Here is a 144,179-nt window from a genome sequence, read left to right as displayed (position 1 = left end):
TGTATTTGACCAGACTGTGAAGCATGCCAAATCTGATGCTGTAAAATTTCCCATTGCTTTTCCCACCTTGCTTTGTAATATTATGCTGAGTCAACATCCAGATCTCATTTCTGCTGCTGATATGGCCATGAAGATGGAATCTTCTCTTACCTTTCATTAGAAACTGTTTGTAGATAATCATGCTCCAGATCTTGTTGGAACATCTGTTCCTGCTCCTAATACAGGGTTTACGACAAAGGAAGAGATTATTGTAGCTTTGAAGGACACCTGTGTTATGCTGGATGAAAGGAAGGCTCAGTTTGAGCTCATGATCTCTACTCTAGAAAGGAAGGATACTGGTACAGAAGTTGAGGAAGATGTATGTGAGAAGGAAGCAGAAGATGAAGAGGGCTCTGGCAATGAGGATAAGGAAGCTGATGACAAGGATGAAGAAGAAGCATCTAGGAGCAGCTCTGAGGTAGAAGAATGAATGTTTTTGTTCCTTTATATTATGTTGTTTTCCTTTTGATTTGTGGGCTATGCCCTGGATAATTTGAGCACTTTAAGTGCTATTGTTTGTAACAACATATTTTCCTGCACTTTATGTTTCTTGGTAGTCTTGTTTTGAACACCTCATGCTTTGAAGATTTGTTTCTCTGTTATACCTCTTTATGGCTTTAATCGTTTGACATATTTTATGGCTAAAAAGAGGGAGTAGATATCTATGTCATGATTGTTATCAGTACCATGAGTGCTATGTTTTTGATTCTGTTCTTATGAAGAACTCCTGAGTTGTGTGGTCATACGATAGTAGGATGATTAGCAGATAATGTGCATGTTGCTGTTGAGACATCTAATTCTGGTATTCTGGTATCTATGTTTGTCTCTTATGGTTATCTGCTTGTATATGCTGAAGCCTTCCCTGTTAAGTTGGATGTGTTTATGCATGCATGTTTTTATGTTGCACTAGGAGTTTGAACATAATTATGCTTAGTATGCATATATTCAAGGGGAGTATTAGAATATTGTTTGTGCTCCTTGAGGGGGAGTAATTCTCTGTGTTCCTAAATGTTCCTTTGGATGATGGAACATCCTGTTTGAGCTACTGAGTGCTGACTGGGAATTTATTTTTCCCATGATTTTATGAGTAGCGTGTTGTGACAGTTGACTGTCTGTTTAGGATGATATAGGAATTTATTTTTCCTTATGTGTCCGCAGCTGCAAGACTCTGATTTTCGAGTATGGTACCTGTTTCTCTTACCTACTGTTTCATATGATGATTATTTGTGAAAAATTGTGAAAGTAGGTTCTGAGATCTGTGATATACTTCTTCTAAGTCCTGAAGATTATGTGTGATGACTGAAGAACTATATTTATGGTACCTATTGGTAATTTGAGGTTGTGAACCTTTCTTCAAGGTAGATTTTTTTTGAGAAGATTGAAGGAAAGGTTGCGTGTGTTATCTCTCCAGTTTGATTGGATTGGCCTCAAGTTGTTTTAGCCAAAAATTTACCAAAGGGGGAGATTGTTGGATATTTGTATGTTGGCTTCACTTTTGCCTAAAACAAATATTCACTTCAGATGTGGAACACAATGTTCCAACATCCAGGCTTGGTATCTGTGTTCTGTGCCTTACCTATGTTTACGCACGCGTTCGCTTGTTTTAAGGAATCCACGCCAGCATTTGTGTTGGTCAAACAGCGTGTAGTTATGAGAAGATCAGAACATATTTGATTTCCTGAGGAAGTGGTAACGACTTAGGAAAGTCTTTGAAGGTGATCATAATGTTCCTATTAATGTGCCTACTTTTTAGGAGTTTCCTTATCCGGTCATGTTGACTGAGTAATGGATCACCAGTTTGATCTGAAGCCCGAATAAGTTTCTGACCCGCATTGCTTCAGTATTTAAACAAGGCTGCAAGACCTAGAGAATCATTCAAGCCATCATTTTGAAGAATAGATCATCTAGGGTTTTGAGTCTTTTAATTGTGAGCCTTTAGTGTATCATCTTGATGCATGTTTAGGACTGTGTTTTGAGTTGTAATTTGTGCACTACTTTGAAGCTTTTAAGCAAGGAGTTAGGTAGTCTGTGAACTGCACCAAAGCTGTGAAGCACGGTTGCAAGTTGTTGTGTTTTGAAGGTAACTTCATTTTATAAGTGTCTGTAATTTGAAAATCACAAGGGTTGTGATCAGTTGTAAGGGAGTGAGATGGGATCTCAGATCTAGGAGTTCCTAGGTTGAAATCTGGTTGGGGTAGGTCCTAGGTCATTAGGGCAAACGTGGTTTGCTGAGAGCTTTTGAATACGGACTACACTAGTGGATTTCCTTCCAGGCTTGGTAGCCCCCAGAGTAGGTGACGTTGCACCAAACTGGGTTAACAATCTCTCTGTGCCTCTTTTACTTTTATGTTTATTGTTTTACTTGTCTTTTGTTAGCTTAATGTTCCAAACTTTTTGTTCAACATCTGCTTCTGTGTAATTGGTGTTGGAACATCGCATAGAACATCATAAGTCTAACGTGCCAGAATTTCACTTTATTATTTGGTAAATGATTTGGTAGACTTGCCTAGTCCGACCATCAGGTACTATGGATTGAGTGACGTAAAATAATCACCTGCTAAACTATTGGGCCAGTTTGGACAAACTCGCTAATTTCCGGTTTGAGTTGGGTTGGATATTAGGTTACCCAAAATATAATTTTTTAATATTAAACGATTAAATGATTGGTTCTCATATTTACTTTTTTAATAAAAATTACTCAACTTTCATTTATTTTTTTTTTAAATCGTGTAACACATTTTCACTATATTTTCATGTAAAAAATTAATAAATGATAATATCAAATAATAAATTTTATCTTAAAATACTTGCAACAAACTAAAGTTGCATGACATAAAATTGCATTACAGCAAAATAACCAAAATGTATGACATCATAATTTGTAACTCTAGCATGTTTTCATTTTCAATATAGAGAATGTCTTGTGTCAATTTTGGAAATTAGATTTGATTTATGATTAATTTTTTTTGTGTTATCCTTCTTCCATTGAAAATAAAAATAAATATGTTAGCATTATTGGGCAAGTGCGTTTATTGGGTTTGAGTCTGGTTTTACCCGAAATCCGTTATTTTTTTTTATGGATTTTCAATTTTAAAATCATACTCAATCAATTACCCAACCCAGTTTTTTGGATTTTTTGGGTGGATTTGACCGGGTTTTCCGGGTTGACCTAACCCATGTACACCCGTAATGTCAACTCATTCATTGAATGTGGACAAGGGAGAATTTAAATAAATTAACATTATTAAATTAATTATTACATATAATTAATGTTTCTTTTAGAATTAGTTGAGTTTATCATAATTGAGTCATACACAAGTCATAATTTTCAATCCATATCTCTCTTCAACTAATACATGTTTCTTCTAGATAGTCTAGTCATAGCTGAGTCATAAGAGAGTCATGCTTGCTTTTAGATGTATCAACATACGACATATTTGGGTCTATAAAAAATGAGGTAAGAACTAATATTTGGTCATAGCATTAGAGTAGTTCTATAACATCTTTCTCACAACAATTTTTTTTTTCTTTTCTCATCAAAAGCTTTCATAGCTAAAACACACTATCAAAAAAAGTTTTGCTCACAACAATTTAGCTTAGATTCTGAATGGATTTGTATCCTCATCTTGTGTTTGAATTAACATATAGCGGTTCATAATCATTCTAAAACCATTCACATTTATTTGAACCAATTAAATTCTTTTGATGTTTTAAATTTCAATACTTAATTTTAATGCTGAAAGGGTGGACATGCTTGGAAAAAATCTCAGTCATTTAGATCTGTGTCTTTAGTGTTTCTTCAGCATCAATTGTGATTCAGGTATGTAGTAGGATGTAAATCTGGCACCAGATATCAAAACTAATTGTTATTCGGTTAGTTTAATTTATATTTTATTTCAATATTCAAATCCATAATTTGAAATCAAAAATCAAAATAAATTGTGCTTACAAATTATATAAATTGTGAATTTCTGAATCTTGTTTTCAGTTTGCAGGTTACAATTACAAGCTAAATTATGAAGGGCCTGTTTGGTTTGGAGTTTGCAAGCACAAACGCAAATGTGCGGGATTTCCAAAACAAAACTACCATGATTTCTATAAGCTAGCATTTGAAGTTTTTGTGTTAACGTGGTGAGTTGCTGTGGTTTTAAGGCAAACGTGGATTGAAAAACGTAAAAGCAAATAGGTACAAAGTCTGTAGAGATGAAAATTTTGTGGCTGTGAAAAATTAAAAGGTTAGCATTGACATATCTAATGATCTTGCCTTCTCCGTTTTATTAACATTGCATATAAATCTTTAAAGCATTTTGAATGTGTATGAAAATCATGGAACCTCTTGTGTAAAAACCCTTATTTCATGAGCTTATTCCGCAAAATATTATTATTTCATAATCATTCTTATTATGAGGATACCTCTTTCTTCCAACTTTAACTTTGACTATCAATTTCGAAGATAAATTTGTTTTGTATCCCCTTCATGGAAAGAAGTTTGAGAATAAGACAAAATTATATTGGTCAAATCCATATCAAGATGATGACCCTAAATTTGACGTAGTAGGATCTGAAATTTTTAATGGGATTACTTGACTAATTAGTTACTCCCAACAAAACAATAGAGTTGCACTATGTAACACAGCTATCGAAGAATTTAAGTCTATTCCTACCAGCGTTCCTGAGATTGTATGCTCTATAGATGTTGAAATTACTCGACATGGCTTTGATTATGATTATATTAGAGATGACTATAAGTTGACTCAACCTAATGTCCAATTGAAATGGTTATACTGTTAGGATCACCTTGTAGTCATCTCTACTGAAACCATAACCAAAACCATGTCGAGCAATTTCAACAACCATATAAGGTGCAACTCATGAAGGCTGGTAGGAATAACCTTAATAACCTCGATAGCTTGTTGCCATAATACAATTCTATTATTTGGTTGAGAGTAACTAATTAGAAAAAGAATCTCATTAATACCACCATATCCCACAACATCAAATTTAGGGTCATCTTCTTGAAATAGATTTGGGCAATCTAATTTCGTCTTATTCTCAATCTTCTAATCATAAAAAGACTACAACATAAATTTATCATTGAAATCGATACTCAAAGTTTAATTTTGGAGGAAAGATTTCTCATCATAATAAAAAAGGTTATGACATAAGAACTTCTTTCATAATAAGCCATGAAATAAGTATTTTTGAACAAGAGAAACTATGAGTTCCATACACATTCAAAAAGCTTCATAGATTATTTTGATAAAATGGAGAAGGCAAAAGCGTTGGTGTTTAGCAATACAAACATATCCAAAATTTCCAATGCAACAATGTTGTGATTTCAAGAAGCTAGCATTTGAAGCTTATATACTCCAACATGATGAATTGTTATAGTTTTAAAAATTATAGATTGTACAATACAGTTTTAAACAGATGCTAAATCTCGTCAATTTTATGTATCATGCCACATTGATGTTGACGTAGAAGAACTGGGTTGAACGTGTGCTTGATTCAATGGAAATCAAACAAGACAGTTAGAAAAGAGAGACTAAGTAAGGAAATTGAGTTATTTATAAACACAATTTATGTTTTATTTTTTATATATGGTTATGGATTTGATATAAAATTTACAGAGTAGAAAAAAAGATATTATCTATTACAATGAATTACTCAAATCAAATTAACGCCCACACTAAATTGTCTAGAATATTTAGCGTAAACATTAACTTAGTACTTGATACATTAAAATTACAACATAAATGAATAATGAATATATGCTAACTTTGTGTTTGCATCTTTCACCAAAATATGCACATTGCTAAACACATTATGGTTCCTATATTTCAGATTTTGCTTTAAAATATTCAGTTCTTGAGAGAGAACAAACATTGGACAATCAAGTATCAAAGTGTTCCAAATATTATCAATTATACTCATGCAGTCATCATGTAAAGTCCACATTTTTAAAAACCCGAACTGAGAAGCTTGTGTAGATAAAGAATTTTGAAAATCAATCAAGATGGGGAAGTGATCTAATTTGTGCCTAATCAAGATGAAACATATAGAGTTGCACATGTATAACCAAAGCTGATTACATATGGCCTAATCCACTCTTTTTATCTGTGTCTTGAGCCTCTCCTACCATTTGTCCAAGTAAATTAGACTCCTAATTAGAACATGAAACGAGTTACTACTCTGTCTAGTTAAAGAGTCTAGCTTGGTTAAAAGAGCCTCCATATTCATGGGAGCCTAGAATGGTATTAAAGTCTCCAATGGAGCACCAATGTGTAATTCATCTCATACAACATTTTTGCTTTAGCTTAATATTTGCTCCATACCCTTTTTAAAATAGTACATGTGTAATTCATCTCATAAACGTTTTTGCTTTTGCTAAATATTTGCTCTGTTTTTTTTTGACGATATTTGCTCTATGGTGTGATATTTATTTTTTTTATTTAAAATCATGCTAAAGTATTTAAAAAAAGACAATAATATTTAAAAATATATTGTATCTATAAAAATATTGTTGGATTATTATTTTATAGTTAGTTCTTTTGAATCGGTTAAAGCAATTGAGGATTCATTACGAGCATTAAGAAATTGCCTTATTTTTTAGGTGATGAGCAAAAGTTAAATAGGCTTATTTTATTTTAGATGGAGTGATTGTATTCAGGAAACTCATATGATAAAGGAATACTTGGCCAGAAAGAGAACAACTTCCATCAAGTATATTAGGACCTCTAAAGAATAAGGTTAAATAAAAAACCACTAAATAATTTTCAGCTCCGAGTATTGATTTTAATTTGCTTTTTATCCGCCTCTCTTGCTTGAAAATGGTAACTTACTTTGCGGATCTTCAAATTGTAAGCAAGTTTCTGTGTTTGGGTGAAAGCTGAAACTCTTGAAAATGGTAACTTACTTTTTGTAGTATCCTGATTTTCAACTTGAGTTCTCTCTGGAGTACTATGGTACTGACTGGAGCCCTGACCTTCAAATTGGTGTTGAGTTGTATCTACAAACTCAGACTTAGATTCTTTTGAAATTTTTTCTTCGTCAACAAGTTATTGTGTCCTGCATTCTCAACTTGGTCCTTTTGCTTATGAACTTCGTTGCTTTTATTCTCTTCCGCATCTTTCTTTTGGTCACGAGCGCATGTATTCGCATTTTTATCTCTCCCTGCACATTTATTTGAACTTTTGTGGCTGTCTGAGACCATTTTTATCTCTTTCATCACCAGGATTTGGTTCGTTATCTTTCTTTTCTACTTCAGGCTCCTTCAATCTCTTACATTTCTCAATGTTATGGCCAACCATTTTGCTGTTTTTAGAAAAAGCAGGTAAATTATCATAATCCAGTTCCACAAAAAAAAAAAAAAAATACCTATTTCTTTCCACTAGTACTTTGCACTTTAATTCTGTAGCCAAACCAATAACAATTATAACTCTTGACAAAATGTCCAAAAGTTCAGTCATGGATAGGCTTGCTAGTAGCTGCATCTGAACATAAATGACTTCCCACACTGTTAGCAATTGCAAATAAAATTCTTGGGCACCAATATTCTTGTTCTTGTGATAAACCATGAATGCGCACGGAAACCAGGGTTCAAATTCATCAAATGCTCATGCACGCAAACAATTTCTGCCTCCAAAGTTACTTCCCTTACTCTCGAAAACTCTTACCACCATTTTATACTATCAGCCGATAACATTTTAGCCACTTCAGTAGTGGTTAATTCTGTCGTCCAGTCAGCTCTGAAACCTGAAAAGATAGTCTTCCATGTAATCACCGACAAAAAAACTTATGCGGGTATGCACTCGTGGTTTGCGCTAAATTCAGCCTCCCCTACTGTAGTTGAAATCAAAGGCATTCACCAGTTTGACTGGTTGACTAGAGAAAATGTTCCTGTACTTGAAGCTGTAGAACAAAATGGGATCAGGAATTACTATCATGGAAATCATTTAGCTGGAGCCAATCTTAGTGAATCGAGTCCACTTAAATTTGCATCTAAATTGCAAGCCAGAAGCCCAAAGTACATATCTTTACTCAACCATCTGCGCATATACCTACCACAGGTAGGTTGGATTCAACTATGATTACTCTTCCTGTTTTGTTTCTTCATACCTCTCTATCTCTCTCATTATCGTTGATACTTTTCAAATCATAATTTGTGAAATAAATGATATTTGAACAACCATTTTATGACAACTTTATCTCTCATACTCACATCATGTTCTCATTTTCTCTCTCTATTGCTTTGATTTTTGTGCAAAGACATACACTTCTTTGTATTTTTCGGTTGTCCCACAAGTTGTCCTATAAAATGGTTGTTCAAATAACATTCCTCTTTGTGAAATAAATGATAGTGCAATTTTTAAACTTTTGTCATCTTATGTTTGACGTAATTTTCCATTTCACAGAATATATTGTGTTGAATGTAACATAGGGAATGAGTGATTAACTGGTCATTCCAAGATTACTATTTATCTGTAAAATTCTGCATTTTATGTTTTTGAATTCTTCAACGAATTCAATTTACTGTGGTAAAAGTTGCTATTGGGACCAAGTGTCTCTGAATTTTCCACAAACCAGTAATTGAAGAGAACGTAAAACCATGTGTAAGCGATAGTAGGTCAGTTAATACTGTTAGTTGGTTAGACGGGTGAAAGAGATAGTGGCAGGGGCTTATCTGAAATGAGAAATATCGGCAACACACTCCTTATGATTAGTTTATCATTTTAAAAAATAAATTGCGTTGTCTTGTAGATTGATCCTTTAAAAGAAGCATCCTCTCCTTTTTTGGCCAAGTTTCTATAAATTTATATAGCTTTGGTCTCTTTATATTTTTTCTTTATTTTTCAGCTTCATTGCTTGTGAGTGTTCGAATAAAAATGAATGTAGTGATGTTCCCCCTGACCCTCTATCCTTTTGTTGTTTTGGCATGTAGATAAATAATTGTTAATTTTAAATTGCTTTTGCTTCGCATTGCTTTCATCAGTAATGCTGCATTCAGAACTTACATATCAAATATAGCTGATATTGTTAATTTCAACAATAACATTTTTGATGGAGAAAATATTATTCTTATTTTTATTTTCTGGAAATGTTTATTAAGTTCTGTTTCATATACTTATGCTAAGTATATATGTCTTCTTTTGTCAAACAGCTTTTCCCAAACCTTGACAAGGTAGTCTTTTTGGACGATGATGTGGTGATTCAACGCGACTTGTCTGCACTTTGGGAAATTGACCTTGAAGGCAAGGTAAATGGCGCTGTGGAAACTTGCAGAGGAGAAGATGATTGGGTAATGTCTAAACATTTTAGGAACTACTTCAATTTTTCTCAAGACGATAGAAAAAATGGCTGAGAGGGCAAAGCGATTAAAAAACTTTGTTGGTGGATTTGCTACCATTCCCTACATTTTTGCAGAAAGAGTTATTACAGTCTCTAAATGGCATTGAGAATCATTTGAGTGCTTGAGTTGTGACATGAAAAACACATCCTCTATTTTTGGTTGGTGAAAGGATATACTATTATTGATCTTCTATGGAACAATATAACAAAGATTCCATAGTTGAATATTGGAGAATAAACTGAATGGTAAAAAGTCACCAGGACCTGTTTCATCAATCTTGTTGGTGATGAGAACATTACTACTAGGACAGTTAATTTGTGAGGTTCCCCCCTTCTAGAGAATCATTTTTTAGTTTCTTTAAATTTTTATTATTACCAATTTTAACCTTCACCAACTATGATTTGTTAATATCATATGATGATAGTGAATTCTATAGTGCATGAGATTGCTTTGTTACAGGTCCATTCAATTGGGGAACTGTTTGTAGGATAAATATATATATCTTGTTATTCATTATGTAAGACTACCAGTCGTAAACGTTTAGGGTCTGGTATTACTCAAAATCTCAATGGATTTATCGGATCATAACTCCAGACAACATAAAATCTATCGAGGGTTACGACCCGATCTTTTTTCTTTTTTTTTTTGGATTGGAACGTAACACTTAGAGGTTGAGCAATCTGAGAGGGCATATAAAGCAACCAACTTGCCTTATCATACACATGATAAAACAACAGGAAATCAATCACAAACAAGACATTGAAATTTGGGTTGTTACTATTTGAAGGTTGAAAATCATTAAATTATATAAAAAAAAATTGTGTTGAAAAGCAAAACATATTTCTTGTAATAATAGAGCATTACCAAATAAAGACAAGTTGCTTAAAAGGAACAAGGTTGTGTCTTAGTTTGAGTTACAACTAGGAGATATTAACATGATTGCATTCAATGTTTAAAAAGTGAAAAAAAATCCTTAAGAAAGAGAATGAGCTAGATGTAGCTATCGGATTGACAGTAAACTGATGTAATTTTTGTGTGCTTCTATTCCTTTACTTTACTATGACTATAATTATTCTTGCAACTAGTTAGTATAAATTTTTTTCATAGGATTCAAAATATTCTTTTGTATACTCTAAGTGCTTATGAGAAAGAACCGGAGTAAATAGTTGATTTTTCAGGATTAACTATTTGTCCATCTGGTAATGCATATCTATGGAAAATATTTTTAGGGCCTGAAATGAAGATACGTTTCCTTGACATGACACCATAATATTCTTGCAACTAGTTAGTTGAAATTTGCTATGTACTTGAAGAAATTTTAAGACATTGCTTCATAGTTCTTTCATACATTGTTATCATCAAAACCTTATAGACATTGCTTCTAAAATCCACTTTGGTTCAACAATGACATTAGCTATGTACTTGAAGAAATTTTAAACAAACATTCAATATTCATACTATTTTCACACTTTAGAGATCTTTCAAGGTTATAATATGCTTATGTTAAGGTGAGATATATTTAGGAAAGTAAGCTGCAAAACAACTTGGAGTTAGATTTTAACCTAAGGATCCCTAAATCGTGAACTATTTCCAACTTTCATTCTCTGCATCAAAGCAAGATGGGTAATAATAAAACTGCGTATTCTTTTTATTTTTGACGAAACCAATGTTGGCTTTTGATTATCTATATATTTTTTTGTGTGTAGACCCACTTTTTGTGTTTTTTCTACATTTCTCACTCTTTTTATTTCTTTTGACAACTAAGTTCTATTGGTACTCCACCTCAAACTTAAAATGTTGTTAATTCTAAAGAGCAACTCCAAACTTAGTTTCAAATCATACAAGTCCTTTAAAATTTCTATCTAACTACAAAATAAATCAAATAGATGACATTACGGGGGTTCAAACTTGTTCGTCACTTAGTAACAACAAAATAAATAGGCTAAACTGCATTTTTTGCCCTCTAAGTTTCATAGTGTTGTGATTTTGGCCCCTTATTAAAAAAATGGCAAAACTCACCCCCATGTTTAGGGAAATATGCTCTTTTGACCCGCTCACATAAGGGACATGTGATCTTTTGACCCCTTGTCTTCTCAAAAAGTTGCGATTATGACCCCTTTTTTGGGACACGTGGCGTCTTCTCAGCAATTTTGGGACGAAAGGGACCAAAATTGCAAATAGATGGCCAAAATCGCAACATAAAGGGATTTAGTAAAGGATAATAATAATAATAATAATAATAATAATAATAATAATAATAATAATAATAATAATAATAATAATAATAATAATAATAATAATAATAATAATAATAATAAAAGGGTAGCTTGAAAAGGCTCAAGGTAAAAAAAAAAGTGTCTCGTGTGTAAAATAATATGACTTGTAGTCCGTAGAGAACGAAGAACACACATATTGAAAGAACTATAGTAAAAGGTGAAAGGTATTTGGCTCAAAGTCTCATCAATTATGCTATACAGAAAAGATACGATGGTTATGATAAATATCTTTCGCAGTAAGCTCTAATAGTTATCGTGCTCCTAAATTTTTGGGGTAAGTCAGCCTTCTGATGTAATGGTCTAAAACAACTTACGAGACTAAAACAATTTGAATTTTTTGATATGGAAATGTAATGTAATTCATGCAAAATTTAAAATGAACAAAGTTACTAGTCCAACATCACTAGGTCAACGATAATGGATTTCCTTCTCCAAAGTATGGGTTCTACAAACATGGAGAAGTATCCGTATCAGGTACGCTCCCGTACCAGCTACGCATACGGTAATTGTAAGTTACGCACCGAACCGTATCCCTTTTTACTTAGTTGTTTCGTTGTGGCTGGTGCAGCAAAAACGTACAGGCGGTGGAAAAATAACCAAAATTATTGTATTTCAATTCTCTCTCTTGCTTTTGATGAAAATAGTAGAGGGGGTGCACAAAAAAAAAAAACTTTGAAGCAACACGATGATAGAAGTGTGGTTAAACACATGATCAAAATACAACTAGTATGATACTATTTTTTATTATAATTGATTTTTTTTCTAAGCATGTTTTTACAACAACAATGGTAGTAATTCAATTGAAAAATCAATTTTTTAATTTTTTTTTATATTTTATATCAACGTACTCGTAGCTTCATTTTTTTTTTTAAATTTATCATGTTACACACAGGTACCGGTACTCGATACAGATACCGTAGCCATACCTATGCTTCATAGAATTCCTTCCAGAATACTTGACTCGTAATTGAGTTAGTGACCGCATATTTAATTTTAATGTTCCTCCTAGAATATTTGAGTTATAATTGAGTAAAAAACCATGAATTTTATTCTAGAATAGCTGTGTAAAAATTAACTCGCCAACCAGAACTTTACTACTAGAATAGTTTAGTTATATCTGAGTTAACTACTACTACCTCCGTCTTTAATTATAAGACTCTTTGGAGATTTTTTTTGTCCCTTTTTATAAAACCTCTTAGCTATTTTCAATTATATTAATTACTTATTTCTTTACTTACATATCCTTATTTTATTATACATTTTTTTCTTCAATCAACAATATATTATACATTTTTTTCTTCAATCAACAATATATAGTATGTTGAAAAAAGAAAGAGACTCTCTCTCAAAGCATAAAATTGTAAAAATAATAGTAATTACAAACAAATTTAATAAAAAATATAAGCTTTATTAATTTCCGTGATTTGCTAAAATGGTGTTATAAATACGGACATATGTAGTATTTTCTTTTACAATACACAAGTCATAATTCGGTTAGAAACAATGAATTTTTATAAGATTCCTTCTAGCAAGGCTGACTTATAACTATGTCTCGTACAATGGATTTACTTCTAGGATAGTTGAGTCATAACTGAGTTAAAACCTATGAATTTATTTCTAAAATAGTGGAATTAAAACCAAACAGTTATGGATTTCGTTCTTGGGTAGTCAAGTCATAACTTAGTTAACAACTATGATTTTACTTCTAAAATAGTGGATTTAAAACCGAGTAAACAGTTATGAATTTCCTTCTTGAAAATTTGAGTCATAGCTGACATAGAAGCTATGGATTTACTTCTAGAATAGCTGATTCATAACTGCGTCAGCATCCACGGTTTACCTTTAATGTTCCATCTATAATAGCTTAATTATAACTAAGTTGGCAACTTTGGATTTCCTTATGACTTAGAAACTTTAGATTTACTTCTAGAATAATTTCATCAAAATTAAGTCAACAATAATTGATTTCCGTTTAGAATACTTGAGTCACAATGGAGTTATAAACCACATATTTAGTTTTAATGTTCCTTCCATAATAATTGATTCATAATTGAGTCGGCAATTATTATAATTATAATTTTACTTATGATGATCATTGTAGAGTAGTTAACTGAATCAACAACAATCATAATTAATTTACTCTAAAAGTTTCTTCTAGAATATCTGAGTCATAACATTGTCACACTTGTTTCTAGAATATATCATGATAGCACATATTTACACCTATAAAACTAAAGCTAATATCCAGATTTTAGGCATTGTATTGAAGTAGTTCTATAACTATAATTTTAAATCAATACTTCAAAGTATTATCTCTCTATCATTTGGTCTTTTGTCTTTATCTTTTCTAAAAGTCTCCTTTCTCACACACTATTGAAAATCCTATACTAAAAAGATTTTTTTTTATTAGTTTTCAGTTATTTTTATTATAAAATAAGCATTCACTTAATATCAACACAAGCCATTATTTTTTTTTCCACAATGACTTCTACACCAACTCCTCTGCCAAACTATTCCTTATTCCCTGCTCCAAGACCTGTTGAAAACAATCGAAATAACAATCACCACAATACTCATAAACGACATAAAACCTGTTGGTCTTCTTCCTAAAAGTATGCACCTGTAGCTGCTGTTGCTGTAGCTGAATTTGGTGAAAATGAATGTTGTTGCTGGTGGTGTTCAATCTGCTGGCAGTGGAAGAGCTGCATCATATTCCTCCGCAATGGATTCTTTATTGGATGGTAGGAAATCATGGCTTCCACATGAGTTCTCTGGAAGGAAGTCCACCCGTCTTGCCGCGAAAATGCAGTCTGGAATGCCTAGGGTAACCCCAAACAAGCATGCTCACAACAATGCTGCAGATGAGGTGCTTTGCTTTCTCTTCAAAGTTGGTAACAATATTGCTGATAGTGATAATAATTTAATTGCATATGAACATAAGTTAAGCGTGGTTGAAGATTATATTTATATAAAGATTTTGCTAATACTGGTCACTTATTGTTTACCGTTAAATGCTTTGATTTTATTGTAAGGAAGCAAAATGGAAGGGTTGCTAAGGGTAAGCTAGTGGGTACTATGATTGGTACTCTTGGTAGGTTAGGAGAGATTAATCTTTCTCTGAGATTGTTTGAAAGTGCTAGGTTTGAAGGGCATGGAAACACCATGTATTCCTTACAATTCATTGATAGATGCTGGCGTAAAAGGGCTAGCAGATTTTGATGTCGTTGTTAAGTTTTATGATGAACTGCTAGGGAGAGGCATATAATGCCAGAACTGTTTACTTACAATTCACTTCTCTCTGTTTGCGCCCCAAAGGGCATGTGGGAAATGGCTCAAAAGTTATTGAGAGAAATGGATAGCAAGGGTATTGTTCGTGATGTGTTTACTTATAACCCATATTGATTGGAAAAGTGTTAAGCATTTTAATAGACATATTTTTTTCTCATCCTGTGTCTATTAATGCCCTTACACAACGTGTCCAAATATGTGTTATAAGTAAACACATCACGAACAATACCCTTGCTATCCATTTCTCTCAATAACTTTTAAGCCATTTCCCACATGCCCTTTGGGGCGCAAACAGAGAGAAGTGAATTGTAAGTAAGCCGATCTGGCACTATGCCTCTCCCTAGAAGTTCATCATAAAACTTAACAACGACATCAAAATCTGCTTGCCCTTTTGCGCCATCATCCATCAATGAATTGTAAAACAATCTCAGAGAAAGATTAATCTCTCCTAACCTACCAAGAGTACCAATCATAGTACTCACTAGCTTACCCTTAGCAGCCCTCCCATTTTGCTTCCTTACAATAAAATCAAAGCACTTAACTACCAACAATAAGTGACCAGTATTAGCAAACTCTTTAAGCATATAAATATAATCTTCAACCACCCTTACCTTATGTTCATATGCAATTAAAATATTATCAATATCAGCAATATTGTTACCAGCATTGAAGTGACAGTAAAGCACCTCATCTGTAAATTTGTTGTGAGCATGCTTGTTTGGGGTTACCCTAGGCATTCTAGAGTGCAATTTTGCGGAAACCGGGTGGACTTCCTTCCAGAGAACTAAGGTGGAAGCATGATTTCCTGCCATCCAATAAAGAATCCATTGCGGAGGAATATGATGCAGCTCTTCCACTGCAAACAATTTGAACACCACTAGCATCATCAGCCTTTTCATTTGCACCATATTCAGCTACAACAACAGCAGCTACAGGTGCATACTAAGGAAGAAAACCAATATTTTTTATGCCGTTTATGAGTATTGTGGTGATTGTGATTTCGATTGTTTTCAATAGGTCTTGGAGCAGGGAATACAGAGTAGTTTGGTGGAGGAGTTAGTGTAGAAGTCATTGTGGAAAAAAAGAGAACAATGGCTTGTGTTGGTATTAAATGAATGCTTGTTTGAGTTTTTGAGTTGGTGTGAAGAGAATTCTAGAAGATGATGGGCCATATCCAGATTGTATTTATATTGGTGAACGAAGGCCTCACCCAAATCATTAAAAGTTTGGATATTAGCACTGTCCAAACTCATGTACCACTTCAAGGCGGCACCAGTCAAAGTATCTTGGAAGTAGTGGATATTAGCATTGGTCCCTCTGTTCCGAAGATGGTAAAACCCCTCAACATTGTACCGCCAGCAGAACCTATGAAGAAAACTGCAGTTAAGTCCACATCTAAGAAGAAGAAGACTACTAAGAAGGGTGAATCCAAGGTAGCCCTAACCATGACAGATCTTTATGAAAAAGAGAATCCCTTTAAGGCCACTGAGAAAGGTTCCGCTGCTCGTGATACTGATGCTGGAGACGATCCCAAGAATTCTGCAGATGTTGCAGCACGTAGCCGGGAAAAAGGTAACACTGATTCAACCCTAATTCCTGATGAACCTGTATCTGGTAGAAAACTAGGGTTAGAAGACTTGAATGATGCTATAGAAAGTACTGAGAACATGAATGTGGATAACCCTGAAAAAGAGACTGGTACTGAGGTCTCTGTTGAAAATACTCCTAAAGAAACTGACTGTCAAGTTAATGTTGGACCGGATGTTGACACATCTTTGGGCCAACCTGTCAAACCAAATAGCGAGGAGGATATTGCTGGTGACAAACAGGATCATAGTATTGAGGCAGACACTGAGGAGGATGAGAACCCTGATAACAACATTAAAAAGTCTCAATCTGGAGATAGTAGTATTCACTCTGAGGAGGAAGAAGAAGAAGTGAATTCTGGTGATAAAGATGGAAATAATGTTGTGGTAAATGTTGATGATCTAGAATCGGATGATATTCCTATGGCTCAGACCCTGGATGATAGTGTAGCCAAGAGACTCAGAAGTAACAAGGGAAAAGCAGTTCCCTCTGTTAACAAAAGCTCCAAGAAGACTGCTGCTGCAACAACAGAAACCCCAAAAGGCAAGGCAAAGATGACTGGTGTTGGTCCCTGGAAGAGCTGGAGTAAGGTGATTGTGAAAGGTGGTGGTCGTAGTTCTACCTAAAGAAAGGTTGTTTCCTCAAGTGAGTCTGAGTATGATGCTGAGATGGATGTGCTGAACATCACTCTAGAATCCAAGAAAGCTGATGGGAAGAAGGACTTACTAACTGTGGAAGATGTGCCTATTCACAACGTGCCCTTTCATCTTCCAAGATTTGCTCAGAGGTGGAAGTTCATTTACCATAGGAAGCTTGCTTTGGAAAGAGAGTTAAGTGAAGAAGCTTTGAAGATTGAGGAGGTTATGAGTTTAATCAGAGAGGCTGGTCTGGAGAAAACTGTGTGCAAGTTAGGAGAGTGCTATGAAAAGCTTGTTAGAGAATTCTTAGTGAAAATTCCAAAGGATTGTGATAACTCTCTTAGGAGAGATTATCAGAATGTGTACGTTAGAGGAAAATGTGTAAACTTCTCCCTCAACATCATCAATAATTTTCTAGGTGTTGAAGGAGGAGCTGCTGAGGCGGAGGCTACTGACAATCAGATCTGCAAAGAGATCACGGCCGATAAAGTGAAGGTGTGGCCAAAGAAAGGAAAAATTTCTTCTGGGAAGCTGAGTTTAAAGTATGCTGTGCTCAACAGAATTGGGGCTGCTAATTGGGTGCCTACCACTCATTCATCTGATATTGCCACAGGTTTGGGTAGGTTCATTTATGCAGTAGGAACAAAAACTAAAATGGATATTGGTAGATATGTATTTGACCAGACTGTGAAGCATGCCAAATCTGATGCTGTAAAATTTCCCATTGCTTTTCCCACCTTGCTTTGTAATATTATGCTGAGTCAACATCCAGATCTCATTTCTGCTACTGATATGGCCATGAAGAGGGAATCTTCTCTTACCTTTCATTAGAAACTGTTTGTAGATAATCATGCTCCAGATCTTGTTGGAACATCTGTTCCTGCTCCTAATACAGGGTTTATGACAAAGGAAGAGATTATTGTAGCTTTGAAGTGGATGAAAGGAAGGCTCAGTTTGAGCTCATGATCTTTACTCTAGAAAGGAAGGCTACTGGTACAAAAGTTGAGGAAGATGTATGTGAGAAGGAAGCAGAAGATGAAGAGGGCTCTGGCAATGAGGATAAGGAAGCTGATGACAAGGATGAAGAAGAAGCATCTAGGAGCAGCTCTGAGGTAGAAGAATGAATGTATTTGTTAATTTATATTTTGTTGTTTTCCTTTTGATTTGTGGGCTATGCCCTGGATAATTTGAGCACTTTAAGTGCTATAGTTTGTAACAACATATTTTCTTGCACTTTATGTTTCTTGGTACTCTTGTTTTGAACATCTCATGCTTTGAAGATTTGTTTCTCTGTTATACCTCTTTATGGCTTTAATCGTTTGACATATTTTATGGCTAAAAAGAGGGAGTAGATATCTATGTCATGATTGTTATCAGTACCATGAGTGCTATGTTTTTGATTCTGTTCTTATGAAGAACTCCTGAGTTGTGTGGTCATACGATAGTAGGATGATTAGCAGATAATGTGCCTGTTGCTGTTGAGACATCTAATTCTGGTATTCTGGTATCTATGTTTGTCTCTTATGGTTATCTGCTTGTATATGCTGAAGCCTTCCCTGTTAAGTTGGATGTGTTTATGCATGCATGTTTTTATGTTGCACTAGGAGTTTGAACATAATTCTGCTTAGTATGCATATATTCAAGGGGAGTATTAGAATATTGTTTGTGCTCCTTGAGGGGGAGTAATTCTCTGTGTTCCTAAATGTTCCTTTGGATGATGGAACACCCTGTTTGAGCTACTGAGTGCTGACTGGGAATTTATTTTTCCCATGATTTTATGAGTAGCGTGTTGTGATAGTTGACTGTCTGTTTAGGATGATATAGGAATTTATTTTTCCTTATGTGTCCGCAGCTGCAAGACTCTGATTTTTGAGTATGGTACCTGCTTCTCTTACCTACTGTTTCATATGATGATTATTTGTGAAAAATTGTGAAAGTAGGTTCTGAGATCTGTGATATACTTCTTCTAAGTCCTGAAGATTATGTGTGATGACTGAAGAACTATATTTATGGTACCTATTGGTAATTTGAGGTTGTGAACCTTTCTTCAAGGTAGATTTTTTTTAAGAAGATTGAAGGAAAGGTTGCGTGTGTTATCTCTCCGGTTTGATTGGATTGGCCTCAAGTTGTTTTAGCCAAAAATTTACCAAAGTGGGAGATTGTTGGATATTTGTATGTTGGCTTCACTTTTGCCTAAAACAAATATTCACTTCAGATATGGAACACAATGTTCCAACATCCAGGCTTGGTATCGGTGTTCTGTGCCTTGCCTATGTGTACGCACGCGTTCGCTTGTTTTAAGGAATCCACGCCAGCATTTGTGTTGGTCAAACAGTGTGTAGTTATGAGAAGATCAGAACATATTTGATTTCCTGAGGAAGTGGTAACGACTTAGGAAAGTCTTTGAAGGTGATCATAATGTTCCTATTAATGTGCCTACTTTTTAGGAGTTTCCTTATCCGGTCATGTTGACTGAGTAATGGATCACCAGTTTGATCTGAAGCCCGAATAAGTTTCTGACCCGCATTGCTTCAGTATTTAAACAAGGCTGCAAGACCTGGAGAATCATTCAAGCCATCATTTTGAAGAATAGATCATCTAGGGTTTTGAGTCTTTTAATTGTGAGCCTTTAGTGTATCATCTTGATGCATGTTTAGGACTGTGTTTTGAGTTGTAATTTGTGCACTACTTTGAAGCTTTTAAGCAAGGAGTTAGGTAGTCTGTGAACTGCACCAAAGCTGTGAAGCACGGTTGCAAGTTGTTGTGTTTTGAAGGTAACTTCATTTTATAAGTGTGTGTAATTTGAGAATCACAAGGGTTGTGATCAGTTGTAAGGGAGTGAGATGGGATCTCAGATCTAGGAGTTCTTAGGTTGAAATCTGGTTGGGGTAGGTCCTAGGTCATTAGGGAAAACGTGGTTTGCTGAGAGCTTTTGAATACGGACTACACCAGTGGATTTCCTTCCAGGCTTGGTAGCCCCAAGAGTAGGTGACGTTGCACCGAACTGGGTTAACAATCTCTCTGTGCCTCTTTTACTTTTCTGTTTATTGTTTTACTTGTCTTTTGTTAGCTTAATGTTCCAAACTTTTTGTTCAACATCTGCTTCTGTGTAATTGGTGTTGGAACATCACATAGAACATCATAAGTCTAACGTGCCAGAATTTCCCTTTATTATTTGGTAAATGATTTGGTAGACTTGCCTAGTCCGACCATCAGGTACTCTGGATTGAGTGACGTAAAATAATCACCCGCTAAACTATTGGGCTAGTTTGGACAAACCCGCTAATTTCCGGTTTGAGTTGGGTTGGATATTAGGTTACCCAAAATATAATTTTTTAATATTAAACGATTAAATGATTGGTTCTCATATTTACTTTTTTAATAAAAATTACTCAACTTTCATTTATTTTTTTTAAAATCGTGTAACACATTTTCACTATATTTTCATGTAAAAAATTAATAAATGATAATATCAAATAATAAATTTCATCTTAAAATACTTGCAACAAACTAAAGTTGCATGACATAAAATTGCATTACAGCAAAATAACCAAAATGTATGACATCATAATTTGTAACTCTAGTCTGTTTTGATTTTCAATATAGAGAATGTCTTGTGTCAATTTTGGAAATTAGATTTGATTTATGATTAATTTTTTTTGTGTTATCCTTCTTCCATTGAAAATAAAAATAAATATGTTAGCATTATTGGGCAAGTGCGTTTATTGGGTTTGAGTCTGGTTTTACCCGAAATCCGTTATTTTTTTTATGGATTTTCAATTTTAAAATCATACTCAATCAATTACCCAACCCAGTTTTTTGGATTTTTTGGGTGGATTTGACCGGGTTTTCCGGGTTGACCTAACCCATGTACACCCGTAGTGTCAACTCATTCATTGAATGTGGACAAGGGAGAATTTAAATAAATTAACATTAGTAAATTAATTATTACATATAATTAATGTTTCTTTTAGAATTAGTTGAGTTTATCATAATTGAGTCATACACAAGTCATAATTTTCAATCCATATCTCTCTTCAACTAATACATGTTTCTTCTAGATAGTCTAGTCATAGCTGAGTCATAAGAGAGTCATGCTTTCTTTTAGATGTATCAACATACGACATATTTGGGTCTATAAAAAATGAGGTAAGAACTAATATTTGGTCATAGCATTAGAGTAGTTCTATAACATCTTTCTCACAACAATTTTTTTTTTCTTTTCTCATCAAAAACTTTCATAGCTAAAACACACTATCAAAAAAAGTTTTGCTCACAACAATTTAGCTTAGATTCTGAATGGATTTGTATCCTCATCTTGTGTTTGAATCAACACATAGCGGTTCATAATCATTCTAAAACCATTCACATTTATTTGAACCAATTAAATTCTTTTGAAGTTTTAAATTTCAATACTTAATTTTAATGCTGAAAGGGTGGACATGCTTGGAAAAAATCTCAGTCATTTAGATCTGTGTCTTTAGTGTTTCTTCAGCATCAATTGTGATTCAGGTATGTAGTAGGATGTAAATCTGGCACCAGATATCAAAACTAATTGTTATTCGGTTAGTTTAATTTATATTTTATTTCAATATTCAAATCCATAATTTGAAATCAAAAATCAAAATAAATTGTGCTTACAAATTATATAAATTGTGAATTTCTGAATCTTGTTTTCAGTTTGCAGGTTACAATTACAAGCTAAATTATGAAGGGCCTGTTTGGTTTGGAATTTGCAAGCACAAACGCAAATGTGCGGGATTTCCAAAACAAAACTACCATGATTTCTATAAGCTAGCATTTGAAGTTTTTGTGTTAACGTGGTGAGTTGCTGTGGTTTTAAGGCAAACGTGGATTGAAAAACGTAAAAGCAAATAGGTTCAAGGTCTGTAGAGATGAAAATTTTGTGGCTGTGAAAAATTAAAAGGTTAGCATTGACATATCTAATGATCTTGCCTTCTCCGTTTTATTAACATTGCATATAAATCTTTAAAGCATTTTGAATGTGTATGAAAATCATGGAACCTCTTGTGTAAAAACCCTTATTTCATGAGCTTATTCCGCAAAATATTATTATTTCATAATCATTCTTATTATGAGGATACCTCTTTCTTCCAACTTTAACTTTGACTATCAATTTCGAAGATAAATTTGTTTTGTATCCCCTTCATGGAAAGAAGTTTGAGAATAAGACAAAATTATATTGGTCAAATCCATATCAAGATGATGACCCTAAATTTGACGTTGTAGGATCTGAAATTATTAATGGGATTACTTGACTAATTAGTTACTCCCAACAAAACAATAGAGTTGCACTATGTAACACAGCTATCGAAGAATTTAAGTCTATTCCTACCAGCGTTCCTGAGATTGTATGCTCTATAGATGTTGAAATTACTCGACATGGTTTTGATTATGATTATATTAGAGATGACTATAAGTTGACTCAACCTAATGTCCAATTGAAATCGTTATACTGTTAGGATCACCTTGTAGTCATCTCTACCGAAACCATAACCAAAACCATGTCGAGCAATTTCAACAACCATATAAGGTACAACTCATGAAGGCTGGTAGGAATAACCTTAATAACCTCGATAGCTTGTTGCCATAATACAATTCTATTATTTGGTTGAGAGTAACTAATTAGAAAAAGAATCTCATTAATACCACCATATCCCACAACATCAAATTTAGGGTCATCTTCTTGAAATAGATTTGGGCAATCTAATTTCGTCTTATTCTCAATCTTCTAATCATAAAAAGACTACAACATAAATTTATCATTGAAATCGATACTCAAAGTTTAATTTTGGAGGAAAGATTTCTCATCATAATAAAAAAGGTTATGACATAAGAACTTCTTTCATAATAAGCCATGAAATAAGTATTTTTGAACAAGAGAAACTATGAGTTCCATACACATTCAAAAAGCTTCATAGATTATTTTGATAAAATGGAGAAGGCAAAAGCGTTGGTGTTTAGCAATACAAACATATCCAAAATTTCCAATGCAACAATGTTGTGATTTCAAGAAGCTAGCATTTGAAGCTTATATACTCCAACATGATGAATTGTTATAGTTTTAAAAATTATAGATTGTACAATACAGTTTTAAACAGATGCTAAATCTCGTCAATTTTATGTATCATGCCACATTGATGTTGACGTAGAAGAACTGGGTTGAACGTGTGCTTGATTCAATGGAAATCAAACAAGACAGTTAGAAAAGAGAGACTAAGTAAGGAAATTGAGTTATTTATAAACACAATTTATGTTTTATTTTTTATATATGGTTATGGATTTGATATAAAATTTACAGAGTAGAAAAAAAGATATTATCTATTACAATGAATTACTCAAATCAAATTAACGCCCACACTAAATTGTCTAGAATATTTAGCGTAAACATTAACTTAGTACTTGATACATTAAAATTACAACATAAATGAATAATGAATATATGCTAACTTTGTGTTTGCATCTTTCACCAAAATATGCACATTGCTAAACACATTATGGTTCCTATATTTCAGATTTTGCTTTAAAATATTCAGTTCTTGAGAGAGAACAAACATTGGACAATCAAGTATCAAAGTGTTCCAAATATTATCAATTATACTCATGCAGTCATCATGTAAAGTCCACATTTTTAAAAACCCGAACTGAGAAGCTTGTGTAGATAAAGAATTTTGAAAATCAATCAAGATGGGGAAGTGATCTAATTTGTGCCTAATCAAGATGAAACATATAGAGTTGCACATGTATAACCAAAGCTGATTACATATGGCCTAATCCACTCTTTTTATCTGTGTCTTGAGCCTCTCCTACCATTTGTCCAAGTAAATTAGACTCCTAATTAGAACATGAAACGAGTTACTACTCTGTCTAGTTAAAGAGTCTAGCTTGGTTAAAAGAGCCTCCATATTCATGGGAGCCTAGAATGGTATTAAAGTCTCCAATGGAGCACCAATGTGTAATTCATCTCATACAACATTTTTGCTTTAGCTTAATATTTGCTCCATACCCTTTTTAAAATAGTACATGTGTAATTCATCTCATAAACGTTTTTGCTTTTGCTAAATATTTGCTCTGTTTTTTTTTTGACGATATTTGCTCTATGGTGTGATATTTATTTTTTTTATTTAAAATCATGCTAAAGTATTTAAAAAAAGACAATAATATTTAAAAATATATTGTATCTATAAAAATATTGTTGGATTATTATTTTATAGTTAGTTCTTTTGAATCGGTTAAAGCAATTGAGGATTCATTACGAGCATTAAGAAATTGCCTTATTTTTTAGGTGATGAGCAAAAGTTAAATAGGCTTATTTTATTTTAGATGGAGTGATTGTATTCAGGAAACTCATATGATAAAGGAATACTTGGCCAGAAAGAGAACAACTTCCATCAAGTATATTAGGACCTCTAAAGAATAAGGTTAAATAAAAAACCACTAAATAATTTTCAGCTCCGAGTATTGATTTTAATTTGCTTTTTATCCGCCTCTCTTGCTTGAAAATGGTAACTTACTTTGCGGATCTTCAAATTGTAAGCAAGTTTCTGTGTTTGGGTGAAAGCTGAAACTCTTGAAAATGGTAACTTACTTTTTGTAGTATCCTGATTTTCAACTTGAATTCTCTCTGGAGTACTATGGTACTGGCTGGAGCCCTGACCTTCAAATTGGTGTTGAGTTGTATCTACAAACTCAGAATTAGATTCTTTTGAAATTTTTTCTTCGTCAACAAGTTATTGTGTCCTGCATTCTCAACTTGATCCTTTTGCTTATGAACTTCGTTGCTTTTATTCTCTTCCGCATCTTTCTTGGTCACGAGTGCATGTATTCGCATTTTTATCTCTCCCTGCACATTTATTTGAACTTTTGTGGCTGTCTGAGACCATTTTTATCTCTTTCATCACCAGGATTTGGTTCGTTATCTTTCTTTTCTACTTCAGGCCCCTTCAATCTCCTACATTTCTCAATGTTATGGCCAACCATTTTGCTGTTTTTAGAAAAAGCAGGTAAATTATCATAATCCAGCTCCACAAAAAAAAAAAATACCTATTTCTTTCCACTAGTACTTTGCACTTTAATTCTGTAGCCAAACCAATAACAATTATAACTCTTGACAAAATGTCCAAAAGTTCAGTCATGGATAGGCTTGCTAGTAGCTGCATCTGAACATAAATGACTTCCCACACTGTTAAACCATTTTATTTGCAATTGCTAGTAGCAATTGCAAATAAAATTCTTGGGCACCAATATTCTTGTTCTTGTGATAAACCATGAATGCGCACGGAAACCAGGGTTCAAATTCATCAAATGCTCATGCACGCAAACAATTGCTGCCTCCAAAGTTACTTCCCTTACTCTCGAAAACTCTTACCACCATTTTATACTATCAGCCGATAACATTTTAGCCACTTCAGTAGTGGTTAATTCTGTCGTCCAGTCAGCTTTGAAACCTGAAAAGATAGTCTTCCATGTAATCACCGACAAAAAAACTTATGCGGGTATGCACTTGATAGGGCAAAACCGCAAGTGCACGGAAACCAGGGTTCAAATTCATCAAATGCTCATGCACGCAAACAATTGCTGCCTCCAAAGTTACTTCCCTTACTCTCGAAAACTCTTACCACCATTTTATACTATCAGCCGATAACATTTTAGCCACTTCAGTAGTGGTTAATTCTGTCGTCCAGTCAGCTTTGAAACCTGAAAAGATAGTCTTCCATGTAATCACCGACAAAAAAACTTATGCGGGTATGCACTTGATAGGGCAAAACCGCAAGTGCACGGCCTATCGAAGTAATAGTAGTAAGAAGAGTATCGTTCCGCTAGGGAGTTGTTCAATTCAATTAACCTTTAAAGAATGATTAGAGGAGAAGAAAGTTTAGTAAAAGGAGGTTTATTTGCTGAAGGTAAATAACAATAATGATAAAGAGCCTTGGGATCATTGGTTCATCATAATAACGAATCTTTTCTCAAGCAAGCCTTAAACTTATAATTATGCGTTAATCTTAATTTCTAAGGACAAGTTTCTCTTTAGCATATCACAGCTTCTCTCGAAGTCAGCGAGTGTATCCCTCCAACAACCACACCTATTCTCATGGGTGATTGCCTTTGGGACCCTTGAAGATCGAAACTTTATGTGTCCCAAGGTTTGCTAGACTATTCTCATGTTTCGCAAACCTTGTCTAAATTCACTTGTTCGAATATCAGCTCCGCGTTCTCTTTATGAATTGATATTTGAGATGATGAATTAACCATTATCAAACCCTCCGCGTTCGCTTCCACAGTTTGATAATAATTAATTCATGTTAAAGCGGTGAATTTAGATTAGGAATTAAGGTAACATATAATTAGGGTTTAAGGCTTGGCTTGATCCGGATTACATCATTAGACTTATCCAACAATCCCAAGACAAGAAGAGTCTACTCACTAACGTTCATTGTAGACATAGAGAGGAAGGAGAAGAAGAATATAAAACAGTAAAGTAAAAGTGAACTTTTATTCCAAGAACAAAAGATGAATATTTGTGATGGAGAGCTACTCTATTTATAGCTTTACAATTGACTTAAAATCTAAGCAACTACAAGGGCTATTCGGTAAAACTAAAACAGGGTAACTTGGGCTTCAAGCAAAAGCAGCAAAAGGCATCCTGAGAGGTGGCACGGTCGTGCCACATGTTGGCACGGGCCGTGCCAAGCTTCTGACTTGGGGGCTTTATATTTTTGTTTCGAATCTTTTGTATTTTCGTTCCAATTCAGCTCCAGACTCTTTTCTTTTGCTCCAAGACACCTTCCATCCAATATTCATTCCTGAAATATAAAATATGCAATTGAAGTAAAAAGACTCAAAAAGGAAATAATATTGCAATAAAATAAATTCAAATCTAAATAAAACTAAACTAAATAATGCATAAAAATAGACTAAATATTGACTCATCAAACTCCCCCACACTTGAGTCTTTGCTTGTCCTCAAGCAAAAGGCAATGGACATAGCAGCAACAAAAAGATTAATTATGGCAATGCAATTGAAAACAACATGTCTCTTTGAAGGTTTTGTTTCAAGTACACTAATCATAATTTTAAACATTCCTTGTGAACCTATTCAACCCAACAACAAGTCTTAAGTGAGTGTGTGTGTGTGCAGTCCAACCCTTTTCTTGCTCCTGTATAAGACAGATATTATGAGGAACAGGTTCTATCCTTAATGCTAAAGTAACCGAGAAAAGTCCTTTCTTCATTTCATATATGAAACACCCCTACTAGAATATTACCTAGGATATCTAGCATGAGTATTAAACTCGACATCGGGTACATTAAAATTACAATAAATAAATATTCTCTGAACAAATCCTAGAATTTTTTTCGCATGTTACCTCAGAAATAGTTCCACTGGCGTGTACTTTATATAGTCCAGCTACTTTTGCTTCTTCATCACGAGCCATCCTATCGTATAACAACTTGTATATCTGAAATAAATAAAAGGGATTGGGGTGAGACAAGATGTCTCAGTGAGTTCCACTTATCCTAGGCTGTAGGCAACCTCGGGAAACCTAGGATCGCTATATGTTTCTAAACTTAACCCATTTCGGGTTGTTACAATTTCATTATGCATAACTGAGCTATTAGGGGATAACTAGAATCGCTCTCTCAAATGCTACTTTGATTATATAATACATATAGTCATACTCATAATCTTAATCATAAACATAATCACCACAATCATATCAATAATCACAATCATATATCCAATATATTGTATTCTTATATAACTTATACTTTGACATACTTATCTGAGTATGTCTCTGATCCTTTTCCAATAATAACTAATTCCAGCTAACTAAGCCGGTGTTCTATAATTAAAATTCCTCATTTCCAAGGATTGTCAAAATGCCCATAAAATATTGTTTCGTAGCTAATTCAATCTAGACATAAATTTTCATGTTAATATGCGTATACTATGTTAGTATTCGTGTTGGAGGGTCCTTAGAATTTTTTTTCCATAATTTTATTTTTGTTCTCTTTCAAATATTATTCGAATAATTCTTGACTTAAAATTTCATATCATTAATTATACATTTCATTCGTTACTATGAGCCGTACCTCATAGGCTACATTATCTCTCGTTGTAGCAAACGGAGTTTTTCATATTCATTACTATGACCCGTACGTCATAGGCCACATTATCTCTCGTTGTAGCAAACGGAGTTTTTCATATTCATTACTATGACCCGTACGTCATAGGCTACATTATCTCTCGTTGTAGCAAACGGATTACTATGACCCGTACGTCATAGGCTACATTATCTCTCGTTGTAGCAAACAGATAAAAATTCATTACTATGACCCGTACGTCATAGGCTACATTATCTCTCGTTGTAGCAAACGGATTACTATGACCCGTACGTCATAGGCTACATTATCTCTCGTTGTAGCAAACGGAGTTTTCATATTCTTTTCTTTTTCTTTCTTTTTCTATGAGCATGTTACTCATTTCAATTTTTCTTTCAAATCATTTCTATAAGTATATGCATCAATTGCGTTGTTAATTTCCCTCCAACATTTATACTAACATCAACATACATAAAAGATATTTTAGAATTAACAAGAGAGCCTAATCATGAAATAATCATTCTTGCTATCTTATATTCATTCTACTTCAAATGTACCATTCATATGGCATAATAGAAATGTTTGCACAAAAGGCAAGTAATTCATAAAATGGTCTAATTATTCGTATTATCTTAATAATCTAACATAATCATAATCGATCTTCAAAGGTGGGTTCTAAGCTAAAGGAACTCACTTTGAATCACTCCCGGAAATGGAAAAATAGCTTGTCCACAATCTGCAGCTTTTGCTAACTCAAAAACCCCATAATCACTTTCGAAAATAGCTTATGCCTTGACTTATAGGTCTTTCCTTTTCTGAAATAGTCCAACCAACTTGTCACATACTCCTACTTCATCAACCAGCATATACAAAAATTCTTATTTCCGTTCATGCACCAGAAGTTCACCGTTTGGCTATTTAAGCACTTCCAAAACAGCTTAATTATCATTTACGCACTTTTACCATTACTAAAACAGCTTCTCATTTTTCCATTACCCATATGCCAATTCAACATATCTCTCCTAAGCTGGTCTTCACAAAATAATACCTGAAACAACTTAAATTCCAACTTAAGCAGTTCTTCAACGGCTTAACTGACAGCTTATGCCCTCTAAATAATTCAATTTCTGTTCAAATTTTCCAGAAGCAACTCAAACATGTTTACACACCTTCTAAACCAATCATACAGAAATTCTAACATATTTTAACTCAATAATCAATTTTGATAGCTTTTGGAACAACTTATGACTTTTAACTTCTAGCTTTTCATTCCAAACAACAACAACAGCAAAGTTGATACTAATAACAGCCCAAAAACAGAGTCATCACAGAATCCCAAAGGCAATGACAGCTTATACTTCTAATGAATCAACATAACTTAAATTTCTTCTTAAAATAATCACTTTTACCTCAATTTAAGCTATTAATCACTTATACTTACATTCAGTTTCAACATTCAGCCCCTGCCTCTATCTTCTTGCCAAGCAAAACCCTAGCTCTTGGTGTCTTGCCTTAATCTTGCTCAAGCTTGTCTCTAATGCTCAAAATACAACACAAACTTCAATTTTCTCTACATGATCACCGCCTTAACTCTAACTCCTTCAAACCATGCTAGGATCACTTGAATGAACTTCTTAGGAGAGGAAGAATGAGAGAACAAGTTGTTTAGAGGTTCTACTTCTTTCATAACTCAAGCAAAACACATAAGCATGATGATTCCATGGTGAAGTGTGGTTTTTTTTTTTTTTTGGTGGATAGCATGAGAAAGAGGGAGAGAACGTGAGGTTAGAAGAAGGAGGAGGAAGAAAAATCTGATTTTGAGTGAGAGAATGTGGTAGAAAAGTGTGGAAACTTTTTGGATATTTTGTATTAAATATAGCCCACTTAGGGGAAATGACCATTTTACCCCTTTTATGTCTTCTTAACTTAATTTATCCGATAGAAATGCCGTAAAAATTTTAAGCGGCATATTTCATTCCCTGTAATCCGTTGTAATCATATAATTCGATCCTGAAAAGTATTACGTGCACTTAAAAGTTCCGTGGATAAAATAACTTGTATCGATATCTGACTGAATCTCACATGCGGGATATTACATTCTACCCCCCTTAAAGAAATTTCGTCCTCGAAATTTAGCGATTTACTTGCTAATAAGCACAATTAATTTCTCCAACTTTCAACTTTAGATTCCAACATACGTCTGTTACGAACTGATTCTTTTTGACTGACTAATTTAAACTGCACAGGTACCAGCCACCATTGGCGTTGAATACTTCCTTAAGAGAATTCATTATAAACTTCACATCATGTCTTTCCTTCTTCGTACGCTTCATTCCTCCAAGGTCTTATTCAGCTCTCAGACATTTTTTCCTAACTGTCATATACTAGTCTGAGTTGATCAGGCTCAGCTAGACATGACATTTGGAATAAATATCTGGAACCCAATAGCCACACTACATCTTATTGAATTCTAATGACCCAAGGCACGATCTGAATCGACCTGCTCTGATACCAAATTGAAACACCCCTACTAGAATATTACCTAGGATATCTAGCATGAGTGTTAAACTCGACATCGGGTACATTAAAATTACAATAAATAAATATTCTCTGAACAAATCCTAGAATTTTTTTCGCATGTTACCTCAGAAATAGTTCCACTGGCGTGTACTTTATATAGTCCAGCTACTTTTGCTTCTTCATCACGAGCCATCCTATCGTATAACAACTTGTATATCTAAAATAAAAAAAAGGGATTGGGGTGAGACAAGATGTCTCAGTGAGTTCCACTTATCCTAGGCTGTAGGCAACCTCGGGAAACCTAGGATCGCTATCTGTTTCTAAACTTAACCCATTTCGGGTTGTTTCAATTTCATTATGCATAACTGAGCGATTAGGGGATAACTAGAATCGCTCTCTCAAATGCTACTTTGATTATATAATACATATAGTCATACTCATAATCTTAATCATAAACATAATCACCACAATCATATCAATAATCACAATCATATATCCAATATATCGTATTCTTATATAACTTATACTTTGACATACTTATCTGAGTATGTCTCTGATCCTTTTCCAATAATAACTAATTCCAGCTAACTAAGCCGGAGTTCTATAATTAAAATTCCTCATTTCCAAGGATTGTCAAAATGCCCATAAAATATTGTTTCGTAGCTAATTCATTCTAGACATAAATTTTCATGTTAATATGCGTATACTATGTTAGTATTCGTGTTGGAGGGTCCTTAGAATTTTTTTTCCATAATTTTATTTTTGTTCTCTTTCAAATATTATTCGAATAATTCTTGACTTAAAATTTCATATCATTAATTATACATTTCATTCGTTACTATGAGCCGTACCTCATAGGCTACATTATCTCTCGTTGTAGCAAACGGAGTTTTTCATATTCATTACTATGACCCGTACGTCATAGGCCACATTATCTCTCGTTGTAGCAGACGGATTACTATGACCCGTACGTCATAGGCTACATTATCTCTCGTTGTAGCAAACAGAGTTTTTCATATTCATTACTATGACCCGTACGTCATAGGCTACATTATCTCTCGTTGTAGCAAACGGATTACTATGACCCGTACGTCATAGGCTACATTATCTCTCGTTGTAGCAAACGGATAAAAATTCATTACTATGACCCGTACGTCATAGGCTACATTATCTCTCGTTGTAGCAAACGGATTACTATGACCCGTACGTCATAGGCTACATTATCTCTCGTTGTAGCAAACGGAGTTTTCATATTCTTTTCTTTTTCTTTCTTTTTCTATGAGCATGTTACTCATTTCAATTTTTCTTTCAAATCATTTCTATAAGTATATGCATCAATTGCGTTGTTAATTTCCCTCCAACATTTATACTAACATCAACATACATAAAAGATATTTTAGAATTAACAAGTAAGAGAGCCTAATCATGAAATAATCATTCTTGCTATCTTATATTCATTCTACTTCAAATGTACCATTCATATGGCATAATAGAAATGTTTGCACAAAAGGCAAGTAATTCATAAAATGGTCTAATTATTCGTATTATCTTAATAATCTAACATAATCATAATCGATCTTCAAAGGTGGGTTCTAAGCTAAAGGAACTCACTTTGAATCACTCCCGGAAATGGAAAAATAGCTTGTCCACAATATTGCTAACTCCAAAACCCCATAATCACTTTCGAAAATAGCTTATGCCTTGACTTATAGGTCTTGCCTTTTCTGAAATAGTCCAACCAACTTGTCACATACTCCTACTTCATCAACCAGCATATACAAAAATTCTTATTTCCGTTCATGCACCAGAAGTTCACCGTTTGGCTATTTAAGCACTTCCAAAACAGCTTAATTTTCATTTAAGCACTTTTACCATTACTAAAACAGCTTCTCATTTTTCCATTACCCATATGCCAATTCAGCATATATCTCTCCTAAGCTGGTCTTCACAAAATAATACCTGAAACAACTTAAATTCCAACTTAAGCAGTTCTTCAAAGGCTTAACTGACAGCTTATGCCCTCTAAATAATTCAATTTCTGTTCAAATTTTCCAGAAGCAACTCAAACATGTTTACACACCTTCTAAACCAATCATACAGAAATTCTAACATATTTTAACTCAATAATCAATTTTGATAGCTTTTGGAACAACTTATGACTTTTAACTTCTAGCTTTTCATTCCAAACAACAACAACAGCAAAGTTGATACTAATAACAGCCCAAAAACAGAGTCATCACAGAATCCCAAAGGCAATGACAGCTTATACTTCTAATGAATCAACATAACTTAAATTTCTTCTTAAAATAATCACTTTTATCTCAATTTAAGCTATTAATCACTTATACTTACATTCAGTTTCAACATTCAGCCCCTGCCTCTATCTTCTTGCCAAGCAAAACCCTAGCTCTTGGTGTCTTGCCTTAATCTTTCTCAAGCTTGTCTCTAATGCTCAAAATACAACACAAACTTCAATTTTCTCTACATGATCACCACCTTAACTCTAACTCCTTCAAACCATGCTAGGATCACTTGAATGAACTTCTTAGGAGAGGAAGAATGAGAGAACAAGTTGTTTAGAGGTTCTACTTCTTTCATAACTCAAGCAAAACACATAAGCATGATGATTCCATGGTGAAGTGTGGTTTTTTTTTTTTTTTTTGGTGGATAGCATGAGAAAGAGGGAGAGAACGTGAGGTTAGAAGAAGGAGGAGGAAGAAAATCTGATTTTGAGTGAGAGAATGTGGTAGAAAAGTGTGGAAACTTTTTGGATATTTTGTATTAAATATAGCCCACTTAGGGGAAATGACCATTTTACCCCTTTTATGTCTTCTTAACTTAATTTATCCGATAGAAATGCCGTAAAAATTTTAAGCGGTATATTTCATTCCCCCTAATCCGTTGTAATCATATAATTCGATCCTTAAAAGTATTATGTGCACTTAAAAGTTCCGTGGATAAAATAACTTGTATCGATATCTGACTGAATCTCACATGCGGGATATTACAATATAAGAGTGATGGGAATTTAGTTAAAATTAAATTTAAGATGAACAAATTAAGCACAAAGGGGCTGCAGATACTTAGGGGCTATCTATCCTCATAGGAAGTCTTTTTGGATGTAATTGTCCTTTCCCCCTAGATTCAAAATCACCCTAAGCAGTGCTGCAAAATTTTTATTTCATCTCCTCGTCGGAAGTCTTTTTGGATGTAATTGTCCTTTCCCCCTAGCATTGATGAGTTTGTTTCACTATAAGTTCAAATTAGGGAGTCACCACCACAATTAGGAAGTTAGGGATTGTCCTTTCCCCCACATGTTGGTGCCATTCTCCCGCCCCATTATAACTTTAACAATTAAGCATATAACAATTAAGAACATTTGATTATTTTCCCACACAAACTTATATTACTTTTACTCTAAAGACTTTAAAGGGTCTAAGTTAACACTAAAGATAGAACGTGCTCCTTAAAATACCTATTCATACACTTGCTCAAAGATTGCAACTGGGTGCTTTTCTCATTGGAGAGTTTTTCACAATAAAACAAGTTATGGGTATAGCAAGAACACAAGAAACACAAGAAACCACTTTCATGTACAAGAAACAACCTTTTAAAGAAGAGACAAAACAAAAAAAATTATGCCATATTTTACATTAAAAACAAGCTACTTTAATCATGCCTTTCGCTATAAAAACAAAACAAAAGAATAATGTTCAAGGGAGTTTGGAAACACTACGACTCTAGACACTTTATTAGCCCCCCCCCCCCCCCCCCCCCCCCCCCCCCCCCACACACACACACTTAGGGGAAGCATTGTCCTCAATGATTCAAAGAAAAAGAAATTAAAAGAGAATAAGAAGAAGTAGAAGAAGAAGGAGTAGAAGAAGGAGAAGAAGAAAGAGTAGGAGAAGGAGAGAAGAGAGCTAGAGGAAAGCTCACAATTGTTCATTGAGGTCCATAAGGAGGACCTTGGAGATGAAGGTGTTGCATCATCTATCGGAGCATTTCATTATTTTCTTTATTGATGCGGTTGCCCTTTTGGACTTCATTTCTAAGTCCGGAGATTTCAACACCTTTCCTTTGTTGCTCGGTGCTCATCCTTTCAACGTCATTATGTATCCATGCCCATCTTTGATCTTCATTTAGTTTATCGGTGTCATGGCCATGGTGCTTCTCTTGGTGCAAGTTAGCACTTCCTCCCACATCGTGGTGCAAGTTAGCACCTTCTCCTTCATCATAATCTTGCTCACCAAGAACCTGCACATCATCAACATACAACAATTTGCTTCCACCTCGGTGGTAGTCCGAGATGGGTTAGGAAGTAAAAACAAGATTGGCACATTTAGCTTGAGTTGGTGATGGAGGGGTGGACGAGGTTTAACGAAATTTATAGCAATGAGGGTGTCTATGTTAAGCCTATTGTTGCCATCAATTTGTTTGATCCCTTCATCCTCACTCACTCCAAAACACCTAGCTATGTATGTAATGATGCCACCCACCACTATGTCTCCTTTACCGGCTGGCCTAGTACCTACGAAGTCTAGGTAAATCAAATAGAAACAAGTGTTGACAAGGTGGTTGTAGAGCATTGCCCACAACATGAAGAGCTCATCGGTTCTAGTGTTTCCTAGCTCGGTTCTACCCCAAATAGTGCAAGTCATTACCCTTTGAAGGTACCTAAGTACGGGGTTGTGAATGATGCTAGCTTTATTGGCTCTAGTGACAAAGGAGCTAAGGCCGGTGATACATTCCCAAAAGACAGCAGGTTGATAGTCAACCGGCTTAAGGCTAGGATCCTAAGAATCATGGATATACCCCTCGTTTGCAAAACCTAAGGCATCACAAAAGTGCTGAAGAGACATATCATAATCAATATTCATTAGCCTAAAGGAAACTCTATGGTTAGGGTTATCATAATTCAACCTATCTTTAGTAAAAACAATGGAACTCAAAAATTCATAGGTGAAATTCTCATAATCCCTCATAGGTTCTAACATATCAGTCCAACCTAGCCTTCCTATCAACCTATAGACATCATTTCTAAGCTCTAGCATATTCAAAGTATGAGAATCAGGATATCGAGAAGGATGCAAGGGTTTAAAGATTAGAATTTTATACCTATCCCTTTGTGAATTGTCCTTAAACTTGATCCCATGATTCTTGACTTGTGCTTGCTTCTTTGAGGGAGGTCCTTCTTGAGACCTTGCTGGTTCCTTACCACTTCTTCTTGAAGCCATTAGACCTTGACCTTGGGTTGGCTTTGTGTGGTTTGGTTGAAGTTTAGGGTTTTGGAAGATTTGTGGTGGAAAGGATTGGTTTAGGGTTGGGGTTGATGTTTGAGTAAGGTTTATGAGTTTGATGATGAAGATTGGTGAAGAAATTGGGTTAGGGTTTAATGGTGTATGAATTTGGTGTTTGGTTGGATGAAGGTTGGTTTTGATTGGTGGTTAAGTTTGGAATGATGAATTGGGATAATTTGGTTAAGAATTTGTTGGATTTGGTGGAGTTATGGAGGTTTGGAGGTTGGGGGTTGATGACATGCTGTCATTACGTAATTTTTAGGACTTATTGTGACATTTTGTTAGAGTTCTCATGCAATTTTCACTATTCCGGGGTACAAAAAGATGAAAAACTGAAGTTCTGCCAGACCAAATCGCGCCACGCCAAAATGGATCCTTGCCGCGATTTTTGAACAAAAAATACACACTTCCTGTAAAGAGGAAATCGCGGCACGCCTATATACATGGAGCGGCGCGATTTTGCTAGGTCAGGCCCATAAATCTCTATAAATACTGCACTCAGCCAGAAGAAAAAGAGTTACGATTTTGGAGAGCAAAGTGCAATTTTGAGACATCGGAGACGGCTAGAAGGGCGATTTCTTCAACCTTTTACCAATTCATGTATGTTTTAATTATTTCATTGATTATGCTATTTGTAAACTCAATTATGAGTAGCTAAATCTCTTAGAGATTAGATCCGAGATGAATCTTTGTAACCCTAATTGACACATGTTGCTGTGAAACTCTATTTTGTTTATGAATTCAATTCTAGTTTATTCAATTCAATCGTTCTTTATGCTTTTTATATCTTGATCACATATAACTTGATTTCGTGAGAATGAATGACCACTGACCATGGCTTTCAACTTAGACCTAATTGAATTGTTCTAATAAACAGGGTTAGTCTAGGAATAGATAATCGTTTGTTAGTGATAATAGGTTAACGTTCGGTAAAACCTTCAAGAATTATTAGACCACCTAAGGAATTAGGGGCTGTAGTTTAAGAAGAGGTTCCTAACTCAAGGGATTGATTAGGGCTATTTTGTTAATCATCGTAAATTAAAAAAGGATTCATAACAAATAGGTGCAGTAGACCAATTAGGGGAACTTAGAGGATTCGACGGATCTGATCTCATCTTTCTCTCATATTATCTTAATCAAATCTTCTCTTTTATTTGATTTCATAAAATCAAACCAAATCTTCTGCCTAATGGCAAACTAAAAATAAACTTTACACATCCTAATTATATAACGAAATTGAATTATTGAAGTTAAAAACAGTCCTCGTGGGATCGATATTTTTACTACTTCGATAGTATTTGGTGCACTTGCCAAACGTCTATCAAATTTTTGGCGCCGTTGCCGGGGACTGTTGAATTATTTCAACAAGGCAATTACGTTATAATTTAGGGTTTTTGCAATTTAATTTTCTGTTTTTAATTTTTATTTTTCTGCTTTCATATTCACTTGATTACTTTGCGTTGTGCAGTGCTACTAAGGTATTTTGCTGTTTATGCGAGGTAAACAGAGCTCAGACGACTTAGAGTACGATCCGGAAATTGAAAGGACTGCTAGAGCACTTCGGAAAGCTGTCCGGTCGCAAAGGTTAGCTCAGTTCGTTCCACCGGGTGTTCGAGAACAAATACCGGAGCCACTCTCAACTGAATCTGAAACGATCTCTTCTCCTAAATCTGCAACTATGGAAGGAGAAGGAGTTGTACCACCGAGACCTAAGCTAGGAGACTACGGGTTAGCCACTCATCGCGGTCAACTGACCCATACTTTTCAACCAGCTAACCTCGTAGCTTTCGACATCAAGACAACTGTCCTCAACGGTTTGAGGGACAAGCAATTCGATGGGACTGAAGCTATGAGTCCTCATGAACAATTGAGCCGCTTTGCTGAAACCTGCGAGTTTTGTGTGCAACCAGCCACCGTGACGGAAGCACAAAAGAAACTAAGGCTATTTCCTTTCACCTTGACGGGAAGAGCAAAAGATTGGTTGCTAACAATACCAAACGGGACTGTCCAAACATGGGAAGAGTTAGAGCTGAAGTTCTTGGAGAAATATTTCCCTCTGTCTAAGTATTGGGACAAGAAGATGGAGATCTCTAACTTCAAGCAAGGAGAAGGTGAATCATTGTATGATGCTTGGGAGCGATTCAATTTGCTTCTTAAGAGGTGCCCTAATCATGAGTTCACCGAGAAACAATACCTCCAAATCTTCACTGAGGGGGTAACACCAAACACTAGAATGTTCTTAGATGCTTCCGCGGGAGGTAGTCTCAAGAGCAAAACTGATCATGAAGTCCAAGCTTTAATTGAGAACATGGCTGGAAATGAGTATCGGGCTGAAGCTAAGAAGAAAGAAAGAGGAGTGTTTGGGGTGAGTGAACAAACTGCTATCCTTGCTAACCAAGCAGCTATGAACAAACAAATCGAAGCTCTAACTAAGGAGTTTCAAGGCTTCACTTTGGCTCATAAGCAACAACAAGTGGCTGCAATCAAATGTGACCTATGTGGTGAAGAACATCCCAATGGTGAATGTGTTCCAGAAGGATCAAGTGAAGAAGCTAACTTCATGGGAGGTTATCAAAGGCAGAATCAATACTACAATTCAGACATCAATAAGCATCCAAATCTAAGCTACTCAAATAACAATGCTTTGAACTCTCAGATGCTCACTCCTCCTCAACAACAACAAAGGAAGCCATCAACTCTTGAGGAAACTATGATGAACTTCATGAAGATGACTCAAGGCAACTTTGAAGAGATGAAGAAGAGTCAAGAAGCTGAAAGAAAGAACAATGAAGCTTCTAGGAAGATGCTTGAAACTCAACTGGGGCAATTAGCTAAGCAATTGGCTGAACAAAACAAAGGCGGATTCTCAGGTAACACTAAAGACAACCCTAAGAATGAGTCTTGTGATGCTATTGAATTGAGGAGCAAAAAGGTTTTGACACCTTTAGTTCCAAAAGCTCCAAAGAAGGTTGGTGATGTAGTTGAGGTGGAGGAGAATGATGTAGTTGAAAAAAATGATGAGGGTGTAGTTGAAAAAGAAAATGATCATGGAGAAGTTGAAAACGAAAGGAAGAAAAAAATAGAGGGAGAAAAAAGTGAGAAGTTAATTGATGAAGATTTAATCTTGAGGAAGACGAAGAGTCAAATATTGAAGGATGGAGACAAACCACCTGTTATTCCATCATATGTGAAGCTTCCATACCCTCACCTTTCGAAGAAGAAAGAAAAGGATGAAGGTCAATTCAAGAAGTTCATGCAACTTTTCTCACAACTTCAGGTGAATATTCCTTTCGGCGAAGCTCTTGATCAAATGCCGTTATATGCTAAGTTCATGAAAGACTTGTTGACTAAACGAAGGAAGCCTAAGGATGATGAGAACATTTCACTTTCTGAAAACTGTAGTGCTATTCTTCAAAAGAAGCTGCCACCTAAGCTGAAGGATCCTGGTGCTTTTACTATCCATTGTTCAATTGGACCGGTAGACATTGGAAGAGCTTTATGTGACTTGGGAGCAAGTATCAACCTGATGCCTCTCCTTTTTTGGCCAAGTTTCTATAAATTTATATAGCTTTGGTCTCTTTATATTTTTTCTTTATTTTTCAGCTTCATTGCTTGTGAGTGTTCGAATAAAAATGAGTGTAGTGATGTTCCCCCCTGACCCTCTATCCTTTTGTTGTTTTGGCATGTAGATAAATAATTGTTAATTTTAAATTGCTTTTGCTTCGCATTGCTTTCATCAGTAATACTGCATTCAGAACTTACATATCAAATATAGCTGATATTGTTAATTTCAACAATAGCATTTTTGATGGAGAAAATATTTTTCTTATTGTCATTTTCTGGAAATGTTTATTAAGTTCGGTTTCATATACTTATGCTAAGTATATATGTCTTCTTTTGTCAAACAGCTTTTCCCAAACCTTGACAAGGTAGTCTTTTTGAACGATGATGTGGTGATTCAACGCGACTTGTCTGCACTTTGGGAAATTGACCTTGAAGGCAAGGTAAATGGCGCTGTGGAAACTTGCAGAGGAGAAGATGATTGGGTAATGTCTAAACATTTTAGGAACTACTTCAATTTTTCTCATCCCCTCATATCAAATCATTTGGACCCTGATGAGTGTGCATGGGCGTATGGAATGAATATCTTCGATCTTGGTGCATGGAGAAGAACTAATATAAGAGAAACTTATCATTCCTGGCTTAAAGAGGTAAAAGTTCATATAAACTCAGACTTATTTTGGTTACGAAAGTAAACACATAAACTCAGTCTAATACAACTTCAGTGTATCAAAATTTTTAAATTATTGGTGTTCATCCATAAATTAATTATAAGGCAGTAGTTATGTGGGAACACAGGTGACCATTTGCTTCCTTTTGCTTTTGTTTATTTGAATAATTATTAACACAAAATGAGAGAACAATTGATTGGTTAACGCTGTTCAAGTACATGCTTAATTATGTTCAGTGGATAGTTCATGGATATTACAGGGTGTCACTACTCATTAACCATCCATTGGACACAATTAACCATGATTTTCAACGTCATTGACCACGACTTTCGGGTGTATATTTGAACCCTTGAAAGTCGTAGTTCATGAGGTTCAAAATCTTGGTTAGTTACATTCAGCGGATGATCAGTGAGTTGCAACACCTTGTTATATTCACCATGTATCTATTGAATGTAATTAACCACATATTTGAACTGCAATAACCATCTAAATTGTTGTCAAAATCTGTGTCAAAATATTATTTTTGTATTAGAAAGAAAACCCTTCCTCTCCTTTTTTCTGAAATTGAGATAGGGTGATGGAGGTTAGAAAGTCTTGGTTGGTCATTTGTTCTTCAATTTTTCTGTTTACATAAGAGTATATTATTACTGACAACTTCTCGATGGCAGAATCTGAGGTCAAACCTAACAATGTGGAAGCTAGGAACCCTACCTCCTGCGTTGATTGCATTTAAAGGTCACGTTCATCCAATCGATCCCTCTTGGCACATGCTTGGCTTAGGCTATCAGAGCAATACGAATATTGAGAACGTGAAAAAGGCCGTTGTTATTCACTACAACGGCCAGTCAAAACCCTGGTTACCAATTGGCTTTGAACATCTTCGGCCATTTTGGACTAAGTATGTCAATTATTCAAATGTTTTTGTGAAGAACTGTCATATCCAAGAATCGTAGTCCGCTGCCGACTAGCTCTATGGTTTGATTTGTACAACAGTGAATATGAAAGGGATCAGATTTCATCTAAATTTTTTGCGTCTTGATATTTTCTTCAAGACGATAGAAAAAATGGCTGAGAGGGCAAAGCGATTAAAAGACTTTGTTGGTGGATTTGCTACCATTCCTACATTTTTGCAGAAAGAGTTATTACAGTCTCTAAATGGCATTGAGAATCATTTGAGTCCTTCAGTTGTGACATGAAAAACACATCCTCTATTTTTGGTTGGTGAATGTGTTCCAGAAGGATCAAGTGAAGAAGCTAACTTCATGGGAGGTTATCAAAGGCAGAATCAATACTACAATTCAGACATCAATAAGCATCCAAATCTAAGCTACTCAAATAACAATGCTTTGAACTCTCAGATGCTCACTCCTCCTCAACAACAACAAAGGAAGCCATCAGCTCTTGAGGAAACTATGATGAACTTCATGAAGATGACTCAAGGCAACTTTGAAGAGATGAAGAAGAGTCAAGAAGCTGAAAGAAAGAACAATGAAGCTTCTAGGAAGATGCTTGAAACTCAACTGGGGCAATTAGCTAAGCAATTGGCTGAACAAAACAAAGGCGGATTCTCAGGTAACACTAAAGACAACCCTAAGAATGAGTCTTGTAATGCTATTGAATTGAGGAGCAAAAAGGTTTTGACACCTTTAGTTCCAAAAGCTCCAATGAAGGTTGGTGATGTAGTTGAGGTGGAGGAGAATGATGTAGTTGAAAAAAATGATGAGGGTGTAGTTGAAAAAGAAAATGATCATGGAGAAGTTGAAAACGAAAGGAAGAAAAAAATAGAGGGAGAAAAAAGTGAGAAGTTAATTGATGAAGATTTAATCTTGAGGAAGACGAAGAGTCAAATATTGAAGGATGGAGACAAACCACCTGTTATTCCATCATATGTGAAGCTTCCATACCCTCACCTTTCGAAGAAGAAAGAAAAGGATGAAGGTCAATTCAAGAAGTTCATGCAACTTTTCTCACAACTTCAGGTGAATATTCCTTTCGGCGAAGCTCTTGATCAAATGCCGTTATATGCTAAGTTCATGAAAGACTTGTTGACTAAACGAAGGAAGCCTAAGGATGATGAGAACATTGCACTTTCTGAAAACTGTAGTGCTATTCTTCAAAAGAAGCTGCCACCTAAGCTGAAGGATCCTGGTGCTTTTACTATCCATTGTTCAATTGGACCGATAGACATTGGAAGAGCTTTATGTGACTTGGGAGCAAGTATCAACCTGATGCCTCTCCTTTTTTGGCCAAGTTTCTATAAATTTATATAGCTTTGGTCTCTTTATATTTTTTCTTTATTTTTTAGCTTCATTGCTTGTGAGTGTTCGAATAAAAATGAGTGTAGTGATGTTCCCCCCTGACCCTCTATCCTTTTGTTGTTTTGGCATGTAGATAAATAATTGTTAATTTTAAATTGCTTTTGCTTCGCATTGCTTTCATCAGTAATACTGCATTCAGAACTTACATATCAAATATAGCTGATATTGTTAATTTCAACAATAGCATTTTTGATGGAGAAAATATTTTTCTTATTGTCATTTTCTGGAAATGTTTATTAAGTTCGGTTTCATATACTTATGCTAAGTATATATGTCTTCTTTTGTCAAACAGCTTTTCCCAAACCTTGACAAGGTAGTCTTTTTGAACGATGATGTGGTGATTCAACGCGACTTGTCTGCACTTTGGGAAATTGACCTTGAAGGCAAGGTAAATGGCGCTGTGGAAACTTGCAGAGGAGAAGATGATTGGGTAATGTCTAAACATTTTAGGAACTACTTCAATTTTTCTCATCCCCTCATATCAAATCATTTGGACCCTGATGAGTGTGCATGGGCGTATGGAATGAATATCTTCGATCTTGGTGCATGGAGAAGAACTAATATAAGAGAAACTTATCATTCCTGGCTTAAAGAGGTAAAAGTTCATATAAACTCAGACTTATTTTGGTTACGAAAGTAAACACATAAACTCAGTCTAATACAACTTCAGTGTATCAAAATTTTTAAATTATTGGTGTTCATCCATAAATTAATTATAAGGCAGTAGTTATGTGGGAACACAGGTGACCATTTGCTTCCTTTTGCTTTTGTTTATTTGAATAATTATTAACACAAAATGAGAGAACAATTGATTGGTTAACGCTGTTCAAGTACATGCTTAATTATGTTCAGTGGATAGTTCATGGATATTACAGGGTGTCACTACTCATTAACCATCCATTGGACACAATTAACCATGATTTTCAACGTCATTGACCACGACTTTCGGGTGTATATTTGAACCCTTGAAAGTCGTAGTTCATGAGGTTCAAAATCTTGGTTAGTTACATTTAGCGGATGATCAGTGAGTTGCAACACCTTGTTATATTCACCATGTATCTATTGAATGTAATTAACCACATATTTGAACTGCAATAACCATCTAAATTGTTGTCAAAATCTGTGTCAAAATATTATTTTTGTATTAGAAAGAAAACCCTTCCTCTCCTTTTTTCTGAAATTGAGATAGGGTGATGGAGGTTAGAAAGTCTTGGTTGGTCATTTGTTCTTCAATTTTTCTGTTTACATAAGAGTATATTATTACTGACAACTTCTCGATGGCAGAATCTGAGGTCAAACCTAACAATGTGGAAGCTAGGAACCCTACCTCCTGCGTTGATTGCATTTAAAGGTCACGTTCATCCAATCGATCCCTCTTGGCACATGCTTGGCTTAGGCTATCAGAGCAATACGAATATTGAGAACGTGAAAAAGGCCGTTGTTATTCACTACAACGGCCAGTCAAAACCCTGGTTACCAATTGGCTTTGAACATCTTCGGCCATTTTGGACTAAGTATGTCAATTATTCAAATGTTTTTGTGAAGAACTGTCATATCCAAGAATCGTAGTCCGCTGCCGACTAGCTCTATGGTTTGATTTGTACAACAGTGAATATGAAAGGGATCAGATTTCATCTAAATTTTTTGCGTCTTGATATTTTCTTCAAGACGATAGAAAAAATGGCTGAGAGGGCAAAGCGATTAAAAGACTTTGTTGGTGGATTTGCTACCATTCCTACATTTTTGCAGAAAGAGTTATTACAGTCTCTAAATGGCATTGAGAATCATTTGAGTCCTTCAGTTGTGACATGAAAAACACATCCTCTATTTTTGGTTGGTGAAAGGATATACTATTATTGATCTTCTATGGAACAATATAACAAAGATTCCATAGTTGAATATTGGAGAATAAACTGAATGGTAAAAAGTCACCAGGACCTGTTTCATCAATCTTGTTGGTGTTGAGAACATTACTACTAGGACAATTAATTTGTGAGATTCCCCCCTTCTAGAGAATCATTTTTTAGTTTCTTTAAATTTTGTTATTACCAATTTTTACCTTCACCAACTTTGATTTGTTATTATCATATGATGATGGTGAATTCTAGGAGTAGTGCATGAGATTGCTTTGTTACGGGTCCATTCAACTGGGGAATTGTTTGTAGGATAAATATATATATATATATATATATATATATATATATATATATATATATATTGTTATTCATTATGTAAGACTACCAGACATTGGAAATGTGCAGAAAATTCTTTTTTCCCATATTCATTTTTCTTTTCATATTGCTTTCACAATGTTGCATTACTCAAAAGCTCACAAGATTTATCGGATCATAACTCCAAACCACATTAATTGGTGATGACCCGATCATTGTTTTTTTGATTTGGAGCGTAACTTTTAGAGGTTGAGCAATCTGAGCGGCATATAAAGCAACCACCTTGCGTTATCATACACATGATAAAACCACATGAATCAATCACAAACAAGACACTAAAATTTGGGTTGTTACTATTTGAAGGTTCAAAGAGAAAAATTGTGTTGAAAAGCAAAAAATATTTCTTGCAATAGGGCATTGCCAAATGGAGACAAGTTGCTTAAATGGAACAAGGTTGTGTCTTAGTTTGAGTTACAACCAGGAGATATTAACAAAATTGCATTCAATGTCTTAAAAGTGAAAAAAAAATCCTTAAGAAAGAGAATGAGCTAGATGTAGCTTTGGATTGACAATAAACTGCTGTAATTTTTGTGTGCTTCTAGTCCTTTACTTTACTATGGTTATAATTATTCTTGCAACTAGCTAGATAAATTAGCCAGGACTACATCTGCAACTTCGAATGAAATGTCAGTTTTGAAGCTCGTTACATGTGACCAGCCAGCCAGAACTTCGCAGGAAAGGGATAATGTGTCACTCGCTAGCCAACATCCTTTTTTCCGTTTTCAATAAGAATCGTTGTTCGAATGTTAACAAGGACTTTGAAATCATTCAGCAAGCTTTAATAGACACCAGCAGCAACACAGAATCACTCTTCATTACGTATTTATTGAAGTCGTAAAAAAAGAAGGCAAGTCATTCAGTAATTAAAACCCGGTTTCATGGCCTCCAACTCCGGGTTCTCAATGAAGATCTTCTTTTGGAACATTTGTGGAATGGGTTCCTCATTTATAATGGCGTATTCTCTTCTAATTTGGGGGACATATATATTTTTGAGGCTGAATTGCTTGGATTCATTATTGCTAGGGAATTTGATGCGTGTAATCACTAGGGGTTGCTTTGATTGAGGGAGATTCTTCTTGCGTTTAAGAAATCTGAATTGGTGCCTTGTATCTGGGGAAATAGATGACATAATTCTTTCATTTTGGGTCTTCAAGTTCTTTCTTCTCATATTTTTGGTGGGATGATTTGCCTGATTTTATTTGGGAAGATTTCTTTAGGAACATATATGGCATGCCAAATTATCGTTTTCCATAATTTTGTTTGATTTTCATCTATTTTTTCTTCGTTGTTTCTTAGAGTGTTTTGGTTTGGTCCCCCCTCTCTTGTACATATTTTCCCTTTGTTTGCAGGAGTATTTATATGAGTGAGTGGCAGCGGAAGGGGGTTTCTTGGAGGTGTCGACCTAGTCGGGATGTCTAAACTTCTCCTTGATGTCTTCCTCACTCTTCACTAAAAAAAAATTGTGCTTAGAAAATCTTTTTTTTCATAGGATTCAAAATATTCTTTTGTATACTCTAAATGCTTATGATTTAATCTTTGAAAAATTAGTCTTGATATAAGTTTTGAGAAAAAACCAGAGTAAATTGTTGATTTTTCAGGATTAACTATTTGTCGATATGGTAATGCATATCTATGGAAAATATTTTTAGGGCCTGAATTGAAGATACGTTTCCTTTACATGACACCATAATATCATCAACATAGAGTGTGTGTGAGGGGACCTGAAAGTTTCTTGTTCTTCCAATGAGTTCAAGCTTGATTTGTTCCACAAGTTTTCCAATACCTCTGCTCAAAACATCTTCGTCAATGCAAAAGAGGAGAGGTGACAAAGGGTCACCTTGTCTCACTCCTCTTTTACATTTGAAATAACTATGTTGATACATTAACAACAATTGATGATGTAGCCGGCTCAAGAATAACCTATATCCAATAACAAATTTTTTCATTGAAACCAAAATCCTTCAAGACTATTAGTAAAGAACTCCATTCCAATGTGTCAAATGCCTTTGATATATCAACTTTGAAAGCTACATTACCACCAAAGGATATTTTTTGCAATCAGTTGATGGTTTAAGAGGTGCTACAAATACAATATATATCTGATGTTCTTGCCTTTTATGAAGCCTATTTACTTAGAAGAGATAATGTTCAACAAGATTGAGGCATGCCTATCAACTTTTGGAGTGAGAACAATTGTGTTTGAGTTGAAATTTGGTAGGAGTTAACCATGACTCCATGAGTAAAGAATTCCAGCACAACCTTGAAACACATCTTCTTTGACCATATTCCAAAAAGTTTGAAAAAAAAAGAAGCTATAAATCAATATGGTCAATCCTTATTTAAAGCAAAGACAACATTTTGACATTTGCTATCATCAAAACCTTATAGACATTGTTATAAAATTAACTTTGGTTCAACAATGACATTTGCTATGTACATGAAATTTTTTTAAACAAACATTCAAGATTCATACTATTATCACACTTTAAAGGTCTTTCAGGGTTATAATATGCTTATGCTAAGGTGAGATATATTTGGAAAAGTAGGCTAAGAAAACAACTTAGAGTTAGAATTTAACCTAAGGATCCCTAAATCGTGAACTATTTCCAACTTTCCTTCTCTGCAGCAAAGCAAGATGGGTTTTCTTTTTATTTTTAAAGAAACCAATTTTGGCTTTTGATTTTTTATATTTTTTTGTGTAGACCTACTTTTTGTGTTTTTTCTACATTTCTCATTCTTTTTCTTTCTTTTGACAACCAAGTTTTACTGCTACGCCACCTCAAATTTAGAAAGTTGTTAATTCTAAAGGAAAATTGTTGTTCACACATATCATAAGGCTGGCAAACACATGTGAAAGACAAAATTTCCCCCTTGGCAGTTAATTGCCGAGGAATTCAAATCCGGATGCAGTTAACTGCCGAGGAAAACCTCGGCAGTTAACTATCGAGGAAAATGTTTCATCAGATGAAACAGTCACCTGCTCCCCCTACACACTATTTTCTCATCAACTTCCATACCACTTTCATCTAATCCCCTAAATCCAATATTTTTTTCATCAAATCTTGCTCCAAAATCATTGAAGCATCAAGCATAGGAGGTATCAACACACTTTTGACGTAAAAAAACAGGTATTAAGCATTTTAATCGGTTGGTTTTTAGCTGTTTTTGTTGTTTTTTCCGTCAGTTTACGTAGAGAACTGTCATGGGAATCCTTGGCAGTGTAATGCCAAGATGAACCTCGGCAGTTACCTGCCGAAGTAAATTTCGGTAGTTAACTGCCGAGGAAAACTTGGGGAAAAATTTGAAAACGCAGGAAAAGGCAGCTATTGTCATTTTTTCAATTTTTTTTGTTTGTTTTTTTTTTGATTTTTTTTGTTTTAATTCATTATGGCCTCTGTTGTCAAAGCGAAAATGTGCCGCAGCACGGCCATCCCAAAAATTGACGCGGCGCAGGATGCGGGCGCGTTGCGGGCGCTATTACATGACGCAGAAACTAATATATTTAATATTAAAATACTAAAATACCTTATATTACTACTATTATTTTTTGCTCAAGTAGTGGTTTATTATTTTTTATAACCATTATTGATCTATTATTAATAAATAATACAACATTTATAATGTTAAATTAAAAAACTAATTAGTTTACAAAATAAGTTAGAAAATATTAATAAAAATTAGAGAACCACAAAAAGTAGGAATATTTTTTTAGGCAATCCACATGAAGTAGTTAAATCAAATAATAAATACCTTAGTGAATAGTAAGTGGCAGCCTGGTTTCAAAAAAAAAAAAAAGTAAGTGGTAGCCTTGTAAGCTTAAAAGGTATGCACGTGGTCTTTGTTTAGGTGAACAGTAATTACAAAGTACTGTAACTGTAAAGTTGTTTTTTTTTTTGACAAAAACAAAGGATATTCATTCATTCATATTGATAGAATACATCAGAGCCTATAACATGATCAATATCGCTAAAAACGTAAAGGGTGAATCTGCGAACAAACTCACAGCACCCAAGTTAATAGCATTCAACGACAAAATGCCTACAAATAATATGATAAAATCTAAATCACCAGAAGACACATGCTTCTGGATCTGCAACGTTGACGCCCAAATCATTGATTGAATTTGTGATTGTCTGAAGCTGATCTTTCAATACGAAGCAAACGAACACCGCACAACAAAAGATACGAAATCAAACAACGCCGCACAAGACGATGAACAACACAACGTGGCATTAAGACGACGAAATCACGAAAAAACACAAGAAAAACTTGATGTATGTGGAGATCAATTATTTAGATTGAAAGAAAGGGGAAAAGAGATGCAGAGGGGTGATTTTAGGTCAATTTTCAAAAATTGACCTAAACTCACCCCTCCTCGATGTGTGAAAGAGGAAGAAAACTTAGAGAGAAGACAGAGTTTCTCTCACTAAAATTGAGTATTTGGCAACATGTAACTGTAAAGTTGTTGTTAAAAGGAAAATACAGCTGTATCCCACAAAAATTCTCTTTCCTCTTTAATGGTTAGATTTTAATCTCACAAAAATTCTCTTTCCTCTTTAACCGTTAGATTTTAATCTCACAAAAATTCTCTTTCCTCTTCCTCCCCTTGTCTTTCCTCTTCCTCCCCATGTCTCTCTCTCTCTCTCTTCTGAAACTCATCGGAAAAAACTTCCAGCTCTGGAAACTCACCGGAAAACACCCAAAAAATGAAAAAGCGGGCGCTTTGACCCGCTTTTGACCCGCTCCGCTCCACGTAAAAGCGGCTGCGAAACCCGCTTTCCCCTAACGCGCTGCGCGGTGGCGTTGTGACGCGGCAACCCATTTTTGGCCGCTACGCGCCGTGATAGCGTCGGGAGCGGCCGCGTTTGACAACAGAGATTATGGCATTGATGTTTATGCATTAGTTAGTTGTCAATTCATATTTTTGTTTTGTTTAATTATAGTTATGGTTGAGAACGCAGAAGATGATCCGGGAGAGACAAAATCAAATTTTGTCGAAAAATCTGGAGATGTCAAACCGCCTAAGGTTGAAGCCAAACCAAACATTGATGGAGCTTCCGTCCATGTTGAAGCTTCTAAATATGTTGACTCCGGTCTCCTCCCACTTCATGCCCATGAATTTGACACGGCTTAGTTTTTTCGAACAACATTAAATGGAAAGATAGAGAAGACATGCTTGAGTGGGCACATCGTCAAGCAAATAAGGCGGGATTTATAATTGTTACACAAAGATCAAGCTTGATCAATCCAGTGTTGCGACTAGTGTGTGAAAGGAGTGGACCTCACAAAGTGCCGAAAAAAAACTGAAGCATGCGTCAACGGGCTCAAGAAAATATGGGTGCTTGTTCATGCTTAGTGGATATCTTAGTAGGAAAACAAATGAATGGGGATTGAACATTCTTAATGAAGTTCACAACCATGCGATGGAGCCGGCTTTAGAAGGACACATTCTTGCCGGTTGATTAAAGGAGGATGATAAGAAGATTATACGTGACTTGACCAAGAGCAAGATGCTTCCAAGAAATATTTTGATAAATTTAAAGAACAAAAGACCACATTGCATGACTAATATCAAGCAAGTGTACAATGAACGTCAACAAATATGAAAGGCAAATAGAGGTGACAAGACGTTGTTGCAATATCTAATCTCTAAGTTGGAGGAGCACAACTATACTTATTTCTCAAGAACACAAAGTGAAAGTACTACAATTAAAGATATATTTTGGGCTCATCCAACATCAGTTAAGTTGTTTAACAATTTACCAACGGTTTTGGTTATGGACTCCGCCTACAAAACCAACATGTACAAGATGCCAATGTTTGAGGTAGTTGGGGTCACGTCGACCGATTTGACATATTCGGTTGGGTTTGAATTTGTGACACATGAGAAAGAGGAAAACTTTGTTTGGATTTTAAAAATGTTGCGTAAACTTCTTACGTCAAAGATGAATATGCCTAAGGTGATTGTGACTGACAGGGATATGTCTTTGATGAAAGCGGTTGGAAATGTTTTCCCTGGAAGTTATGCAATGAATTGTTACTTTCATGTGCAAGCAAATGTTAAACAAAGGTGCATCTTAGATTGTAAATCTCCTTTGGGAAAAAAGGATGGGGAAGAGGTGAAACATGGCGATGTTGTCAAAAAAATAATGAGGGCATGGAAAGCTATGGTGGAATCGCCCACTCAAGAGTTATATGCAAATGCATTAGTGGAGTTCCAAGATGTTTGTAGTGATTTCCCACTTTTCCTAAATTATGCCATGACAACCTTGAATGAAGTGAAGGAGAAAATAGTGAGGGCATGGACAGACTATGTGTTGCATCTTGGTTGCAGAACCACCAACAGGGTAGAATCGGCTCATGATTTAGTAAAGAAATATTTGGACAATAGTGTGGGTGATTTGGGTACCTATTGGGAGAAAATACATGACATGTTGGTGCTTCAGTTCACTGCGATACAAACAACATTTGGTCATAGTGTTACCGTATTGGAACATAGATTCAAAGATGTCACTTTGTACTTCGGGTTAGGTGGTCATGTGTCTAGATATGCTTTGGACAACATTTCTTTGAAAGAGTCACGTTGTAGGGGAACATTGTGCATGTACAAGGAAATTTGTGGTTGTGTTCAATGGACATCTTACGGGCTTCCATGTGCTTGCTAAATTGCAACTAAAATCCGTGAAGACAAGCCAATTTTATTGGATGAGATGCACCATCATTGGCATAGGTTACATATGGGCGAAGAAAGTAATGACCATGGTTTTTCTGTCGATGAAGAGTGGAACGGTATTCAAAAACGTCTCAAGATACTCCCTTAAGAAATGAAGCTTGAAATCAAAGAGGTTTTGCGGCAGTTGGCATTTTCTGAAACCACCATGATGTCTCCACCACCACAAAAAGTACCAACCAAGAGAGCCAAGAAAAAAGTGGACAATTCGAGGTCTAAAGGGAAAATTACATCGACTAGTCGAATCCCTTCATCGTGGGAGGTTGTTGATTCCCAAAATCCGGATAGTCAACCGTCACCATCACCAACAAATTCATCATTTAAAAGAAAAATAGGTGCTCATCTTGGTAAAACATCACTTTCCCCACTTCCACCACCTTCTCGATATCCAAAGCCTAAGCCTATTCCAGTTAAGAGGCCTATTGATTATATGCCACGCTTCATGTTTCCATTTATTGAAAAAGTGGTGGATGTTATAGGCGATGGTCATTGTGGATTTCGGGCTATAGCCGAGTTCATGGGATGGACCGAAGAAAGTCATATCATGATTCGTACACATCTTATTCAAGAGATGAAATATCATAGAGATGATTATGTTGAAGTATATGCGGGTGAGGATCATTATAACTACATTTTAAATGGCTTACATCCTCCCGCAAATATGAAAGGTTGTGCACATCTTGTTGATAAGTGGTTGACTTTTCCGGACATGGGACACCTTATTGCTAATTATTACAAAAGGTGTGTGGTCGTGATGACAAATCTTGAAATTGGAAATCGGAATCTTTTTTCCCACTAAGAGGGCCACCACTGCTGGGTAAGCAAAAAACTCCCATCATGTGCCTTGGGGTAATTACAAATCATTTCGTGCTTATTTTTTTGAAGGATGGTTGTCCACTACCTACATCATCTACGGAGTGCCACAATCACAAGAAAGATGATGCGATGACTTGGGAAGATGAGTATTTAGATCAACATGAGTTGTTCCGAAAGCTCATGATTAATGAAAGTGGAAACAAACCGCCGCAACCACAAAAGGAGTCAAACAAAGCGGCACTATTTTGTTGGGCACTCCCTAAAAACCAAAGCAACAATTTGAAGTTATTGCGGAAGATGAGGAAGATTTTATTTCACTTGATCTTCCCCAATCACTTGGTCTTTAATGAGCGATTTTTTTGTCGGTGTTAGTCTTTTTTTTTTTAAGAAATTACACCGACGTATATTTTGTGGCCGAAATTGTAACGCCAATTTTTTGTGGCCAATATATAAGTAACATTATGTAATTTATATTGATATATATGATAATATGACTTTTATGTGGTGAAACTGGTGCAATACTTATTTATAGTTTATTAATGTTTACGCATTTGATTTATTCGTTATTACATTTCATTTAATTTTGTTCTAATGTATGATTTTTTTTAAAGCTTTTGTCAAGTGAAACATGTCTGAACTTGAAAAAATTGAAGGCCGTGTTAGGTACTCCGCTTTTAAAAAGACAATTAAGGTTATGATAACGCCGACCGACTCTCTTGATGATTTGAAGGCACAACTTAACACTTATTTTGAGCATCTTGGTGAAAATCAATATACACGTCACTTGTTTGGTCAAATGCCATGCATAGACCTAGGAGAAGATAGAGATGAATACGCATGGAAAACGACAAGCTATATGCCTTGGCTTATTGAAGACGATAGCGACGTCGGATTTATGTTTCGGAATATGGTGGAAAATCATATATTATATATGTATGTTCGTTCCATATGCAATTGCGTTGAATACAAGTAGGGATTTAATTTAATGATATGTAATGAGTTTTAATGTGTTGTTTAATTATGGACACTATGTAATGTTTTGATGAATTTCAAACTTTAGTGTACTTTGAACCAAATGTCGGTTTGTTTTAATTATGGACAATTGTAAAAGATAATGTATTTTTCTTGTTTATGACTGAGTACAAATGTTGTACGACTAATATTGCCTCGGGAAATGCTCTGGATGAATTATAGGTAAAAACTAGCCGAAAAATGGCTAGGTTGAGTTATGCAGAACCCACTGTCTGCATAATTGTTTTCCTCGGCAGTTAACTGCCGATGGAACCGGCTGTAGTTAACTGCCGAGGTTTTCATCGGTAGTTAACTGCAGCCAGTTAATGAATTCCTCGACAGTTAACTATCGAGGGGCAATTTCGTATTTTACATGTGTTTCTCAGCCTTATGATATGTGTGAACAACAATTTTCATTCTAAAGAGCAACTCCAAACTTAGTTTCAAATCATACCAAGTTCTTTAAATTTTTTATCTAACTACAAGATGGATCAAATAGATGACATTACGGGGTTCAAACTTGTTCGTCACTTTAGCAACTACAAAAGAAATATTGCATGAAGGTTCAAAGGTGTAAGATCCATAATTTAGCTGCGAATAAATTTAGGGCTTTGTATTTTGTTCTGATGTTTTCTTTGTTAATAAATGACATTTTGTCGAAAAATTATTTTGATTCCAAAACTATTATTTTGAATGGAAACTTGAAGAGCAAGTTAGTTATGTGAGGTATAGGATTGACTCACATATATTGTTTTTCTATTCTGGGTGATTGAGTACGATTTTCATGATGTTTGTTAAGAATGATTATGTTTGTGACTTGAGTTAAAGGGAATGCATGAGTATGTGTTTTCTTAATCTTGCTGAGCATTTTTGCGAGTTTGGGGATTCAGGTAGAATCAAATATGAATTCGCCTGCAAATGAAATATTAATGGACCTTGAGAGTCATTATATTCATCCAGGGAATTTACTATTCGTTTTGGGAATTTAGCAAATCATACCTGCTGGTTGAGAAAAATTTCGAAAAGAAAATATTAGAGAATGAATAGTGGTTTTAGAGTAAGAAAGTAATTCTAAGATGTTTGAGACTGGTTAGAGGTTCATCAGAGTTAGGATAGAACATTATCAGTTACGTGTGCCTTAAACCGCGAGAATCGGGTTCGGTTTATTTCCAAAATCAAAACACTATATATAGGAGGACATACCACCTTTTTCTCATAGGCCAAAATCATTTCTCTCTCCTCACTACTCTCTTATTTTCGCAACAATTAAATCCTCCACTGTTCCGGGGCCGTAACATCTTCGTTCCTTGTCCGAATCGCCCAAACGAGATATCAAAACGAAGCCCTTGACGAATCCTACCTTCCTATGTGTGATTCACTATCATTTGATGAGGTATTCCTCTCCTTTAACCTCTTTTAAATCACGGTTTTGATGTTTGTAAGGGTAAGAGTGTCGAGTTTTGATTTTCTCGAATGATGTTATGTATTAATGTCGTTGGGTAAGTCTGTATGAGTATAGATCTGAAAGAAAATTTACGATCCGTTCATTTTAAAATTTTAGTGTTATTGAAAAAGTTTTGAAATGTAAATTTTATTTTATATTTATGCTTTAGACGAATAAATAAGCTGATTCAACCGATTGGTTTTTGAAAATGTTGTCCAGACGAAAGTGCTGAACCGTTTAGGGGTATTTTCGTCATTTTTAAATTGTTGAAATTGAAAATGAGCTAACAAATGGATTCGCGTCGTCAAGATGGTCGAAATGGACCTATGGTTCGCAACGTTCCGACAACGAATGAATTTATTATGATTTTCTGAAAATAATGTGTCTGAGCTGACGCTGGAAGTGACTGCTGACACTATCAGAGTTCGAATTTTTATGTTTGAACTGTTGAGTGGTGAAAATATTTTGTCTGTGAATTTGTGTTAGGTTGACTGAGCCAGAGGCTCTGGTATGCAATGTAAACACAAAGGAGACTCTGTCGAAAATTCGTCAGATACATTTTATCTTATTTTCGAGTGGTTTTGAAAAGAGGTTTCAAAACGGATAATATTTTGGGATTCACCTGAACATGAAAAATATTTGTCAAATTGTTTGGAAATCTTTAAGGTCTCTCAGAAGACTTAGAGTATTTGAGAAAATATTTTCTTGGGTGATTTCAAGGAAGAATACTATTTAAATTAGTCTTGTCGAAGTGTTTGAGATTTTGTCTTGAGAACAAAATGTTTTGTATAATTGAGTATTTGAAATAAAAGTTTCTGATGGGAAAGAGTTTCCTGGACTCACTTTTGGAAAGTTTATGGTCATGATAAGACTTAAAGTATTTTCATGGATTTTGAGACGAAGGCTCTTTTGGAAAACATTTTATTTAAGTTTTTGGAATTATTGAAGTTGATCATATTTCCGAGTGAGTTGAATTTCGCCTAGAACGGGTGGAATGCTTTAGAGCCGATATTTACCTAAGTCACTGTATCTGCTAGGATACTTAGCTCGAGGGTTTAGAGACGTTCCTGTTGTAGATGCTTACGAGTGTAGAGCAGTACGTTGTAAGGAATGCTTTGCTCAGGTAAGGGCACTTTCTTGAAACTCCATAGTTACTTAAATGCCTGGATGGTTTACGTGCTATTGTGTGTATTGTGAATATAATATGTTAAGTGAATGTGTTTGCCCAATGTGGGATTTGGTTGCAATCAATGTGATTATGATATGTTGATGTACTTTGCTTTCATATGATTTGTGAATAAATATATGAAATGTCTCTTGATATGTTAAAAGTTGTAATCTTCGTTGTTTAGCCTGTGTGGCGTTATTATGCCTTTGTGGTGTTGTGGTGTAGCCTTTGCGGCATTATTAAGCCTTTGTGGTGTGCATGCCTTTGTGGTGGCCTTTGTGGCATTATTCAGCCTGTGTGGCTTGATAAATTCTAGAATCATGACATTTCATAAGCCTTTGTGGTGTGCATGCCTTTGTGATATTATTCAGCCTGTGTGGCTTGATCAATTCTGGAATCATGCATGTGACGACCCGTGATAGGTGTCACACCCATATAGCTGCATTTGTTAGGCAAATCATGCATCATAGTACCTTGTATGCAGAGTGATTATGTTGATGCTATTTACCATGCTAGTATGTTATGCCTTCAGTATTTTTGTAATTATGTTGTTTTTAGATCGTGACCCTTTACATTAATTCGTGGATCGGGCTTTGCCCCACATCCAAATAGGGAGTGTGCTTTGCGGGAATAGCAATGGCTTTGGAGGTGTAGCAGTTTGGCAGTCAAACTTGATGTCATTGATGGGATCTTGTACCATGTCATCCCAGTTCAAAGTTAAGGATCAGCTTAGATGTTTTACTTGTGGTGTCTTATGTTTATGTATTTTCACTTCTTTTGTTTGGGCACCGCTGTAAATGATACTACCATGAGAAATGAATACTCGAACACTATTTTATGTTTTCGTAGTGCATGATTTGATATTAAAAGCTCATTGCCTAATATTGTTTTATAAAATGTGACATTTGATTCAGATTGTCTTGTTGGTAATGCTTTCAAAATATTTTACTTACTGTGATTTTAAATTAAAGACGATCCTGAATCCTTTAGTGCATGACATTGAGTTGTTTTAAAAAGAAAAAAAAATGCACTCGTGTTTTGAAAACTGGGCTGTTACAAAAGGGATTTAGCAAAGGTTATAATAATAATAATAATAATAATAATAATAATAATAATAATAATAATAATAATAATAATAATAATAATAATAATAATAATAATAATAATAATAATAATAAAAGAGTAGTTCGAAAAGGCTCAAGGTACCAAAAAAAGTGTCCGTGTGTAAAATAATATGACCTGTAGTCTGTAGAGAACGGCCACAAGTCTGAGCAAAAATGACATTCGCACATGGAACACACATATTGAAAGAATTATTGCAAAAAGTGAAAGATATTTGGCTCATAGTCGCATCAATTATTCTATACAGAAAAGGTACGGTGATTATGATGAGTATCTTCCACAGCAAGCCCCAATAGTTATCGTGCTCCTAAACATTGCGGGTAAGTCAGCCTTCTGATGTAATGGTCTAAAACAACTTATGAGACTAAAACAATTTGGATTTTTTTTGATATGGAAACGTATTGTAATTCATGCAAAATTTAAAATGAACAAAGTTACAAGTACAACCATTACTAGGTCAACGATAATGGATTTCCTTCTCTGAAGCATGGGTATGTCAAACATGGAGAAGTACCTGTACCGGGTACGTACTCGTACGGTACTCGTAATTTACACACCGAACTGTACGCCTTTTTTACTTAGTTGTTTCTCTGTGGTTGGTGCAAAAAAAACGTACGGACGGTGGAAGAATAACCAAAATTATTTTGCTTGTTTATTTTATTGCAATTCTCTCTTGCTTTTGATGAAAATAGCAGAGCGGGTGCTCAAAAAAGAAAAAACTCTGAAGCAATACGATGATAGACGTGTGGTTAAACACATGATCAAAATATGACTAGTATGATACTATTTTTTATTATAATTGATTTTTTTCTAAACATGTTTTTACATCAACAATGGTAGTAATTCACTTAAATATTCTTTTTGATTTTATAGCAACGTACTCATACCTTCATTTTTTTTTAAAATTTACCGTATTATGTACAAGTACCGATACCTGTACGTACTCTTGATTTTATAGCAACACATACGTTTTCTATTTTCAACTATATTAATAATTTCTTTACTTACATACTCTTATTTATTATACATTTTTTTTCTTCAATCAACGATAAATAGTATGTTCAAAACTTAAAGAAACTCTCTCAAAGCATAAAATTATAAAAAATAGTAATTAAAATCAAATTTAATACAAAATATCAACTTTCTTAACTCCCGTGATTTTGCCAAAATGGTCTTATAAATAGGGAAGGAGGTAGTATTTCTTTTACAATACACAAGTCATAATTCAATTAAAAACGCTGAATTTACTTAAAGATTCCTTCTAGCATAGCGGAGTTATAACTAAGTCGCATACAATGAATCTACTTCTAGGATAGTGAGTCATAACTGAGTTAACAACTACGGATTTACTTCTAAAATAGTGAAATTAAAACTGAGTAAACAATTATGGATTTCCTTCTTGGATAGTTTAGTCATAACTGAGTAAAACCGAGTAAACAGTTATGGATTTCCGTCTTGGATAATCGAGTCATAACTGAGTTAACAACTACGGATTTACTTCTAAAATAGTGGATTTAAAACCAGTGGCTGAGCCAGGAAAATTATAGAGCCTGGTCAAAAATTTTATCGCAAAATATGGCGTGTTAAGAACGTTAAAATATGGCTTTACACAAAATATTATAAATTTTCAACAAACGACAAATTAATTATGAATTTTTAAAGTGTCAAAAACTCAAAAAACAAAACAACGGAAATCTCGACCTATAAATCAAATTTTGAGCTCATTATTTGCAGAGACATCTATAAAAATACATAAAAAGGATATGTAAAGTTTCATAGCATTTCGAAATTGTTTCAATTTATTTTGATTTTTCAACCAAAACGTGCATTGAAATTTTGTTCTGAGTAAGCGTATCATCACAGGTCAAATTTTGTTCCCTAATTTTGCAGGCATGACTAGAAGATGATAAGAACCTTCACAATGAAATTTTGTAGTTTTTAAACGAGATACAAATTAATTATAAATTGTTTAAGAAATTCATAATTATCGGGAATAAAAATTCATAATTAATTTGTCTGTAGTCGAAAAAATTTAATTTTTTGTGCAAAACTATATTTTAACGTGCTAAACATGTATGGAAAAAATCATGAAAAAATTCAACATCTATGTCACGTTTTTATACTACACATATATTATAGGATAAAAAATACGAAAAAACTCGAATTACAATGCTAGAATATATGTTTTTTATTTTACATGGTCAATTTGAACAATTAACCATTCAAAATAAGAGAGATGAACCTATCAATAGTGTTCTAAATAAAATTAGGAGATAAATCAATGTCCTTTCCGAGATCTCTTTGCGTGTGAGAATTTTCAGATTTTGCCCAATTATTTTTTTTTTTAAGTAGGAAAATGGCTATTGGGTTGGACTTGGTACAAAGAAAGTAGCAGCTGAGCCCGGGCTAATGCCCAGGCTAGCTGGGGGGTGCCACCGCCCCTGTTTAAAATCGAGTAAACAGTTATGGATTTCTGTCATGGATAATCGAGTCATAACTGAGTTAACAACTATGGTTTACTTCTAAAATACTGGAATTAAAACCAAGTAACACAATTATGGATTTACTTCTTATAGTGTGTTTGGGGTGGCGTTGCTTTTTGAAAATCACGTCCAAAAATCCCGTTAAAGCAGAAGCTTGGTTTTCCAGCTTCCTTATTTTCACGTTTTCTTTTCCTCGGGACGCGCAATTTTGAGTTGGAACGTGTTACCATACACACTATTAGATAGTTGAGTCATAACTGAATTAACAACTATGAATTTACTTCTAAAATAGTGGAATTAAAGCCGTGTAAACAATTATGGATTTACTTCTTGGATAGTAGAGTCATAATGAGTTAACAACTATGAATTTACTTCTAAAATAGTGGATTTAAAACAGAGTATGCAATTATGGATTTTCTTCCCTAAAAGTCGAGTCATAGCTGACATATAACCTATGGATTTACTTCTAGAATTGCTGAGTCAGAAGTGAGTCATCAATTATGGATTTTCTTCTAGAATAGTTGAATCATATAACTGAGTCAACATCCAAGGTTTACCTTTAATGCTCCATCTATCTATTATAGCTTAATTATAACTAAGTAGACAACATTGGATTTCCTTCTGACTTAGAAACTTTACATTTACTTCTAGAATAGTTGCATCAAAGTTAAGTCAACAATAATGGATATCCGTTTAGAATGTTTGGGTCACAATGGAGTTGGAAACCACATATTTACTTTTAATGTTCCTTCCATAATAGTTGAGTCATAATTGAGACGGTAATTATAATTTTACTTATGATGATCTTTGTAGAATAGTTAACTAAATCAATAACCATAATTAATTTACTTAAAAGTTTCTTCGAGAAGATCTGAGTCATAACATTGTCACACTTGTTTCTAGAATATATCATGATATCACATATTTACTTACACCTATAAAGATAAAGCTAATAACCAGATTTTAATCATAGTAGTTGAGTAGTTTTATAACCATAATTTTGTATCAAACCCTTTCTTCCTACTTCAAGTATAATAAAACCACTAGTGCAGAAAACACTTTTTAAATCAGGTGAATATGACTTTTTAAATCGGGTGAACATCCGATTTATAGGTGGCCGATTTAAAAAGTGGTTTTGATTTTAAGTCAGCCCCCTTTACCCGATTTAAAATCGTTTAATTTAAATCGGTTGAACCCATCTAAAATATTTTAATTTAAATCGGATGAACCCACTTAAAAAGTCTCAAGGGATAAAAAAAATCAGATTTAAATCGGTTGAACCCATCTAAAATCTTTTAATTTAAATCGGATGAACCCACTTAAAAAGTCTCAAAAGGGATAAAAAAAAATCAGTATCATGCATTACTAAATTGAGCAAGCTCATCCAAAATCAGTGTCCATCTTGTATTGCATCTACGACGTTTGTACATACATATAATTAAGACAAGAAATTCTCAACGAACCAAACACACCGGGAAAAAACAATCGGACAATAGGAATGACCCCCTACGCATACCACACCACAGCATCAAACCCAGCCCCCAAACACTCCAACGCGCGCAATCCTGCACCACAACAGCTGCTGGCAGCATCAACAATTGGTGACAGCAGAAAACAACCAGCAACAACAACTCAAACAAAAGACTGCAGACCTGCTATCAACACCAAAAAACCACACAGCAGACTGAAACAGAAGACAACAGCAATAAATTAAAAATATAATGTAATTGAAACTTCATTACAACATAAGAACAATGACAGAGTAAATGCAGAAAATCAACAACCATAATTTAATAGAATACTATTCACAATGAAATGTGCATTTGTTTAACAACAAATTGGAATCAAGATTATAGAGTCTGAAAGACCACTACTATTTCTCAAGTAATGATTGTCTAATAGGATTTCAATGACATGATTGCAAATTCTCTTTGAAAGTATATGTGATCCAAATGGGCTAACTTATAACTAATTAGAAATGACCATACGCCTGATCAGCCTACTTATTAATAAAACTTGCAGTATTCAAGAATAACACATTAAAAAGGATTTCGAAAATAGCACTGGATTAGCAAAACCATCACTCAGTACGATTTAAGGATAGCACAACATGTAGTATAATAAACTTCATTGTAATCATAATATAAGCTCATCTAGGACTTCTAAAGCCTCGTCAAACCTTAGGCTCATCAGTATGTTGGCCTTTTGATACATGGGGAGTAGATTGTTCTTATCTGCTAAAATAGCTTTCTCCATCACGGTCAAACCTTCCTCGCTTCTCTGAGAAATCATAGAATAGCATAGTTTCAAAATCTTGGATACAAAAAAAAAAGTAAACGACAATTGTAGGTGTAGTTTGTACAAACACATTAAGTGCAGCAAGAGATTAACCTTTAAAAAATGCAAAGCAGTTCCAAGGTACGACAATATCACAGAAGATTTTGGGTTGATTCGGAATGCCATACGGAAATGATGTTCAGAGAACTCAAATTTCTCTTGGTGGAGATATAACATTCCAAGTCCATACCATGCGTTATAGTGCCTTGGGTCAACCATGAGTGCTCTCTGATAGCTCTGGATCCCATTTTCAAAATCTTCTTGTGCAACACACCTGCAAATGGCAACGAGTTACGAGACAGATCAAGTAGTAGGAATGTGTACCTTAACAAAAAGGACAATTTTCTTACTCATGCCCACAAAGGGTTTGTGCATATGCAAATCTTGGATTCAGTTGAACTGCTCGTTGAAAATTTTTCAGTGCAGTTTCATTATCTTTTTGCAGGCTGTAGCAATTTCCCATGGCACACCAGCCACAACATTTAACAGAAATAATAAACCAGGATAAATGATTAGTTTGAAAAGAACAGTGAAATACAACAAAGCTAAATAGAAGAAAAAGGTTGAGGCATTCAACACTAAATCTAAAATTTGACAAAGCACATTCTGTGGTGTTTGAATAGCAAAATAATATTATCATCAGCCTATTTACAGAAAGGTTTCAGATGCAGATATATCATGTGAGGCAAATATACACCAATGTGATATAGAAAATCCACTACTTCATAAATAGTAGGAACCAAGACAGCTTGCTTAGGTGCATAAGCTCGCACATTAGAAGATGCAGTTTTAAGCCTATTAGCAAGCGAAGGAAAGACAATAGTGGGTGCATATGACCTTCAAGGGAAGCAACTTCAGTTAAAAAATAGATGGTAGTACACAGAGGAATAAAAAGAAAGTTCCATGTGTACCTACCAGGATTGAGGGGCTAACCGATCAGTTGAAATCAGTTCCTGGGCCAGGTAGCTTAGCTTCATATCTTCCTTTAAATGCTGAAGCAGAGATAAGTCTTTTGGTCAAGCAGTAAACATGCAGATATGCATGTAAAATTCTATATTTAAAGTGGAGCTGGAAGCTAAAGAAATACAAGGATGTAGTATTTGTTTTTTGAAAAAGAATACAAGGATGTAGTGTTAAAACGTTATAGCCATATATAATTATCAATGTTCAAGCTTATTTTGTAATTTGTAAATGACTATCATCAAACAAGAAACCTTTAACATAAATAGCATCAACATCAAAATAATGTAGCCTCAATTATGCAAACAAAGAGATAGGTTTTCTTTTTACAAAGAAAATGTATGTCAACTCACATAAAGGACGGTTGAGTATATATCCATCCCTTCCAGACTATAAAGTGCAATTTGACGAGCAAGACTAAAGGCCCGATCAGCTTCTAAATTATCAACTAACTCATAGTGTGCCTTCCCAACCTGCGTCGAAACATATTCAAAGTAACATGACAAGTAATTAGCATATGCACCTCTAAGAATCTTCGATATAAGAAACATCATAGAATCCAGTGGCATATAAAATTAACCAGCATATAAAACTAACCAAATAACCATACACAGAATCATGAGAAGTTAAAAAATTCTTCATACCAAATTTGACAAGATTAGTCATGAAAGAGTCATTTTAAAAGCTCTAAACTAAAGCATAGGGATATTGAGACAATGCCCCAAAAATCAATTTAAAAATTTAAAAACACTTGAGAGATTGTCATACTAATGAATGAAGAAAACAAATTAGGGTGGAGGTTAAAATTTCAACTAGAGGCTTTTATGACGGCATCATGCTAATAAAATATTATAAATTTTATTATATTTCATACTATATAATACAATTGTACACATTAAATAACTCAAATCCCACGCAACAATTTGACAATAAAGAAACTGAATACTGATTGAACCAAGATGCGGGTAAAAAAACAAGACCACGAAATTAGAACAAAACTGAAATTAATAGATTAAATCGACATAGAAAATTAAAAAACTAAAACAAAACAACAAAAAATCAGAAGATTCAATATTTATAAAACACATGCATCAAATTAATTCAATTAACATAATCAAAACCCTATCACCAAAACAACAAACAACAAAACAAAACAAAACAGAAACACGACAGCACCTCCACAACCAAACAACGCCGGCGATCTGGAGACACAAATGACGGCGTGGCTGCCGACGAACGGAAAGGAGATGGTGAGGAGGGCGCAACATAGTACCGACCCCCAACCCACCGACGAAGAGGAGAAACGCTCGGAAACGCTGCAGAACAAGATTGTAACCACAAAACAGAGTCCCGCAGATCCAGATTGTAAACATCGGAGATTGAGAGTTTGGATCTGGAGATTGAGAGTTTGGATCTGGAGGGTGGAAAGGAACGGCGGTGTTATTGTAAACTTAGAGAGAGGTTCAGAGAAAAGTTACGATAGAGAGAGAAAGGTTTTTTTCTATGAATGTGGTGGGAGTGGTTAGAAATTAGATTTGAGGCACACTCATGAATTTGGTTCTTATTTTATAATTTTAATATAAAATTGTTTTTAAATGGGTTTACCCGATTTAATATCTAATGGTCTCAAATTCCTTTCCTTCACATGGGATTTTAAGTCATGTGGATTACATCCCATTTAAAATCCCTGTTTTAATAAGTCATTTTTGTACTAGTGAACCCTATATCTACATTTAGTCTTTTGTCTTTCTCTTTTCTAAATCTCTCATTTCTCACACTATTGAAAACCCTAATTTTAATATTTTTCTTTATCAATATACTAAATAATTTTAATGTGGAGATGGTGAATATGAATATATATGTTTGATGAGGCATGAAACTTGCTTTTACGTTCTTTATTCAAGTTTTATGTAATCTCAATCATTTGGATTTGAGGCTCAGGTTTTGTAAATTTGATTTGGGAATATCTTGCTTTTATTTTTATGTCTTTATTGATTTAAACTTGATTTAAGTTATTTATCGTAGCAGATAATATCTTATTTTTATACTGATTAAAATTTAAATCAAAACCATTTTGACTTGTTAAAAAAGCAAATGAAAATAAATTGTGCTTATAAATTATATTTATGGCATTGGATGTGTTATTTAGGAAATTTATTATGGTAGGTTATATTTATTGGATGTTGGTTTATGAATTTTGATTGATTGTAGATTGGAATTGATACATCGATAGATACTCTTGGAAGGAAACTCACAATTTGCATGAAAATGAAAACCTATCATTAATTGATTCATATACCGTTAAATTATATTTATTGGATGTATGATTTATGATTGTAATATTTTTTATTAGATTTTGATTTGTGAATTTTGGTTGATTGATTATTTATTGAAATTGATAGATACTCTTGAAAGGAAATTCCCAAATTCCATGAAAATGACATTGTGTAAAAATGTCTTGAAAGTTTCACATTGCTATGATGATTGGTATTCTTGGTTGATTAGGAAGGGTTGATCATTCCCATAGGTTACAAAATTAATCAATATACTTACTAGCTTACCTTTAGCAGCAACAAGTTGCCACTCTTCTCAAACTCCATAAGCAACTAAACATGATTATTAGCAGCTTTAGTCAAGGCCATGTTGAAGAAGATGAATGAAGCAAATGCAAAACGTTATCACAGCATCAATTATGGAGTTGAAGGTGACCACATTTGGCTTGTTTCCTGTCTCTATGGAGTTAATGTTTAAATGCATCAAGCCAAATGTGGTCACTTTCAACTCAATAATTGATGCATTTCAACAACCGCCAGCTTTGGAATATGGAGTTAATGGTTCTTCGCAATACATTGAGTATCCGAGTGAACAAGCATCTTCTATGCTTATCGATGATGATGCTTTTTAGCATAAGACCGGGGATGACCGGATCTTGAAGGTGTTTGAGCAACTTGCTGCTGAAAAAGATGGTCACATAAAGAAGGATAGGAGGGGACGAGACAAGACCAGCACTACATATTGTGTCTCTTCCAAAAAATGCATGAGCTGCACATTAAACTAGATGTTGTAACATTTTCATGAATTTTGAATGCTTGCAGGTGAATACTTTGAAAATATTTATTTTTATTATCTTCAATTAAACATCTTTTGATAGTATGTATGTTGACATTCTCTCTTAAACATGTAACTGATCTCAAATCTTATAATATGATGCAGTCGTTGCAATTCATTTGACGATGCTTCAAAACTGTTAGACGCGCTCCACTTGTTTGATAACCAGGTGTATGGTGTAACACATGGACTGTTCATGGGTTACAGAGGACAAGTATGGTTCCAGGCTCAAACTCTATTCGATGAAACGATGCGTATGGATTCTTCAACTGCATCCGCCTTTTATAATACACTCACATATATGGTGTGGCACTTTGGTTAGGTAAAAAGTCCAGCCATTTGATAAAAAATTGAAAGTTTTTCGCATCAGTTATAGTATTGTAAGAATTTTGCTCATTTTCCGTATTTTAATATTAAAATTGATTTTGACATCAGAAACGCGGAGCTAAAATGGTTGCAATTGAAGGAAGACGCCGAAATATGTGGAAAGGGGAATCGTCAATTTCTTGCTTGGATCTTCATCTGATGTCTGTTGGTGCTGCTTGTGCAATGGTTCATTCATGGTTGCTCAATATGCATTGTACGCATGTTGTGTCTGTACATGCAATCAACAATTCTCTCATTTGTTAATATATATCTTCTTCTCATTTATGAATTCTATCAAGAATTGTAATAGTAAGAGCTACATACATATTCATATAGTTGATCCTTAAACAATGAAACATTGACACATGACGTGAACACTCACATTGACACTTAAACATAGTAATGATTTGAGAAAATGGAAATGAATACATGAAACTACACGTGTTGGTGTTGAGTCGGAGACGGACACGGACACAGGTACGCCTTCCCTCGAAGTCTAGAGTGTTTGTTGAAACATTATACATAACATTGTGAATGAAAGATTATTTTACATAATTTCTCTGAATTTCAATCATCAATTTCTGCTTGCATTGAATTAATGATTTTTGTCATGATAATTAGGATTAAAGATAAAAACAAGAATCAAATGGAGCAAACTACTATTATTCATTCAATTTTTTTTTTTGCACCCTACAACTGGGCAATACAAGACACTTAAAAAAGAAATACAAAGATATTGAATTCAAGAACATTAAACTAGAAAAGCAACAAGATACTTGTATTCTATGACAAATTGACACAGACATAGACATGGACATTGACACTGAACACTATGCTCCGACACTAGTAATAATTTGAAAAAGAAAATTGAACCTAATCACATGTGCCATAGATCGACACATGCTAGACACCCGACAAACATTCGATTTGAAGTCTCATAGCTTCAAATTTACAAATGGAATTTACAAATGGTTACTCTTGATTGTGATGTGAATCAAGTTTTAAATCGAAATTTGATGTAAATAGAACATAATTTTTAGGCTAAATTTCTATTTTAGTCCTTTAACTATTTTTTTTGTATCGCTTTGGTCCCATAAACCTCGATAATTTTTTAATCTCAACCGTTTAAAGCAACTGTCATATCCAAGAATCATAGTCTGCTGCCGACTAGCTCTATGGTTTGATTTGTACAACAGTGAATATGAAAGTGACCGGATTTCATCTAAATTTTTTGCGTCTTGATATTTTCTTCAAGACGATAGAAAAAATGGTTGAGAGGGCAAAGCGATTAAAAAACTTTGTTGGTGGATTTGCTACCATTCCTACATTTTTGCAGAAAGAGTTATTACAGTCTCTAAATGGCATTGAGAATCATTTGAGTCCTTGAGTTGTGACATGAAAAACACATCCTCTATTTTTGGTTGGTGAAAGGATATACTATTATTGATCTTCTATGGAACAATATAACAAAGATTCCATAGTTGAATATTGGAGAATAAACTGAATGGTAAAATGTCACCAGGACCTGTTTCATCAATCTTGTTGGTGTTGAGAACATTACTACTAGGACAGTTAATTTGTGAGGTTCCCCCCTTCTAGAGAATCATTTTTTAGTTTCTTTAAATTTTGTTATTACCAATTTTTACCTTCACCAACTTTTATTTGTTATTATCATATGATGATGGTGAATTCTAGGAGTAGTGCATGAGATTGCTTTGTTACAGGTCCATTCAATTGGGGAACTGTTTGTAGGATAAATATATCTATTGTTATTCATTATGTAAGACTACCAGACATTGGAAATGTGCTTCATTCTCCTATATTCATTCCCTTCATTTTTCTTTTCATGTTGCTTTCACAATGTTGTTGCTTAAATATTGTTTCCTCATCACTCCCCCCTCCAGTGGGATAATATGGGCAAAAGTAAACGTTTAGGATCCGGAATTGCTCAAAAGCTCACCGGATATATTGGATAATAACTCCATACCACATAAAATCTATTGAAGGTTACGACCCGATCGTTGTTTTTTTTTTTTTTTGGATTGGAGCGTAACTCTTAGAGTTTGAGCATTGCCAAATGAAGACAAGTTGCTTAAAAGGAACAAGGTTGTGTCATAGTTTGAGTTACAACTTGGAATTATTAACAAGATAGCAATGTTTAAAAAGTGAAAAAATCCTTAAGAAAGAGAATGAGCTAGATATAGCTATGGGATTGACAGTAATTTTTGTGTGCTTCTAGTCCTTTATTTACTATGGCTATAATTTATTCTTGCAACTAGCTAGTATAAATTTGTTTTTAGAAAATCTTTTTTTTCATAGGACTCGGTATTCTTTTGTAGTATAATCTAAGTGCTTATTAATTAATCTTTGAAAAATAAGTTTTGAGAAAGAGAATTTTAAACTGCAATTTAACTCCCCCGTTTTGTGTATATTTGTCTCACTTTCAAATATTGGTGCAAAGGTCACAAAATCCACTAGAAGATGCTACTTGGGAGAATTAAGAAACTCTCATGGCAGTTTATTAGGCGTTCGATCTTGAAACCAAACCTTTATTTAGGGCCTTTAATAATTTTTTTACTTACATACTCTTATTTATTATACATTTTTTTCTTCAATCAACAATAAATAGTATGTTGAAAACATAAAGAGACCGTCTCTTTCAAGGTGAGGCCTAGATTACCCTATCTTGTTTAGGGGGTATTTACCCTTTCAAGATATCAACCAATCAAAATGTAATATACAAATGTAACATTAAATGTCAAATAAATGAGTCAATTTTTATATAAAAAAAAACAATTTTAATAAGACAACTTTTAATTTTTATTTAATTACATTTAGGTATACAATCTTTATTAATTTACACTATAGTGCTTGTAACAATTAAAATTTCACATCAAATTCAACCCATCATATACGTTCATAAATTTTGTTCCATTCCAAAACCTAAAACAAACAAAACGTGCAATTTCTTCTTCATTCTTCTTCCCATCTTGATTGTTCAATTCTCTCATTCCAGAATTGCCGCCATTTCCAATTATCGTGAGAATCGTTGCCGTCCGTGTGATTCCAGACATCGTGAGATCGTCGTTGTTTCCAAAAGCTATATCCACGAATTAACACTCACCTTATGAAATTCATGTTTGTATTAGCATTATTTATTATTTATTATTTATTTATTTCACTTTGTCCTCTCTTCCATTGGTTAACCGACCTCACACCGTGTTCAGAATCTCAACAAATGTTCATTTCGACAACACAAAATTCACCAGGAACAAAAACAACTTAAAAACACAATATAATGATTTAAATAAAACAAAGTCCAAAAGTAAATTTAATATTCAATATTGTACCAAAAATAAAATTAATAATCAACACATTGAAGATCCATTTATCTTAATCAAACGCAAAATTTGTGTGATAAAATACAATTTTATATAATCTCAAACTCAATCAAACTCAAAACACAAATAAAAATGGAAGCATCATTGGAATTCATGTCAAAGTTGAAAGTCACCATTGTCACATTATAAGTGTGAAACGGTTGCAATCAAGTCACGATAGTAGTGAGAAAGAAACGAAAATGAAAAATCAAATCAAGAAGAAAAATCAAGTCACGATACCTGATGTGATTATGGAAACAACACCGATTCACACAATGTCTGGAATCAAAAGGACTGCAACGATTCTCACGATAATTGGAAACTGCTGCAATTCTGGAACTAGAGAATTGAACAATCAAGATGACAAGAAGAATGAAGAAGAAATTGCACGTTATGTGTGTTCTTGGTTTTGGAATGGACCAAAATTTATGAACGTATATGGGGTGTGTTTGGTAAAAATAAGCTATAAGCTAGCTGAAAGCTGAAAAGCCAGCTTATAGCTGATGTCTTATAACTGACAGCTTATAGCTGAAAAGTATAAAATAACATAAAAGGACATGTTTATATATATATATATATATATATATATATATATATAATCTAATGTATTTATTTTTTAATATTTTAATTTATGGTTAACTATGTTTTGAATCCCTAATATTCAAACTTTTGGTTTTAGTCTCCAATAAAATTTCACCGACAATTGATCTCTGTTTTTTTTTTTTGTACAAAAGAGGGCAAAAGCTCATTGATCTCTACTTTTATGAATCCCAAAAATAAGAGGAAGTTGGAAAAAAAGTAAGCAAGAATATATAAAATGTTATAACGTACCGTAGGCTAGTTATAGTTAAATATAAAACATTTCTTTTAAGGAATATATATATATATATATATATATATATATAAAGCGTTCCATAAAAAATAAAATAAAGCATCACAATTTTTTTTCAAAGGAGAAAACGTAGCAGTTGTTTTATTAAAAATTAAGCTATGAACTTGGCCGTTATTTTTTAAGCCATGAACATCGTGTTTTATTAAGAAATAATTAAATTAAATTAATAGGGTTAAAATTGGAAGAAAATATAAAAAACTACCAGCTATAAGCTCAAAATCTACTTGAAATAGCTTCACAAAACACGCTATAAGCTAGTGGAAAAAGCTTTTTACCAAACAAATCTTATTATATCAAAACAAGCTTATAAGCTAGTCCAACAAGCTACAAGCTAGCTTATTCGTGTTACCAAACACAACCATGATGGGTTGAATTTGATGTGAAATTTTAATTGTTACAAGCTCTATAGTGTAAATTAATTAAGATTGTATACCTAAATATAATTAATTAGGATTGTATACCTAAATATAATTAGGATTAAAATTGATTTTTTTTATAGAAAAAATTAACTCATTTATTGACATTTAATGTTACATTTGTATATTACATTTTGATTGGTTGATATCTTGAAAGAGTAAATACCCTCTAAACAAGAGAGGGTAATGTAGAAAAAACCCTTTTTCAAAGGATAAAATTGTAAAAACGATTGTAATTACCAACAAATTAAATATAAATATAAACTTTCTTAATTCACGTGATTTTGCCAAAAAAGACTTATAAATAGGGACATAGACAGTATTTTCTTTTACAATACACAAGTCATAATTCAGTTAGAAACAATGAATTTACTTACAAGATCCCTTCTAGCATAATTGAGTTATAACTAAGTTGCCTACAATGGATTTACTTCTAGGATAGTTGAGTCACAACTGAGTTAACAACTATGGTTTTACTTTTAAAATAGTGATATTAAAACCGAGTAGACAATTATATGGATTCCTACTTGGATAGTCGAGTCATAACTAGATTAACAACCATGTATTTACTTCAAAAATAGTGGAATTAAAACAGAGTAAACAATTATGAATTTACTTCTTGCATAGTCAAGTCATAACTAAGTTAACAACTATGGAATTAAAATCGAGTAAAGAGTTATGGATTTACTTCTTGGATAGTCGAGTCATAATGAATTAACAACAATGGATTTACTTCTAAAAAGTGGAATTAGAACAGCGTAAACAATTATGGATTTACTTCTTGGATAGTCGAGTCATAAATGAGTTAACAATTATAAATTTACTTCTAAAATAGTGGAATTAAAACCGAGTAAACAAACAATTTTGGATTTATTTCTTGGATAGTCGAGTCATAAATGAGTTAACAACTATGGATTTACTTCTAAATAGTGGAATTTAATCCGAGTATACAGTTATGAATTTCCTTCTTGAAAAGTTGAATCATAGCTGACATATAGAACCTATGGATTTACTTCAAGAATAGCTGAGTCATATCTGAGTCAGCATCCATTTTTTATTTTAATGTTCCATCTATAATAGCTTAATTATAACTAAGTAGGCAACTTTGGATTTCCTTCTGACTTAGAAACTTAAGATTTACTTCTAGAAACCACATATTTAGTTTTAATGTTCCTTCCATAATAGTTGAGTCATAATTGAGACGAAAATTATAATTTTAATTATGATGATTTTTGTAGAAAAGTTACCTGAATCAACAACCATAATTAATTTACTTTAAAAGTTTCTTCTAGAATATCTGAGTCATAACATTGTCACACTTGTTTTTTTTTTTTTTTGGTATAGTTGTCCCACTGGTTTCTATAATATATCTTAAGAGCACATATTTACATCTAAAAAAATAAAGCTAATAACCAGTTTTGGTCATTGTAGTGTAGTAGTTCTATAACCATAAATAATTTCGAATAAATACTTCAAAGTATTATCTCTATCATTTGGTCTTTTGTCTTTATCTTTTCTAAAAGTCTCCTTTCTCACACACTGTTGAAAATCCTATACTAAAAAGATGATTTTTTGATTAGTTTTCATTTATTTTAATAAAAATGAATGAATACTAATCAAAAGAACGTCTTTTTAGTAACACCCAAGTTAAGAAAAAATATATTTACTAATATTTTATATAATATACTAAATAATTTTAATATGAGATGGCAAATATGAATCTACATGTTAGATCAGACATGAAATATGCAATCTGAATTATTTGGATTTGAGTCTCAGGTTTTGAAATTTGATTTGGGAATATATATATTGCTTTTAGTTTTATGTCTTTAATGATTTAAACTTGATTTGAGTTATTTATCGTAGCAGATAATATCTTATTTTTATACTGATTAAATTTTATATAAAATCCATAATATTATATAACAAATAAAAATAATTTTTATATCAAAACCATAATCTATTTGTTTAAATATTGTATTTGACTGTTAGACTTTCTTGTTCAACCATGGTACTAGGTAGAATGCTTCACTGTTGCTAATATATTCAATTTTATTGCTTATTAAAAAAAACAAATGAAAATAAATTGTGCTTATAAATTATATTTAGGCATTGGATGTGTTATTTAGGATTTTTAGATTAGGTGTTGGTTTATGAATTTGGATTGATTGTAGATTGGAATTGATAAATTGATAGATACTCTTGAAAGGAAACTCACAATTTGCATGGAAATGAAAACCTACCTTTAATTGATTCATATTTTGTTAAATTATATTTATTGGATCTAGGATTTATGATTGTAATATTTTTGATTAGATTTTGATTTCTGAATTATGGTTGATTGATTGTTTATTGAAATTGATAGATACTCTTGAAAGGAAATTTCCAAATTCCACGAAAACGACGTTATGTAGCAAGTGTTAGTTGAAAGTTTCACATTGATTGAAAATGAAATGTTGAAAGTTGAACAACATATAAGTGAGAAAATTCATAAACTCAATGTCTTTACGTTTTAGGTAAAATGTGTGCTCAACTTACTTGTGTGGATGCTTTGATCTTGGTCCAATGTTTATGACCCAAGAAATGAAAACACATGCATTAAATGTTTTTTTTTTGCTCAATGAGTTTGATTTTGGATTAGTGGTTGAATCATGTTAGTAACTCAATGCTATGATTGTGTTACGAGGAAAGGGAAAGTGTGTTTCTAAGGGTAAGTTGGTTAGTATGATGATTGGTATTCTTGATTTATTAGGAAGGGTTGATCACAAGGTTATCAAAATCGAGACTTTACTTCAAGTCGAAAGGGAGTAGCAAAATCGGGACTTGTAAAATCGCAATTAAAATCGAAGGATTTTACTCAAGGACTTTTGTAGAATCGATATAGGATAGTAAAGTCGGGACTCGTAAAATCGCAATCAAAATCGAGGATTCTACCAAAACAAAAATAATGCTAAATATATGTTATGAATTGCATAGAGTCATAAATGACTAAAGTTCAAAGTCCAAATAATACATATACATAAATGACTCAAAGCCTAGATGCAAATATTCTTTAGTAGTCGTAATAATGCTAAACAACCTAGACAAAATACTTAAAAGGCAAATTCTAAATGCCTGACAAAATACTTGATCACAAGTGAGTAAGGCTATTAAGTTTCAAGGCAAAGACTAGAGGCCTAACAAAATATTTAATGTCAAAGCTTATATGTAATCATAAATCACGAATAAATCACCAATTATATGGATGATGAGTCATAATTTAGTCTATTTTTATGCATTATTTAGTATCGTTTTATTTAGATTTAATTTAATTTTATTTCCTTTTTGAATCTTTTACTTCAAATTGCATTTTATTTTATTTCAGGAACGAATATATGATGGAAGGTGTCTTGGAGCAAAAGAAAGAGGTCTGAAGCAAATACAGTGCAAAAATACGAAGATAGGGAGACAAAAATATGTCTCCCACAAGTCAGATGCTTGGCATGGCCCGTGCCACCCTCCAGAGTCTCTTTTGCTGCTTTTTCTTCGGACCCAAGTTACTCTGTTGTAGTTTTACTGATTAGCCCTTATAGTTGCTTAGATTTTAAGTCAATTGTAAAGCTATAAATAGAGTAGCTCTCCATCATAAACATTCATCTTTTCTTGGAATTCAATAAGTGACAATTGTCTTTCTAATAAAAGTTCATCTTTTTATTTACCTTCTTGTTATTTACTTTATGCTTTCTCTCTTCTTCCCCATGTACACGATGAACATGAGTGAGTAGACTTCTTCTTGTCTTGGGATTATTGGATAAGTCTAATGACATAATCCTAATCGAACCAAGCTTTAACCCTAATTTCTTGTAACCGTAATTTCTAATTTAGATTCACCGTTTTAACATGAATTAACCATTATCAAACTGTAGAAGCGAAAGTGGAGGGTTTGATAATTGTTAATCCATCATCCCAAATATCAATTCATAAAGCGAATGCGGAGCTTTGATATTGGAACAAGTGAATCTAGACAATAATTACAAAGGCAGAGAAATAGTCTTTGCAATTATTGAGACATGTGTAGTTTCAATCCTTATAAGCTTCTTCTAGTAATCAAGTCAGCGAAATAGGCTTGGTTACTAGGGGTAAACTTTCACCGGACTTTTACCGAAAAGGTGAGGGGCTAAAGGGAAACCGGTCTTTAGAAATTAAGGTGTAAACCATGAAATTAGAAGTTAAAGTCTTGGCTAGAGAAGGGTTTGTTATTATGACGAACCAATGATCCCAAGGCTCCTTTTTATTATTGTTATTTAATTTCAACCAACTGAACCCCCTCTTTTTAATCTCTTTTCTCCTCTAATCATTCTTTTAAAGTTAATTAGATTGAACAACTCCCTAGCGAAACGATACTCTTTTTACTACTATTACTTCGATAGACCGTGCACTTGCCGTTTGGCTCTATCAAGTTTTTGGCACCGTTGCCGGGGAGTTAACTAATTTAATTAACTTTTTCTTTTTGATTAGAATTCTTTTTCTTTCCTTTTCTTCTTTTATTTTTCTTTTATTTTTCTTTTCTTTCTGTTATCATTAACTTCTTGGGTTCTCAACCTTTTATGCGAAGAACTAGAAATCGAGTGGTATTCATACCCGAGATCGAAAGCATTTTACATAGAAGGAGGAGAGAGGCACTAAATAATACCGCCATGGCTAATCGCACTCTCAAAGAGTATGCAACGCCGTCTACGGCTGAGCCATAATATATTATTGTGTACCCAACGGTTGAGGATGACAATTTCAAAATCAAGCCTGCCCTACTTAACTTGGTGCAGCAAAACCAATTTTTGGGATCCCCCACCGAGGATCCCAATCTTCACATCTCTGTTTTCCTACGAATTAGTGGAACCATGAAGGAGAACCAAGAGGCCGTAAGACTTCATCTCTTTCCCTTTTCTTTAAGGGATAGAGCTAGCGCTTGGTTCCATTCCCTCAAAGTCGGTTCCATTACTTCATGGGATCAGATGAGGCAAGCATTCCTTGCCCGGTTCTTTCCCCCATCCAAAACTGCTAAACTAAGGGACCAAATTACTCGGTTTAATAAAAAAGATGGGGAGTCTCTCTATGATGCGTGGGAGCGTTTCAAAGAAATGGTTAGACTTTGTCCCCACCATGGTCTAGAGAGTTGGCTCATAGTCCACACCTTTTATAATGGCTTGTCTTATACCACTAAGATGTTTGTTGATGCAGTTGCAGGTGGAGCTCTAATGAACAAGAACTACACGGAGGCATATGCCTTGATTGAAGATATGGCTCAAAATCATTACAAGTGGACGGATGAGAGAGCCATCACTAGTTCTTCATCCTCCAAAAAGGAGGCAGGTATGTACGAAGTCTCTAACTATGATCACGTTGCTGCTAAAATTGATGCAATAACCCAAAAATTTGAAAAATTAAATGTTAGTGTTATCTCTTCTACTCCTGCATCTTCTTCTTGTGAAATCTGTGGTATAACTGGTCATGTTGGTGTTGATTGCCAACTAGGTAGTGCTATTAATGGTGTTGAGCAAATGAATTATGCTCAATACAACCAAGGGATGAGACAAAACCAAAATTTTTATAAAAATCAAAATCCCTATGGACAAGTAGCACCACCTGGCTATGCAATCAACCAAAGAGTCGCTCAGAAATCTAATTTGGAAATTTTGTTGGAAAATTCTATTGCCAACCAAAATAAACAACTTCAAGAACTTAAAAACCAAACCGGATTTCTAAACGATTCTCTTTCCAAACTCAATACCAAGGTTGATTCTATCTCTACTCATTCTAAAATTCTTGAAACACAAATCTCCCAAATAACCCAACAAGTGTCCACTCTTTCTCAGGCACTGGGAGTCTTTCCTTGTCAAACCGAAGCCAACCCTAAAGCTCATGTTAATGTCATTTCTATTGAAGGTAGTACGTTAGGAGAAACTATTGCTAAGGTTCAAAACATTGAGAAAGAAAATGTCAAGCTTCTAGGTGAGAAAACTGAGAAACCACTTGATAAGACCCAAGCTCCATCCCCTTTTAAACTTGCTAAGCTCAACTTGGAGGGTCAATTTAATAAATTTGTCAACATCCTCAAGAAAATTTGCATTAAAATCCCCTTTGCGGAAGCTTTGTCTAGGATGCCTCTATATGCCAAGTTTTTAAAGGAAATTTTTTCAAAGAAAAGGGCTATAGAGCATAATGAGACAATAGCTTTAGCTAAGGATACTAGTGCAATTATCCAAAAGACACCCCCTAAGCATAGAGATCCAGGTAGCTTTGTCATACCTTGTATGATTGGGAGTGAGACCGTTGACAAAGCCTTGTGTGACTTAGGAGCTAGCGTTAGTTTGTTACCTTTGTCCCTCTTTAAGAGGATGGGGATAGGAGAGTTGAAACCTACCGAGTTGGTCTTGAAGCTAGCTGATCGTTCTACCCTAAACTTAGTCGGTTTTGTTGAGGACATACCCGTTAAGATAGAAGGAATATACATCCCAACTGACTTTGTGGTAGTTGACATTGATGAGGACGATGACATCCCTATAATCCTAGGTAGACCTTTCCTCGCGACTGCGGGAGCTCTAGTTGATGTTACGAATGGTAGGATAGTATTTCAAGTGAGTGATAAAATGGTCGGCTTTGAGTTGGAAAATGTTATGAAGGGTCCCGCTCTTTACTCTTGTTGCATGTTTAAAAATCATGATGTGAAAGAACGTTTCATAGCGTCATCTACACAACATGATCTCTTTGATCCATTCTAAGGACTTTTTCTAACCGTCAAGCTAATGACTTTAAACGATCGCTTCGTGGGAGGCAACCCACGCATTTAATTGTTTTTGTTTTGTTTGTTTTTCTTTGTTTTAGTTTGTTTTGTAGGTGATTATCCTAGTATGATTCAAGAAAATGAAAAAAATTGAAGTCCCCTAGACCAGAGAGGTGACACGGCCCGTGCTAAGGTTGGCACGGCCGTGCCAGGTTTTTAAAGTAAAATAAAGGCCAAGGATTCCAGAATGTTGGCACGGCCCGTGCCAGGGTTGGCATGGCCGTGCCCAACCTCTAGTGTGGTATAACCTCAATTTTTCTCTTCTTCTCCATTCATTCTCAAACACAAACCTCTCTCTACCTTCAAACTTCTCTCTAAAACATCCATAACCATCACACCTCAAACCTTCATATCTCCATCAAAACTCCACCAAATTAATCCAATTCTTCCACAAATCAATCCCAAACTCCATTCAAAACACAAACCACCAATCAAAAACAACTTTCATCCACCCAAACCCATAATTAACCAAAACCCTATTCATTCAAAACCTAACCCAAAAACCACAAATTCTCAACCAATCTCCATAACCAAACTCATAAACCTTACTAAAACATAAACCCCAACCCTAAACCAATCCTTTCCACCAAAAATCTTCTAAAACCCTAAACCAATCCACACAAAAGTCAACCTAAGGTCAATGGCGTCAAGAGGAAGTGGCAAGGAACCAGCAAGATCTTCCGGAGGACCCCCTCCAAAGAGGCAAGCACAAGTCAAGAACCATGGAATTCAGTTCAAAGACAACAAGCAAAGGGATAGGTTCTTGTTTTATCTTGGTTTTTCGGGTGTCAAGCATTGATTAGGCTTGAACCTTTTTAACCTTCGATATCTCATTTTTTCTTGGGAAGGGAAAAATAAGAAAAAACCCTTGAGAATCGAGGTCCGGGAGTTGTTTTCGCTATAGGAAGGTGTTAGGCACCTATAACGACTATAGTATTCTATAGGAACCGTCTTTACTTTCTACACACGCGCTTTTTTTTTTAAATGCTATTTGAAAATGTTATTTACACCTAAGAGTTTGCTAGGTTAAGAATTGGAGGGAGAAGAATGTGTTTGAATTTTTGTTTTATTGGACTTGGAGAAGTTTTGACTTCTTGCCTACATACCCTTTTAAGGGATCAAACTCCATGTAGTTCTCTTCCAAAAAGAGTTTTTTATTTTTGTTGGTTGATTTTAAGTTTGAAAATGGAATTTTGAAGAATTGAGATGAGAGGCCTCAAGGGCATAAGCATTGGGAAAATGTGGGATGGAATTAGTCATTTTGCAAAATAAAGTCTAAGTATGATTAAAATTCATTAATGGTTTTTGTTTAAGAAAATAAAGGAAAAAGGAGGAGTTTTGACTCCTATTTTTGGAAAAAAAAAAGTTTTCAAGTGAGATTGTTCATGTTTATTTGGAAAATAGATTTTTTGCCTAAGTGTCAAAACCTAAACATACATCTAAACATACATTCCCTAAACATACATGTAGAGCATACACACCCTAAACATGCATCTAAAGTATCCATGTGAGGTGTGCGCTTGTGTCGGTGAGTGTCGGTGTACATGTTTAGAGTCCATTGTCCTTTTACATCATTGGCCTAGATACACACTACTATCCCTGCGAGAACTTAATCTCGCATAAAATGAATTAAAGCAAAATAAAGTGCTAGAAATTAAAAGGGGAAGGATGAGATGGAATATGGAATGCTTATGATGTATGAAACATGGAACAAAGGGGTTAGTAGCACATCATATAATATCAAGATGTGAAGCAAGCAAAAATTACCATAACAAAAAGCAAGAAAATTATCACAAAAACAAGTAGACATAAATCAAGAAAATGCCTAAAATTATCATAAAAATGCAAAGTTCACATGACTTATAATCCTCACAATCCAACACATTTTCAAAGGCATAAATTCAGGTTTTGCAAAGAGGATTAAAATCATGTATCACACTAAACATTTTTAAGGAAAAATTAGGCATATTCTTCATTTATTTATTCACAAACAAAGCTTGTAACGCAAGTAAACAAACACCACATATTCACATACAGTAAAAAACACTTCAAAACAGTTACAAAATCGTACACCATGGGTCACAAATGTAAATCAAGGTGATAGATCTCTGGCAAGTGCACCAAATACTATCGAAGTAGTAAAAATATCGATCCCACGAGGACTGTTTTTAACTTCAACAATTCAATTGCGTTATATAATTAGGATGTATAAAAGTTATTTTTGTTTTGCCACTAGGCAGTAGATTTGGTTTGATTTTATGAAATCAAATAAAAGAAATAAAGTTGATTAAGAAAATATGGAGAGAGAGATGAGATCAGGTCTGTCGAATCCTCTATGTTTCCCCTAATTGGTTACTGCACCTATTATTACTAATGATTCTCTAGTTTCACGATAGTTAACAAATTAGCCTTAATCAATCCCTTGAGTTAGGACCCTCTTTTTTAACTACAGCCCCTAATTCCTTAGGTGGTCTAATAATCATCAAAGGTTTAAGCACGTTAACCTAATATCACTAACAAACGATTATCCATTCCTAGACTAACCATGTTTATTAGAACAATTCAATTAGGTCTAAGTCGAAAGCTATGGTCAGTAGTCATTCGTTCTCACAAAATCATGTTTATATTTGATCAGGATATAAAAAGCATTAAGAACAATTGAATTGAATGAAAACTAGAATATCATTAATAAGTAATAGAGTTTCACAGCAACATGTATCAATTAGGGTTACATAGATTCATCTCTGACCTAATCTCTGAGAGATTCAGCTACTCATAATCGAGTTTACAAATAGCATAATCAATGAAATAATTAAAACATACATGAATTGGTAAAAGGATGAAGAAATCGCCCTTCTAGCCGTCTCTGATGTCTCAAAATTACACTTTGCTCTCCAAAATCGTCACCCTTGTTCTTCAGATTGAGTGCAGTATTTATAGAAGTCATGGGCCTGACCCATCAAAATCGCGCCGCGTCTTGTATAATGGCGTGCCACGATTTCCTCTTTACAGGAAGCGTGTAATTTTGCTTCAAAAATCGCAGCACGGCTTGAAATTGGCGTGGCGCGATTTCCTTCGAACAGACTTCAAATTTTAAGCTTTTTGCACTCCAGAACAGTATAAATTGCATGAGAACTCTATCAAAATGTCACAATAAGTCCCTAATATTACGTAATGACAGGATGTCATCACAACCCCAAACTTAAACCATTCCTTGTCCTCAAGGAATTTGCTTGCAATAGTGACAAATGACAGTAAAATAATAGTTACCTGACAAAACGATAGTACCCAAAAGTTCAATCTCCTTCTAGCTAAAGATGAGCTAGTTTGACTTGTTCGCATCCACCAATTCACAACTCCTCGCATCAAATTGAAACAGGGTTCTACCAGTCGACATGCAGGTCTACATATTACCATACGCTTGAAAAGTTTCTAAATATCAATCAAAGTCAATATCATTACACACTTTTGAGGTCTTTAGGGTTATAACGGGGCTTAGGTGAAAGGTGGGATATATTTGGATAAGTAGGCTACACAAAATTTGAGTTAGGCATTCCTACGGAAGTTAAAGCACAAAATTCAATCCTTCAATCATTCACCTTGTGGAAATACAATCAATGCAAAGGTACTAGAGAACATTTTTAACATTTAGGGACAATCGAGTTTGAAGTTACTCGGATTTTAAATGTTTTGTCCCTTTTTCATCATTCAATTTCTCTTTTTTTTTTGATACACCATTTTTGTGTGTATTTTGCATGTCAATTTCATATTTCTTTCATTTTTGTTCTCTAATTCTCTAGTACCCCCACCCCAAACTTAGTTGGTTGCAAATTCCAATAGCAACCCCAAACTTAATCTTTAGCAACATTCTACAATGCCTTAACTCAGAAAATACATTAAGGGACAAGTCCTAAAAGTCTCTAGGCTTGTAATGTAGTTTGTCACCGAACAAAAAGTTCTAATCCTACCGGCTCAAAATTGGTTAAGAAAGGATAAATTCAACGAATTAAAACAAGGTAGGCTTCAAAAAGGCTCACAGGACCAAGCACTTTTGCCTCAGTGTGTAATTGACAAAGACCAATCAATAATAGAGAAACAATGCAAGTTCTAGAAATGTAGTTGCATGGAAAACTAATCTAAATATAAGTAAATTGAAAAACAAGATTTGGCAATGAACCTTATGGCTGAGATTTCTGGGAGTATGTGACTACCTAGCAACGCCGTACACTTCGCCTTTGAATCAAGTCACCCCTCCTTTAGAACTTTTGGAATACCGTTTCATCAAACAACTGTTACTAAACTGGAATAGGTCACATGAAACAAAACAAATTCATTATTAATACAAATGCAGGAGCAATTACAATAGGGAAATAGTTCAATGGACTTCGACATTAAAAAGAAAATAAAAAAAAATACATCAAAAGAAAAATGACTGAAAATAAAATACAAAGCAGAAAATGCTAATCCATCAGTAGATCAGCCCATGTTCACATCATCATCCGAGTGTCCAGCTCCCGGTGTCCTCAATCCTTCAAAGATGCCATCCCCTTGATCTTGCTCGGTGGTATTGAAATCATCAGTGATTTCCCTCCTCATGCACAGCCCATACTCTTCTTGATGTGTAAAATATTGCTCCATGCGCTCACGGGAGCCTCCAAACCTCTCATAAGACCCACTAATCGGACCCATATGCAATTGAGCCTCCGCAGCAAACGCAGCTGAGAACCTAGGACGGTTCACCCATAGCTATTCCGAAGTCTCATTCATCCAATTAGCTTGCACATGCATGAATTCCTCAAGCTTTGGGTGAAGAGGAGCATAACCCCCTTGGCTACTACTCCCTCCTTGCTCCATTTGTTGTTGCCTTGCTGCCTCCCTCTCTCTCTCCTTCATATAGCCCTCATATTTCTTCACAAATCCATCCATTACCGAGTCGGTGATTGGCTTCATATTGCTTGTGTTGAGATCACTATCATAAGCCGGCACCAACTCTTGCTCACACAACCAATTAATTAGACTCCCATGCCCCAATTGTGTGGTGTTTCCGGTTGCTAGATCATGAAGACTATTGGCCAAGAGGCGGCCAATATCTATAGGGCGCTCCTTGATGATGGCGTAGGCAGCAAGCACCCTCTTGAGAGGAATTTCAGAAGTGCAAGATGCACTCTCAAGAGTCTGGACCACATAAGACACCCATGCCTTGGGTACCGGCAGCATCTCCGCATAAGTAAGCATCCGGGACTTTTTCCAAGTCGACTCAGGCCTACACATGGTGGTGATGATCTCATCAAAGGTATCCTCCGTAATAGCAAATCTCTCCCTCCTCAATTTTTCAACCCAACACTCCTCCGGTGCTTGAACATTCAGCCATGCATTGAGAGCATCCGGGCTGAAATCAATGTATTTGCCTCGAACAAAAGATTGAAAGGGTGTATCGGACACCCTTGCATTTGCAAAGAATTCGACGATCACCGTTTTGTTGTTTGCTTCGTCGATCATCTCATTCAACCTCGTCCACCCCCTCCTTCGTAATTCAGACTCAAAGAAAGGATATTTCACAAGCTTTGTGAAATCAAACTTCCTCTCCCCTATGACTTCGAAACTCTTCATAGATTGATGGAACTCTTGGGCTTGGTCATTGATGAAATGGATGGCGTTTTCGGGTGGTTCGGATGCGGCACGAGGACGTTTGGATTTGCTTGTGGATGGTTTTGGGTTGGTAGTTTTCTTTGAGCGGGTGTTTCTTTGGTTTGAGGCCATTTGTGGTTTAGGAAGATGGTGAAAGGGAAGTTTTGTGAAGTTTGGGAAAGTTGGGAATGATAGTGGTTTGATGGTGGTTTGGATTGATGAATTGATGATAGGATTATGGGTAGATGATGTTTAGGAAGTGAAAAAGGAGATGAAGATGATAAAAATTCGTGAGTGGAAGTTGAGGGAAGTTTTGGTAGGAAGAGGTAGGAAGAATGGAATGAAAATGATGATGAACAGTGAAGGATTTATAGTGCTGTAGTGGCAAAATCGCGGCACGCCAATTTGCAAGGCGCGGCGCGATTTTGTGTGTAACGGCTAGTAACGGGCAAATTTTTAACGGTTGGGAAGTTTGGTGGGTTTGTAACGGCTAGTTTTTGCAATGGTTAGGCAGCTTTCAAGCAAAATCGCGATGCGGCCAATTACAAGGCGCGGCGCGATTTCTTTAAAACAGGGAAAGTGTTCTCCTGTTCTTCAAAATCGCGGCACGCCAATTTGCACAGAGCGGCGCGATTTTGATGAAACAGGTAGTGTGTTTTGCTTCCTCAGGCCAAAAAAAATTGTTTTCTTGAAAAACGCCTGAGTTTCTTTAAGTTCTGAAAATTTTTGAGGAGAGAATCATGCAAGACATCAGTACCTTGCATGATTTTCTTGGCAAGTGGTATATTTTGAACAAATTTTTAAACTTTCCTGCCTTGTATTAAAAGAAAAGAAAAATATTTTTGTGTTTTTATTTTTGAAAGCAATAAAATCATACCTGAAAAATAAATAGTGGGTTGCCTCCCACTCAGCGCTTCTTTACCGTCACTAGCTTGACTGATGACCATCCCTAAGGATCAGTTGATGTCTCTCCCTCTTCATTGTTTGGGAGTCCTCCTTTACGGTACCGTTTCAGCTTTTGCTCCTTACCCTTGAAAGTTCCTTGTGCACAAGACTTCCTTAGATCCACAGCTTCATCAACAGGCTTGTCACAGTACCTCCTAACTCTTTCTATTGTATCAGAGAAGATAGAAAGCATACACCATTGAAAAGTAGCCGGCCCATTATGCATTCCAAAGGGGATCTTCTTATAAGCAAACACACTGCACGGGTTAGTGAAAGTAGTCTTAGGCATGTTGTTCCAACTTCCAAATCCCCCATACTTATTGTCAAGGATGTCTCCTGATGATTGTTGTTGCATAAGTTCTGTGCTTACTTCAAGTTGCTTGACACACTCTGTCACCCCAACATCTTCAACCACTTCCTTACTTTCAATAGACTTAACAATTTCTCTTTCCATAGGTTGAATAGTTTGAGATTCAAGGGAGTTTTCTTCGACTGTTTCTTCACTAACGTCAATCCGGTAACACTTGTGGTTATCATCTTGGTTCTTTATTGCCTCAAAGATATTGAAAACTACCTGCTCCTTATGGAACCTCAACATTAACTCTCCACGTTCAACATCAATTAAAGCACGACCAGTTGCAAGGAAAGGTCTTCCTAGAATGAGTGGCATATCCTCATCTTCAGCCATATCTAGGACCACAAAATCTGCTGGGAACACCAAGTCATTAACCTTGACTAGTACATCTTCAAGTATACCGAAAGGATAAGAGATTGACCGATCAGCTAAAGTAATGGTCATTCTTGTTGGTTTTGGTTCCCCACACTTAAGCTTCTTCATCATTGAAAGAGGCATCAGATTTATACTTGCTCCCAAGTCACATAAAGCTCTTCCAATGTCTACCGGTCCAATTGAACAAGGGATAGTAAAAGCACCAGGATCCTTCAGCTTAGGTGGCAGCTTCTTTTGAAGAATAGCACTACAATTTTCAGAAAGTGCAATATTCTCATCATCCTTAGGCTTCCTTCGTTTAGTCAACAAGTCTTTCATGAACTTAGCATATAACGGCATTTGATCAAGAGCTTCGCCGAAAGGAATATTCACCTGAAGTTGTGAGAAAAGTTGCATGAACTTCTTGAATTGGCCTTCATCCTTTTCTTTCTTCTTTGAAAGGTGAGGGTATGGAAGCTTCACATATGATGGAACAATCTGTGGTTTGTCTCCATCTTTCAAAATTAGACTCTTCGACTTCCTCAAGATTGAATCTTCATCAATTAACTTCTCACTTTTTTCTCCCTCTATTTTTTTCTTCCTTTCGTTTTCAACTACTCCATGATCATTTTCTTTTTCAACTACACCCTCATCATTTTTTTCAACTACATCATTCTCCCCCACCTCAACTACTTCATCAACCTTCTTTAGAGCTTTTGGAACTAAAGGTATCAAAACCTTTTTGCTCCTCAATTCAATAGCATTACAAGACTCATTCTTAGGGTTATCTTTAGTGTTACCTGAGAATCCGCCTTTGTTTTGTTCAGCCAACTGCTTAGCCAATTGCCCCAGTTGAGTTTCAAGCATCTTCCTAGAAGCTTCATTGTTCTTTCTTTCAGCTTCTTGACTTTTCTTCATCTCTTCAAAGTTTCCTTGAGTCATCTTCATGAAGTTCATCATAGTTTCCTCAAGAGCTGATGGCTTCCTTTGTTGTTGTTGTGGAGGAGTGAGCATCTGAGAGTTCAAAGCATTGTTATTTGAGTAGCTTAGATTTGGATGCTTATTAATGCCTGAATTGTAGTATTGATTCTGCCTTTGATAACCTCCCATGAAGTTAGCTTCTTCGCTTGATCCTTCCGGAACACATTCACTGTTGGGATGTTCTTCACCACATAGGTCACATTTGATTGCAGCCACTTGTTGTTGCTTATGAGCCAAAGTGAAGCCTTGAAACTCCTTAGTTAGAGCTTCGATTTGTTTATTCATAGCTGCTTGGTTAGAAAGAATAGCAGTTTGTTCACTCACCCCAAACACTCCTCTTTCTTTCTTTTTAGCTTGATCACGATACTCATTGCCAGCCATGTTTTCAATTAGAGCTTGAACTTCATGATCAGTTTTGCTCTTGAGACTACCTCCCGCGGAAGCATCTAAGAACATTCTAGTGTTTGGTGTTACCCCCTCAGTGAAGATTTGGAGGTATTGTTTCTCGGTGAACTCATGATTAGGGCATCTCTTAAGAAGCAAATTGAATCGCTCCCAAGCATCATACAATGATTCACCTTCTCCTTGCTTGAAGTTAGAGATCTCCATCTTCTTTTCCCAATATTTAGACATAGGGAAATATTTCTCCAAGAACTTCAACTCTAACTCTTCCCATGTTTGGACAGTCCCGTTTGGTATTGTTAGCAACCAATCTTTTGCTCTTCCCGTCAAGGTGAAAGGAAACAGCCTTAGCTTCTTTTGTGCTTCAGTCACGGTGGCTGGTTGCACCCAAAACTCGCAGGTTTCAGCAAAGCGGCTCAACTGTTCATGAGGACTCATAGCTTCAGTCCCATCGAATTGCTTGTCCCTCAAACCGTTGAGGACAGTTGTCTTGATGTCGAAAGCTACGGGGTTAGTTGGTTGAAAAGTGTGGGTCAGTTGACCGCGATGAGTGGCTAACCCGCAGTCTCCTAGCTTAGGTCTTGGTGGTACAACTCCTTCTCCTTCCATAGTTGCAGATTTAGGAGAATAGATCGTTTCAGATTCAGTTGAGAGTGGCTCCGGTATTTGTTCTCGAACACCCGGTGGAACGGACTGAGCTAACCTTTGCGATCGGACAGCTTTCCGAAGTGCTCTAGCAGTCCTTTCAATTTCCGGATCGTACTCTAAGTCGTCTGAGCTCTGTTTACCTCGCATAAACAGCAAAATACCTTAGTAGCACTGCACAACGCAAAGTAATCAAATGAATATGAAAACAGAAAAATAAAAATTAAAAACAGAAAATTAAATTGCAAAAACCCTAAATTATAACGTAATTGCCTTGTTGAAATAATTCAACAGTCCCCGGCAACGGCGCCAAAAACTTGATAGATCTCTGGCAAGTGCACCAAATACTATCGAAGTAGTAAAAATATCGATCCCACGAGGACTGTTTTTAACTTCAACAATTCAATTGCGTTATATAATTAGGATGTATAAAAGTTATTTTTGTTTTGCCACTAGGCAGTAGATTTGGTTTGATTTTATGAAATCAAATAAAAGAGATAAAGTTGATTAAGAAAATATGGAGAGAGAGATGAGATCAGGTCTGTCGAATCCTCTATGTTTCCCCTAATTGGTTACTGCACCTATTATTACTAATGATTCTCTAGTTTCACGATAGTTAACAAATTAGCCCTAATCAATCCCTTGAGTTAGGACCCTCTTTTTTAACTACAGCCCCTAATTCCTTAGGTGGTCTAATAATCATCAAAGGTTTAAGCACGTTAACCTAATATCACTAACAAACGATTATCCATTCCTAGACTAACCATGTTTATTAGAACAATTCAATTAGGTCTAAGTCGAAAGCTATGGTCAGTAGTCATTCGTTCTCACAAAATCATGTTTATATTTGATCAGGATATAAAAAGCATTAAGAACAATTGAATTGAATGAAAACTAGAATATCATTAATAAGTAATAGAGTTTCACAGCAACATGTATCAATTAGGGTTACATAGATTCATCTCTGACCTAATCTCTGAGAGATTTAGCTACTCATAATCGAGTTTACAAATAGCATAATCAATGAAATAATTAAAACATACATGAATTGGTAAAAGGATGAAGAAATCGCCCTTCTAGCCGTCTCTGATGTCTCAAAATCGCACTTTGCTCTCCAAAATCGTCACCCTTGTTCTTCAGATTGAGTGCAGTATTTATAGAAGTCATGGGCCTGACCCATCAAAATCGCGCCGCGCCTTGTATAATGGCGTGCCGCGATTTCCTCTTTACAGGAAGTGTGTAATTTTGCTTCAAAAATCGCAGCACGGCTTGAAATTGGCGTGGCGCGATTTCCTTCGAACAAACTTCAAATTTTAAGCTTTTTGCACTCCAGAACAGTATAAATTGCATGAGAACTCTATCAAAATGTCACAATAAGTCCCTAATATTACGTAATGACAGGATGTCATCACAAGGATAAGGAACAAGAATAGGCAAATTTTCACAAGACTTTAACACAAAATTTCAAGAAACATGGAAAGAAATCAACACATTATTTTTTATCATTTTTTTATAGGTAAAAACACCACAAAAATATCACAAGATTAGCAAGAAACATGTATGAAATTTTTTAGAATTTTTCATGCAATTTTTGGCATCACAGGGGTGTAAAGATCACAAAACAGTGTCACAAATAGCAAGAAAACAAAGGGAAAAACGTAATCCAGCAAAAAACCAAGCCCAGGCCCAACCCTGATGGATCCGGATCACGGGGGGAACTCACAACCGTTGGATCTATCCGGATTCAAACTAACCTAGATCTAAAGGCTGAGAACGCACAGGGGATGGACCGGCGCTGAACCGGTCCGGTTCGGTGCTCTATATAAGCCTAAGCACACCGGTTTATTTCATTTTCTTCTTTCACTTCTCTCTCTTCTTGTATTCTAGTGAGAGAAGCTCTCACTTCTCTCTTCCCTTGTTCATCTTTCCCCGCCGGTTTCTGGAATGAAATGGCCGGAGAAGATGAAGATTCATCGGAATCTTCATCAACTCCGCCGTGAATTCCAGATTCCAGCGGAGCTTAAACACTCCGGTTTCACTCAAATCAAACCCTAATCTTCTCTATTTTTCACACCAAACACAAATATGAACTCAGATTCACAAAATAACCGGTGAAACAACGTAGATCTACATGTTAACTTTCGGTTTCAAAGTTTTTTCGAAATTTGTTTTGAAGAAAAGGTTCCGGAACTTACCGATCTACCTTGTTTCACCGTTTAAATCCACGTACGAACCTTAGATGAAGTTTTGAAATCAAAGCAGAGAGGTTTTGTGAGTTTACCTGAGTTTTGAATCGGAGATTTGAACAAGAACTCTATGGAAAACTTGTTTTTGCTTCTGGTAAGTTCTTTGATTGTTGATAAACCGAAAATAAATCGGTGTTGTTTCTTTTTCTTCTTCTCCGGTTCGATTCAACTTTGATTCCTCTTCTTCTCACTTTCGTATTCTTCACTGTGGTCGTGCGAATTTGTCACTGATTGTGGCGAATTTGCACTAGAATTGCAGTGAACCGGTTCTATGATGAAGATTCAACCTTGAATCTCTGAGAACTGTGAAGAATTCATTGAATTTTTGGTGAATTGTTGTTTCTGGAGAATTAGGGTTTTGAATTGGGGATGAATTTCTGGGTTTCTTTGTGTTTTGATCGTAACTGCCAAGAGAGAGAAATTGGAATCTGTTTCTGTGATTGTGATGATGTGTTGAATTCCCCATGGATTTGGCACTGTTACACTATTTATAAGCAGCCATGTGGCTCTTTGGACCAGTGAAATGTGGACACATGTCTCTGAACCCTTAACAAACTCGGCCTTGCTGCATTTGAGACTTGGGGGCTTTTCTGCAATTATTGAAATTCAAAGGACCAATATGCAATTACAAAAAACGGACTAAAAACAAGTTTTTAAAACATTTGAGGACTGGAATGTAAAAAATGCCAAGGGACTAAAATGAAAATAAAGTAAAATTGGAATAAAATTGGTAAAAAGAAAAAACTTAAAGTGAAACAAAATAAAAAGCACAAAAGGACTAAAATGAACCAATTACCAAATGAGGTACTTTAAAGTAACCTCTCTGTCAAAATTTTATGCGAAATGACCAAAATGCCCCTAGGGACTAAATTGACTCGAAATGACTCAAATGCAATTTTTGAAATGAAATTTTATCATAGAATTAAGGCAAGGATTTATACAAACTAAATGAAAAGACTCAGAGACAATTTTTAGGGACTAAAATGAGTTTGAATGCAGGAAATGACTAAAATGCCCTTTTTCATGAATTTTTGCAAATAACATTGAAATAAAGTGCAGTTAATCAAAGATATTTCCAAATGACTTGGAATGCAAGAAAATCCTTTTGGATGGCTTGAAATGCAAGAAAACCACAGACAAAATCACAATTAAACATTTTCAAGTAACAACAGTAATTTTCAGATAAAGTAGAGTAAAATATCAGAGTAAAACAACAGTCAATTACAATCTCTCCAGAGTCAAAGACCCATCTCAGAGAAGAGGAAAATTATTTTGAGCAAGTATTTTTAGGTCCAAAATTAGAGTATGACAGTTCTTGAGGAGCAAGATCATGATGAGGGAGAAGGTGCTAACCTGCACCGAGATGAAGGAGAAGGTGCTCACTTGCACCATGAAGGAGAGCACCATGACCAAGAAGCCGGAGAGCTAAATGACAATGAAAGATGGGCATGGATGCACACCGAGGTTGAAAGGATAATCACCGAGCAACAAAGGCAAGGTGTTGAACTTTTGGGGCTAAGAAATGATGTCAAAAGGGGCAACCGCTTAACACAAGAAAACAATGAGATGCTCCGTCAGATGATGCAACACCTTCATCTTCAAGGTCCTCCTTATGGACCTCAATAAACATTGTGAGCTTTCCTCTTCCTCTCTTCCCTTCTCTCTTCTCTCTCTCTCTCTCTCTCTCTCTCTCTCTATCTCTCTCTTCTACTTCTTCTTCTACTCCTTCTTCTTCTACTTCTTCTTCTTCTCTTTTAAATTTTCTTTTCTTTGAATCATTGAGGACAATGCTTCCCCTTAGTGTGTGTGTGTGTTGGGGGGGGGGGGGGGGGGGGCCCTAATAAAGTGTCTAGAGTCGTAGTGTTCCAAACTCCCTTGAACTTTATACTTTTGTTTTGTCTTTATAACGAAAGACATAATAAAGTAGCTTGTTTTTAATGTAAATCATGGCATAAACTTTTTGTTTTTGTTTTGTCTTCTCTTAAAAAGGTTGTTTCTTGTACATGAAAGTAATTTCTTGTGTTTTTAGTGTTCTTGCTATACCCACATCATGTTTTATTGTGAAAAATTCTCCAATGAGAGAAACACCCGGTTGCAATCTTTGAGTAAATGTATGAGTATGTATTTTAAGGAACTCGTTCTATCTTTAATGTTAACTTAGACCCTTAAAAGTCTTTAGAGTAAAAGTAATATAAGTTTGTGTGGGAAATAATTAATGTGCTTTATTGTTTTATTCTTTATAATTGTTAAAGTTAAATGGGGCGGGAGAATGGCACCAACATGTGGGAGAAAGGACAATCCCTAACTTCCTAATTGTGGTGGTGACTCCCTAATTGAACTTAAGTTCCAAATTCCTCAAATGAGGAAATAAATTCATCAATGCTAGGGGGAAAGGACACCCTCTCCAAAAAGTCTTCCTACGCGGAGATGATAAAATTTTGCAGCACTGCTTAGGGTGATTTTGAATCTAGGGGGAAAGGACAACTCATCCATAAAGACTTCCTACGAGCCCATAAGCATCTGCAGCCCCTTTGTGCTTAAATTGTTAATCTAATTTAATTTTAAATAAATTCCCATCACTCTTATATGAAATGAAGAAAGGACTTTTCTCGGTTACTTTAGCATTAGGGATAGAACCTGTTCCTCATAATATCTGTCTTATACATGAGCAAGAAAAGGGTTGGACTGCACACACACACTCACTTAAGACTTGTTGTTGGGTTGAATAAGTTCACAAGGAATGCTTGAGGTCGTGATTAGTGTACATGAAACAAAACCTTAGGAGAGGCATGAGTTTTTCAATTGTGTTGCCATATTTAATATTTCTTATTGCTACTATGTCTATTGCCTTTTGCTTGAGGATAAGCAAAGATTCAAGTGTGAGGGAGTTTAATTACTTTTTTAGATTTAGATTTAGTTTTATTTTATTTTAATTTTATTTCCTTTTTAAATCTTTTACTTTAAATTACATTTTATTTTATTTCAGGAACGAATATATGATGGAAGGTGTCTTGGAGCAAAAGAAAGAGGTCTGGAGCAAATACAGTGCAAAAATACGAAGATACGGAGACAAAAATATGTCTCCCACAAGTCAGAAGCTTGGCACGGCCCGTGCCACCCTCCAGAGTCTCTTTTGCTGCTTTTTCACCCAAGTTACTCTGTTGTAGTTTTACTGATTAGCCCTTATAGTTGCTTAGATTTTAAGTCAATTGTAAAGCTATAAATAGAGTAGCTCTCCATCATAAACATTCATCTTTTCTTGGAATTCAATAAGTGACAATTGTCTTTCTAATAAAAGTTCATCTTTTTATTTACCTTCATGTTATTTACTTTATGCTTTCTCTCTTCTTCCCCATGTCTACGATGAACATGAGTGAGTAGACTTCTTCTTGTCTTGGGATTATTGGATAAGTCTAATGACATAATCCTAATCGAACCAAGCTTTAACCCTAATTTCATGTAACCGTAATTTCTAATTTAGATTCACCGTTTTAGCATGAATTAACCATTATCTATCTGTAGAAGCGAAAGTGGAGGGTTTGATAATTGTTAATCCATCATCCCAAATATCAATTATTGAGACATGTGTAGTTTCAATCCTTATAAGCTTCTTATAAGCTTCAATCCTTATAAGCTTCTTCTAGTAATTGCAAAGGCAGCGAAATAGTCTTTGCAATTATTGAGACATGTGTAGTTTCAATCCTTATAAGCTTCTTCTAGTAATCAAGTCAGCGAAATAGGCTTGGTTACTAGGGGTAAACTTTCACCGGACTTTTACCGAAAAGGTGAGGGGCTAAAGGGAAACCGGTCTTTAGAAATTAAGGTGTAAACCATGAAATTAGAAGTTAAAGTCTTGGCTAGAGAAGGGTTTGTTATTATGACGAACCAATGATCCCAAGGCTCCTTTTTAGTATTGTTATTTAATTTCAACCAACTGAACCCCCTCTTTTTAATCTCTTTTCTCCTCTAATCATTCTTTTAAAGTTAATTAGATTGAACAACTCCCTAGCGGAACAATACTCTTTTACTACTATTACTTCGATAGACCGTGCACTTACGGTTTGGCTCTATCAATGGATTATCTTCCATCATATCCACACTTTCATCTTCATCGATCTCATCTGTTCCTCCGTCATCGTGGATTCAATCGGGTCAATTTACGAATCGGGTCAAAAATTGACCATTTTCAAAAAATGAACAAAATCCTTCAAAATCCATCAAAATCATGCGATTTTGAACGGATTTCACGATTCGTGCGATTTTGTGCGATTTTTATAGGATTTTGCCTGTTTTTGGGACTTTGCTAGGGATTTGAGTCGTTGAAACTATGCAAAGTCGTAAAAACCTGGATTTTGGGACTTAAGTCGCGTTTTTGATAACAATGGTTGATCATTCCCATAAGCAACTAAACATAATTATTAACAGGTTTAGTCAAGGCCATCTTGAAGCAGAAGAATGAAGCAAATGCAAAATGTTATCACAGCATGAAGAGATAGGAAAATACTAGGCTATCAACAATATATTTGTTAGCCAGGTTCTCTTTCTTCATAAGTTGGGTAACTTTGTTATATTCAATTCAATTTGTTTAGGAAATCTTAGGAAATGGAACTATTTTTTCTTCTTATTTTAGTTTACTAGTTCTCCAATTCTATGGTTCGTATGATTGGTAACAAAGAGATGATGCTGTTTTGGTCTCGTAGATGGGCTGGAAATTCCATTCTGCAGGACAGGATTCCTAGACTTTACTCCATTGCAGAGAACAAGCACGCAACTGTGTTCGAAATTAGAGAGCCTGTCTTCGACAGATGGATTTGGCGCCTGGAGCTGGAGGCTGCCATTGCTTGAATAGGAGAAGGATCAACTACTAGAATTAGAAGCCGTCATTACAGGGACTTTTGTGTCTGCAGAGGCAGCTGACAAATGGGGGCATAAGCTGCAGCAAAATGGGGACTGTAACACCCATACTAGACGTATCTAGAAAGTCTAGCATGTGCGTTATTTTAGTACTGGATACATTAAAAATTTACAACAATAAACTACGAATGAATATATATACAACCAAATGCGTTCGTACATAATAATACAACTCAACTTTTCTAAAGTATATTAGATGCATCCTTGAATATCCACATCGTCCTGCAGCGGTACGAACGAACACTTGTCGCATCATCCATTCGGCTACTAGCTTGCTAATCCAACCTGTTTATCTGAAACAAATAAGGATTGGGATGAGACATAATGTCTCAGTGAGTTCCGCCTAATCCTAGGCTATAGGTGACCTCAGGGGAAACCTACAGTCACTACGTGTCTAAAATACGACCTGCCGGTTGATTATACGTGTGTGGGGACATGCTTTCTTAGACAGCGGTGCTTGCTAGGGCCGTCTTAGTATTCTTAACTTGTTATAGGCTTCTCTGCTATACGTGTCATGGCGGTGAAGGGGGAACTAAAACCGCATTGCCAAGAGTACACTCTAAGCATCATCTATCATGACACGACTCTAAACCGGACGATTAGGGGTAACCTAAGATCGTCGTCGGCATACTTTTCTTTACTTGCTTCTACTCGCTTAATATGTTGTATCTACAACATATCATCTCTTATCACCTAAGTGATTCTTGCTATCTTACTACTTCTTGACGAATTACGCCAAGTCTCTACTTGTTCTTGACGATCTACGTCAAGGCTCTATGACATAACATAAACATGTATAATAGATATGCATAGTTAGCTTCATTGATTATGTTAGCGTGTGACAAACAACTTATCTGAGTTCATTTTACGGATTAGTCCCGAGTGGAGTAACCCCGGAAGCTAATCCCTTACTACCGGTGAAATGCTTAGCAAGAGCGCACCGGACTCCCTTAGTGAATGTGCGGGTCCCTTACGGCTTACCCCATTCCCCTTGGAGAACCTTTTGTACCCAACCTTGGAAGGAATACAAAAGACACGACACCTTAATGTGAAGAAGATTTCCTTCTTAGACTTGACTGGGTTTTGATGATAACAAACTCACATCACAAAAGAAGAAAAACTATGGAGGCATAAGATGAAGATTAAAGAATAAAGATAATGGAACTTAAGCTTCATTGTTATATACTTTGTAAGTATGACTTGTCTTTTGATTTATCATTCTGAACTTATGGAACAACTTAGAATGCTCAGAAAATAATTTCAAATATTTTTCTAAGTCCAATATGAAGCAATGCCTAAATATCTTATAAAAATATATTTGAGCATGGTTTAAATTATTAATAAATCAAATGACCATTGATTTGATTTTTTGAAATAATGTGCAACGACTATATTATTTTTGAGTGGCTGAATGTCTCAATTTTATATGACATTGCACAATTGATTTCTATGCATTACGTGATTTCTTAATGGCATGGTAAAATTGAGGAACGGCTAGTTTATTTTTAAAATGCATTTCAAACTATTTTTTTATGAATAGGTGCAATTTTAAATATGTGTCTATTCATTGGTAAACATTTTTCAAAAAAATAGGATTGCTTCATAAACATCTTTTCGATCTCTATAAATTCAATTGAGAATCAAAACAATTGAAACACAACAACTTTCATTATCTCAATTGACATTTTCAATATCACTTGCTTTGAAACTTTCATTCAAATTGTTTGGAAAACTTTGCCTACACTTTAACATTTATTAAAAAGTTTTCTGAGCACTAAGTCCATTTGTTAATAGTGATATTGATAAAGATATACAGTCATACATTTGTTATTCTTCAATTACTTTGTTGTAAAGTTTCTTGCCATTGTTGGTGAGAATTATTGTTTAAGATAGTGGGGGTGCTATCTTGTGATTGTTGTAAAAGGTTCTTTGATTCGGGAAGATTCAAAGTCCACCAAAAGTGTTTGGTGTTTGTGTTGTAATCAAGAGAGAGGGTTTCTTTCTTGTGTTTATGTTAGAAAGATTGTTAGGGGGTCTTGGGGTGAGATTGCTTGTAAAAAAGATTCTAACATAGTGAATTCCTTCGCGGGGTGTAAAGGGAGTGGACTGACCCTAAGGTTTAGAGGGGAACCACTATAAAATCTCTTGTGTCTTTTCTTCTTCCCTTGCTCTTTTATTTTTCCGCATTCATACCTTCATCATTATTTACCAGAAAAATAATCAACAACGCGAAACTCTTAAAAATTGACCAATATTCCTAGAAACCTAATTCACCCCCCTCTTAGGTTACAATCTGAACTTACACTTAACTTAGTGAAATGCGGCTCCCTTGCGGCTTAACCATTCCCCTTGGGGAACCCCTTGAATCCAATTTAGATAACAAGAGACATGACACTCTTTCTTTCTTAAAAGTCTTAGTTTTATGCATGAAAATTAACTTAAACATGCTAACTCTTTACCTCGGATCCCTAGACGATCCCACTAGAGGTAACTTTATGCTTGCTCAACTTACTTTGTGAATGGATATAAAATCAATTCACGTCTTGCCATACTTGTATGGCACTCTAATTTCTATACGAAGAGAATACTCTATATCACTTCGCATCTAATCAAGCATACTACTCATGCCTAGCATTCTATTCTTTACTAACTATTCTAGTTCTTGACAAGCTATGTCAAGGCTCTACTTTCATGCCCTTTCTTAATTCATCACTACCCGAGTAATATCGGCTTACTCTCTCTTGATTCACTCTTGCCATTCTTGTTAAGTTTGCCATGATCTTCTTTTCAAGAATCGTTTGATGTTATGTGCATTGCTTAGATGTTGTTTTGGGGTTATAAAGTTGTAAAACGATGAAAGAAATGCTTCGGAACGCACCACCGACCCAAGGGAGGGCCAACAGGCCAAAATTAAGTTGGCCATTCCAGAAGGCTGCGCTAATAGCGCCCCTGGAGCGTGGCTTTTCTGGGGAGCTACGCTATTAGCGTAGAATTTCGCTAATAGCGTAGTTCTTCGGGTCTGTGGTACCAAATTTCCAATTTTTGACCCAAAACTCATTCTAATTGTTCCTGCAATGCACCAAAACATCCAGCAACATACATATACATTTCTAAACTTATTTCATGGCAAACTAACAAGTAATCAACAAGAATTTATCAAAAGTACACTAAGGTTCTAAACCCCTCATAAATATAAATCTCTGCTTTCTAGCATGAATTTACACAACCAAAGGTAGGTAAACTATCTATGGAACTCACCTAATCATGTTCCTTGCATCTCTTCAAGCATCTAGCACCAAACCCTAGCTTCCTCTTCATTCTTGCTCTTTAGCCCTTTCAAACCAAACCATACCTCAATCCTTTCCCTTATGTGTTTCTTGCTTGCTAAGCTGCCTTAATCCATGCTTGATCTAGTATTGATGAAGTTTGGATGGTTTGGAGAGGAGAAGGAGGGCGCATGGTAGAGAGAAGGAGGAGAGGAAAATCTTCTCTCAAACCTAGAGAGAGAAAGAGAAGTGGGAAATGAAGGAAAATGGCCCTTGTGGCCTTATATAGTCGCTCCCGACGTTTTACCACTTTGCCCTTCGCCTCAGTCGTGTTTACCTGACACTGACACATAAGCCCATGCTCGACTGATATTACTCATTAATATTTTTGTAGTACTTAATATTCTTCACCAAAATCACTTTCCATGAATCTTAGTCCTCTGATACATTTAACAGATGAAATTTCCCATTAGCTGACGAGCGGGATGTTACACTCTACCCCCCTTAAAAAAAAATTTCGTCCTCGAAATTTAGAATTCATCTACTAACCATCGCAACAAAAATCTGATTCCTTTGGTTTCTACTATACAATATCTGATCAAAACCACTCTAGGGAGGTTGAAGGATACTTTTCTCAACAAAGCATGTAATCCTTCCTCTTTCTTATTCTGCATATAATTGAATATGGTCTCTTCAATCTTACTATCTTTATAAAAATTACCGAACTGTCTTAAAACATCATGTTTGAACCACGCTCTTTCTACAAGTGGACTGACTGTCCTGAATCCATAATTTATCTACTGAGCATAACCATGCATCTAGGTAACCTTTCATTATCTAAAAACACTCAGGATTTGCCTTTAAACTGGGGTTCTACAGATATCCAGGTTTGCCCTGCAGTGTTTACTTTTATCTAACACATCCTATCATGCATACGTCTTATCACGCACACATAATCTTTCTTACCGCACATTGCGATTTATGCTTCTTACTGTTGCTACTTATCTTAATGATTCAGCAAATCTATCATCTCCTTTCGGAGTCTTAAGAAACCTTTCTATCTCTCACAGTCTCCTTGCACCCGAATCCAGGGGTAACTTGTCTAACTTGGCATGAAGAAGCAAAATCAACTACACTGATTCATCTGTCAATCTATTAGCCTGTCTGACGGTTCATATGCTCTTGAAACTTTCTAGTAAGTCCATTTGCACTTGCACTTGAACATTCTTAACTAAATTCTGTGCATCCCGCATGCTATTGATATCACACGGACACCGCCGCTTTTACATGAACCTTATTTTCCATAGTAATTGCATACTTCTCATATACCTCTCCTTGTTAGTTAATAACGATACTCGTTCTAGCATTTTGCTTCTAGAAATCTCTAAAGTTTGGTACATAGGTTCTTGGAACGAACAATTTCTTGACTAAAAGAAAATATCATTTTAAAACTGAGTCTATACTAGTACTGCAGAACCTCAGGACGAGTCTCTATATCTGAAAAAGGTTTTACGACTCTCCTTCACACTTGCCTCTAGCGAGTTGGTTCTGAAGTCTGTACGTCTTAAGTGAGCTTACTCGCTTTCGACGTATCTCATCAGTTTTAACAATGTGAAATTTCATGTGTTTAAAATAAACATCGTTCCCAAGTTCCTCACTACCAATCGTAACTTTAAAAGTTATAAAATCGTGGCTTGACACCATTCTAGAAAATACCGTTATCACCTAACAAGTATGGTATAAAATGATATGCGCTTCTCCGTGCATATCTCATGAATCGTATTCTTTTATCACATCACAATATCCTTTCTGTCTAACCAATAGCTCTTCTACGCATTCGACATCACCAAAAAAGGCAACCCGATTAATCCATCTGTGTAACTCTAGTCTTTCTCATCTTACCTGAGTGAAGATGCTTTCTTTAAACTTTTACTTTAATCATTACTGGCTGCATAAGCATCTATACTTACTTAACATAACGAGAACTCTTCGCTTTCCACATAATACTTCCCACTGAAATGGTATTTCTATCTCGAACATTTTTCACAAAGATTCTTACTACAAAATTCCATGTTCCAAGGCTACTGTTCGCAACTTAAGTAATTAACTTCCGTTGCGCTACTCTGATTCCCACCGGTTGGCTTCAACCAATACTCTGATCCGTTGAGACGAGTGAACTTTATTCTTCTTCTATCCCTACATTATTATCTGCTTGAACTCTGCTCGATACTTCTATGTTGCATGCTACTCTGCAACCTTGCTATACTCTTTGCTGGTAAGATTGAATCTCAAGGAAACTTACCTCTGGACATATCAATGTCATACTTACTCTTATTCCTGAGCAACTTAACTCAAGGAGCACATCTTTGCTATTACATAACTACTATTCCATAAATCGTTCTTACAACGTCCCATGGTAGACTCATCTTGCACTCGGACATACTTCCTTATGCATCTAACATTGTAGCTTCGTATCTCGCATACTATGTTTTGCTCAATCCTTCCTATACTTGCTCGTTAATTTTTCTTTCTAATAAAATTTCGTAAATTAGCACACGGGTCATTGACGTTGATGATTTACAACTATATATATAAAACATATACTGAATCTAGGTCCCAGTCGTTACTCTAAAATCCCAGGACGAGTTGATAACACGTATGTGTCATCAAATCTTAGTCCTAGTGAGTTTAGCCCAAACTACGCGAGTCGTAACATACCGGTACCTACAAAATTTCATTTTGAATTTCAAAAATGTCAACTTCAATCACCCATATGCGTATGTCTTTCTAAAATCATGTAAATTTTACAACGTAGCATCCTAACGAGCCTTCGCAAGTTCATCAAGCAAAACATAGATTCGAGGGGTACTCTTAACTCTGCGAAATCCAAAATCCTCGTGATTTCATATGACTTTGCACCATTTAACTTCTTGCTTCATGATTTCACATCTGTGACTTCCATTCTAGATACTGGTGCCTCTAAACTCTTGGTCCAAACTCATTCTTATTTCTTGACACATTAACTTCCAAAGTCACGTTAAACCGAATCGATTTTCGTTGATGGTTGCCCATGCCTTTTTCCCTTTTGAAAACTTTAGGATATGATATGCATTCGTCGCTTGTTGTTATAAAGGTTTTTGTCGCATAAAAGTTTGTGAAAACAACTCCCTGAGTCACTGCAAATCCTGGAGACAAACTGACAGCTTTCGGAAACCAAAAACTTTGCCCCAGATTCGTTATCGACGAGTTTCTTCAGCTTAATTTTCCAAAAAAACTCCTTTGCACAAAAATTCTTATTTCTCGAGTAACCTAATGCACATCATTCTTTCCTAGCATCATAAAATATTCTATAACATATGCATGGCACACACATCAAGCTATTTCGATACAATTCTCAGCACGTCGGAAATTAATGCTTCAGTCTTGATAACATAAAACTTTCACTGAATCTTTTTCTACTACGAGTTGCTTACTTCTCTGCGTTGTCGCTTAACGTAGCTTCCCGAACACTAGAACCTTGTTCACTTTGAACATTCAAGTCCATAACTTCAATAACATAACACTAATCCTGAGAGTCCACTAATTCCGTCAACATACGTTGACTGCTCTCTATCTTGTAGCCTTACGCTTACTTTCCGGAATACAATTCCGTTCCAACTACGTCCCTTACTGAAGCTTTAGGTCGTGCTAAGATATTTCTGTATTCTTCACTTACGGGTATACGAAGTTTCATTAACAACTTACCCAACGTCGTCAGGATGTTCCTTCTCTTCACTATCTTACATTCCCGGAGGATCCATACTTCTGCTACTTAGTTCACCGACCACCTTTTGGCACGATCAACTCTTACTAATGCTCATTCCGAGTTCTTACTTCTGAGTTCACACTTCCGGTGAATCTTCATCACATACTTAGTTCCTCCAGGGTCCTATTCAGCTCTCAGGCATCCGTTCTAATCGTTGAATGTTAAATTGAGTTGATCAGGCTCAACCAACATCAACCGCTAGAACATTTACCCGGAACCCAATGACCCAAGGCACGATCTGAATCGACCTGCTCTGATACCAAATGTAACACCCATACTAGACGTATCTAGAAAGTCTAGCATGTGCGTTATTTTAGTACTGGATACATTAAAAATTTACAACAATAAACTACGAATGAATATATATACAACCAAATGCGTTCGTACATAATAATACAACTCAACTTTTCTAAAGTATATTAGATGCATCCTTGAATATCCACATCGTCCTGCAGCGGTACGAACGAACACTTGTCGCATCATCCATTCGGCTACTAGCTTGCTAATCCAACCTGTTTATCTGAAACAAATAAGGATTGGGATGAGACATAATGTCTCAGTGAGTTCCGCCTAATCCTAGGCTATAGGTGACCTCAGGGGAAACCTACAGTCACCACGTGTCTAAAATACAACCTGCCGGTTGATTATACGTGTGTGGGGACATGCTTTCTTAGACAGCGGTGCTTGCTAGGGCCGTCTTAGTATTCTTAACTTGTTATAGGCTTCTCGGCTATACGTGTCATGGCGGTGAAGGGGGAACTAAAAGCGCATTGCCAAGAGTACACTCTAAGCATCAAGGCTCTCTTATATCTCTATCATGACACGACTCTAAACCGGACGATTAGGGGTAACCTAAGATCGTCGTCGGCATACTTTTCTTTACTTGCTTCTACTCGCTTAATATGTTGTATCTACAACATATCATCTCTTATCACCTAAGTGATTCTTGCTATCTTACTACTTCTTGACGAATTACGCCAAGTCTCTACTTGTTCTTGACGATCTACGTCAAGGCTCTATGACATAACATAAACATGTATAATAGATATGCATAGTTAGCTTCATTGATTATGTTAGCGTGTGACAAACAACTTATCTGAGTTCATTTTACGGATTAGTCCCGAGTGGAGTAACCCCGGAAGCTAATCCCTTACTACCGGTGAAATGCTTAGCAAGAGCGCACCGGACTCCCTTAGTGAATGTGCGGGTCCCTTACGGCTTACCCCATTCCCCTTGGAGAACCTTTTGTACCCAACCTTGGAAGGAATACAAAAGACACGACACCTTAACTTAGTGAAATGCGGCTCCCTTGCGGCTTAACCATTCCCCTTGGCGAACCCCTTGAATCCAATTTGGATAACAAGAGACATGACACTCTTTCTTTCTTAAAAGTCTTAGTCTTATGCATGAAAATTAACTTAAACATGCTAACTCTTTACCTCGGATCCCTAGACGATCCCACTAGAGGTAACTTTATGCTTGCTCAACTTACTTTGTGAATGGATATAAAATCAATTCACGTCTTGCCATACTTGTATGGAACTCTAATTTCTATACGAAGAGAATACTCTATATCACTTCGCATCTAATCAAGCATACTACTCATGCCTAGCATTCTATTCTTTACTAACTATTCTAGTTCTTGACAAGCTATGTCAAGGCTCTACTTTCATGCCCTTTCTTAATTCATCACTACCCGAGTAATATCGGCTTACTCTCTCTTGATTCACTCTTGCCATTCTTGTTAAGTTTGCCATGATCTTCTTTTCAAGAATCGTTTGATGTTATGTGCATTGCTTAGATGTTGTTTTGGGGTTATAAAGTTGTAAAACGATGAAAGAAATGCTTCGGAACGCACCACCGACCCAAGGGAGGGCCAACAGGCCAAAATTAAGTTGGCCATTCCAGAAGGCTGCGCTAATAGCGCCCCTGGAGCGTGGCTTTTCTGGGGAGCTACGCTATTAGCGTAGAATTTCGCTAATAGCGTAGTTCTTCGGGTCTGTGGTACCAAATTTCCAATTTTTGACCCAAAACTCATTCTAATTGTTCCTGCAATGCACCAAAACATCCAGCAACATACATATACATTTCTAAACTTATTTCATGGCAAACTAACAAGTAATCAACAAGAATTTATCAAAAGTACACTAAGGTTCTAAACCCCTCATAAAAATAAATCTCTACTTTCTAGCATGAATTTACACAACCAAAGGTAGGTAAACTATCTATGGAACTCACCTAATCATGTTCCTTGCATCTCTTCAAGCATCTAGCACCAAACCCTAGCTTCCTCTTCATTCTTGCTCTTTAGCCCTTTCAAACCAAACCATGCCTCAATCCTTTCCCTTATGTGTTTCTTGCTTGCTAAGCTGCCTTAATCCATGCTTGATCTAGTATTGATGAAGTTTGGATGGTTTGGAGAGGAGAAGGAGGGCGCATGGTAGAGAGAAGGAGGAGAGGAAAATCTTCTCTCAAACCTAGAGAGAGAAAGAGAAGTGGGAAATGAAGGAAAATGGCCCTTGTGGCCTTATATAGTCGCTCGCGACGTTTTACCACTTTGCCCTTCGCCTCAGTCGTGTTTACCTGACACTGACACATAAGCCCATGCTCGACTGATATTACTCATTAATATTTTCGTGGTACTTAATATTCTTCACCAAAATCAATTTCCATGAATCTTAGTCCTCTGATACATTTAACAGATGAAATTTCCCATTAGCTGACGAGCGGGATGTTATAGGGACTTTTGTGTCTGTTGAGATGGTTTGCGGTACACAGTTTTGGAGATGCTCGGTTCCATCAAAATGTTGGGTCTTTAGGACAAATGGACAGAATTGCGACTAAGGATGCATTCAAAGCAAGGGATATGCATATTTTGCATCGAGGCAAAAGAAAAATGTAATCACCTACACTCTAGATTCGTGTGTTACTCGTTTTAATCAACATGGTGGTTTGTTTATAGGTAGAAAATTGAAGAAAACCAGACATCTTATTTGGTTATATGTAGTTTGGTCTTTGTGGGAAATTAGGAACAATGTGATATTTGAAGGGGGTATAACAAGTATTAGTGCAGTCGTCTCAAAAATTAAGTTTTGTACCTTTACTAGGTTTGGAGTACCCTTAGTGCTACTCCCTTTAACATATTTCTTTGCTTATAACAAAAATCGTTTTAATTATATTTGACAATTATAATATATTCTTATTGAAAAAAAATACATCTTTCTTCCTTTCAAAAAAAAAAAAGGTAAATACATTTATCTCCCTTAAAAAAAAATCCATCTATCCATCTATCTGCTAATTACTCTGTGCCCACTATTGTTTTTCCTGTTTTTATTTATTTTTCTCTAAAACTTTTTTATAGAAAATTGCATTTATAAATGATTACTCTTGGATGTGATGTGAATCAAGTTTCAAATCGAAATTTGATGTAAATAGAACACAATTTTTGGTATGATCGTACTTCCAACAACCACGACAAGAAAACTGCGTTTTAGTGTCGGTAAGAAACCCACTCTAATAGAGTAAAAATGGACGTTAACACTATGTGTCAGATTAGCGTTGGAGTTGGGGGCAAGCTAAAAACTTTAAAGCTACTGGGTAGCGTCAGCTTTCCGGCTGGGAAGGATAAATTCTTTAATAAAGATATTCCAGATAAAAATAGTACAACATGAATCCAAATGTTTTATGCAGTCTCACTAATTAAGCCATGTCCATTACTCGTTTTGTTCGATAAGAGATAATCATTACTATTCGTATAGTTATGCAGTTACTTAAGCCATGACCATGTTGACTACAACCCCTCTATCAACAAGACTTTGAATATTTTGAAACTGCCCTTCAAAATCAAAGCGCGTTTACACTTAGAATTTCTTACAAATTTTATATCTTAGAAAATTTCAAGTCTTAAGAGTCCATTATGTTTTGTATTGTCTACACCTCTGATTGTATATCTAGTGTAAAACCCAAGCAATATTTTTTTATATATTAAGTTAGATTGTGGAAGTCTCTTGCTTGTGTGTGCTTGAGAAATGGAAGTCTCTTTCTTGCGTGACTGAGCATTTGGAGTATCTTGCTTGTTTGCTTGTGTAATTGTAATCTTTAGTGATTATAGTGAAAATCCCTTATAAATGCAAGGGGATTCGACTACTCTCGGCAATTATTGTGTATATCTCTAGACTACTGTAATTTTTGTGTGCTTCTAGTCCTTTACTTTACTATGGTTATATTTATTCTTGCAACTAGCTAGTATAAATTTGTTCTTAGAAAATCTTGTTTTCATAGGATTCAAAATATTATTTGGTATACTCTAAGTGCTTATTATTTAATCTTTGAAAAATAATTTTTTTATATAAGTTTTGAGAAAGAAAATTTTCAACTGTAATTTAAATCCCCCTTTCTGTGTATATTTGTCTCATTTTCAAATATTTGTGCAAAGGTCATAGAATCCACTAGAAGATGCCACCACTTGGGAGAATTAAGAGCCTCTCATGACAGTTTATTTGGCATTCGACCTTGAAACCAAACAATGCTGGATGCATGAATCAAGTCAGCTACTGTTACAAATAAGTGTTGATTTGCATCTTGAGGTAAGTTAAGAGTGATGAAAAGTGGGTCCCCACACCATGAATCATTTCAGAAGCTTATACTTTCACCAGTACCAACTAACCAGAAAGAATTGTTATCAATAGTTTCAAATTCATTTCTGATGCTGCTCCAGATTATGATGTTTCTTAGAACTCTACTTTTGAGAAGGGAAGACCATGCTTGAGATGAATTTCTGAATTCCCAATAAAGCTTGAGTTTAGATGCTTCATTCAAAGTAATCAATGATCTTATACTTTCACCAGTACCAACTAACCAGAAAGAATTGTTATCAATAGTTTCAAATTCATTTCTGATGCTGCTCCAGTACCACACCATGAATCATTTCAGAAGCTTATACTTTCACCAGTACCAACTAACCAGAAAGAATTGTTATCAATAGTTTCAAATTCATTTCTGATGCTGCTCCAGATTATGATGTTTCTTAGAACTCTACTTTTGAGAAGGGAAGACCATGCTTGAGATGAATTTCTGAATTCCCAATAAAGCTTGAGTTTAGATGCTTCATTCAAAGTAATCAATGATCTTATTCCCAAACCTCCTTGAAGAAAGGTCTACAAATTTTGTTCCATGCTACTGTTATCACCACTCCATTTCAAGTTTCTGATTCATTTTTTTACGTCTTTGTGAAGAAAAATTGGCCAAGAATAAATTGATATATTGTGAATCAACAAGCGTTGTACCACTGACTTCACTAGTTGAACTCAACCATCAATGGATAAAAAAGATGCTTTCCATGCTGATAGTTTTGATTTGATCTTGTCAGCAATGGGAGAGAGGTGTGTTATACCTTAGGTTTTCTTTTAAAAATGCGGACTTCCAAGAAGGTAAATGGTAATGAACCAATGTTAAAACAACCTAGATAAGCAATATTCATCAATCTAGCATTTGAAATAGAACCTGAGAGTAGGGATGAGGGCCAAAGCTAAGACCCGAACCATAAAGGGTACTGATGATAGTTCGTCTTAGGTTATTCTTAGCATGTTTTCAGTCATTTTCATTAGGTTTTACAAGCAGAATAGAGGAGTATTAAATAAATTGCTTACGATTTCGGGACATTTGTAATGTTTTTTTATATTTGAGTCTGTAATTCTATTCATCTGAAATATAGCAATTCTAGGATATTTTGATGTAATTTCACGAAGAAATCATGCAAATGGGCAAAACAAGACATCTGAAGTGTAACACCCACACTAAACGTATCTAGAAAGTTTAGCATGTGCGTTAAGTTTAGTACTGGATACATTAAAAATTTACAACAATAAAACTTCGAATTCGTACAATAATAATACAACTCAACTTTTCTAAAACATAGTAATTGCGTCCTTGCATATCCATATCATCCTGCAGCGGGTACGAACGAACACATGTTGAAACATCCATTCGGCTACTAGCTTGCCATCCAACCTGTTTATCTGAAACAAATAAGGATTGGGATGAGACATAATGTCTCAGTGAGTTCTACCTAAACCTAGGCTATAGGTAACCTCGAGGGAAACCTACGGTCACCACGTGTCTACAATACAACCTGCCGGTTGATTATACGTGTGTGGGGACTTGCATACTTAGACGGTCGTGCATACTAGAGCCGTCATAGTCTCATCTTAACTTGTTATAGGCTTCACTTCTACTACGTGTCATGGCGGTCAAGGGGAATCTAAAACCGCATTGCCAAGAATACGCTCTATGATCAAGGCCTAAACATAACATAATCATGACACGATTCTAAACCGGACGATTAGGGAAAACCTAAGGTTGTCATCGGCATAAATTTCTCTATACTTGCTCTTGCCTAAATATGTTGTATCTAACAACATATCATATATTGCTAACATACTAGTCTTGACGATCTACGTCGATGCTCTACTAGTTCTTGACGATCTACGTCAAGGCTCTATGACATAACATATACATGTCTAATAAATATGCATAGTCAGATTCATTAATTAGGTTAGCATTTAACAAACAAACATTATCTGAGTTCATTTTACGGTGAGCCACGGGGTGGAGTAAACCCGATCACAATCCCTTCTAACCGATGGAACCTATCTAAGGTATAACCAACGACACTCCTGCAGTGACGTGCGGGTTCCTTACGGCTAACCCCGTTTCACCTAGTGGAAACCCCTTGAGCCAACCTAGCATGGACACAAGAGACACGACCACTACATCTTGCTTACTAATTGACATGCGGGTTCCTTACGGCTAACCCCGTTCCCATCATGAGAACCCCTTGTATCCAACCTTGGAAGGAGTACAAGAGACATGTCACCTTTAACTTTAAGGTCTTGGTCTATGCATGCATGAAGATTACATCTATATATGCTATCTCTTTTACCTCGGATTCCTATATGATCCAACTAGAGGTAAACTATATGCTTGCTTAACTTTCTATGTGAAGAGATATCTAATCAATTCACGTCTTGCCATACTCGTATGGCACTCTAGCTTCTATACGAAGGGAACAATCTATTTCACTTCGTATATAATCAAGCATAAACTCATGTCTAACATTCTATTCTTACATACTATTCTAGTTCTTGACAAGCTATGTCAAGGCTCTACTTTCATTCCCTTTCTTAGTGCTTACGACCCGAATAAATAGGCTTAAACTCTCTTGTGCCTTTCTTGATGTACATGCTAAGATTACCTTGATTCTTGATTCAAGGATCATTTGATGTTATGTGCATTGCCTAGATGTTGTTTTGGGGTTACAAAGTTATAAAACGATGAAAGAAAGGATTCAGATTGCACCACCGGCCCTAAAATGGGCCAAAACAGAGAATTTCACTATTAGCTAACTTTTTCCAGGCAAGTTCTTGAAATTTAGCTATTAGCGAAAATTGAGCTAATAGCGACTTTCTTCGGGTATGTGGTGCAAATTTTGAAATTTTGAACCAAAACTCGTCCAATTCGATCCTGCAATGCACTATGAACATCCAGCAACTTATATATCATTACAAAACATCTTTCATGGCAATCTTAACATGAACAAATCAAGATCAAAGGCAAGGATACATAACTCATATTTTCCTAAAATTAACATAATACATGTTTTCTTGCAAAATCAACACATAATCCCAAAGGTGGGTTCTGTCTAAGAACTCACTTGGTGTTTGTAGCATCTTCAAGTCTCAACATCATGCTTCCTCCAACCAAACCCTAACTTGGCCCTCTTGCTTTCATAGCTCAAATCATTCCAATCTTGTGGTTATCTTGCAATCAAAGGCACCATAATCCATGTTTGTTCGACAATTGCATAAAACATGGAAGCTTGAGGGAAGAAGATTGAGGAATGGGGACGCCACCTAGAGAGAAGGAGGAGAGAAATCCTTTCTCTCAAAACCTAGAGAGAGAAAGAGAAGTGGAAATGAATAATTTTGGCCCCAAAAACACTTATATACTCCCTTGCGCGAACATACGAGATTACCCTTCGTTTTAAGCGCGTTTGTCCAACACGGGTACTTAACTCGTACCTGACTTATGCCATTAATAAACATTTCCATCCAACTTTCTTTCCGCAACATTAACCCTCTGGCACGATCGACTGGTAATATTACATGAAGATTAGTGAAGACTTTGGGAAGATCAATAATGAAGATTCAAGAGACCTTAGAAGATGTTACAGAGGGAGAAATGCTTTTCCCAGGTCCCATGACATCTTATATGAAAGAAAACACCCAAAAGGATGAAGAAACAAAGATTTATGCACCCGATCGCACTTACATGTGCCCCAAGCATGAGCCATGCACCCCGAGGAAGACCTAGGCGCCCCGAGCATGACCTAGGAGCCCCAAGTATAGCCATGCGCCCAGAGCATGTCGTAGGCACCTCGAGCATTGGGTACATGCCCCGAGCATTGCTGTGTGCGAGCCAAACCTACTTTTTGTTACTTTTAAGTGGGAAAAGCCCATTTTTTGGGTCCAACTTCAGGTGGAAACTCTCCCTATAAATACCAAGCCTTTCGTTCATAATTTCTCATTCAAAACGAAGTGGTTCAAGAGGAAGGCAAGCACTAGGAGCTTCCAAAGAGGAGTTTCTCTCTCCTCACTCAAAGTTTCTCTAGGGTTGTTTTATTTCTTTTATAAGTTGTCTTTAGTTACCATGAGTAACTAAATCTTTTTTTGCTAGGGTTCTAAGATGAACCTCTATTTTGTTTGTTGGATAATTATTTAATTCAAAGATTTGATATTTAGTTTTACTGTATTGCGTAAGATTTGACTCCTTTGAAGCATAACCTTGATTTAGGCACTTAGGGAGGTGACATTACCTAATATTGATGTATATCTGTTCAATCAGGAAGTAATTAATTATAACTAGAGAAACAAACCGAAAGCGAGGGTACCCTAAAAGTAAGTACTTAGGGAGGTGACATACCTAATATTGATGAACATCTGCTAAAATCAGGTAGTAACTAGTTAGTAATTAAGGAAACATGTGACTTCACGTCTTAAATTAGACTAGTAACTCCATTCTTCCTTCACCTTGGTAAGGTAGACACTGATAGGGCTGCCCATTTGTAGAACTACCGAGAGGGAGAGTGTGCTATGTACTTCTAAGATTCATAGACGAGGGAACCTTTAGGAACATTGGGAAGTCATACCTTTTGAAATTTAGGAACGCTAATTTAACTCTACAGTTCAATTACCCTTGAGCGAATAAGACCCCCACAAACAGTCACGTGGATCAGCAGGTGCAACGCGACGGGCAGAGGGAATCGACCGACATGTCTGAGAGAGTAAGACCCCACACATAAGGATCACCGTGTGACCAACAGGTGCAACTTGACAACTAATTAGGTTTAATGTCTCAACAAACTTCTGACTTAAATAGTCTACTTAGAATACTAAACTTTATTTCCAACAAATAAATAGAGGGGATTCAAAGAATCCTAACCGCTGCTAACATTCTAAAATCAAAACAGGTAAACTTTGCTCTGCTGCTAACCGATTAAATTGCAAAACTCTAAAACCTTATATCTTTATTTATTTATTGTTCCAAAATAAGTAACACTAATTGTTTGGTTTAAACGACAAACCCTATGGATACGATACTCTACTTACACTTTATTACTTGGTAAATGATTTGGTAGACTTGTAGACTTGCCTAGTCCAACCATCAGGTAATCTGGATTGAGTGACGTAAAATAATCACCCGCTAAACTATTAGGCCAGTTTGGACAAACCCGCTAATTTCCGGTTTGAGTTGGGTTGGATGTTAGGTTACCCAAAATATAATTTTTTTTTAATATTAAACGATTAAATGATTGGTTCTCATATTTACTTTTTTTAATAAAAATTACTCAACTTTCATTTTTTTTAAAAAAAATTGTGTAACACATTTTCACTATATTTTTATGAAAAAAAAATTAATAAATGATAATATCAAATAATAAATTTCATCTTAAAATACTTGCAACAAACTAAAGTTGCATGACATAAAATTGCATTACAGTAAAATAACCAAAATGTATGACATCATAATTTGTAACTCTAGCCTGTTTTAATTTTCAATATAGATAATGTCTTGTGTCAATTTCGGAAATTAGATTTGATTTATGATTAATTTTTTTTGTGTTATCCTTCTTCCATTGAAAATAAAAATAAATATGTTAGCATTATTGGGCAAGTGCGTTTATTGGGTTTGAGTCTGGTTTTACCCGAAATCCGTTATTTTTTTTTATGGATTTTCAATTTTAAAACCGTACTCAATCAATTACCCAAGACAGTTTTTTGGATTTTTTGGGTGGATTTGACCGGGTTTTCCGGGTTGACCCAACCCATGTACACCCGTAACGTAATGTCAACTCATTCATTGAATGTGGACGAGGGAGAATTTAAATAAATTAACATTAGTAAATTTATTATTACATATAATTAATGTTTCTTTTAGAATTAGTTGAGTTTATCATAATTGAGTCATACACAAGTCATAATTTTCAATCCATATCTCTCTTCAATTAATACATGTTTCTTCTAGATAGTCTAGTCATAGCTGAGTCATAAGAGAGTCATGCTTGCTTTTAGATGTATCAACATACGACATATTTGGGTCTATAAAAAATGAGGTAAGAACCAATATTTGGTCATAGCATTAGATAGAGTAGTTCTATAACATCTTTCTCACAACAATTTTTTTTCTTTTCTCATCAAAAACTTTCATAGCTAAAACACACTATCAAAAAAAGTTTTGCTCACAACAATTTAGCTTAGATTCTGAATGGATTTGTATCCTCATCTTGTGTATGAATTAACATATAGCGGTTCATAATCATTCTAAAACCATTCACATTTATTTGAACCTATTAAATTCGTTTGAAGTTTTAAATTTCAATACTTAATTTTAATGCTGAAAGGGTGAACATGCTTGGAAGAAATCTCAGTCATTTAGATCTGTGTCTTTAGTGTTTCTTCAGCATCAATTGTGATTCAGGTATGTAGTAGGATGTAAATCTGGCACCATATATCAAAACTGATTGTTATTCGGTTAGTTTAATTTATATTTTATTTCAATATTCAATCCATAATTTGAAATCAAAAATCAAAATAAACTGTGCTTACAAATTATATTAATTTGACTTGTGAATTAGAATTGTAATATAAATTGTGAATTTCTGAATCTTGTTTTCAGTTTGTAGGTTACAATTACAAGCTAAATTATGAAGGGCCTGCTTGGTTTGGAGTTTGCAAGCACAAACGCAAATGTGCGGGATTTCCAAAGCAAAACTACCATGATTTCTATAAGCTAGCATTTGAAGTTTTTGAGTTAACGTGGTGAGTTGCCGTCGTGGATTGAAAAACGTAAAAGCAAATAGGTACAAAGTCTGTAGAGATGAACATTTTGTGGCTGTGAGAAATTAAAAGGTTAGCATTGACATATCTAATGATTTTGCCTTCTCCGTTTTATTAACATTGCATATAAATCTTTAAAGCATTTTGAATGTGTATGAAAATCATGGAACCTCTTGTGTAAAAACCCTTATTTCATGAGCTTATTCCGCAAAATATTATTATGTCATAATCATTCTTATTATGAGGATATCTCTTTCTTCCAACTTTAACTTTGACTATCAATTTCGAAGATAAATTTGTTTTGTATCCACTTTATGGAAAGAAGTTTGAGAATAAGACAAAATTATATTGGTCAAATCCATATCAAGATGATGACCCTAAATTTGACGTAGTAGGATCTGAAAGTATTAATGGGATTACTTGACTAATTAGTTACTCCCAACAAAACAATAGAGTTGTACTATGGAACGCAGCTATCGAAGTATTTAAGGCTATTCCTACCAGGCTTCCTGAGATTGTATGCTTTATAGATGTCGAAATTACTCGACATGGTTTTGATTATGATTATATTAGAGATGACTATAAGTTGACTCAACCTAATGTCCAATTGAAATGGTTATGCTGCTAGTGATAGTGACATTAATGATATACTGTTAGAAAATAGATCTTATAAACTCTTATGGGGGATATATAACCTACGAAGTAACATTATGAGAAAACTTAAGTATGGTGTCCCTCATAATTAAAGAGATAACATAGTATGTCCTAGAAGAGTTTATTTGATCTATCTTCTTACATTATATCATGAATGTAATTGTCCCTATCATTGTCACCGAGTCAATTATAGATTACTTGTTGGATCTCCTTTTAGTTTTCTCTATTGAAACCATAACCAAAACCATGTCGAGCAATTTCAACAACCATATAAGGTGCAACTCATGAAGGCTGGTAGGAATAACCTTAATAACCTCGATAGCTGGCTGCCATAATACAATTCTATTATTTGCTTGAGAGTAACTAATTAGATGAAGAATCTCATTAATACCACCATATCCCACAACATCAAATTTAGGGTCATCTTCTTGAAATAGACTTGGGCAATCTAATTTCGTCTTATTCTTAAAGTTCTAATCATAAAGAGACTACAACATAAATTTATCATTGAAATTGATACTCAAAGTTTAATTTTGGAGGAAAGATTTCTCATCATAATAAAAAAGGTTATGGCATAAGAATATTTTTCATAACAATCCATGAAATAAGTATTTCTGAACAAGAGAAACCATGAGATCCATACACATTCAAAAAGCTTCAAAGATTTGATAGATAATTTTGATAAAATGGAGAAGGCAAAAGTGATGGTGTTTAACGATACAAACATATCCAAAATTTCCAATGCAACAATGTTGTGATTTCAAGAAGCTAGCATTTGAAGCTTATACTATAACATGATGAATTGTTATAGTTTTAAAAATCCAACAAGACAGTTAGAAAAGAGAGACTAAGAAAGGAAATAGAAATGTTCCATAGACACCCTATCAATTCTTAAATCCACTTGACACCAATTGAAAAATCATTCAAGAATAAATAAAAATAATTTCATTTATTATCTAAAAACTTCTTTTATTTCGATTTATTTATTTTAATTTATTATTAATAATAGTCATGGTGTTTTACATTGACCATCACAAGGTTGTTGGAGCATCGCCACTATCCATAGTAAGACCTTTGAAACTCCATCGTCGACCATTGTAAGGTCGCCAAAGCTGCACCATATTGATTGTCGGACGTCCACCATTGACCACCACTATGAAATAGAATAGTAGGTGTTAAATGAATATAGTCATTAAACGAGCATGTCTCACACCCTATAAAATTAAAGTGTGACTAAAACAACCTGGTCCACACAAATGTTTCCTCTTCTCACCCGTGTGAAGAAAAGGATAGTGTTCAACTTAAGGGATGGCAATTGGATCCAATTTCAATCTGGGCACCGGTAAAAATACTCATAATGGTGGATAAATATCTTCATTGTTGGGTCTTGACATAGGTAATTATCCTCACATTTGAATGGATATGAGTGTTGGTACAAACACTCTAGTGTCCAAATCGTCCTATAACCCGCACATATATTGACTATAACTATATATTATATAAGAATGCTAAAATTAATTAATCATAAGACTTTGATATTCATTGTAACATGCACTTTTTTTTAATACTTAATATGATTTTTGCTTGGAGGCAAAAGAAGAATGTTTCGATATTGATTTATGGTGGATAGGTTTGCAGGAGCTTATATAGATTCGTGTGTTACTCATTTTAATCAAATGGTGATTTGTTTAGAGGTAAAAAATTGAAGAAAACCAGACATGTTATTTGATTGTCTGTAGTGTGGTCTTTGTGGAAAATTAGGAACAATGTGATATTTGAAGGGTGTACAACAAGTATTAGCGCAGTTGTCTCAAAATTCTTGTACCCTTAGTACTCCCTTTAATATATTTCTTTGCTTATAACAAAAATTGTTTTAAATATATTTGACAATCATAATATTCTTATTGAAGAGAATAGTTCGTACATTTATCTCCCTTAAAAAAAATGTCTATCTATCTATCTGCTAATCACTTTGTGCCCTCTATATTTTTCTTATTCTTTTCTTTTCAAAACATTTTTTATAAACAAACGCATTTACAAATGGTTACTCTTGACTGTTATCTGAATCAAGTTTCAGATCGAAATTTGATGTAAATAGAACACAGTTTTTGGTATGATCGTACTTCTAATAACCATTGCAAGAAAATTGTGTTTTAACGTCAGTCAGAAACCCACTCTAACAGGGTAAAAATGGACGCAACACTAATTTAGCGTCAGATTAGCGTCCGTCAAGAAAATTTATGTTATTTATTATTGTTCTCTTTAAATCTTGGTACGTCATGTGGGGCTCTAATTCTAAGGGTAAGTTAGTTAGTATATTGATTAATACTCTAACCTATGTGCAAGATAAACGCTCCCTAGAATACCAATCAACATACTAATCAACTTCTCCTTAGAAAATCACTTTCTCTTTCCTCGGAGCAAAATCATAGGATGCACTTCCATCTATAGCACTTACTACACAACTTCATTTTTACGGAATTTTTGAGTTTCCTTTCAAGAATATCTATCAATTTCAATCTACAATCAATCAACCAAAATTCACAATACAAAATCTAATCTAAAATATTACTATCAATTAATCATAAATCACATATCCAAAAAATAAAATTTAACAGAATATGAATCAATTAAAGGTAGGTTATCATTTTCATGCAAATTGTGAGTTCCCTTTCGCCAGTATGTATCAAATTATCAATTCCAATCTACAATCAATCATTCAATCCAAATTCATAAATCAACATCTAATTTAACATGTTAAAAGTCCTATACAACACATCCAATGCCATGAATATAGTTTATAAACACAAATTTATTTTTGATTTGTTTAAATATGATTATATTTGATATAAAATTTACTGAGTAGAAAAAGAAGATATTATGTATTGCAATGAATAACTCAAATCAAATTAACGCCCACACTAAATTGTCTAGAATATTTAGCGTAAGCATTAACTTAGTACTTGATGCATTAAAATTACAACATAAATGAATATATACCAACTTTGTTTTTGAATATTTCACCAAAAGATGCACATTGCTAAATACATTATGGTTCCTATATTTCAGATTTTGCTTTAAAATATTCAGTTCTCGAGAGAGAACAAACATCGGAAAAACCAAGTATCAAAGTGTTCCAAATATTAGCAACTATATTCGTGCAGTCATCATGTAACATCCATATTTTTAGAAACCCGAACTGAGAAGCTTGTCTAGATAAAGAAGTTTGAAAATCCAGCAAGATGGGGAAGTGATTTGATTTATGCCTAATCAAGAGGAAACGGATAGAGAGTTGCACATGTCTAACCAAAAGTTGATTCAATATGACCTATTCCACTCTTTTTATCTGTGTCTTGAGCCTCTCCTACCATTTGTCCAAGTAAATTAGACTCCTATGGTTGGAACTTGAGTTCTCTCTAGAGTACTATGGTACTAACTGGAGACCTGACCTTCTAATTGGTGTTGAGTTGTATCTACAAATTCAGAGTCAGATTCATTTGAAATTCTTACTTCATCAACAAGCAAGTTATTATGTCCTTTTTTTTTTGAATCGGCAAATATTATTAAACGCCATCCCTACAAGACGCAAGGTATGGACGAAACAAGATACAAATGGTGCCACATATAGACGGTACACCTTAACCACCTAAAAATGCCCCTGAAGATAAACCCACCAAAACACATCACCACCTAAAACAAACTCCAAATAAAAAAAACAAGCACTGTAAACACGATATCCACCACCGCCCATCGTCACTACTCACCCACAATGAACACACTCAAAATAAAACTCCCGGAGCCCAACACCCAAGCTGAGCCACATTTTGAAGAGCACCCAAAGAACTGACTCCCGATCTCTAACCAACTTGAATCATGTCTTTCGTCTTACATATTGTGTGCTAGTTTTCGATGGGCCGATTCATTTGGATTCGAGATCGGGAGTCGGGGTCTAGCTGCAATCTTTGCGTGACTGGATTTGGTTTTTCTCTGGTGTACCGGGGCGAGGGGTGCCCTGGTAAGTTATTGTGTCCTGCATTCTCAACTTGATCAGTTAGGTGAATCAACTCAACAAGTGACCTATTTTGAGTATCCTTTTTCTTTATGAACTTCATTGCTTTTATTCGCTTCTGCATCTTTCTTTTGGTCATCAGTGCATTTATTTGCATTTTTATTTGAACTTTTGTGGCTGTCTGAGACCATTTCTTATAAATTTCTCAATGTTATGGCCAACCATTTTGCTGTTGTTAGAAAAAGCAGACAAATTATCATAATCCAGCAACAGAAAAAAATATCCATTTCTTTCAACTAGTACTTTGTACTTTAATTTTGTAGCCAAATCAATTATAACGCTGACAAAATGTCCAAAAGTTCTGTCATGGATAGGCTTGCTAGTAGCTGCATCTGAACATAAATGACTTCCCACACAGCTAGCAATTGCAGATAAAATTCTTGGGCACCAATATTATTGTTCTTGTGATAAACCATAAATGCGCACAGAAACCTAGGTTCAAATTCATCAAATGCTCATGCATGCAAACAATTTTCGCCTCCAGAGATACTTCCCTTACTCTCCAAAAACTCTTATCACCATTTTATACTATCAACCAACAACATTTTAGCCGCTTCAGTAGTTAATTATGCCATCCATTCAACTCTGAAACCTGAAAAGATAGTCTTCCATGTAATCACCGATAAAAAAACTTATGCGGGTATGCACTCGTGGTTTACGCTAAATTCAGCCTCCCCTGCTGTAGTTGAAATCAAAGGCATTCACCAGTTTGACTGGTTGACTAGAGAAAATGTTCTTTTACTTGAAGCTGTAGAAAATCAAAATGGGATCAGGGATTACTATCATGGAAATCATTTAGCCGGAACCAATCTTAGTGACACGAGTCCACATAAATTTGCATCTAATTGCATCTAATAATTTAGCCGGAACCAATCTTACTTTAATCCTCATTATGTTGTGGATTAATAATGAGGATTAAAGTGTTCATCATAATTTTAAATTTTTCTTTGCAACATTTTAACTGGTTAGGGAAAACACAGCAAATTGATGGTGATGGAGCTTTAAAAAGGGCTAATGACACACTCCTTAATTGAACGGGATCTCCCTTCAAAATTGTTGATGGTAATTTGGGGAGATTAGTATCTTCTGGAGATTTGATGGCTACTTGGCTGAGACAACCTGGCGTTTTCAATTTGCTTGTTCTGAATGATGTCCTTAATCATTCTCAAGCTGCTGGTCCATCACATAATCATCCAGCTTTTGGAGTATAGATTGATACACGCTATAAGACTTCAAATCGAATGTTTGTCGGTTGTCTAGCCTGTGTCGATGTATGGTGCATGTTATTACGTTCAATTTTCTTTTTCAAATTATTACTAGTGTCGGAGCATAGTGTTCAATGCCAGTGTCCGTGTCTGTGTCATAGAATACAAGTATCTTATTGCTTTTCTAGTTTAAAGTTCTTGAATTCAATGTCTTTGTATTTCTTTTTTCAGTGTCTTGTATTGCCCCGTTGTAGGGGAAAAATAATAATAATTAATGAATAATACTAGTTTGCTCCATTTGATACTTGGTCTTCTCTCCTTTCTTCAGTTTTATTATTTCATCATATATGTAAGAGTTATACCAATGCATATTACGTACGGGTACAGGTACCGGTACCCGATACGGATACCGTAGCCATACCAATTAATGCATCATAGATTTCCTTCCAGAATACTTGACTCATAATTGAGTTAGTGATCACATATTTAATTTTAATATTCCTCATAGAATATCTGAGTTATAATTGAGTCAAAAACCATAAATTTCTTTCTAGAATAGCTGTGTAAAAATTAACTCGCCAGCTAGAACTTTACTACTAGAATAGTTTAGTTATATTTGAGTTAACGACTATGGATTTACGTTTAGAATAGTTGTCATAATGGAGTCACCGACAATTGATTTAGTTCTAGAATACTTGAGTCATAATTCAGTTAGAAACTATATATTTACTTCTAGAATAATCCAGTCAAAACTGAGTTAGCTATAATGAATTTCCTTATAGGATTGATTATTTAGAAACTATATATTTGCAATGATGGATTTATTTTTAGAATAGCCGAGTCAAAACTAAGTTTGCAGTTGAAGAGGGGGTGCAGTTTAAATCTAGGGATGGCAAAAAAATCCGCACCCGCTGATATCCGCCACAGATACAGAGTGTATACCTTAATGGTTATCCATGGGTAAAATAAACAGATATTTTAACTATCCATGGGTAATGCATGGATATTATGTTTTGTTAAAAAAAGATTTGTTTTTAATTTTCAGGTAATAGAAAATACAATTTTCTTTATAAATGTTATCCATGGATATTTGTATAAACCCACGGATAACTCAAATTCGTGGATTACCCGCTAAACGGATATTCGCGTGGATATGGATAGGGTACGGATTTCATATTTATACAACGGAGCGAACACGGATATCACACTATCAGCATCCATGAATATCCATTTACATCCCTATTTAAATCTAATATATAGATCATCAATACTACTACCTCCGTCTTGTATTATAAGACTCTTTTGAGAATTTTTTTCTCCCTTGTTATAAGACCTCTTTGCTATTTTCAATTTTATTAATTACTTATTACTTTACTTACATATCCTTATTTATTATACATTTTTTTCTTCAATCAACAATAGTATGTTGAAAAAAATAAAGAGACTCTCTCGCAAAGGATAGAATTGTAAAAATAATAGTAATTACAAACAAATTTAATACAAATTTAAACTTTCTTAATTCCCGTGATTTGCTAAAAGGGTGTCATAAATACGAACAGAGGTAGTATTTTATTTTACAATACACAAGTCATAATTCAGTTAGAAACAATGAATTTACTTATATTCCTTTTAGCATGGCTGACCTATAACTTTTTTTTTGGTGGTGGCCGGGATTTGAACCCCGGACCTTGCATATTTTTATCCATTGTCAATACCAACTGAGCTAAGCTCGCGAGGACGCTGACCTATAACTATGTCACCTACAATGGATTTACTTATAGGATAGTTGAGTCATAACTGAGTTAAAACCTAAGAATTTACTTCTAAAATAGTGGAATTAAAACCAAGTAAACATTTATGGTTTTCCTACATGGGTAGTCGAGTCATAACTAAGTTAACAACTATGGATTTACATCTAAATTTAAAACCGAGTAAGCAATTATGGCTTTCCTTCTTGGATACTCGAGTCATAACTGAGTTAACAACTATGAATTTAATTCTAAAATAGTGGTGTTTAAAAGTGAGTAAACATTTATGGATTTTCTTCTTGGATAGTCGAATCAAAACTGAGTTAACAACTATGAATTCACTACTAAAAATGAAAAAATTAGTGAGGGAAATTTAGAGACAGAAAACATGAAATCCCTCTCTAATTCCGTCACTAAATTTTGCGACCAAGGAATTTTTAAGGGATTGTATTTTTCCGTTACTAAACTTTGAATTTCCTTCTGACTTAGAAACTTTAGATTTACTTCTAGCATAGTTTCATCAAAATTAAGTCAACAATAATGGATTTCCGTTTAGAATACTTGAGTCACAATGGAGTTAGAAATCACATATTTAGTTTTAATGTTCCTTCCATAATAGTTGATTCATAATTGAGTCGGCAATTATTAAAATTATAATTTTACTAATGATGATCTTTGTAGAATAGATAACTTAATCAACAGCCATAATTAATTTACTTTAAAAGTTTCTTCTAGAATATCTGAGTCACAACATTGTCACCCTTGTTTCTGGAATTGATACATCGATAGATGTTCTTGGAAGGAAATTCACAATTTGCATGAAAATGAAAACCTATCTTTAATTGTTTCATATACCGTTAAATTATATTTATTGGATGTATGATTTATGATTGTAATATTTTTGATTACATTTTGATTTGTGAATTTTGGTTGATTGATTGTTTATTGAAACTGATAGATACTCTTGAAAGGAAATTTCCTCCATGAAAATGACATTGTGTAAAGATGTCTTGAAAGTTTCACATTGTTATGATGATTGATATTCTTGGTTGGTTAGGAAGGGTTGATCATTCCCATAGGTTACAGAATTAATCAACATACTTACTAGCTTACCTTTAGCAACAACAAGTGTCCACTCTTCTCAAACTCCATAGGCAACTAATCATGATTATTAGCAGCATTAGTCAAGGCCATGTTGAAGAAGAAGAATGAAGCAAATGCAAAACGTTATCACAGCATCAATTATGGAGTTGAATGTGACCACATTTGGCCTGTTTCCTGTCTCTATGGAGTTAATGTTTAAATTAATGCATCAAGCCAAATGTGGTCACTTTCAACTCAATAATTGATGCATTTCAACGATCGCCAGCTTTGGAATATGGAGTTAATGGTTCTTCGCAATCCATTGAGTATCCGAGTGAACAAGCATCTTCTATGCTTATCGATGATGCTTTTCAGCATAAGACCGGGGATGACCGGATCTTGAAGATGTTTGAGAAACATGCTGCTGAAAAAGCTGGTCACATAAAGAAGGATGGAGGGGATGAGAGAAGACCAGCACTACATATTGTGTCTCTTCCAAAAAATGCATGAGCTGCACATTAAACTAGATGTTGTAACATTTTCATCAATTTTGAATGCTTACAGGTAAATATACTTTGAAAATATTTTTTTTATTATCTTCAATTAAACATCTTTTGATAGTATGTATGTTGACATTCTCTCTTGAACATGTAACAGATCTAAATCTTATAATATGATGCAGTCGTTGCAATTCATTTGAGGAAGCTTCAAAACTGTTAGACGCGCTCCAATTGTTTGATAACCAGGTGTATGGTGTAACACATGGACTGTTCATGGGTTACAGAGGACAAGTATGGTTCCAGGCTCAAACTCTATTCGATGAAATGATGCGTATGGATTCTTCAACTGCATCCGCCTTTTATAATACACTCACAGGTATGGTGTGGCACTTCGGTCAGGTAAAAAGGCCAGCCATTAGAAAAAAATTGAAGTTTTTCGCATCAGTTAGTATTGTAAGAATTTTGCTCATTTTCAGAACTGAAGTTTAATAATAAAATTGATTTTGACATCAGAAACGCGGAGCTGAAGTGGTTGCAATTGAAGGAAGACGCCAAAATGTGTGGAAAAGGGAATCGTCAATTTCTTGCTTGGATCTTCACCTGATGTCTGTTGGTGCTGCTTGTGCAATGGTTCATTCATGGTTGCTCAATGTGCATTGTACGCATGAATAAGTATCATTGTGTCTATACATGCAATCAACAATTCTCTCATTTGTTAATATATATCTTCTTCTCATTTATGAATGCTATCAAGAATTGTAATAGTAAGAGCTAGATACATATTCATATAGTCGATCCTTAAACAGTGAAACATTGACACATGACGTGAACACTCACATTGACACTTAAACATAGTAATGATTTGAGAAAATGGAAATGAATACATGAAACTACACGTATTGGTGTTGAGTCGAAGACGGACACGGACACGGGTACGCCTTCCCTCTAAGTCTAGAGTGTTTGTTGAAACATTATACATAACATTGTGAATGGAAGATTATTTTACATAATTTCTCAGAATTTCAATCATCAATTTCTGCTTGCATTGAATTAATGATAATTAGGATTAAAGAGAAAAACAAGAATCAATGATATAGAAAGATATTGAATTCAAGAACATTAAAATAGAAAAGCAACAAGATACTTGTATTCTATGACACATTGACCCAGACATGGACACTAACACTGAACACTATGCTCAGACACTAGTAATAATTTGAAAAAGAAAATGAGCAGTGCTATTTAGCACGACTCAATCACCCATGACAACACACAAGATTCGAATCGACGGATGGCATACAATGCATGGGAGGAGAGAGAATTCAAGCAGTGCTGCCCATCATTCATCCAAAGGCTATGCATGTGTCGTGCGTTCTCGTGCATGTAATTGTGTCAGTCGAAGAAGCAATTTCCAAAAAAAATTGAATGTAATCACAGGTGCCATACATTGACACATGCTAGACACCAGAAAAACATTCGATTTGAAGTCTCATAGCTTGTATCAATCTATACTGCAAAAGCTGGATGATTATGTGATGGACCAGCAGCTTGAGAATGATTAAGGACATCATTCACAACAAGCAAATTGAAAATGCCAGGTTGTCTCAACCAAGTAGCCACCAAATCTCCAGAAGATACTAATCTTCCCAAATTACCATCAACAATTTTGAAGGGTGATCCCATTCCATTAAGGAGTGTTTCAATAGCCCTTTTCAAAGCTCCATCACCTCTGTTTTCCCCAACCAGTTAAAATATTTTAAAATTATGATCAAGACTTCAATCCTCAATATGGTGTGAGTTCATAGAAGAGACACATTCTCTAGCCCTTTCCTTAAAAAAAATCAACATGGTGATTTGTTTAGAGGTAAAAAATTGTAGAAAACCAGACATCTTATCTGATTGTCTGTAGTGTGAGAAACAACAAGTATTACTGCAGTTGTCTCGAAAATTAAGTTTTCACCTTTAGTGGGTTTGGAGTACCCTTAGTACTACTCCCTTTAATATATTTTCTTGTCTATAAAAAAATCGTTTTAAATACATTTATCTACCTTAAAAAAAATACATCTGTCTATCTATCTACTCATCACTTTGTGTCATCTATTTTTTTCCTGTTTTTGTTTTCTTTCTAAAACTTCTTTATAGAAAATGGAATTTACAAATGCTTCTTGATTGTGATGTGAATCAAGCTTTAAATCTAAATTTGATGTAAATAGAACACAATTTTTAGGCTAAATTGCTATTTTAGTCCTTTAACTATTTTATTTTTTTTGTATCGCTTTGGTCCCATAATTAATTTTAGTACCTTCCATTAAGGGGTTAACCTCAAATGTCTAAGGTGGACCAACACTATAAATGGTTCACCATAAACCTCGATAATTTTTTAATCTTAACCGTTTAAAGCAACTGTCATATCCAAGAATCATAGTCCGCTGCCGACTAGCTCTATGGTTTGATTTGTACAACAGTGAATATGAAAGTGACCGGATTTCATCTATATTTTTTGCGTCTTGATATTTTCTTCAAGACAATAGAAAAAAATGGCTGAGGGCAAAGCGATTTAAAAACTTTGATAGTGGATTTTCTACCATTCCCTACATTTTTCCAGAAAGAGTTATTACAGTCTCTAAATGGCATTGAGAATCATTTGAGTCCTTGAGTTGTGACATGAAAAACACATCCTCTATTTTTGGTTGGTGAAAAGATATACTATTATCGATCTTCTATGGAACAATATAACAAAGATTCCATAGTTGAATATTGGAGAATAAACTGAATGGAAGTCACCAGGACCTGTTTCATCAATCTTGTCGGTGTTGAGAACATTACTACTAGGACAGTTAATTTGTGAGGTTCCCCCTTCTAGAGAATCATTTTTTAGTTTCTTTAAATTTTGTTATTACCAATTTTTACCTTCACCAACTTTGATTTGTTATTATCATATGATGATGGTGAATTCTAGGAGTAGTGCATGAGATTGCTTTGTTACAGGTCCATTCAATTGGGGAACTGTTTGTAGGATAAATATATATATTGTTATTCATTATGTAAGACTACCAGACATTGGATATGTGCAGAAAATTCTTTTTTCCTATATTCATTCTCTTCATTTTTCTTTTCATGTTGCTTTCACAATCTTGTTGCTTAAATATTGTTTCCTCATCACTCACCCCTCCAGTGGGATAAAATGGGCAAAAGTAAACGTTTAGGATCCGGAATTGCTAAAAACTCACCGGATATATCGGATCATAACTCCATACCACATAAAATCTATTGAAGGTTACGATCCGATCGTTGTTTTTTTTTTTTTGGATTGGAGCGTAACTCTTAGAGTTTGAGGATTGCCAAATGAATAAAAGTTGCTTAAAAGGAACAAGGTTGTGCCATAGTTTGAGTTACAACTTGGAATTATTAACAAGATAGCATTCAATGTTTAAAAAGTGAAAAAAAATCCTTAATTAAGAAAGAGAATGAGCTAGATATAGCTATGGGATTGACAGTAATTTTTGTGTGCTTCTAGTCCTTTACTTTACTTTACTATGGCTATAATTTATTCTTGCAACTAGCTAGTATAAATTTGTTTTTAGAAAATATTTTTTTCATAGGGCTCAGTATTCTTTTGTAGTATAATCTAAGTGCTTATTAATTAATCTTTGAAAAATAAGTTTTGAGAAAGAGAATTTTAAACTGCAATTTAACTCCCCCGTTTTGTGTATATTTGTCTCACTTTCAAATATTGGTGCAAAGGTCACAAAATCCACTAGAAGATGCTACTTGGGAGAATTAAGAAACTCTCATGGCAGTTTATTAGGCGTTCGATCTTGAAACCAAACCTTTATTTAGGGCCTTTAATAACTTTTTTACTTTCATACTCTTATTTATTATACATTTTTTTCTTCAATCAACAATAAATAGTATGTTGAAAACATAAAGAGATCGTCTCTTTCAAAGGATAAAATTGTAAAAACGATTGTAATTACCAACAAATTAAATATAAATATAAACTTTCTTAATTCTTGCGATTTTGCCAAAAATGTCTTATAAATAGGGACATATACAGTATTTTCTTTTACAATACACAAGTCATAATTCAGTTAGAAACAATGAATTTACTTATAAGATCCCTTCTAGCAAAATTGAGTTATAACTAAGTTGCCTACAATGGATTTACTTCTAGGGTAGTTGAGTCACAACTGAGTTAACAACTATGGTTTTACTTTTAAAATAGTGATATTAAAACCGAGCAAACAATTATATGGATTTCCTACTTGGACATTTGAGTCATAACTAGGTTAACAACCATGTATTTACTTCTAAAATAGTGGAATTAAAACCGAGTAAACAATTATGGATTTACTTCTTGCATAGTCAAGTCATAAGTTAACAACTATGGAATTAAAATCGAGTAAAGAGTTATGGATTTACTTCTTGGATAGTCGAGTCATAATCAATTAACAACAATGGATTTACTTCTAAAAAGTGGAATTAGAATAGAGTAAACAATTATGGATTTACTTCTTGGATAGTCGACTCATAAATGAGTTAACAATTATCATTGGTTTAGATGTGTGTTTAGTCCCTGCACTTTTGCCCAGTTTCGGCATTGGTCCCTGCGCTTTTTTTGTTTGACATTGGACCTTGCACTTTGTAAAACTTTTGGCTTTAGTCCTTCCTTTAACTTTCCGTTAAAAAAAAACACAAAACTAACGATGTGCCACGCGGGCCATTAATGACATGCCACGTGGCACACTAAAAGACAAAAAACTATTTTTTTTTGAAAAAAAAAATAATCAATTTTTATTATTATTTTATTCATTATTTTTTACTTAAAAATATCATTAGTCACTGCACTTTCAGCATTTTTTGATATTAGTCCATTGGTATTGGTCCCTAAACTTTTTTTTTGTTTCTTAAAAATGAAATTATTAAGTTTTAATTATTGTTTTGTTCATTATTTTTATTGAGAATAATCATTAAAAAAAATTAAGTTTTAATTGTATCACATTGCAAATGAAAATTGTATCGTATTAACACCATGACAATAGATAAAAATTAACAAATTAGATGGAAATTAAAAATTAGAACAGGATGGTGATGGAAATTAAAATCCGAAGGTTAGGGTTGAAGTTGAAACCCTAAACCCATTTGTTCCCTCTTTCTCTTCTCCAGTGTTTTCTTCTTCTTTCTTTTCTCATCTTTTAGATTTTCTTAATTTAATATTTTGTCAGACTCAAATGGCTCGAGAAATAATATAGAGCATTTGCGTATTGGTTATGTAAATTGTGTTAGAGATGGGAAAAATTTAATGTCTTCATCAAACCCACCCCCATAAATGTCACTCATGTTTCATGCATATTCATCCTCCATAGACACATGCATCACAAAACTAAGTATATATGTATATATTAAGTAAGAGTTTTGCTAGAAGACACCTTTTATGAAGGTGTATTTTAGCAAGTTATTCTATGAGCATTTGCTAAAAGACACCAACTAATTTTTATGAAGGTGTCTTTTAGCAAAGTTATAACTAAAAAGTGGAAATCACACCTTGAGGTGTGAGTTGCTAAAAGATACCTTCATGGGTGGCTTCTAGCAAAACCCATTAAGCAACTCCATGTTAAAGAAAAGCATGAATTACATATCTTACATTTTTCTATCAAATTTGATCCTTCTTTTTTTTTTATCAAGCTTGATCATTCTTTTAATCCTAATAATTTTTTTCAAGATATATCAAGAAAAACTAAACCAACATTCATGTTGAAAAACATATTGTTTATTTGTTGCATGCGTTAGCGCAGTAGAAAGAGCGGACAGACGGGCACGTGAGTGCCCGTTTGAACGCTAGTTTTAATAAATCAATTTATTAAAATAATAATTAAAATTAATTATTTTCATTTATTAATTAAAATTTTGTCTTTTAGTGTGCCGCGTGGCGTGTCATGATTGGCCCACGTGGCACACCGTTAGTTTTGTGTTTTTTTTAACGTAAAGTTAACAGAAGGACTAAAGCCAAAAGTTTTACAAAGTACAGGGACAAATGCCAAACAAAAAAAAGCACAGGGACCAATGCCAAAACTGGGCAAAAGTGCAGGGGCTAAACAAACATTTAAGCCATTATCAATTTACTTCTAAAATAGTGGAATTAAAACCGAGTAAACAAACAATTTTGGATTTACTTCTTGGATAGTCGAGTCATAAATGAGTTAACAACTATGGATTTACTTCTAAAATAGTGGAATTTAACCCGAGTATACAGTTATGAATTTCCTTCTTGAAAAGTTGAATCATAATGACATATAGAACCTATGGATTTACTTCTAGAATAGCTGAGTCATATCTGAGTCAGCATCCATTTTTTATTTTAATGTTCCATCTATAATAGCTTAATTATAACTAAGTAGGCAACTTTGGATTTCCTTCTGACTTAGAATCTTAAGATTTACTTCTAGAAACCACATATTTAGTTTTAATGTTCCTTCCATAATAGTTGAGTCATAATTGAGACGAAAATTATAATTTTACTTACGATGATTTTTGTAGAATAGTTACCTGAATCAACAAGAATAATTAATTTACTTTAAAAGTTTCTTCTACAATATCTGAGTCATAACATTGTTACACTTGTTCTTTTTTTTTTGGTATAGTTGTCCCACTGGTTTATATAATATATCTTGATAGCACATATTTACATCTATAAAAATAAAGCTAATAACCAGTTTTGGTCATTGTAGTGTAGTACTTCTATAACCATAATTTCGAATCAATACTTCAAAGTATTATCTCTATCATTTGGTCTTTTGTCTTTATCTTTTCTAAAATTCTCCTTTCTCACACACTGTTGAAAATCCTATACTAAAAAGATAATTTTTTGATTAGTTTTCATTTATTTTAATAAAAATGAATGAAAACTAATCAAAAGAACGTCTTTTTAGTAATACCCAAGTTAAGAAAAAATATATTTACTAATTTTTTTATATAATATACTAAATAATTTTAATATGAGATGGCAAATATGAATCTACATGTTAGATCAGACATGAAATATGCAATCTGAATTATTTGGATTTGAGTCTCAGGTTTTGAAATTTGATTTGCGAATATATATCTTGCTTTTAGTTTTATGTCTTTATTGATTTAAGCTTGATTTGAGTTATTTATCGTAGCAGATAATATCTTATTTTTATACTGATTAAATTTTATATAAAATCCATAATCTTATATAACAAATGAAAATAATTTTTATATCAAAACCATAATCTGTTTGTTTAAATATTGTATTTGACTGTTAGACTTTCTTGTTCTACCATGGTACATCTTGTGCTAGGTAGAATGCTTCTTTGTTGCTAATATATTCCATTTTATAGCTTGTTAAAAAAAACTAATGAAAATAAATTGTGCTTATAAATTATATTTATGCATTGGATGTGTTATTTAGGATTTTTAGAATGTTAGATTAGGTGTTGCTTTATGAATTTGGATTGATTGTGGATTGGAATTGATAAATTGATAGATACTCTTGAAAGGAAACTCACAATTTGCATGGAAATGAAAACCTACCTTTAATTGATTCATATTTTGTTAAATTATATTTATTGGATCTAGGATTTATGATTGTAATATTTTTGATTAGATTTTGATTTCTGAATTATGGTTGATTGATTGTTTATTGAAATTGATAGATACTCTTGAAAGGAAATTTCCAAATTCCACGAAAACGACGTTATGTAGCAAGTGTTAGTTAAAAGTTTCACATTGATTGAAAATGAAATGTTGAAAGTTGAACAACATATAAGTGAGAAAATTCATAAACTCAATGTCTTAACGTTTTAGGTAAAGATGTGTGCTCAACTTACTTGTGTGGATGCTTTGATCTTGGTCTTACCTGTGTGGATGCTTTGATCTTGGTCCAATGTTTATGACCCAAGAAATGAAAACACATGCATTAAATGTTTTTTTTGGTTTTTTGTTTTTTGAACGGCAAATGCATTAAAGTTTATTTGCTCAACGAGTTTGATTTTGGATTAGTGGTTGAATCTTGTTAGTAACTCAATGCTATGAATGTGTTACGAGGAAAGGGAAAGTATGTTTCTAAGGGTAAGTTGGTGAGTACGATGATTGGTATTCTTGATTTATTAGGAAGGGTTGATCATTCCCATAAGCAACTAAACATGATTATTAACAGGTTGGTGTTTAACAATACAAACATATCCAACATTTCCAATGCAAAATTGTTGTGATTTCAAGAAGCTAGCATTTGAAGCTTATGCCCTAACGTAGAAGAACTGAGTTGAACGTGTGCCTGATTCAGTGGAAATCCAACAAGACAGTTAGAAAAGAAATAGAATTATTTCTCATGATTAACTCATCAATAAAATAAGAGAAATAATCCATAGAAACCCTGTTAATTCCTAAATCCATTTGATACCAATTTAAAATTATTCAAGAATAAAAAAAAATAATTTCATTTATTATATAAAAACTTCTTTTATTTTAATTTTTATTAATAATAGCTATGGTGTCTGTCATTGACCATCGTGAGGTCGTTGGAGCATCGCTGCCATCCATAGTAAGACCTTTGAAACTCCATCATCGACCATTGTAAGGTCGACGAAGCTCCACCATATTGATTGTCGGACGTCCACCATTAACCACCACCATGACAAAGAATAGTAGGTGTTAAATGAACATAGTCATTAAACCAGTGCTATGTCTGCACCTAAAAAATAAAAGTGTGACTAAAACAACCTGGTTCACACAATTGTTTCCTCTTCTCACCGGCGCGAAGAAAAAGATAGTGTTCAACTTAAGGGATGGTAATTGGACCCAATTTTAATGGGAACCCGTAAAAATACCCATAATGGTGGATAAATATCTACATTGTTGGGTCTGAACATGCGTAATTATCCACAAATTTGTATGGATAGGACTGTTGGTTCAGACACTCTAGTGTCCAAACCATCCTATAACCCGCACCTATAACAATATTTTATATAAGAACACTAAAATTAATTAATCTTAAGACTTTGATATTTATTTATATGCACTTGTTTTAAATACTTTATGTGATTTTTATTTAGCTAAATACTATAATATCTATAGTATTAATTAATATACCTTTAAAATTATGAAGAAGGATGCATTCAAAGCGATGACATTGCAGGACCCCTATGTGTTTTGCTTGGAGGCAAAAGAAAAATGTAATCACCTACTCTCTAGCCCTTTTGCCTAAAATGTTTGAATATTAATTAATTAATATACTTAGAATTATATTGATTGATTTGCCCTCGTGAGCATAGCTCAGTTGGTATGGACAATGCATAATATATGCAAGATCCAGGGTTCAAACCCCGGCCACCACAAAAAAAAAAAAAAAAAAGAATTATATTGATTCGTGTGTTACTCGTTTTAATCGGTATGGTGATATGGTGAATTGTTTAAATGTAAAAAAATGAAGAAAACTAGACATCTTATTTGGTTATCTGTAGCGTGGTCTTTGTGGTAAATTAGGAACAATGCGATATTTGAAGAGGGTACAACAAGTATTAGCGCATTGTCTCATAAATCAAGTTTTGTATCTTTAGTGGGTTTGGAGTACCCTTAGTACTCCCTTTTAGATATTTGTTTGCTTATAAAAAAAACGTTTTAAATATATTTGACAATTATAATATTCTTATTTAAGAGAACAGTAAATTTATCTCCTTTAAAAAAAATACATCTATCTATCTATCTGCTAATCACTTCGTGCCCACTATTTTTTTTCCTTTTTTTCTAATTTTTTTCTTTCTAAAACTTCTTTATAGAAAATGGAATTTACATATGGTCTTGATTGTGATGTGAATCAAGTTTCAAATTGAAATTTGCTGTAAATAGAACACAATTTTTGGTGTGATCGAACTTCCAACAACCACTATAAGAAAATTGTTTTAGTGTCGGTCAGAAACCCACTCTAAAAGGATAAAAATGGACGCTAACACTGATTTAAACTGATTTAACATCAGATTAGCGTCCGTCTAGAATTTTTTTGCGATTTATTATAATTTTTCTCTTCAAATCTTGGTACGTCATATGGGGCTCTAATTCTAAGGGTAAGTTAGTTAGTATATTGATTAATACTCTAACCTATGGGCAAGTTCAACCCTCCCTAACCAACAAATTCTTTAATACCAATCAACATACTAATCAACTTCCCCTTAGAAACTCACTTTCCCTTTCCTCGTAGCAAAATCATAGCATGGACTTTCCTCATAGGAAACTCACAATTTGCATGAAAATGAAAACTACCATTAATTGATTCATATTTTGTTATAGCATGGAGTATTTGTTGGATCTATGATTTATGATTGTAATATTTTCTCAAAGAGTTTGACTTTGGATTAGTGGTTGATTCTTGTTAGTAACTCAATGCTATGATTGTGTTGTGAGGAAAGAGAATGTGAGTTTCTAAGGGTAAGTTAATAAATATGATGATTGGTATTCTTGGTTGGTTAGGAAGGGTTGATCATTCCCATAGGTTACTGAATTAATCAACATCAAGTAGCCACTCTTCAGAATTACATCCTTGAAGAATTTATGTGATTTATATTTTTCTCTTGAAATCTTGGTACGTCATGGAGGGCTCTAATTCTAAGAGTAAGTTAGTATATTGATTAACAAAGAATACCAATCAACATACTAATCAACTTTCCCTTTCCTCGTAGCAAAATCATAGCATGGACTTACTAACAAGAAGCAACCACTATTCCAAATTCAAACTCAATGCGGGACTTCCATCTATAGCATTGGCTACACAACTTCATTTTTACAGAATTTTTGAGTTTCCTTTCAAGAATATCTATCAATTTTAGTCTACAATCAATCAACCAAAATTCACAAATCAAAATCTAATCTAAAATATTACAATCAATTAATCATAAATCACATTGGACAACCAAGTATCAAAGTGTTCCATATGTGGACTTTACTAGATGACTGCACGAATAACAATTATAACTCTTGACAAAATGTCCAAAAGTTCTGTCATGGATAGGCTTGCTAGTAGCTGCATCTCAAAATAAATGACTTCCCACACTGTTAGCAATTGCAAATAAAATTCTTGGGCACCAATATTCTTGTTCTTGTGATAAACCATGAATGCGCATGGAAACCAGGGTTCAAATTCATCAAATGCTCATGCACGCAAACAATTGCTGCCTCCAAAGTTACTTCCCTTACTCTCAAAAACTCTTACCACCATTTTATACTATCAGCCGATAACATTTTAGCCACTTCAGTAGTGGTTAATTCTGTCGTCCAGTCAGCTCTGAAACCTAAAAAGATAGTCTTCCATGTAATCACCGATAAAAAATCTTATGCGGGTATGCACTCGTGGTTTGCGCTAAATTCAGCCTCCCCTGCTGTGGTTGAAACCAAAGGCATTCACCAGTAATTGACTGGTTAACTAGAGAAAATGTTCATGTACTTGAAGCTGTAGAAAATCAAAATGGGATCAGAGATTTCTATCATGGAATTCATTTAGCCGGAACCAATCTTAGTGACACAAGTCCACGTAAATTTGCCTCTAAATTGCAAGCCAGAAGCCCAAAGTACATATCTTTACTCAACCATCTGCGCATATACCTACCACAGGTAGGTTGGATTCAACAATGATACTCTTCCTGTTTTCTTTCTTCATATCTCACTCATTATTGTAGATACTTTTCAAATCTTAATTTGTGAAATAAATGATAGTGCAATTTTTAAACTTTTGTCATCTTATGTTTGATGCAATTTTCCATTTTACAGAATATATTTTGTGTTGATTGTTACATAATGAAAGTGATGGTTTGGTGGACAGTTAATACTGTTAGGTGGTTAGACAGGTGAAAGAGATATTAGCAGAAGCTTAGCTTAATTGACAGTATCGGCAACACACTCTTTGTGATTAGTTTATTATTTTGAAAAATAAATTGCATTGTCTTGTAGATTCATCTCTTTTAAAAAATTGTGTTGAGCATGTATGAAATGAAACGATTCATTGAATGCCAAATTGAGTGTGTTGCTTGTATTTATCTGTTTCCAGCTCACTCAATTTGTTAATCCCCTCTATTGAATGCCAAATAGAGGTTAATATTGAAGGTATTTATCTGTTTCCAATATTAATAAATAGAGGGGAAGAACATAAAAGAGGTTATCTGATTTCTGAATTTGTTAATATTGGAAAATTAAATGTTAGCATAGTTGTTTAAGGGAAAACCCTTTATTGGAAGGAAAACCATTGATAGGAGCATCCTCTCCTTTTTCTGCCTAAGATTCAACAAATTAAATGTATATCTGTTCTTTATTTTTCAGCTTCCTTGCTTGTGTGTTTTTGAAAAAAAAAATGAATGGAGTGATGTTCCCCTCTGACCATCTCTCCTTTTGTTGTTTGGCATGTAGATAAATAATTGTAAATTTTAAATTGCTTTCATTCATCAGTAAAGCAACATTCAGAACTTACATACCGAATATAGCTGATATTGTCAACTTTAACAATGGCATTTTATGATGGAGGAATTATTTTTCTTGTCATTTTCTGGAGATGTTAATTAATTTTTGTTTCATATACTTATGGTAATTATATATGTATTGTTTTGTTAAACAGCTTTTCCCAAACCTTGACAAGGTAGTCTTTTTGTATGATGATGTGGTGATTCAACGCGACTTGTCTGCACTTTGGGAAATTGACCTTGAAGGAAAGGTAAATGGCACCATGGAAACTTGCAGAGGAGAAGATGATTGGGTAATGTCTAAACATTTTAGGAACTACTTCAATTTTTCTCATCCCCTCATATCAAATCATTTGGACCCTGATGAGTGTGCATGGGCGTATGGAATGAATATCTTCGATCTTGGTGCATGGAGAAGAACTAATATAAGAGAAACTTATCATTCCTTGCTTAAAGAGGTAAAAGTTCATATAAACTCAGACTTATTTTGGTTACAAAAGGAAACATATAAACTAAAACTAATACCACTTCAGTGTATCCAAATTTTTAAACTATTGTTGTTCATCCATAAATTAATTATAAGGCAGTAGTTATGTGGGAACACAGGTGACCTTTTGCTTCCTTTTGCTTTTGTTTATTTGAATAGCTGTGTTATTTTGACACAAAATGAGAGAACAATTGGTTGGTTAACGCTGTTCAAGTACATGGTTAATTACGTTCAGTGGATATTTCATAGATATTACAGGGTGTCAAAACTCATTAACCATCCGTTGGACACAATTTACCATGATTTTCAACGTCATTGACCACGACTTTCGGGTGTATATTTGAACACCAATCACGGTTAGTGGATATCATGTATATTTGAACCCTTGAAAGTCGTAGTGCATGAGGTTCAAAATCATGGTTGGTTACTTTCAGCGGATGATCAGTGAGTTGCAACACCTTGTTATATTCACTATGTATCTATTGAACATAATTAACCACATATTTGAACTGCAATAACCATCTAAATTGTTGTCAAAATCTGTGTAAAAATATTATTTTCGTATTAGAAAGAAAACCCTTCCTCTCATTTTTTCTGAAATCGAGATAGGGTGATGGAGGTTGGAAAGACTTGGTTGGTCATTTGTTCTTCAATTTTTTTGTTTACTTAAGACTATATTATTATTGACAACTTCTCTATGGCAGAATCTGAGGTCAAACCTAACAATGTGGAAGCTAGGAACCCAACCTCCTGCGTTGATTGAATTTAAAGGTCACGTTCATCCAATTGATCCCTCTTGGCACATGCTTGGCTTAGGCTATCAGAGCATTACGAATATTGAGAACGTGAAAAAGGCTTCTGTTATTCACTACAACGGCCAGTCAAAACCCTGGTTACCAATTGGCTTTGAACATCTTCGGCCATTTTGGACCAAGTATGTCAATTATTCAAATGATTTTGTGAAGAACTGTCATATCCAAGAATCATAAACCGCTGCCGACTAGCTCTACGGTTTGATTTGTACAACAATGAATATGAAAGGGACTGGATTTCATCTAATTTTTTCGCGTCTTGATATTTTCTTCAAGACGATAGAAAAAAAAGGCTGAGAGGGCAAAAATTGGGGTATGACAGAACAATATAACAAAGATTCCATAGTTGAATATTGGAGAATAAACTGAATGGTTGAGATAAAAAAAAGTCACAAGGACCTGTTTCATCAATCTTGTTGGTGTCGAGAACATTACTACTAGGACAGTTAATTTGTGAGGTTCCCCCCTTCTAGAGAATCATTTTTTAGTTTCTTTAAATTTTGTTATTACCAATTTTTACCTTCACCAACTTTGATTTGTTATTATCATACAATGATGGTGAATTCTAGGAGTAGTGCATGAGATTGCTTTGTTACAGGTCCATTCAATTGGGGAACTGTTTGTAGGATATATATATATATATATATATATATATATATATATATATATATTGTTATTCATTGTGTAAGACTACCAGACATTGGAAATGTGCAGAAAATTCTTTTTTCGTATATTCATTCTCTTCATTTTTCTTTTCATATTGCTTTCACAATGTTGTTGCTTAAATATTGTTTCCTCATTGTTTTATCTTGGTTTTCGGGTGTTAAACATTGATTAAGTTTGAACCTTTTTAACCTTTGATATCTCATTTTTTTCTTGGGAAGGGAAAAATAAGAAAAACCCTTGAGAATCGAGGTCCGGGAGTTGTTTTCGTTACGGGAAGGTGTTAGGCACCCATAACAACTATAGTATCCTATAGGAACCGTCTTTACTTTCTACGCGCGCGCTTTATTTTTAAATGCTATTGAAAAACGATATTTACACCTAAGAGTTTACTAAGTCAAGAATTGGAGGGAGTAAAAAGTGTTTGAATTTTGTTTTATTGGACTTGGAGAAGTTTTGACTTCTTGCCTACATACCCTTTTAAGGGATCAAACTCCATGTAGTTCTCTTCAAAAAAATGTTTTTGTTTTTGTTGGTTGATTTTAATTTTGAAAAATGGAATTTTGAAGAATAAGAGAGGGAGGCCTCAAGGGCATAAGATTTGGAAAATGTGAGGCGGAATTAGTTATTTTGCAAAAAGGTCCAAGTATTATTAGAATTCATTGAAGTTTTTATTTAAGAAAATAAAGGGAAAATTCAATGGGATTTTGATCCCAAGGTTTCTTTGGAAAATTATTTGAGTGAAGTTGTTCATATTTTTATTGGAAAAGAGAATTTTTCTAAGTGTCGTGATTCCTAAACATACATCTAAAGCATACATTCCCTAGGCATACATCTAAAGTATCCATGTGATGTGTGTGCATGTGTCGGTGCTTGTGTCGGTGTACATCATTAGAGTCCATTGTCCTTTACATATGCCCTAGTTTACATGCTATGGTCTTGCAAGAATTTAAATTGCATAAAGGAAATTACAAAATTCCTAGGTTTTACATGCTAAGTCTTGCCAAAATTTAAAGTGCAAGAAGTAAAAGCTAAGAATATAAGATGGAGGATGAGATGCTTATGGAATGTATGAAACATGAAACAAGGTGGTTAGTAGCACCAAATATAATGAAGAAAATGATAAGGCAAGAAAATACTAAACAAATGCAAAAAAAAAAAAACACAAAGATAAAATGTTAAAACATACTAGAAATTAACCACAACACTTCAAAATGCACATGACTCACAATTTCCACATTATGACAATTTTAAAATGAGTTTTAATGCAGCCAAAATGTGAGAATTAGAGGTTTATGCTCAAATTACAAGATTGTGATTCATTCCTAGATGTATTTACCATTTTATTTTTACAATCAATCATTAATATGCCTTGTAAAGCAAGTAACTAATCACACGTGTTCACATGCAGCAAGAAATACATCCAAACAGTAACAAACTCATCACAAATTCACACATCACCAATCACAAACATATATCAAGAATTAGAGCCAAAATTATGCACATTTTCACAAGCTTCTTAACATAAAATTCAAGAAATAAAACAAGAAAGTATATCAATATTTTTTATAAAGTTTTTCAGTGCAAAAATAATACAAAAACATCACAAAAATGTCAAGAAGTCTCTACAAATTTTTATGGAATTTTTATAAAAGATTTTAAACTTAATAGAGGTGCAATTAGCAAAAGCAGTATACAAAATAGCAAGAAAACAAGTGAAGAACGAAGATCTGCAAGAGACAGGCCCAGGCCCAAGATATTGGATGGATCTGGATTATCCAAGAGCCTCAGAGGCGTTGGATTGATCCAGATCTTCCAAAACCTAGATCTAAGGGTGGAAAACGAAGCAGAGGTGAACCAAGGTTGAACCGGTCTGGTTCAGAGGTCTATATAATGGCCTAGAGACCGGTTCAACTCATTTTTCACTTCTCTCTCTCTCTCTAAGCTCTCTCCTAGTGAGAGAAGCTCTGCAATTCTCTTCTTCTCTGATCATCTTCTCCGACGAACACAACGACGGAGGTACGGTGGTCCGCCGGTGGCGCCGCCGTACCTGAATGCTTTTTCTGGAAATTTTCACATCGTTGTGTTCGTCTGAGTCTCCTCTTTATGATTATGAAACTAGTTTTTTGAAATAAAGCCTGGATATGAACAGATCTACACTTGAATCTTACGGCTTCAACATATTCAAATCCTTTCGAATCTTCTTGAAACGAAACCCTAATCTAACCTATTTTCTACACTGATCAATATGAGCTTGGATTTGCAAAATAAACGGTGAATCTTCGTTGATCTACATTTTAGGGTTTTGGTTTCAAAAAATTTCAATCTTTTCAAAGTCTTGTGAAAGAACAAGCCTAAAAACTTGTTAACCTACTTCGATCCACCGTTTATTTGTGCTTACGAACTTTCGTTGAGCTTTTGCGATGAAAAACAAAAGAGTTTTGAGAAACTACATGAGTTTGATTTGGAGATTCGAACAAAAAGATCCTTGAGAGCTTCTGGTAAGTTTGAACCGAAAATAAATCGGTGTTCTTCTCTTCTTCTTCGTCACTGGTTCAAAACTTGCTTTGATTCTTCTTCTTCTCTTCTTCAATCTTCTTCTTGTGATCGCCATGAGCTCGAATTGCAAGAAGAGGGAAAAAACAGTTCGATGATGATGATTTTCGCAGAGAATCACTGAGAACTGGTACGAAATTCACTTCAATTTGGTTCAATTTGTGATTCTGGAGAATTAGGGTTTGATGAATGTTCTTTGTGTTCTTGGAATTTCTGTGTTTTGATCGTAACTGAATGGAGAGAGAAAGTATGACTCTGTTTGTGATGATTTGACACTGAATGAATGGTATTGTTCTGTGCATTGATGAGTTGGCTTATATTTATAGGCCAAGTGTGATATCCGAACCAATGAGCTTGTGACATGTGTACTTGGACTGAAAATGGCTCGGCCTTGGCTTAAAACTGACCTGAGGACCTTCCTGCAATTTTTAGAACTTTGGGACCAATCTGCAATTTTTTTAAAAAAGACTAGAAACAAGGACTTGAAACTTAGAGGACTGTTCTGCAATTTAGAAAAAGGACTAAAAACAAATTTAAAACCAAAAGGACCTAAATGCAAAAAATAAGGACTTAAATGCAATTTTTAAAAGTTGGGAGGACTAAAATGCAAATAAAAAATAAAATTGGGTAAAAATGTAATAACGTAAAGTGAAACCAATAAAAAACACAAGAAGGACTAAAATGAACCAACTACTAAATGAGGTACTTTAAAGTAACCTCTCTCTGTCAAAATTTCATGTGAAATGACTAAAATGCCCCTAGGGACTAAACTGACTCAAAATATCTCAGATGCAATTTTTGAAATGTATTTTGACATGGAATTGAAGCAAGAGTTTATATAAACTAAATGAAAAAACTCAGAGACCATTTTCAAAGATTAAAGGAAAATTTTTAACACATGAAATGACTAAAATGCCCCTAGGGGCTAAACTGACTCAAAATGACTCAAATGCAATTTTTTGGAATGGATTTTGACATGGATTTAATCAAGAATTTATTCAAACCAATTGAAAGGTCTCAGAGACAATTTTCAAAGACTAAAATGAGTTTGAAAGCAGGAAATGACTAAAATACCCTTTTCCATGATTTTTGCAAATAAACTTGAAATAATGTGCAGGGAAATATGCAATTGATCAGAGACAAATTCAAATGACTTGGAATGCAAGAGAAACACTTTTAGATGACTTGAAATGCAAGAGAACATAGACAAATACACAGTTGAAAAGATTTTTAAAGCAAAATTGGAAGATAAAGCAGAGTAAAATATCAGTGTAAAACAATAGCAAATTGGTAATCTTCAATAGTAATAGACACATATCAGAGATGGAAAAACAATTTGAGTAAGTATTTTTAGGTCCAAAATTAGGGTATGACACTCATCATTCCCCCTCCGGTTTCTGTATTGCTCAAAAGCTCACAGGATTTATCCGATCATAACTCCAAACCACATAAAATATTGTTTTTTTGAATTGGAGCGTAACTTTTAGTAGTCGAGCAATCTGAGGGGCATACAAAGCAACCACCTTGCCTTATCATACACATGATAAAACCACATGAAATCAATCACAAAAACGACAATATAGCATTGCCAAATGAAAAGTTAATTTAAAGGAACAAGGTTGCATTCAATGTTTTAAAAGTGAAAAAAAATCCTTAAGAAAGAGAATGAGCTAGATGTAGCTTCGGATTGACAGTAAACTGCTTTAATTTTTGTGTGCTTCTAGTCCTTTATTATGGTTATAATTATTCTTGCAACTAGCTAGATGAAATAGCAAGGACTACATCTGCAACTTCGAATGAAATGTCAGTTCTGAAGCTCGTTACATGTGACCAACCAGTCATAACTTCGCAGGAGGGGGACAATGTGTCACTCGCTAGCCAACATCCTTTTTTCTGTTTTCAATAAGAATCATTGTTCGAATGTTAACAAGGACTTTGAAATCATTCAGCAAGCTCTAACAGACGCCAGCAGCAACACAAAAGCACTTTTCATTACGTATTTATCGAAGTCGCAAAAAAAGAATGCAAGTCGTTAAGTAATTAAAACCCAGTTTCAGGGTCCTCCAACTCCGGGTTCTCAATGAAGATCTTCTTTTGGAACATTTGTGGAATGGGTTCCTCATTTATAATGGCATATTCTCTTTTAATTTGGGGGACATATACATTTTTGAGGTTGAATTGCTTGGATTGATTATTGCTAGGGAATTTGCTGCGCGTAATCACTTGGGGTCACTTTGGATTGAGGGAGATTCTTCTTGCATTTAAGAAACCTGAATTGGTGCCTTGTATCTGGTGAAATAGATGACATAATTGTTTCACTTTGGGTCTTGAAGTTCTTTCTTTTCATATTTTTGGTGGGATGATTTGCCTGATTTTATTAGGGAAGATTTCTTTAAGGACATATATGGCATGCCGAATTATCGTTTTCCATAATTTTGTTTGATTTTCACCTTTTCTTTCTTCGTTGTTTTTTAGAGGGTTTGGTTTGGTCCCCCCTCTCTTGTACAAATTTTCCTTTTTTTGTAGTAATATTTATATGAGTGAGTGGCAGCGGATGGGGGTTTCTTGGAGGTGCTGACCTAGTCGGGATGTCTAAACTTCTCTTTGATGTCTTCCTCACTCTTAGTTCAGTAAAAAAAATATAAATTTGCTCTTAGAAAATCTTTTTTTCATAGGATTCAAAATAATCTTTTTTATACTCTAAATGCTTATGATTTTGGTTTTCCAGCTTCCTTATTTTCACCTTTTCTTTGCCTTGGGACACGCAATTTTGAGTTGGAAGGTGTTAACAAACACACTATTAGATAGTTGAGTCATAACTGAATTAACAACTATGAATTTACTTCTAAAATAGTGGAATTAAAGCCGTGTAAACAATTATGGATTTACTTCTTGGATAGTAGAGTCATAATGAGTTACCAACTATGAATTTACTTCTAAAATAGTGGATTTAAAACCGAGTATGCAATCATGGATTTCCTTCTTGAAAAGTCGAGTCATAGCTGACATAAAACCTATGGAATTACTTCTAGAATAGCTGAGTCAGAAGTGAGTCATCAATTATGGATTTTCTTCTAGAATAGCTGAGTCATAGCTGAGTCAACATCCAATATTTACCTTTAATGCTCCATCTATCAATAATAGCTTAATTATAACTAAGCAGGCAACATTGGATTTCCTTCTGACTTAGAAACATTGGATTTCCTTCTAGAATAGTTGCTTCAAAATTAAGTCAACAATAACGGATATCCGTTTAGAATGTTTGGTTCACAATGGAGTTGGAATCCACATATTTAGTTTTAATGTTCCTTCCATAATAGTTGAGTCATAATTGAGACGGTAATTATAATTTTACTTATGATGATCTTTGTAGAATAGTTAACTAAATCAATAACCATAATTAATTTACTTTAAAAGTTTCTTCGAGAAGATCTGAGTCATAACATTGTCACACTTGTTTCTAGAATATATCATGATAGCACATATTTACACCTATAAAAATAAAGCTAATAACAAGATTTTAGTCATAGTAGTTGAGTAGTTCTATAACCATAATTTTGTATCAAACCCTTTCTTACTACTTCAAGTATAATAAAACCCTATATCTATCATTTAGTCTTTTGTCTTTCTCTTTTCTAAATCTCTCATTTCTCACACTATTGAAAACCCTAATTTTGATAATTTTATTTATCAAAATACTAAATAATTTTAATGTGGAGTTGGTGAATATGAATATACATGTTTGAATATACATGTTTGATGAGGCATGAAACATGCTTTTACGTTCTTTATTCAAGTTTTATGCAATCTCAATCATTTGGACTTGAGGCTCGGGTTATTCAAGTTTTATGCAATCTCAATCATTTGGATTTGAGGCTCGGGTTTTGTAAATTTGATTTGGGAATATCTTGCTTTTATTTTTATGTCTTTATTGATTTAAACTTGATTTGAGTTATTTATCATAGCATATAATATCTTATTTTTATACTGATTAAATTTTAAATCAAAACCATTTTGACTTGTTAAAAAAGCAAATGAAAATAAATTGTGTTTATAAATTATATTTATGGCATTGGATGTGTTATTTAGGAATTCTAGTATGTTAGGTTATATTTATTGGATGTTGGTTTATGAATTTTGATTGATTGTAGATTGGAATTGATACATCGATAGATACTCTTGGAAGGAAACTCACAATTTGCAAATGAAAACCTATCTTTAATTGATTCATATACCGTTAAATTATATTTATTGGATGTATGATTTATGATTGTAATATTTTTTTATTTGATTTTGATTTGTGAATTTTGGTTGATTGATTATTTATTGAAATTGATAGATACTCTTGAAAGGAAATTCCCAAATTCCATGAAAATGACATTGTGTAAAGATGTCTCGAAAGTTTCACTTTGCTATGATGATTGGTATTCTTGGTTGATTAGGAAGGGTTGATCATTCCCATAGGTTACAAAATTAATCAACATACTAATTACTAGCTTACCTATAGCAACAACAAGTGGCCACTCTTCTCAAACTCCATAAGCAACTAAACATGATTATTAGCAGCTTTAGTCTAGGCCATGTTGAAGAAAAAGAATGAAGCAAATGCAAAACGTTATCACAACATCAATTATGGAGTTGAATGTGACCATATTTGGCCTGTTTCCTGTCTCTATGGAGTTAATGTTCAAATTAATGTATCAAGCGAAATGTGGTCACTTTCAACTCAATAATTGATGCATTTCAACGATCGCCATCTTTGGAATATGGAGTTAATGGTTCTTCGCAATCCATTGAGTATTCGAGTGAACAAGCATCTTTTATGCTTATAGATGATGCTTCTCAGCATAAGACCTGGGATGACCGGATCTTGAAGATGTTCGATCAACTTGCTGCTGAAAAAGCTGGTCACATAAAGAAGGATAGGAGGGGACGAGACAAGACCAGCACTACATATTGTGTCTCTTCCAAAAAATGCATGAGCTGCACATTAAACTAGATGTTGTAACATTTTCATCAATTTTGAATGCTTGCAGGTGAATACTTTGAAAA

The 144,179-nt window shown here is 34.6% G+C and overlaps 3 protein-coding genes, 6 long non-coding RNA genes, 3 other non-coding genes and 2 pseudogenes across 40 annotated transcripts; 10 read left to right on the top strand and 4 right to left on the bottom strand.

Annotated features, from left to right (window-relative positions):
* The first annotated feature begins 3,475 nt into the window (after positions 1-3,475).
* On the top strand, positions 3,476-9,984 carry LOC146904287 (putative galacturonosyltransferase 13). 26 transcript variants are annotated; one of them, XM_085725068.1, is made up of 6 exons: positions 3,495-3,859; positions 4,035-4,274; positions 5,521-5,588; positions 7,274-7,372; positions 7,505-8,108; positions 9,200-9,984. In XM_085725068.1, the coding sequence occupies exons 5-6, from the start codon at positions 7,845-7,847 to the stop codon at positions 9,398-9,400; spliced, it is 465 nt and encodes a 154-aa protein (XP_085581194.1). In that variant the 5' UTR covers positions 3,495-3,859; positions 4,035-4,274; positions 5,521-5,588; positions 7,274-7,372; positions 7,505-7,844; the 3' UTR covers positions 9,401-9,984. The 26 variants fall into 26 exon arrangements, 13 of the variants coding, with proteins under 13 accessions (XP_085581196.1, XP_085581194.1, XP_085581190.1 ...); XM_085725064.1 differs by having other exon boundaries at positions 4,028-4,274; positions 7,274-8,108; XM_085725065.1 differs by having other exon boundaries at positions 3,495-4,170.
* An 11,328-nt stretch (positions 9,985-21,312) lies between these two features.
* LOC146904286 (uncharacterized) lies at positions 21,313-25,379 on the top strand. 2 transcript variants are annotated; one of them, XR_015018336.1, is made up of 3 exons: positions 21,326-23,418; positions 25,103-25,201; positions 25,330-25,379. It is a non-coding gene; the product is annotated as an uncharacterized LOC146904286 (long non-coding RNA). The 2 variants fall into 2 exon arrangements; XR_015018335.1 differs by lacking the exons at positions 25,103-25,201; positions 25,330-25,379 and adding an exon at positions 23,714-24,263 and having other exon boundaries at positions 21,313-23,418.
* Positions 25,380-27,326: 1,947 nt separating this feature from the next.
* LOC146904285 (uncharacterized) lies at positions 27,327-33,744 on the bottom strand. The gene is made up of 3 exons (XR_015018338.1): positions 33,174-33,744; positions 28,996-32,545; positions 27,327-27,658 (listed from the first exon to the last, which is right to left on the bottom strand). It is a non-coding gene; the product is annotated as an uncharacterized LOC146904285 (long non-coding RNA).
* A 4,448-nt stretch (positions 33,745-38,192) lies between these two features.
* LOC146904284 (small nucleolar RNA R71) lies at positions 38,193-38,299 on the bottom strand. Its single transcript, XR_015020959.1, has one exon. It is a non-coding gene; the product is annotated as a small nucleolar RNA R71 (small nucleolar RNA).
* A 3,118-nt stretch (positions 38,300-41,417) lies between these two features.
* Positions 41,418-44,240, top strand: LOC146904283 (putative galacturonosyltransferase 13 pseudogene; annotated as a pseudogene).
* Positions 44,241-44,351: 111 nt separating this feature from the next.
* Positions 44,352-52,820, top strand: LOC146904282 (uncharacterized; annotated as a pseudogene).
* Positions 52,821-54,693: 1,873 nt separating this feature from the next.
* Positions 54,694-56,940, top strand: LOC146904281 (uncharacterized). The gene is made up of 3 exons (XR_015018339.1): positions 54,694-54,852; positions 55,941-56,026; positions 56,684-56,940. It is a non-coding gene; the product is annotated as an uncharacterized LOC146904281 (long non-coding RNA).
* Positions 56,941-61,059: 4,119 nt separating this feature from the next.
* Positions 61,060-64,496, bottom strand: LOC146904280 (cell division cycle protein 27 homolog B-like). Of its 3 annotated transcripts, none has more exons than XM_085725057.1 (7): positions 64,150-64,496; positions 63,327-63,446; positions 62,929-63,088; positions 62,364-62,459; positions 62,068-62,287; positions 61,856-61,956; positions 61,060-61,331 (listed from the first exon to the last, which is right to left on the bottom strand). In XM_085725057.1, exons 3-7 carry the CDS (start codon positions 62,988-62,990, stop codon positions 61,268-61,270), a joined length of 543 nt encoding a protein of 180 aa, XP_085581183.1. In that variant the 5' UTR covers positions 62,991-63,088; positions 63,327-63,446; positions 64,150-64,496; the 3' UTR covers positions 61,060-61,267. The 3 variants fall into 3 exon arrangements, with proteins under 3 accessions (XP_085581183.1, XP_085581180.1, XP_085581182.1); XM_085725054.1 differs by having other exon boundaries at positions 62,929-63,005; XM_085725056.1 differs by having other exon boundaries at positions 61,060-61,328; positions 62,929-63,005.
* Positions 64,497-64,726: 230 nt separating this feature from the next.
* On the top strand, positions 64,727-66,842 carry LOC146904279 (uncharacterized). Its single transcript, XR_015018345.1, has 2 exons — positions 64,727-66,403; positions 66,517-66,842. It is a non-coding gene; the product is annotated as an uncharacterized LOC146904279 (long non-coding RNA).
* A 9,332-nt stretch (positions 66,843-76,174) lies between these two features.
* LOC146904278 (small nucleolar RNA R71) lies at positions 76,175-76,281 on the bottom strand. Its single transcript, XR_015020837.1, has one exon. It is a non-coding gene; the product is annotated as a small nucleolar RNA R71 (small nucleolar RNA).
* A 10,448-nt stretch (positions 76,282-86,729) lies between these two features.
* Positions 86,730-86,835, top strand: LOC146904277 (small nucleolar RNA R71). Its single transcript, XR_015020978.1, has one exon. It is a non-coding gene; the product is annotated as a small nucleolar RNA R71 (small nucleolar RNA).
* Positions 86,836-112,160: 25,325 nt separating this feature from the next.
* LOC146904276 (uncharacterized) lies at positions 112,161-114,506 on the top strand. Its single transcript, XR_015018337.1, has 2 exons — positions 112,161-112,530; positions 112,729-114,506. It is a non-coding gene; the product is annotated as an uncharacterized LOC146904276 (long non-coding RNA).
* Positions 114,507-122,330: 7,824 nt separating this feature from the next.
* On the top strand, positions 122,331-123,162 carry LOC146904275 (uncharacterized). The gene is made up of 2 exons (XR_015018343.1): positions 122,331-122,547; positions 122,662-123,162. It is a non-coding gene; the product is annotated as an uncharacterized LOC146904275 (long non-coding RNA).
* A 10,437-nt stretch (positions 123,163-133,599) lies between these two features.
* On the top strand, positions 133,600-136,511 carry LOC146904274 (putative galacturonosyltransferase 14). The gene is made up of 3 exons (XM_085725053.1): positions 133,600-133,770; positions 134,765-135,067; positions 135,801-136,511. The coding sequence occupies exons 2-3, from the start codon at positions 134,873-134,875 to the stop codon at positions 136,083-136,085; spliced, it is 480 nt and encodes a 159-aa protein (XP_085581179.1). The 5' UTR covers positions 133,600-133,770; positions 134,765-134,872; the 3' UTR covers positions 136,086-136,511.
* The last annotated feature ends 7,668 nt before the right edge of the window (positions 136,512-144,179 follow it).

This window comes from Medicago sativa, chromosome 7, assembly GCF_051527215.1.
Source record: "Medicago sativa cultivar Bolivia chromosome 7, Bolivia_mono, whole genome shotgun sequence".
Classification (NCBI taxonomy): domain Eukaryota; kingdom Viridiplantae; phylum Streptophyta; class Magnoliopsida; order Fabales; family Fabaceae; genus Medicago; species Medicago sativa.
The sequence above is the reverse complement of the archived record's forward strand: the minus strand, read 5'-3'. Positions and strand labels throughout refer to the sequence as shown.

Excerpts from the sequence above, each read along its gene's own strand:
- LOC146904287 (XM_085725070.1), top strand. The coding sequence starts at position 7,845 with ATGCACTCGTGGTTTGCGCTAAATTCAGCCTCCCCTACTGTAGTTGAA. Across the intron at positions 8,109-9,199 it reads TGCGCATATACCTACCACAG|CTTTTCCCAAACCTTGACAA; the intron begins GTAGGTTGGATT and ends TTTGTCAAACAG.
- LOC146904274 (XM_085725053.1), top strand. The coding sequence starts at position 134,873 with ATGGAAACTTGCAGAGGAGAAGATGATTGGGTAATGTCTAAACATTTT. Across the intron at positions 135,068-135,800 it reads ATCATTCCTTGCTTAAAGAG|AATCTGAGGTCAAACCTAAC; the intron begins GTAAAAGTTCAT and ends TCTCTATGGCAG.
- LOC146904280 (XM_085725054.1), bottom strand. The coding sequence starts at position 63,353 with ATGGATATATACTCAACCGTCCTTTAT. Across the intron at positions 62,288-62,363 it reads CAAACCCTTTGTGGGCATGA|GTGTGTTGCACAAGAAGATT; the intron begins GTAAGAAAATTG and ends TGCCATTTGCAG. Across the intron at positions 61,332-61,855 it reads AACATACTGATGAGCCTAAG|CAGGTCTGCAGTCTTTTGTT; the intron begins GTTTGACGAGGC and ends TGGTGTTGATAG.